Below are 144,179 nucleotides of genomic sequence, written 5' to 3'. Positions count from 1 at the left end.
ATGTCAATACCAAACTCTGTATGTTACAGCTACTAGGTGGGAAAGACATGGATGTCCAGGGTAGTTTCTACTTTACTTTTTATGAACATTATAAACTTGAGCAGAGATGGTACTGGACTGAATAGAGCAATGCAAAAGAGGATACTGCAAATTAGACCAAAGAAATGTTCTTAAAATTTTCAGTGAAGCCTTTTTTTCTGTGCATTGATGAGCAGATACCAAGTGTATAATTTGATTCGACAGCCTCAGTACCTTTTTGGTGGATTATTTTTATGATGTATATGGCAAGACTAGTTGAAGGATCTGTTTAGAATATTCCTTAAAACTATCACCTCATGTTTTTCTCGTTTTGTGGTTAGCCAGATACCTGTTTATTAGTGAGTTAGATATTAATGTCATGACCTAGTGTTTTCCTACATGGGTGGAATTAGAGAGCATACGAAAGTGAGCTCAAGAGGCAGAGACTGAGAGAACCCCAGCACTTGTTAAATTTAAAGTCAGGCAATCTCTGTTCATTACTTAAGTTAGCAGCCGGATGTTTGGGAAAACAGAATAATGAGTATGTTAGAGGCTGTTTTCTGTCGTTAAATTCATTAAATTGATGCATGTTCCATTATTGCACTCGCTGTAATGCTGGATGAGAAGAGACTGCATTTGGGGAACACATTGTGCACCGAGTTTCTGAGTGAGTATCATCGCCATGAATAAACTGTAATCATTTGGACATATATGGATACAAGTAACAATAGAAATGAAAGTGATCTTATTAGTGTTTGTGGCCTGGGATGCTACCACACACACAGCTGCATAGAGGTGCTAAGGATTTGCCTGCCAGGAAAACCCACCTTTCGCACAAGCATATGGACAGAGTCTCAGGAGAGTTTCTCCAGTGTACTGCTCACCTCTGGACAGATGGTTTGACCAACTGGGTGCTAACAGGTTTCTGAGATTCCAAGGAAGAAAGAGTGCAGACTGACTACTATTCAGGAGGATTCATCTTAGCTCCAACATACATGCTGATGTGGTGTGGTAATGATAGCGTATTTTAAATGAATAACAGCAACCCCAGGTATGTTTTCATTTTATCTGGATTCATGAAAGCGTAAATTCATATCAATTAACCAATAATTCACCTGTTTTTACACTTTAACCTCGAGGTTTGACATTTATTCTGCTTTATTCATCCTGTGCTATGCATTTAATGGAGTAGGACTCTGGTTGTAAAAATAAAATACATGAGACTTTTGAGGTCACATTTGCAGTAAAGCTATACTATGAGCTAACCTCCACAAATTCACCTCTCATGCAAAGCTGTTGATGCTCAGAGGTATTCCACAGCATGCTGTAAAAAACAGAGCGGGGGTGGGCTACAACTGCCTGTTTAAACCTTTTACCTAAACTGACCTGCAGTACAGAAGCTGTTTTCAAAAGCATATGCTTGTCATGTGGTGTATTTATCCATTCGAGGCCTGTGCTTGAACAATGTGAGCGTATGGCTCAGGAAACTTACCTTGACTTTTGATCTTAGCATGGGCAGACTGAATGTTGGTTTAATGTAAAATACAAGCGCAGCAATACAACTCATACATACATCCACATACTTCTATTTAGCATTTTTACAAAATCACTAAACATTAACTGTAAGGGTAAAGATCTATGTACTTCGACAATGTCTGAAGCACTTTACCAATAAGAAAGCCTTTCACACTGTTAGACAAACCAGTGTCCAGTCCATTAATGCAGACCATCCTCCTGTAAAATCTATGCCAAAACCTCCCTCAGCCCCTGTGCAATAGCCTCTCCAGTGTACTCTTGGGGAGGAGAATGTAGTTTTGAGAGCCCTCATTGTTAAGTCACGACTCATATAATGAACTGTAAGGCTCCTACATGCCTCTGTTGTGGCAAAATATTCTGCTTCCTTCAGATCCTTTGGAATTCTTCCTTCCGGATTTGGTACACAGAGCACGTAGCACGCAGCTTTTGAGAAACAATTGCATGAGGGGATTATATAACATTTGTTAGGGTATTAATCATTTTCTTTAAGCCCCTGTTGTGCGTGGCATTGATGGGAACCTTGTCTTTTCCCAAGTAATAAGCGATGGCCTCTGTGCTCCTTCTGTGCCCCTGGGAGATTCACAAGACACAGGGATACATTAAACAGTGTCTTGTGTGCTGGTTTTGTAAGCAATGAAGGGCTGGTGTACACAGACTTTTAATAATTTTCAAACTTTCTATGCACCTAAATGTCGAAGTGTCTTTGTACTTCAAATAAATGCACAGCATGCCCATTACTGAAGTGTGATACAGCATGATGATGAGGCAAATGAGGGTAACTAATTAAAGTGATTTCTTTTTTGGGGGGTATAGCAAAGATGTATTATGTGCTGTAATGTGAACATCTTTAACAAGGTGTATAAGAAGCTTTATTGGTGTGTTAATATCTCTATTTTTTTGCATATCAGAACAAATCCACTAATTTTCTACCAAGTACAGTCTGTATTCATTTCTGTTGTACTTCATCCATGAAAAGCATCCTCAGAGTATGCAGCTGCAGCAGGTTTGAGTTTAGAAGGGCTTTCTTGCTTTTATAGAAGTACGATTTTAATGCGTAACCTTCAATCAGCTTCACACTGTCCCTCTAATGGATCCTGCTGTGATCACCTGTTGTAACACTAGCATGGAAAGAAATGGCCATGAACCTGATGATGCAAGAGCTTGCCAGGCTTCAAGGTCCCCATCATAGCGGGGATGAAAAGGTAGACGTGGGTGCACTCAACACAGCCTGACACATCATTAGTGTTGGACAAGTTTCCTCGAAAACTATAATCAATTACTCATGGAGTTCTTTTAAGGGTTATTCCATCTCAAGTCATCAGAGGCCTTCTGCTCAACCATCTTTGATTTGGTTGAAACTTTTTCTTTTTTACCCTTAAACTATGGATATTTAAAAAGCTATTTCTAAAATACTAGCTTGATCTATTAAGTACTTTAAGAGTTGTTTTTTTTTTAAATTACCAGTCGACCCACTTTCAGCATGTTTTTTTGCACATTGACATTTGAAGCTATGTTTGAACGACAATATCTCAGGAACTATTAAAGATAAAAGCCTGAAATTTCCACTGTTGTGTCACACTGTGACATTTATTCAGAATCTGCAGCATAGTGCCAGCAGATCAAATTTTATTAAAAATTTAAGCAAATCAGAGATGTTAGAACGGGAATTGTTCTAAAAATTTTTGATGATGTGAGACGTAATGACCCGTAAGTTACTCCAAAAACATCCTCAGCAACACATTGCATCTTATGCAGAAATAGAAATCAAGACATTGCAGGTTAACAAGAAGGCAACCCTAATATTCTTTACTAACAATCTCACAGCTATTTTCAGAGATGGCACATCCAGAAGTTGTGAAACCCGAACAGTGTTTATAGACCATCCAACTCTAAAGTAGAGGTCATACCAGCAAAAAACGAAAAAAAAATTAAGTAAGTAACCTTTGGTATTACACCGAGTTGCTTTTTTTCCCGATTTTGGTAGAGGCTACTGTATACTCTATACCACATCCGTATCTTGAACCAGTGTTTCCCACTGAACACAAAGCAACCAAACTGACATCAGCCCTCCATTAAACTCTCACAATACAGATGAAGTTGACCTCCAGATGTCAAAGAGAGTGTTACGGGAACCAGTAATTGTGATGTATTTGCTGAATTTGTAATCCCTAAAACTACTCATTCCTAAAAAATAATGGCATTGCTGTAAAGCTTTAATAAATAGAATAATGTATTACAGTCCATCAGTGTTTGTTTTATATTGTCTGCAAATGACAGTGAGCCATACCTGATTGTCTCCATGGGAGAAAGGAAAAGGGTTGCACCAAACATACATGTCAGTCCATAAAAACAACTCTAGGATAAACAGGTCCTGAGCTTTTAATGCCAGTTATCTAAGTTAAACCAAAGGGGAGTTAAGCTACTTTTGGCGTGCCACTTAGATTTAGTCCTTCTCTCAGTCAAACTGTGGTCACACTGTGCATCCAATCTTATCCACCAGTATAGCTGCTGGTGCTACACTGTAGTGGAGCCCTAACAAAGACGTCACAACCATCCAAATAAGCAGGGTTTCAAAGCAATGGAAAGCTTAAAACCTTGAAAAGGACCCAAACAGGTAAGGGTTCAGTAGCATGTTTAGGCTGTGAAAAATCACCACAGTTCAACCTTTCCAGGAACCATGGCAATAAAACCCAATGGCCCAGCAGCCTAAAATTAAACACCGCACATTATGTGAGCTGAACATGGTTCCCTGAAGAATTCAGGGCTTTGACTGGACTTTCAAAAAATCAGCTGATGTTCTAAGCCCTGAAAAAGAGGTTCAGGCAGGTTAAAGGCATCTTTAAATGACTAAACAGCCTGTGTGGACAGGCAGAGTGCACAGATCACTCACTCACTTGGTTCTTTTGTCAAATTCAGAGCTACCATTAAGGTTCTCTTTAAGGAGAACAGCTTAAGGGAAAGCTTTTCATATGGCCCACAACAGTGCGACCTTCAAAGCGCCACGGGATGGAGGCCAGATGAGTGAACAGTCCTTTCACAGGCAGAAAACATTTATAAGAGAGGACGACTGAACATTGACCTCTGACCAAAACTACAGTGACAGAAGGAAACTGCTGATATATATGTCTCAACCTCTTATCATTTAATCTTTTGTGTATTTTACTGCTTTTTTACATCATGGCCAGGGGACTACAGATGAAAACTAGCCTTCCGGCTAATTCTGGCTTTTTTAACCATGTGGGATCATGTGTTTTATGAAATTGTACTGTCCCCTTTCAAATAAACTAAATTGAAATTGAAAATTGAAATTATCATTCAATCTTTTATTTATTTATTTTTTTTACTAAAAAAGAAGAAATGCTTGGAAACATTTTGTTTGTTGGACTCTTACAGTGAAAAGAGTGTGTAGCACATAATAATTTAACAAATATGTGCTTCTGTAGATGTCAGAAAAGGTCAAGAAAAACTACCATTTTGCTGGGTAGGCACTCCTATTAGAAGGTAAGGAACTGCTGCTGCTGCGATTGCTGCTGTGGTGTTGCTATTCTAAAGGCTCTCAAATGATGTATAATCAGGGCCAATGGCATTCAAAATATAGCAGCAGGACTTTCCTTTTGCGTGCGTGTGGACTGGCGAGGGTTAAGGGGTTAAAGATAGAAAGTGACAGGCCTCTATCAGTGGAAGCTGGATGCGAGACAAGACCGAAGAGTCCAAAATCCGCTCTTCTCTCACCCCAAGGCAGATGGCAGCCCACCCCGAGTGTGGTTCTGTCACTGGTTCCCTCTGTGAAAAGGGAATTTTCCTTCTCGCTGTTGCAAAATGCTTGGTCTCAAGGGAATTGTTGGTTTCTCGCTATAATAATGTAAGGTCTTGACCTGAACGTGTAACGTACCCTAAGATGATTTATGTTATGATTTGGTGCTATATAAGAAAAAATCTAACTGAAATAGTTAAGGACAGAGAGCTGTTGTCCTCAACTGACTGAAGAATCACATTTGGCTTGTATAATTAATTCTTATTCTGCCTACTTCAAATCATTATTCATAAAATAATACATAAATACATTAAATATTTACACGACATGTAACACAAGCAAAGTATAGATAACAGATTCACATATAGACTTTTTTTTTTTTTTTTTACCCCTACGTTCACAATATAGATATGCAATAAACCACCTTGCTCCAATTATATTGGGCATGAAACATTGACAGCTTAAGATATAGGTGGTATAGTGGAACTCTATCACCAATGCACCTTGAGCTAAAATGAATGAAATCCCTCAGTTGTGGCCTGAGGGCCTGAAAAACAATCTGGACCTCAGAGGTGACAGCCCATGGATAAATAATGTAAATACTAAGAGACAACCTTTTATTGAAGTTTTTTGTGTGAGGGGACTATGAACCACCACAGTGAGCATCCCTCTGCCAGGGGATAAAGTGCTGTCACCGCAGTGTGAAGGGCCCCGAGTGACATTTGTCAGTGAGACGGACTCGCATTCCAAATGAAGCATATAACCTTTATGAAATGATAATCAATCATGCTTCATCAACTTTTTTTTTCCCAACACAAACCCATCGGCCCACAACACAATACTGTGTAAATATTTGTTGAAGTGCAGGCATAGTTATCATCTTTGTTTGCCTCATGCAATGATTGATTATTCCCTTGTAAAGCTGCTGTGAACACATCTGCAAAGTCTAGAAACAGCAAGTCTACCTGCTATTTTTGTGGCATATTTCACACCATAATTGTAGCGTTAGTCCACATATAATCAAAAGATGCAGATAGAATAAAAGATGTTGAATTACAGTATGTACTTTCTGCCGCTATGGGTCTCTCAATGAAAACAATAACAAAAGATGGAGTTTGATAGATTGTGAAAAAAATGTGGAATTGTGGGAGTTATTTTCCTCACCACCATTGTAGATGAAATGTAACTGATGTGATTTTGTCAGAAATCATTTTCATGGATGAGATGAGTTGACCACCCAAACAGCTACTGCAGCTGACATTATCTGGTGAAGTCTATCATGGAACAGTCCAGTGCTGTTAATAGTGGTCAAAACATCCTTCCATTGTCTATACACCGCCTAATCTTCATTAGGGTCACGGGGGGCTGGAACCTTCCCCAGCTGACTTTGTTAGAAGGCAGGGGACACTGTGGACAGGTCACCAGTCTATCACAGAGCTACACATAGAGACAAACATGCACTCTAATTCACACATACGGACAATTTAACCCCTCATCAGTACACCTGGGGTTCATGCAGACTCCAGGGGTATATAACTTGCCATATTTTTTTTAATTTGTAAGTTGGATTTTTCAGTCCCTTTAGGTAGTTATGACCTACATAGTTGTCATCACATACACTAAAGCTTATTTGATTCCAACCAGGTTTGTGGTGTATATATATAAAAAATCATTTGGGGTATATGCGGACCCCAGCCAGACCCAGCCAGACAGTGCATCATTTATTTATGTATGTTTGTGCTATGTTGCTCTTGTGATGACTGCTTCAGTTGCATTGTGTTTCATTTCAATTCAGGAGTTCTTATACTAATATCGTAAGCAAGACATGTCAGTAATCATCAACAGTATTTTCATTGTTTCTTTCATATTTGTATCTATAGGCAACACACGTTTTAGGAAAATATACATTGAGAGGATATGGAAAGGAACAGAAATGCGAAACAGATGAAATACACCTGGGGTCCCCAGGTGTACGGATTACCGTATTCTCGCAACCATAAGGCTCACTTAAAAGTCTTAAATTTTCTCCAAAATAGACGGAGCGCCTTATAAAGCGGTGCGTCTTATGTGTGCACCGAGTTCCAAAATGTGTAAATGTTATTGTGTGACTTTGATCAGCTCCGCTTGACTGACTGAGAGCATTTCCTGCTGACACGCTGCTTATATAGAGAAAAGGAGGACGTGACAGAGGACAGTATGAGAACGTTAAAGGGGGAAGTGTGGGCGTGAAAGAAGACGCTAAAGACACGCCCCCAGTTGGTATATAGTGCCGGTATTTGCATTATACAAAACAACATGGGTTTGGCGTCACCGTCCCTGTTGATCTGTGACTCCATGCGCGTCCATCTCACAGCCGCTGTGAAAAACCAAGTGCAGCAAATGAACTCGGAGCTTGCTATCATTCCGGGAGGCTTGACGAAGGAACTCCAACCGCTGGACATCGGTGTAAACAGGGCGTTCAAAGTGAAGTTGCGAACGGCGTGGGAGCGATGGATGACAGATGGCGAACACAGTTTTACTAAGACTGGGAGGCAGCGCCGGGCGAGTTACGCCACAATTTGTGAATGGATTGCGGATGCTTGGGCTAACGTGTCTGCTTGCACTGTTGTTCGAGCTCTCGCAAAAGCCGGCATCATTTATGAGGAGCCGCACGGCAACGAGACTGACTCTGACAATGACGAGCGGGAACCTGGCGTGTTCCATGGAGAACTAGCCCAGCTGTTCATTTCGGATACAGAAGATGAGGACTTTGATGGATTTGTGAATGAGGATTGATCAAAAAACAACGTGAAAACATTGCTAAATACTTCAATAAAGTACAACTGAACTCAGTTTAGCTTCCGCTGCCTTTTTTAAAACACACGCTAGCATGCATGTTTTAAGCTAGTACAGGTATGTTTTACCATGCACGCGCTCTATAATCCGGTGCGCCTTATGTATGTGTTAAATACAGAAATAGCACCCGGAACTGAGACTGCGCCTTTTAATACGGTGCGCCTTATGGTCGCGAAAATACGGTAATAGGTTTTGCCACGTATACTGGTGAAGGTTAACCTCAGCATGTTTTGGGACTGTGTTAGGAAGCCAGTACCCAGAGAAAACCCACACATGCACAGGGAGAACATGCAAATTCCATGCAGACAGATCCCACAAAGGCTGGGATGCAAACCAAAGATCTTCTAGCTGCAAGGCAACAGTGCTAACTACCAATCCACTGTGCAGCCCCATGGTTTGGTGGTCAGAACAATTACGCTAAAGTAATAGTGATCCATCAGGAGTGAGCAATAAAAACAATTGTATGAAAAAAATAAAAGCTAGAACACATCTTAATGTCTGTGATGGACAATTTTCCTCAGTGTCAGTTTGGTTGGTTAAGACTAATAGAGCACAGCAGTAGTTTTCAAAGACTTCCAAATGTTGATGCACCAGTAAAAGCTAGAAAACACTTTAAACAACTGTGATAAATGCTTGACTTCACAGTGAGTAACATCAACTAGCAGATTCAGCTTTAGGTCAACAAGTGCCCACTGACTGCTTGTAGTTCACATTTTTAAAAGAGATTTATGAGAAAATAGCTTTATCTGTAACACAAATAGAGAAGCCACTGTGGACACCAGCCACACATTTCATAGTTCGGTTTTTCATGAAGTCAAAAGAAAGGTTTGAGAAACATATTTGCTGTAGCAATTAAATCTAAAAAATATATTTAAAAACATGCTGTGCAACAGTGTGCAGTGTGTACAAAACAATATTTTTTTATGTGTCATTTGTTATGTGGTTTGAAATTAGACTGTGTTTCATGATTGGCCCAAAAAGGCCTGTCTTACTAGAATACCTGTTAATGTGAAAGAAACAAAACACAGAATGGACAAGGCCAACAATTAGACCCTAAACAGGGTTGTATTCAGATGCAGTATGCAGTAATTGGATTATAATGTATATCCAATTTAGAATCTGAAATCAGGTTCATGTCTGAAACTTAATGAAGTAAAAGATGCTCGAGAGTTAAAATTACTACTGGGAGTAAACCTGTTATCCCGAAAGATAATAAATAAATTAATAATAATAGGCACATTCATTCCAAATCCACATATTCAATCATATTCAAACAGTTTCATATTCAATCATGCATTACCTTTTATGCAAACAGTGTTCTCTTAGTTGCAACTCTCTGCATTGCAGCTTAGCAAAATGACAATATTTTTACCATGTGTGCTGCAGAACGTCCTAAACCTTAATTGCTTTATTTAAATAAACTTTGCTATGCTGATGTATGCTAATAAACTATTAAATTTTGTGTATGAGCTCGCACAGATTTGCGATTTATCAAACAGTTGACATACAAATCTTTCCCCTTCTGTCTGAAAGGCTGATAAATACAGCATTTACATACAATAATTTTACATACGATGCATCTACAGACATATATTATCAAAACGTGAGCTTTGAATGAACTGTGATAAACGAGCTCTGTTCATTTATAAATCACCTCTGTGATTACGTAATTATGAGAGAAACTACCTAACCTAACTTATCATGAACACTCAGTGCTAGGCACACCGCTAATAAGGAGCCTGCTGCACTGGATGTACCGAGCCACTTAATATTTAGTCTCATCATTAGGAGATAGCCGAACAATATATTTTCACCGTGTTGAGTCTAATTAACATCTCTCCTCTCCTCCTTTTCCCTAGATGTTCCCCAACAAAAGCTTCAGAAGACACAGGTTCAAACTAGAAAGGACGTACCATTCTACAGCAGTTTATTACCGCCAAAGATCCCATTCACACATCAATTCTGGAAGTCACCTTCAATACATCAAAAAAGCCTCTAGTGAAAATTATTCTGTGCACAATTGGAAAAAAAAAATATCTCAGAGAATACTCAAGAATAACAAATGAAGCATCCATTTTGATAAATTGACTTTCTGGCCATTCCTCTCCAAGTAATTACACTGGAACACTTATTGTTATACTGACTTGTTGAATAGGGATCTGGCTCGGCCACTGGAGATATCACTGATTTAAATGAATCCTGTTGAATGGCTGTCTTACTTTTTTTGTATGAGGTTGTTCTGATGTCAAGCTACATGTGGTCATTTTGCTTTTTGATAATATAACACAATGAGAAGTAATGGCAATTCAAGCTTTTTCAGGTGTACATAGAGCCTTGGTGTGACTGATTTTACAGCTCAAGGCTAGCATGCAGGCTAAATAATTCATAAACTTAATTTGCAGGCTGGAAATGCTCACACACACTAATAACATCAGCCTTGTTTACAGAGCTATGAGACAGGAGGCTTTTTATTTTTTTAAAAACTCACTCAAGCCTTTTCAGTTATTTTTCTTCTGCTCGGATGCAGCAGCCTTTCATGCCAGCTCCAAATGATGCACTTTGCTGCTGAGACAAGTGAAATTTGTGGACTCACCAAATTAAACATCTCAGCCCCTGTTTTGTGGCGGTACAATGACCAGTACAAGCGAGGTTCTGACAAGCAGTCAGATAATTTCCTAACCTTGAAATTCACTTTGTTCATCTATGGGGTATTTTGGTGCAGCGAGCCCAGAGTGCATAGCGCACAGTTAGGAGCTTCCGTCAAATGTAGCAGCGGAAAGACAGTAGTTTGGATTTTAATGGGAAACATCTTTTAGACACACGAGAATAGACATCTCTAAACCATGTCTGCTCATAAATCTGTTGCTATTTTGATAGATTGTATCAATAAAGGCAAGCTAAATATGCAAGCAAATGTGTAGCAATTATCAACTAATGGTTTAAAAGTTAGAAAAAACATTTTCTTCACCTCAACCTATGCATTTAAAGCAGTGTAAAAATTTTTTACATCTATTGTCTTTGAAGCAAGAACAGCAGTAAGTCAGTCAGCATTGATATTAATTGATCTGATGTAGCTGAACTAAATTAGTACAAGTGATTCCAGCAATGTTGTCCACAGCTGCTGAAGTGGGTGAAAAGCTTCTTCTTCAGTTTATTAAATCCCTGCAACAGGACACATGTTGGTCAATCTGCAGACTAACTTTTAAGTGCCATGCCAGGGTTCAGTGCCATTATGCATGGGCATCCACTGTGTTTACCTTTTTTTGTAAATTACATGCTAATGACACCAGGCTGCAACAAGATAACTCCATTCAACACGACACGCATCAGCCTGTTCCGCTATGACTCAGTGTTCTCTTATGTAGGAAATGGCAGATTACAGTGACTCATCAATCCTTTGTGTCATTGCCGTTCTGTCACATTTTATGGTCTGATGTGGCCATTTGTGAAGAGAGCTACAGTAGAAATAAAACTGAAATAGCTTGAATGGATGTGGTCATAGAAGCAGCTTTATCAACAATTGTTTGTGACATTTCTATCATGATTGTACAACTTAAATGACAACACACACCATGTGACTGCAGAATTGAGGTTTTGTTGTGTGCTCAGGTCATGCCTCTCTGCACCACTCAGACAATAATGTAATTTCCTAGAGAAGCCTCATTCTGTTTGTTGAGGAATTGTCATCATGCTTCACTGATTGGCACAGCTGTTCAAGCAATGAGATCAGTGCTGCGACTGGCTAAGGGGGAATTTATTAATCACCATACCCTCCAATTTATATTCCACTTCAGCCAGCCCCTTTTTGCACTTTGTGCAGCTGCACCTATGAAAATTGAAATAGCTGGTGCACTTTAGAATGTCCACACAGTCTGTGGCAAACACCTTTTTCCTTGCCGTTGCATTTTCACGGTTAAAATAGTGCCTCTCTAGTTTAACCAGACCATGTCAGACTGCATTAGACTTTATTTTTTTCTTACTTTTCTACTTTTAGATAATAGCTAGCTTTTAGAAAAAAACTGGTGAAGCAAGAATTTCATGTTTATTTTTGAGAAGACATATTTTCTTGGATGGTAAGGAAATGATTAGTGCAGTTTGACATATGATAAGCTCCATGCTCCCCACTCTCCTTGGTGTCTGTTTTGCTCTTACATCTATACCAGCAACATTATTAAATTAAGTTGTCAAACACTGTGTTGCGTTGTAATGAGGCCCATGTAGCACTCGTTGCACTCTTGTTCTCGGCGCCCTGGTGACACTTACAGCTGCACTTAGCATTTGCTTATGAAAAAGAAGCATCGTGTCTGATCCAGCCCTTACTTGCTTGCAAAAGTGGTAAATTACTGCAATAATCTTTTTTTTTTTTTTTTTTTTTTTTTACTGATTAGATGAGCTAAGGAGCTCTTACATAAGAGTCATCATGAAGAACTGGTTCCTACTAAGGCGAGAGCCGAGGCGGCGGTATCTGATCAGTGCAGTTTGTCAGTCAGTAAGATCACGGAAAAATTTTGGTGAGTGGAAGCATGGCCAGAGGGACAACCTTTAACATTTTGGTGCTGTGAGAAACTCCGAGACCAGCCATGATGAAGGATGTTGTCTTCAAGTGTTCTTCTGGCTATGTGTGCAATTCCAGCCTACACAGAGACTGTTTAACAGCGTGGCAGTGTAGCATAACATTTTTGGCATCGTTGCTTATTTACAGAAGTTTCATTCATGAGATTCATAATTAGCTGTTGAGACAACTGTGGCACAAAAACCTTTGAGAGAAAGCCTATATAGATCATACATGAGTAAAATATAGTTCTGAACATAGATAAACTCCCGTAGCTATGAATTAAATAGTGCTCCATTTTGGCAGCAACTCCCAAGAGTGATTTCTGTTTTACGTCCACTTACAGACATGATCTTCTATTCCTCCAGTGAAACATCAGAAAGGCTTTGAATTGTAGTTCACTATAAATTATGGTTGGTTTGTGGACATGAGGGACCTTAGAGGGACAACTTACTTGGCAGCCAGTGTTTATGATTTGAATTGCATTATGCCAGTGATATAAACTAATATATGTTTCATGAGATACTTTTGTTTAGAGACTCATTTAAAAGTTCAGAGTCAGTAAATCTGGCAATGTCTTTATAATCCATTTTCACCTGCGCTAGAAAAATGTTGCTGTTGATTGCTTTGTGGAGCAAGGCTAATAGTGGCTAATATGTTGCTCGGACACGGGTATGAAAAGTTAAATAAGGTGGAGTGATAGCAAATAGATAGCTGGCATATTTTCCAACTGATAAGAAATATCTAACAGAGGTATAATACTGAGCCTTATTGACGCTAATTCGTCAGTTACCATGCAATGTCACATTTCAATTGCACACTACACAGGGGTGGAGAAGCAAAATCACTAGAATAATACAGTGTTTATATTGTAAATAATGCAGCATGTGTTTTAACGCCATGAAAGAAAACTAAATAAACTGTACATTCCGTAGGTTACATCCTCAAATCTGACGGCAGGTGTGCTCTTTTACACAAGAATTCCTGATAAACTTTAGGCAGCAAACAAGTATAATGACAGCGAGAGAACTTTAGAATGATGGGATAGGCAGCACAGACTTTTTCAGACACGAAATGCCTTCTTCAGTGCAATATAAATGATTTGTATTGCACCATAATGAGAAAGCTTCGGAGCACCAGAGGCCAAATAGTTGGGATTAAATACAATCTTACATAGGTCAGGTTTTGCCTCCTTGGTCAGAGTTAATCTGTCAAACTTCACCTTTTCATTTTGCAACCTCCAGTTATTTTAAGGCACTGCTCATCAGGCTCCGGCCAGCTACATGTATTTGCCTCTATCAATATCCGTTATCTAAGCTATACTGCGTCAGCTTATTTGAATTTCATAGCCAAACACTAATATTCTCCCTCATGAGCTCATAAGAATATTATGTAAAAGGCTCCAGGGTTCACATTGCAGTGTGAGTTGCTTTCCCTGAAATGGCAGAACGCTTGGAAGGTGCTAATTTTCTTCCCCCAGAGGTGAAGAGGCCAGCAATCCTTTACCTTCATTATAGAGCAGATGCAATGATGAACTCTTTGTCTTGGAGGCAAGTCATTTAACCTCCTCTTACCCCAGCCGTGCAGTTTGTCACTGCACCGTCATGCCATGGCAATGCCAGACGAGAGCTAGAGGGATGAATGTCATATAGAAGTCAATGGACAGAAGGGAATTAAGATGGCAGTTTCAAGATGAATTTTCAACAATGGAGCTTGTGATTAGAAGGCATTACAAAGCGCATGACCACTGGGGACTTAATCACATGGAAAATACAGTAGAAGATGATGAAGACAAAGTGGCGCAGGACAGGAAAGGAAAAAAAGAAAATTGCACAGGACATTCTTCTTAGCTCATAATGACATACCATAAATATATAAGGGAATTCAAGGTGAATACAGACAAAAAAGCCTCTCTTTTTTTTTGCATTCTTTTGTAGCAGTATCATTCTTTCTCATTCACACCCTAGTCTGATGGACAGGGTGTTGAATGCATTGTTGAATGGCAGACACAAATGACACCCACAGAACAGGTACAGCTGATCCAGGGACATCCACAATGCTTCAACCTCGACTCCCAAAGGTTACATTCCTATAAAAGTGAACTGCAATACAATTTGAAACAAAGCAATTTTCTCCCTTTGCAGTAATGGTATGACGTGAGGAAATGCTTCCACTTTCAAAGAACAACATGATCCACTCTATGAGGTTGGAGGGATGGTGGTAGTAAATGTACAACACAAGGCTCTCACCATGGAGACTATGGTTTGTGCAGCAGTTTTTATCCTTTACACTTCAGATTCAGTTGCATTTGTTTAAGTACTAAAACTGCTTGGTTAGTTTTGGGAAAATATCATGGTTAGAGTATTAATACATTCCTTTACAACATGTTTGACTTGTTTACCAGACTGATGAGTCCTGTCCCATCTATTGATATGGTTGGGGGACAAGAACTAACAATTTAAAAGCAATACAATAAATATCAAAGACATGTTGTTTAGAAATATATTTGTGATACGTCAAGAGGTTAAATCGGGCCAGAACGGAACGGAGCTGATCTTCACCTCCTGACATCCAGATTGTGCCCTGCTAGAGTGGAGCTCTGTCTTCTTTGATATAGTTTGACTCACCGAATGTAGGTTCCGTGTATAAGCTGCCATTGGCCACTAATTTGTCCTTCCCATTTTCAAAATCCAGTTCACTATAAGAAACAACACCAACAGCTTCCAGCCTAGCAACCTACCACACTCAAAATTTAAGTTTTGCAGAGGATTTGGATTGTGCGTTAAAGCAGTACTGCCAGTTTTATGTCCCCCCGGTGAATTATCATTAATGATGATAGTGCCACCAACACAATTCCACTCGTCACTATTTTGAGAGAATACCGAAGGTGCATCCTTCACTTGGCTCCATCTGACACAACTGTGATTGGTTAAAAGAAATACAAACAAATCTAGAGAGTCCCCCCCCCCCAAAAAAAGAGCTAACTGAGATGAACTTGAACATCACATCATATGCTAAAATAATTCTTGAACTGTGTTGTACGCTGAACAAACAAATACAGAACTGCGCCTTCTTTTCTTCGACTTTGTTAAACAGCTGTAACATCATACAGCAGCATGATCTATACTGTCTCCAAAGCCGGAAAAGGGCTTGCACAGTTTACACAGGTGGCACAGCAGCAGCGTTAATTATCTGCAGCTTCGGATGTGTCATTGCAATCTTATATAGCTTTATTAACCTAAACGCTTCTACTGCACAGCAAACAGAGCTGTTGTGCACAGAGTCACACCTTCTACTGTGAAATAATTGGGAACAGAGCATTCCTGTAACGAATGAATCAGCACCAACAGAGCTATGGATACATTTTTTTATTTTCAGCAAAAGCACAAATATTGTTTCTTAGTGAGAATTGTGTTTTTTTTAATTTCTTAAATGCAATAATATTTACAATAGTGTGATTATTGTAAGAATGGAATTCTTCTAGTCAACATGAAGCAACAGACAATCAGTATAATAATGAATATGATTTATTATAGTCATTCTACAAACTAATCAAGGTACTTTAATTGGGTCTGTCTGTGTTTGAAGCATCAATTAAATGCAAATATTAAGCAAAAATGATGAATAAAATAAAATAGAAATGAATAAAATGGTTGAATTGAACTGAATGATCTCCTACTGCCGTGTATTTCAGTCGGCCTGTATATTTGGGAAGATGTATAGTTGTCCTCTTGAAGTTCACAAATCTTCATTGTCTTGAACTTTGTCTATCTCCTTAAATAAATTTAACATGTTGCATCATCCAAATTTCTGAAACAGACATAAAGTACACCGATGAAATAAAACACAACAAGAATTTTAATGGTATCTGACCTATCTTATTAAGTTTCACATATTCTGACTAGTTTCTTATAGCATGCATATTAGCAGTATATTGGCTCTTTACTAATTAGGACAAAACTTTGTGATGCCTTTTTCTGCATCATATTTGATAACTACTAGGCCATTAATAAAGACTTTTACTGCAATAACCTTATGATTATTGCTTACTGATAGTAAGTAGGTAATGATCTTGTTGTGAATTAATTACTACACCCTGCTCTGTATGGGCCTTATGAGATGATAGTAGCACAACAATAGTGATTCTTCCTTAAAAACACATAGTAGATGAGGTTGATTCTTATGTAACAAAACACAAAACTCTTTGCACTTAGTGAAGCCATTATAGCACACAAACTACTTAACAGAGCGCATAGTTTAGTGATGGGATACACCCTGAAAAAACTGGAGTTCTGTTGAGATGGAAAGGCTCTGTTCCCATTCAGTGCTAGAAGAACTAAGTAAGCACAAGGAGAACTTTATTCCCTTTATTAGTGGACCACTTGAGAGATTTTCAAACGCACCAATTTAAAGATTTTGTCTTTCAAATTTCTTCAAAGCTTAAAACAAATGTACTGACTAAACTTAATGTGTAATTTTGCAGCTCAGAGAGCTTTTTATTATGCAAAGGTTCACACAGATTTACGACCAAATCTAAATGTATTTAATATCATACGGTATGGTGTGCCTATGTAAATACTGACAGTTGTCAATATTCTGTTTCTCCAAGACAAACTCCATTCAGCATTTGAAATCTCACATTTGATGACACGCCCGGCAGCAGCATCAGAGATGACAACATCAGCTTTCTGCTTATAGTATGCATCATCAGCCTTAGGATTTGGGATGGTATACATTGAGTTAAGGCTGTACATTGGTTCTTAGCCTAAGGGCCATACTGAGCAAAGGATATTAAAATCATATTTCAACTACAACAACTTCACTCCACACAATAATTAAAAGTTAAATTAGTTAATGGCAGAGTATTTGTCGAATGCAGTCATGCAGAATAAGATATAACTGAGTTCTTTATAATGACTAATATGGAGCCAGGAAGCGATTAAGCATCAGGTTAATGGTGAATATATGTACTTTAACATAACCTGTTCTTCTCATCATGAATCAGCCTTTTAAAGTTTAGCTACAGCAATAACATTAGTTTTACTTAACGGGGTTCAATGCTGCTCTGTAACATGTTCTCTTTCAGATGTAAAGTAAAATTCCTCAGATTTTTCAGAAAATCAACAACAGAAAGTGCAAATGAATGCACGTTTGCATCCACTCTGTCATGTGATTATTAGGAGATGGATGAAATAAAATAAACAATTGGTGGCAATAACGCTGTAGTTGGCTATTGCAGAAACTTTGGCAGAAGTAGCTGCAACAAAAAATGTCTTTCAGCTTCAGTGCATTGTTTGAATTTCTGGAATATCTACCACTGCCTTTTATGTGCAAATTGAAAATGGGTGTATAATGCTTTGGAGCGCAAATGCACTTTCTTCATAATTTCCATGATTTCACAAAGCTTTGTTATGGCTATTATTTAGAAAATAAAACCCGTAGTTTTTATGAGCATGGCAAGTGAATTGGCTTTTATTACAGTCCAGTGGTACTCATCTGCTGTTTTTCTCTACATAAAAAATAAAATAAAAAGACCTCCATAGTTATTGAATTGAACAAGATTTTGTGTCTGTTAAATGCAATTAATTCATAATTGGAGATGTATTTGTGGTATGTTATTGTGAGTTTTTATTTCAGGATTGTTTTCTAGGAAAAAGAGACACCATGTAGTCATAACACAGAGTAAAAGAAAGACCGGACAACAGAAATACGAGGACCTTTTTTGCTCTGAGCTTATAATGTACTTTAAAATCTTGGTCACATTTCACGTTTATTGAAAGACCCGACTTGTTTTGTCATTTGGATTGTACATTGAAACAGTTTGAGATTTTGAGGAGGCCGGTATCAGCAACAAGCAATTATCAGTCCACTCAGTGAGAGTAGATGTAAGAGAACGAACACATTAATCACTGTTATCATAGCTGCTGCTAGTATCAGTCCACTACAGTATGTGGGCTGCATTAATGTGAGTGGGACTGTGTGTGCATGTGTACAAAGAGGCACACAATGCATTAAATAACCAGGTTCACAAGAGAAGAGGTGCTTCTTTGTAGGTGTGTATTAACAGGTTATTCCGTTACCACTTAACTATGTGAGATAGAGTAGAAGAGAAAAAGATGGAGTTCATGGAGGTCATTACATGAGACAAACTGTTGAATTATTCACCATAATAATGATGATGCAAGAGGATGAATTAGAAAAACACAGAAGAGGAAAATACCCTTAGTGAAAACATTGGCCCACTCAACTCAGATCTTGAAACACAAGACAGCCGGAATGGGATCAGTAGTTACCCGAAAGAGTTAAGGAGAAGCCTGAGGCTGTACTTTTAAGAGAAACCAAAGTGTTGTCTGAAGTCATTCCAAATAGGCAGGGTCTTTGATACTTAATGTTTTGAGTTTCTTTATTTTGTCATCAGCCATCTTGCGTCAGTGTTTTAACACATACAATTTAAATTCTTGCTTAAAAAGAAATAATGTGTGTTTTATTTCTTCCTTGGATGTCTGGAATGTGGTCAGATGTTTGCAAGCAAATGCATAATTCAGTTCTGAAAATGTCAATAAGCCTTTGAAACAACAGTTTTTCTGATATATAACAAAAGACAACGAAAACAAACAATTTGGAGGCTGCTCTGTGCGTTGATGCTCTGCTTCTCATCAAGTGCTTGCAACCCAGCCATGATAACCTTTGTAGATCCCATTTTCAAGAGCATGCTCGAGCATTCCTGACTGATTCTTGGGCACTAACGCATCGTCTGGATACACTTCACAGTGGTTGAGTCTGTAGCATCTCTTGAGTTTTGGTTTGCATATTTTATAACCGCTAACATGAAATAGAAATGAGCAGGGACAGTCACTCATTTAAAAAAAAAAAAAAACACACTAACATAGACACCACGCACTACATTTTAATGAACTCATTAATGAGAAACAATAACAAAATAATCAAACAGTATAAGATAACTTTAGTTTCGATCATGCAAACCCATATCCCATATATATATATATATATATATATATATATATATATATATATATATATATATATATATATATATATATATATATATATATATATATATATATATATATATATATATATATATATATATATATATATATATATATATATATATATATACCGTATTTTCGCGACCATAAGACGCACTTCAAAATCTTAAATTTTCTCCAAAATGTACGGAGCGCCTTATAAAGCGGTGCGCCTTATGTGTGCACCGAGTTCCAAAATGTGTAAATGTTATTGCGTGACTTTGATCAGCTCCGCTTGACTGACTGAGAGCATTTCCTGCTGACACGCTGCTTATATAGAGAAAAGGAGGAAGTGACAGAGGACAGTATGAGAACGTTAAAGGGGGAAGTGTGGGCGTGAAAGAAGACGCTAAAGGCACGCCCCCAGTTGGTATATAGTGCCGGTATTTGCATTATGCAAAACAACATGGGTTTGGCGTCACCGTCCCTGATCTGTGACTCCATGCGCGTCCATCTCACAGCCGCTGTGAAAAACCAAGTGCAGCAAATGAACTCGGAGCTTGCTATCATTCCGGGAGGCTTGACGAAGGAACTCCAACCGCTGGACATCGGTGTAAACAGGGCGTTCAAAGTGAAGTTGCGAACGGCGTGGGAGCGATGGATGACAGATGGCGAACACAGTTTTACTAAGACTGGGAGGCAGCGCCGGGCGAGTTACGCCACAATTTGTGAATGGATTGCGGATGCTTGGGCTAACGTGTCTGCTTGCACTGTTGTTCGAGCTCTCGCAAAAGCCCGCATCATTTATGAGGAGCCGCACGGCAACGAGACTGACTCTGACAATGACGAGCGGGAACCTGGCGTGTTCCATGGAGAACTAGCCCAGCTGTTCATTTCGGATACAGAAGATGAGGACTTTGATGGATTTGTGAATGAGGATTGATCAAAAAACAACGTGAAAACATTGCTAAATACTTCAATAAAGTACAACTGAACTCAGTTTTGCTTCCGCTACCTTTTTTAAAACACACGCTAGCATGCATGTTTTAAGCTAGTACAGGTATGTTTTACCATGCACGCGCTCTATAATCCGGTGCGCCTTATGTATGTGTTAAATACAGAAATAGCACCCGGAACTGAGACTGCGCCTTTTAATACGGTGCGCCTTATGGTCGCGAAAATACGGTATATATAAAACCAACCACCTGTGCAATTCCTCAATATCTCCAGTGGCTCAAAACTAATTTTCCTTACATTAGTTGTATTACTCCTACTTTTAACAGTAGTATGTTTCCTACTATGCAAAGGTAACAAACAACATTTTGTATCTGTTATATCCGAAATACAGGCCCCGTATTAGTAATTCAATGCAGCAAAGGTCAATCAAAAGATTCAGATCTTTTATTTTTTCAATACTTAAAAAATGGACACCTTTATTTTTGATGACAGCTGCAATCTTCCTTGGGAGGACACCAGTATGCACACATTTCCTCAGAGATGTTCTGCATTTTCAGTTGCTCTTTGCTGGAAGGGTTGTGTTGTTCTAGCTTACTCTTTAAAATATCCCAAACGTCTTTTATTGGATTCAAGTCAGAATAGATACTTGGCCAGGTCATAGTTAAGACTTTTTTCTTCTTTAGAAGAAAGTACTCTTGTGTGATTTTTGGCAGCGTGCTTTGGATCGTTATCATGCTGGAATATTCTTCTTCTGCCAAGCTTCTGGAGACCGGGAGTCATCGTGTCAGCTGGTGTTTCAGTATATACACAGACATCCAGTGTGACATCTTTAAATGTCATCAAAACATCTTTTGCAACTGTGCATTCCCATACTATCACTCTCCCATCTCTGTGCTTCACTGTTGGGATGATGCTTTCATTGTGGGTGTTTTCACAACTAACACGCTGGACTGAATCAGGATTTAACTTGGTCACATCTGACCAAAGAATGTGCTTCCAGTATTTTTCAGCTGTTTTTTTTCAAGTTCTTCTGCAATGTATTTTCTTTTTTTTTCTTATTTAAGATTTTTATTTCCTTGGTCGCTGATCATAGAGGCGGACATTATATACTGTCCTTGGCACTTTTTCAGAAGCTGTAATTTTCATTTCCATTTCCAGGTCTGAAGTATTTGTCTATCTGTCTTTCAAAGCTAGATTGTGCAAGAAGACTGTGGCATGATTTTAGGAGGACAGCCACTATTGCTCTGATTAATGGTACTATAGTTCTTTTTACACTGCCCAATTACTGCTCCAACTGTGTTTTGATTGATTAGTTTAGTCACTGATCCTTCTATATCCTTTTCTGTCTTTGTAAAGTCTCGCAGTCAGATTTTTAAAGTTCCTTTGGTAAGTCCTTTTTCATGTGAAGCCATGATGTAGACATGCAAATGAACTGAGCTAGTGATAACAGGTGATATCTTTACCATGTTTATGCAGTTAGGTAACTGAAAAGCTCAGTTTTTTTCAGTGATCATGGTTTTAAAACTCTTGCATTGCTCTGTATTTACACACTAGTTGCCAGTAGGGTTTCAGTGCCAGTGGGTTAGTAAGTTAGTAAGTTCTTCATGTACTTCAGATAGTGATGAGGGAAACAGATTGGATCATGTTGGAGATGTAGCAAATAAATATTGAACACTTAGTTTTACTGAAAGTATTACAATGCAGGACAGAGATGAGACATCAGACCCTAGTGATATTGGTACTGAAAAACAAAGAACCACATATGGCTACTTTGGCAACATATTGGCTCTTGCATATGGATTATGAGCAAGTTAGATACAATTATTACATTTTGCTTCATGGAAGCATTATGTTTTCTGAAATCAATGTACCATGTTTACGCAGCATCTTAGTTGTTGCAGTTTGTGTCACCATGACATGCAGATAATCTCCAGTGAGGTGTACGTCAGGCTACGTTGTGCACTATGATGTGAACTGGGCCAGAGGTTACACAGCTACAGTGTACCTATGCAATATATTCAGTTCCAGAGTAGTAATCAAGCTTTACTGGGAACAAGTATCATCACTGTAACAGCTGTGTCTTATATGTTAAGTCTTATAAGTCAAAATGTTTATATGAAAACAACCTGCCTAGGTTTTATGCTAGACAGAAAAAGACCACAAAAAGTTCCAGTGTGGATTACTACATCAAAATTCAAAGTATCACCCACACAAAAACCGAGAAACATGAGAATACAAATAGATGTAGATAAAGATTATACATACCTTCAGGCTATAACTGTCATGCCAAATCCATCATCTGGTGGGTGTCATGAAGACAAACCAAATCCTGTAAAAACCATCCGTGGATCTCGAGAAATAAAAATTTAAGGTTCTTCTGCACTGTAGTGTCTGCTGCCATACTCCTCATCACTAATGCATGAATATATATATATAGATATCTCTTTGGTACTGTTGACCTGACTAAAATGGGGTGCTGCTCATTCACTTCTGCATTCACAGATATTGAGATTAAGAGGGCAACGTTCTCAAGATGTAAGGAAACCTTTTGACAAAGAAAGAAGCGTTGAGCAATTTCTAAATGACTAAATGAAATAAATTCAAGCAATTTTAGCAGCGCAGTAAACACAGACATTACAGAAGCTTGTGTAGCCGCTGCATAACAAATGTGTTTTTAACATATATTTTATATCACACATCCTAAGCTGCTTGATCTCACAGCCCTCGATGGCAAAAGCTCACCATGCCTAGGCTACGATTTTAGCATTTACTGTGTCATTAAAATTTATTTGCTGGGGGCAAGGTCCCTCCTTTTTAAAAATTCTTCAGGAGCGGTCGTGAAGAGCGTTAGGGTCATTTAAATTTAATCAGGTCTCAATTCCTACAGGTATCACAAAAATTTATTAACAACCCCACACCGTCATTAATATACAGTATATCACAAATAGCTTGAGGAAATGCGACGCTGTGATGGTTCTGATTGCAACCATAATTGAAGAGACTACTAGTGTATAATCACTCCCACTACCAAACACTGGGATGATATTGCTACTCTAAATGCTCAGGGAGAAGGTAAGGTTTCAGGATTGGGTGCACAAGATGTTTGACTTTGACTCCTGGGACTGTGGTTTGTGTCTTTTCTCCTAAAAATATGTATGTATTGTGTAAATAGTATGTATTCAGTGTTGAATGTCTAAAGCTATATTTCTGCAACCATAACCAAGTCGTTTTATTTATTAATAATTAATGGGTTCATCAGACATTTTTGATTCTATTGTGGCTGAAAACATGCACCACTGAGAATGTTGATGATGATCCAATAAAGTAAAATCAACCAAAATGAGCCAAACGACACTAAACCTGCAGCTGATGAGAACTGAACTGAACAAAGTAATAATTCTCTAGAGGTTCATTACTGTGAATGAACCTTTTAACCTCACATAAGGTCATTTGATTTCTTATTGTAAAATATTGATTAGGGTAGCTTTAACAAATTCCTTACATTAAGTTATCAGGGAGGAAAACACTCATGTCAGTTATTTTCGCTGTATACAGTGCTCTGAAAAAATATTTGCCCCCCGTCTTGAAATGTTATTTTTTTCATATTTTCCCTACTTTAATGTTTAAGATCATCGATCAAATGTAAACATCATACAAAGATAATCCAAGTAAACACAAAATACAGTTGTTAAATGATGACTTAATGTTTTAAGGGGAAACACCTATCCAGACCTACCTGGCTCTGTGTGAAAAAGTAATTGCCCCTGTTGTTAAATCATGAATTAACTGTGGCTAATCACATTTTTTGGAAAGCAAGATCAATTTCACTGACCACACCCAAGCCTGATTACCTCCAGACCTGTTCAATCAAGAAATCACTTAAATAGAACCTGTCTGACAAGATGAAATCGGCCAAAAGATCTCAAAAAGCTGCAACAAAATGCCACAGAATTTCAAGAACAGATGAGAAATAAAGTAATTGCCATCTATCAGTCTGGAAAGGGTTACAAAGTAATTTCCAAAGCGTTAGGACTCCTGCGAACCACGGTGAGAGTTATTATCCACAAATGGAGAAAACATGGAACAGTGGTGAGCCTTCCCAGGAGTGGCCAGCCGACCAAAACTACCCCAAGAGCACAGCGACGACTCATCCAGGAGGTCACAAAGGAACCTAGAACAACATCCAAAGAACTGCAGGTCTCCCCTGTCCAGTAAAGGTTAGTGTTCAAGACTCAACTATAAGGAAGAAACTGGGCAAAAATGGCATCCATGGCAGAGTTCCAGGGCCAAAACCATTGCTGACCAAAAAGAACATAAAGACTCATCTTACTTTTGCTAACAAACATCTGAATGATCCTCAAGACTTTTGGGAGAATATTCTATGGACTGACGAGACAAAATCAAAGTTGAACTTTTTGGAAGGTGTGCGTCTCGTTTCATCTGGTGTAAAAGTAACACAGTATTTCAGAAAAAGAACATCAGAACAACAGTCAAACACGGTGGTGGTAGTGTGATGGTCTGGGGCTGATCTGCTGCTTCAAGACCTGGACAACTTGCTGTGATTGATGGAACCATGAATTCTGCTCTCTACCAGAAAATTTTAAAGGAGAATGTTCCATCAGTTCGTGACCTCAAGCTGAAGCGCACTTGGGTTCTGCAACAGGACAACGCAAAACACAGCAGCAAGTCGACTTCTGAATGGCTTTAAAAAAGCAAAATGAAGGTTCTGGAGTGGCCTAGTTAAAGTCTGGACTTGAAACCAATTGAAATGCTGTGGCATGACCTTAAAAAGGCCGTTCATGCTGGAAAACCCTCCAGTGTTGCTAAAGTGAAACAATTCTGCAAAGAAGAATGGGCCAAAATATCTCCACAGAGATGTGAAAGACTCGTTGCCAGTTATAGAAAACGCTTGATTTCAGTTGTTGCTGCTGAGTCTGGTCCACCAGTTATTAGGTTTTAGGGAGCATTTACTTTTTCACATAGGGCCAGGTAGCTTTGATTATTTTTTTTCCTAAATGAATAAAATCGTCATTTCAAAAATGCATTTTGTGTTTGCTTGGGATATCTTTGTGTGATATTAACATTTGATTGATGATCTTAAACATTAAAGTGGGGAACATATGCTGTATATATTGAGAGACGCCTCCATCATTCTAATTTGTTGTGTCAGTTTGGGCGAATGTTAATTAAACAAAGTCAATTAAGAATTTAAATTTATATGCATGATAGAATAATCTATATCTAAAATTGTATATGACTATTAAATTTAACATCAAAATGTATTTCTATATATGAATACAATGTGCATGCTTCCAAACAGTTACAGGAAAGTAGTTTGTATTAAAATACTGACTCAGAGAAAAACTAGGAAATGCACAAAGCATAAATGCTATGTTCCCGATCTGTAAAAATGTTAGCTGCCTTTTTGATATGTACAAGTGAGGCTTAAGCTCATTTTTGTGTGCTTTTTTTTTTTTTTTTTTTTTTGCATCAAATTGGGTTAATCAATCTCACTGCAGATCCAGAGCATAATATGATTAAATCTTACCACTAGTAGTGGACTTCTCCAGCCCATCAGATTTACACTGCGGTCCCATGCGATCTGTTTATTTTCAATTAGGGTCTGAAAATGAAGAATGTTCTGGCAGAGTGTGGGGGTGGAACAACACCTCTCTGAAAGTCTGCCATGGCCTGCTGCTCATGTTCACACTCATCTTCTGTGGGAACTCCCACTTCCTAAGCTTTGCTCCCAAATACAAATATGCACACACACATATACACACACACACACACACACACACACACGCACGCCCAACATTTTAATGCATGTTAAAAAATGTCTTCTGCAAAATATTGACCATGTATTCTGAGTCTTTTCCTTTTTTGGAGAGAGACAGCACTTCGATACAAGCAACATACAGTTCAGTTGAGCTGGAGGTGATACAGCTGAGAGGTTAAAGTTTAGTGTCATGATGAATATTTAACACTCGAATAAAGATCTGCACACAGTCAGCACATAGTCTGCAAGCCACAAGCGTGCCTGCCACTCAGTTAAACGTTCTGACTTTAACTGCATAACATTCGTAACAAAGGGGGGGAAATTGGAGTAAAACCAATGATTGTAGCCCCATTGTTGACTTTCTATTGCTTGTCAACCCTCATGGAAGTTAAACTGAGGCAACATCTGGTTTGTTTTAGGTTGAGATCAAATTTGCCATCGCTTTGCACAAGAGAGATCTGCAAAAAGCACCATCATCCTTCTGAATCTTATCATTTATATTTGCCATTCCACAGTTTCATGTGTTGTGATTGTGGACAAATGCAGCACTCCACTTCATTCTTTACTGGATATAGATTAGCTACCAATGAGTAAATTCGTGAAATGTGGCTATGCAGTTGCTGAGATGCCCCTTGTATTGTCTATTACATAATCTCTATTGCATCAAGGTTGATGTAAGAATTCTGAAGAAAATATATTCTACTGATTGCTCTGATATGTATTTGACTCCTTTAATAGCTTCTACTTTTGAAATGTCATCTAGCTGTTAAAGGCCGCCACATCCCAGTAACTTAGCAACCTAACAAATTCATTATAGGATGATTTCGGAGACTTTGTGACCACTAAATGTGGCACAGTTTAATTTTGCGTATGCTGGATTTTTCTCATTGCAAAGTGACTCGCATCAGAAACATCCAATATGACTGCAAAAATTGTGTTCACACAGGAAGCTTTGTGTCAGCAGAGATAGGCAGGATTTCCTCCCCTTAGAGCTGATTAACCAACAGCATCTGGTAGTATTCATTACATAATCTGAAATGCCATGTCAGACCTTGTGTTAACATTGTGGCCCATTGGTCAGGAAGGTGCAAAACACATTTTTCAGCCTCAGCTTAAATCTTTTAAACTGACATAATTATTGAAACAAATTGTAAAACAGAGTTTAATAAAGCTGCGAGCCAGTGGAGGGTGTTTCAGATACCCTTTGGCAGTGGAGCTGCGAGGGAGTTTCAGTTCAGTTCAGTTTCAATTAAAAGTTGTTTTTTTGCTGAAGAAAAAAGATGAAAATGGTTCATGGGTAGATGGAAACAGACAGAAAAAGAAAAAGCCGATAATGTCAGAAACATCATGACAGAAAGAGCAATATTCTACCAAAGTGGTTTAAACTATTAATCCCATCAAAACAAACAAAAAAATTTAAATACAAATGCCTGAATTAGCTCACAGAACATTGCCAGGCTGATATCTGAATAGGCAGGAATCTGTGAATGATCATGCAACCAAATCCAAGGGAAAGAGGAAATTACTGAAAGAGTGATGCTTGGCCTCACTCAGCCTCTATTGATCTGCTCCCTAGATGAGGGCAAGGTGAAGGACACAGACATCAAATGGAAACGAGGAAGACGACCGAAAGAGGTACAGGATGATGAGAGATGGGAGTAAAGTGTTGCAGCAGGAGGTGAAGCAAGTGGAAAATGTGCAAAAGCAGTTGAATTGGAGGGGAGAGTGAAGGGGATCTTTGGGAGATTGACAAAAAAATGGATTTGAAAGAAAAAGGATTGAAATTTTAGAAGAAGAAACGTGCAGCAAGGTATTTAGGGTGAATGTTAGACAGCACACACTGTAGTTTAAAGCGCTTCTGCTGCATTCAGTTTGCAAATCTACATACTAATGCCTCCTAACGGCGCACTTTACTCAATTCTCAACGCGTCTTGTTTCACCCACTGATCTACCTGTATGTCTACACCAACAAAAGTGTGTTTTATTGATGGTAAGGGCTCATCTCTACACTCCAGAGTGTCAGCGCATCAATGAAAATACATCACAGAGAGGAAGCAGTCAACTTCAGCTTCCACATTGACAATAAATCTGAGGTTGAGAGGGCCTTGTAGGGTATGTGGAAAAAAACTCGTTCTCGCTGATGAGAAAGGTACGTGACGCAAAAGGACACTCCATCTAAAATGGGCTTCTGTCAGCACAGAAATGGAGGAGATGGAACAGCAGGAGAACGGAGAGCGGGAGATGAGCAGTGGATATGGAAGGACAACAGATGAGCAGTTGTCTCGGCAGCAGAATCACATTCTCTGAGCCTGTCAACAAGACACTTGGAAAATACAGTTGAGTCCAGTGAAGGGATTAAAAAGGTAGGGAGTTGTGCAACTGAGAAATAGAATAAGGTGTAAAGCTGAGAAAATTCGCAGAAAAGAGTTGTTGGAGGCGAAATAGCAGCTTTTATTGCAGACTGAGAGAGAGAGAGAGAGAACGAGTGGGAGCCCAGGAAATCAGCTTGGGAAGATGAATTCTGCTGCTCTTAAGTTCCACACTCATCTGACCTCTGCATGTCTGACCATTTCACCTCTCCGTTACATTTTGTGGTAACAATTTGAGCCTCTTGTATTCTGGCACAATTTTGTTACTCTGCATCAGAGCATCAGGCAATACACCGACAATATAAACTGGAAGCAGAAAATCCATTATTTTTGCACATTGTTTCAAATGCTAATAGGAATAGTGATACTAGCTCGGACAGATAGTTGTGATTTGGCTGTTCATAATTACTAACAAATCTTTTTCAATTTACAAATAGATAATACACTGCAAAAATATTGTGCTTAGTGTGCAAATATGAAGGAAAAAGCAAAGTTGTTGGTTATTTTTATGGTAAAATGTATATCTGCCTGTGTCACCATGTATTCAAGCAGTAGCCCTGACACACTTTAATGGTCCAAGCCCATCCTTACAAACAATTCCAGAATATTTTTTCAGTCCCTTTCTCTGTTAAAACATACAGAAGCTGCCTTCTTTTGTCCAGCACATTCATGACTGAAAGGAATAGGAACAAGTGATCAATAGTGTACAGAATCTGCTGCTTCTTTTCACTCTACAGAGTTTTGGATCAATGCACCTATCACTTGGGTTTTTGCAGTGGCAAAAAACTGCTGTATAGTAGAGTCTTTGCAGCCTGTAAACACATTTTTTATGCGTCTGCTTTTATTTGTACATCTGCATTTGCATGTTACGACAAAATGGACATTTCCAGTGCCACAGTTTGATTGTAATTCCACATTTCCATCATTGGTGTGTTCTGGACTTAATATCCAAGTACATGACTTTCTACAGTTTTTTATAAAGAAGTTAATATGTAGCTTTTCGTATCTTTGGAACTTTGGAATGAATATTGCATTACGTATATGCTGTAATAAAAAACTGGAAGTAATCATCAGGAGAAATTAGCATGTATAATATTCAGCATATTTCATCTGCAATTTAAAGTGTTTAAGCACTCTTACGCATTGTTAATTGTACAACAAAAACTATGTCACGGATCTTAATTATTTTTAGTTTGAACTGACTGTGACTTATTTCACATCAATTGTCTGTTTGAAGACATGTTTATTTAAGGAGGAAGTGATAAAAGTTTGATGATATGCAGCACAATTAAACCAAAACATGTTTGCTTTGTCAAAGACTTCTTCCTCTTTCAGGCATATTACAACAGAATATTACAACATACTAACATTCTCATTGGGGTCACGTCTAATTTAATTATTCAGAGCAAAGGACCTAAAAAAGTGAAGTCCATAAATTAAACTCACATGCGACGCTAAAGCATTTCTTTGCCACTGCAGCATCATGAAAAAAGAGGGTGAGGAGCTGATCCGCTGCCTTGAATCCATTTTACAGCAGTCATGTCACAAAGCTCCCTTGGCACACAGTGATTTGTAATTTGTAATTACAAGAATTGATTAAAATGACCTCACCGGGTTACAATTTATTCTTAAAAAAAAAAAAAAAAAAATCCAATTATTAGACTGTTGAGGCCTTCAGCTGACAGATTCTGCTTCTGCAATGCATATCTGGGAAAGAGGACACACAGACATCTCTTTCCAGAGGTCAGATGTGATGGAAAATACTGTGTCTGTTGAACAAAACCGACATAATTTCTATGCATCTCCAAAGCCAGCTTTGCTCTCACGCACACTAATTTGCTCATACGCACTCACGATGCGTGCCGCGTAAGATTTTACCTCCATCTCTGTAAGTCCTCATGAACCCTCTCTTTCATGTTCTGTCCTTTCTTTTAAATTTAAAGAGAGACTGGATCAAACATTTGCACAGGCTAAACACAAAAGCAGAGAGGAGGGAGTGGCATCCATCACTGGCAGCCATTATATCTGTCACCGCTACCCAATAACTTTTAAAATGTTGCTCTCCTTTACTTCTAATCACATCCTGCAGTTATGCCACTCAATTTATCTCTCAGTTTGTTTCGACAGACTCTCAGTTTGTCGAACAGGCTGGCATGCTGTGAGTTATGTAACGGACCCAATTTCGGAGCGGCGGTAACCAATATACATGCGTCAAAAATCAGATCTTATGTGAAAGCCTACTTTGTTTGTGTAGCTTCTACTGACCAAATTAAGTCTCACAAAGATGTGTGTTTTTGCTGCGCGTCTCTGTCTATCTTAGTCTGGAGCAGTAATTAGATTATCATTCGGCTGATGAGCTTCCATCACGTAGCCACACACTCACTGAACTACAGAATGTACACACACCGACGCACACTTGCACACACCCACTGCCTTTTCTTCAAACACAAAGTATAATCAGCACACACAATGCTGAAAATATATTGATTCAGCTGATGAATTACATTGTATATACCTGTGACAAAATGACCTTCAGCAGACACAAACCAGACATGGCTGCGCCCACATTTTATCCATAAAAAGAAATAACATTTTCAGCCATGTCTCTTCTGTTCTCTAATTAATTTGATCATTACCCAAAACCTAACTCAGGAAAGCCCTAAGCTGCACACAGTATGATAGCTACAGTATCATATGCATGTAGTGAAAATTGCTCAGAGGTGGAGGGAGAGACGAGAAAAACAAAGAGTGAGAGAACAAAGTGCATTACAGAACTGAACAGGAGGAAGCACAGTTAGCAAAGTTGTTGATGATTGGGACTGTTCTATCTTTGTATTTACACCCATCTGACACCCTTCAGGCCAGGTTTAGCCAAACTGAGGCTGATCGATAATCAAAGTAGCAGTGAGTTAGAAGAAAATATGTTAATACCTTGCTGCATGGTATTTTCAGGAAAGCAGAATTTCACAAAGGGAAACTATGAAGCAGACAACCAAAATCAATGTGGCAATTATTATAATTCCTCAGCACGATGAGAGTTTCTTAGAATACTTCTGTGTATTCAAAAGGCTATTTGGAGGGGAAATTATACTCAGAAATGTCACTTTCTCCTTTTATTTGATTGCATCAAAAGATTATCTAAAGCTCCCATAAGAAGAAGGAATATTCAGCAAAGATTTCACATCTATGTCACAATAATGTCTGAAAACACTCTGAAGACAAAGTCTAGGTCAGTGCTGCGGATTATGAATAACAGAAAGATCTGTGATTGAAAGGTCAATGCCTCAGTGCCTGAAGATAAAACTTTAAAGTAAGAAGGAAAGAGCACTCAATATCAAGAAACCCTAATCTAATCTTTTTTTGGAGACAAGTAGAGATCAGAGATTGAACCACATCTTTTTTTTGGCAAGGCTTTGGGGTCTGATCTAAGTATGTAACTTATTCAGGACATCATCCCTGTTTCACAGCTGGTTCTCCAAACAATCTGTCTTGAAATATTGGACAACACATCTTGCCTTGTCATGCTGTTCTGTACACACAAGTGAAGACAGAAAACGTGGGGGGAGCAACACATTAGGCGAAGAGATTAGAAAGATGTTATCTTCATCTGTGCATAGCCCTATCCAAACTATTAATCAAAGATTCATTTTCCCCTTCATCATGAAGACTGTTAAATCCTTTAGGAGATGAGAGAATTACTACATCCTTACCTCTGTAAGCTCTTCATTTCTGCAGATTTAAAACAGCATAGTGTCAAAGCTCACAACAGACCGGCAGCCTCACTTTGTTCTAAAAGCATTAGTCTCTTAATCTCTTCTTTTTTGTGTGTGGCAACAGGAGTGTTGAAACTAAGCCACAACTACTCGCAAAGTTAAGATGGTGAATAAATCAAATCCGCTCAAGCAGCTTATAGATGTGGCAAGATTGCAGCGGCATGCCATATCTGAATGAGTCCACTTTTACTTGTTTGTCAAATGTATGAAAGGATCCAGTATTATAGATATTGTGCTTAATTTGTTTTGAAAAGCTCAGACAACTGTCAGTGTTTACTGATTGCTAGGCTTTTAGTGTAATGATAAACCCTCTTACACACAAGACAAACAACAGGTGCAACTCCCATCCTTTTCCACAGTTAAACAAAATGAACCCTGAGAGGCTGTTTTTATTTTAAGTTTTAAACCAGTCTTTGCAGGAACAAATCTATAACCAGCACTGTGCTGTGCTTCTATCGTGCAGCAGGTTGTTAATCATGTTTGCACCATTGTGTGTACCGAAGCAGTAATTGCCAGTAGGAATACGTTGGTTGGGAGCACCTTGAAAGTGATTGTTTTAGTCACAAACTGTGATATGACTCTGTTAACATGTCAGCGCTACACACAAGGACAATTATTTCTATTGGCCATGCACATATGGGGTAGTTAGTCTGCCAATTACAAGCAGGCGCCTCTGTCCTAGATCTTGAAGGATAATAGAGGCAGTAATTATGATGTGTTCATTTTAATGTGGTTTTATTGACAAGCATGGTGGCAGCTCAGCCTTCGCCTCCTATTGCAAGTGCTTGTGAAAACAGCTTTGCAATTCAATTAGATTTGACATTGTATTTGACTCAAACACATACAGGTAAAAAAAAAAATGGAAACAGAGGTGCGCCGGAATGCTGCATAATTCAGCTGTGCAAAATCAACTGCAACAAATATGTTGAAATAATTTTAACAGAATAGAAAACAAGTCAAATTTCAACACAGGAGGATGTTAAATACAATCATCCTTGCTTATAATCTGAGCAGAGACAAGAAAAAACAGAGGAAGGTCTTGAGGATCAAAGATTCTTAGAGGCGAATTTCCGTATTTTTCTGTGCAAATATTCATATGATATTCATTATTATGATCTTGATTTATTCAGTAATGTTTTTTTTTTTTCAATAGATAGAAGCTCAAGGTCAAAGGATCATGTTCTTGTTGCATTCATTTAACAACCTTAATCCTGTGCAAGGGAAATACAACACAAGGGAACCAACAGAAAATCAAAGACACACAGTCAACCGTGTTTTCATTTGTCAGTTCCTGTCCTTGCTTACTCTTCCTATTAGCTTCTTTATAGACACTTTGACACTCTTTATCACTACACTTCACTCTAGACAGTAAGTCTTTAACATCCTTTTATATTGCTGTTCTTCATTTCTGTCCTTTTCTTGTCCTTTTATCTTTTTTTTTTAACATTCATTACTCCAGCTTTTCATTCCTTTCGCCTCGTTTCCCTCTTTCTTTGTTTTTTATCTTTCCTTCTCTTGAGACTTTAAGGTCATGGTCAGGCATTTATAACCATGTGCTTTAAATGCCGTTTAACCTTATCTCTGCATGCTTTATGGATGCTTCATGACTGATGGCGTGAAGCGTCTGTGCTCCACTCCAGGTGCTACAACAAGACAACAGCTCTCTGTGTCTCTCTATCTTTCTCTTCCTCTCTTTCTGTCTGTCTGTGTCCCTCACCCTCTCTCTGGACGGTACTTGTGGTACGCAGTGCATCATGCATCAGCCCGGCTCCTCGGCATACAGGTAGGCGCGCTACAGCCGAGGCTCTGACAAATAGAGACAGGGATGGCCGATCACATGATTCAGCTAGCCCACATCCCGTGTGCTGCCTCTCGAAGGACACTGACGTCATGGGCAGAACCAGATCTGGTGCAATGACTGTGTCAATGTCACCTTATGTTCTGCTTAGCTGTTAGCATAGTGTGCTGGATGCCGCTGCTCCTGTCGTTACTGGCCTGGCAGCCTTGAGTGTAGCAAGGTGGAGGCAGCAGAGTGAGTGACAAGTCATCCTAAACTGCCACTTTAAAACCTGCTGTGGCTAATGATGTGTATCTTAAAGTGGCATGTGTGCGAGTCCATGTGTGTGTCTGTGCACATGTGGAGTGCTTGTGCGCCATTACATCTGTGGGTGTCATTTTTAATGTGTTTTCATTTAGTTTAGCAATAAAGACATTGCCCATTAACCTCCTAATATAAATTTAATCTATTTTAACCCTTTGGTAAAGGTCAGAACACAAGAATAATCTAAATAATGGCCAAATAATGTTGTTTAGTATGCAATTCCTCTTCTATTTCGGGAGCATGCCATCCATCTATAATGTATTCCATGTGATGATACATGTTCATGCTGAACAAATAATGTTCTTTAGTCTGGAGAAGTAAGTGCTATGTATGTTTAGGGACAGTTATTCAGTAAACCTGAAGAGTTCTTCTTTTGTGAGGTGAATCAAGGAGTCAAACACTTGGTATGGCTGCTTTCAGTTCCACATGTCTTGAACTGCATGTTGTATTTTTTCATGTCAGTTGTCAAACGAGCTCCATAAAAGATGTAAATAAAATCTAAATTCTAAACTTCTCACTGCACAGCAAAATGCAAATGGTATTGTAAAGTGTGCAGCCTAATTGCACTTCATTGTCAGGGCCACACTCCACATCAAAAAGAAACCAATCTCTTCTCCTGGAAAGCACCGAGAGATGATATTTGCCTTGTCAGCGGGAGCCTATGCGTTTATGACTGTTTGTGCGTGCATATGTGCCCGTATGTCCGCTTGTGTGCGCACATAAACATGTGTGGCAGAGATAGAAATAAGCAGGGACAGCACATGCACATAGGCTTGTGTGTCTATGTGGTGGGAATACTAAATAACTGTTGCGAAAAGCCCTCGAGCCACTGTCAAAATTATCTTCTGTAGCAAGTCCCTGTAGCGCTGCTTGGCTGTATGAAGAGCCTGTGGGTTGGACTCGCAGTTGTGGCTCGGCTTGAAACTTGGACAAACCGTCTCACCAGAAACTTACTACATCCTTACCTCGCTAAAGACAACACTGAAGCGAAATAAATAAATAGATCAACAGTCATGAAGTTAAATTTAACAAATCAGTTATGGCAGCGTGTATGGGCCTTTTTCTCCCTGTCTCTTTCTATTTCTACAATGCCATACCCAGTTGCCAGGAAACCACTTCAGTAATGCACAGTCCTAATTGTTTTGACTGAGTAACAAGCTGTTTAATAAAGGCACCTTGTACAATGTTGTGATTCAAGTCATGCACAAGCTTAGCGCATTAATTTAGCAGGGGGTGGAGTGGCTAGTGGTGGTGTCTGTATATGTTCTTCTAAGTCAGAGAAATTACACATAAACAGGTACATCAGTAATGTTAGTCACCTCAAACACAGCGTGAGTGCACAGCTCTCCTAATCCTCTCCCTCTCACCTGCTTCATTTCTCCACACTCATCTTCCCACATCTATTTCCAAGAGGATGTTTGACACAATTAAAAGTCATTTAGAAACTTTCTTTAATTGTGTAGTGTCTTGTCAACAACAAATATACCAAAAAATTATTCACTTCTGCGTATCGCACTTCCATTTGTTTACTGCCACCAGATCATACAAGTGAGCTGTTGCCACAAGTACCTAAAAAAAGTGTCAGTTTCATTGCAGTAAATGCAACAATTTGCCTCTTTTTTCTGCTGTAATGGATTATGCCTCTCAAACAACAACCATGTCTCAGCAAGGAGCAACACATGCAGGAGGTGCTGAATGTAGGTGTGTATGTGAAAGTAATGGGGCTTCTCAGCTGCTGTCAACTGACAATGGCAATGAGCCAAAAGCAAAATTATGCCAGTGTTAAGCTTTAATAACTCTGCAGGCCTCCAACTCAACCTATTTTACAATTAACAACATCAGCTTTTCCTCAAAAACCACTGCATAAAGTTCACAAATACAGGGAATTTGTGAAATTTCTTGGAGGAAAAAGGGAAGTTAATTTTTCTGTCCAGTAGTTTATATAGGCTTTGAAAACCTACAAAATAAGATATACATAAAAGCAGCTATTTAAGAACTCAGTATGAATTTACTGATAAATTATCAAATAAAGACGAACCCAGTTCTCAAATACAGCAAAAAAGAGTCTATTTTAAAGTATTTTTTTAATAAAGCATTTATAGCAATTGTAATGAACTCAGTTATTGACATTTCGGTAGAATTATTATCTTTATTCAGTTAAGCCAGTTCAAATAATCCAATTCATATCTGACAGATTAGCAACACCAACACATTTACCAACACAACTACATTAACCAAACATCAAGTCACCAATTTGATCTGTTTGAGCTTCCATTTTAACCAGTTTATTCACATTTTTAAAAAAAAATTAAAAAATATCGTTCTGACTCGCATAGTCCTAAAAAGAAAATCTGCAGAATTTTATTTTGACAGATACACGTTATTGTTTTTGCAATGGTATAAATAAAATATCTTACATGAATGTCATTTTTTCATTTTTAGCCTGAACTAAATCCATATCACTTACATAATATTTGTTATGCCATTAATTGTACTGAAAAGGGAAGCCAAATGGACTTTCAGTGTGGACTTATTCTACTCTTAAATGTTACAAACTCAAAACAGCAATAAAATGCAAATACAAAGAGATACATATTTCCCCACACACTAAATGATCTAGAATATTGTGTACAGTTGTGATAAATGAAGAACTGAGGATGAGGTGATGCCTGCTACCATATTTTGTAGTGTTTGTGTTCCAAGATTTGAGGATGAAAGAGCCATTCACTCATTTACTCCTGTTTATGTTGGAAATCCTTCTGATGACAGAAGATATTATGGTCATATTTTTTCATCTGCGCTGTAATCAAGAGATCATTTGATTAATTTCAAGTGCCATTCTCTTGCGGTTGATTGAATCTCAATTGCAGTAAATTAATGCGATGTGCATAAGCCATAAGGCTAAAGGGTGTGATTATCAGTTGTTATTTTTATTCATGTATCATTCATGTATACTCCAATGCCTACAGGTCTGCAGAGCAAAGTGCATCCTTAGAAAATGCAAACATGTTTTAAATAAAATATTATACAGGGAGATCTGAATTTCCCAAGGCTTTACAGATACATTCTGCTGCTTCGATTGCTGCTAAACTTTAGCTAGATAAAAATAAATCACAGACATAAATTTTTACTACCGTATTTTCGCGACCATAAGGCGCACCGTATTAAAAGGCGCAGTCTCAGTTCCGGGTGCTATTTCTGTATTTAACACATACATAAGGCGCACCGGATTATAGAGCGCGTGCATGGTAAAACATACCTGTACTAGCTTAAAACATGCATGCTAGCGTGTGTTTTAAAAAAGGTAGCGGAAGCAAAACTGAGTTCAGTTGTACTTTATTGAAGTATTTAGCAATGTTTTCACGTTGTTTTTTGATCAATCCTCATTCACAAATCCATCAAAGTCCTCATCTTCTGTATCCGAAATGAACAGCTGGGCTAGTTCTCCATGGAACACGCCAGGTTCCCGCTCGTCATTGTCAGAGTCAGTCTCGTTGCCGTGCGGCTCCTCATAAATGATGCCGGCTTTTGCGAGAGCTCGAACAACAGTGCAAGCAGACACGTTAGCCCAAGCATCCGCAATCCATTCACAAATTGTGGCGTAACTCGCCCGGCGCTGCCTCCCAGTCTTAGTAAAACTGTGTTCGCCATCTGTCATCCATCGCTCCCACGCCGTTCGCAACTTCACTTTGAACGCCCTGTTTACACCGATGTCCAGCGGTTGGAGTTCCTTCGTCAAGCCTCCCGGAATGATAGCAAGCTCCGAGTTCATTTGCTGCACTTGGTTTTTCACAGCGGCTGTGAGATGGACGCGCATGGAGTCACAGATCAACAGGGACGGTGACGCCAAACCCATGTTGTTTTGCATAATGCAAATACCGGCACTATATACCAACTGGGGGCGTGTCTTTAGGGTCTTCTTTCACGCCCACACTTCCCCCTTTAACGTTCTCATACTGTCCTCTGTCACGTCCGCCTTTTCTCTATATAAGCAGCGTGTCAGCAGGAAATGCTCTCAGTCAGTCAAGCGGAGCTGATCAAAGTCACACAATAACGTTTACACATTTTGGAACTCGGTGCACACATAAGGCGCACCGCATTATAAGGCGCTCCGTCTATTTTGGAGAAAATTTAAGACTTTTAAGTGCGCCTTATGGTCGCGAAAATACGGTAAATGCATCTGAGAGACATTCAAACTATTAATGTACAAGACCAGTCAAAAGTTTGGATGCCGCTTCTCGTTTAATGGTTTTTCTTCATTTCCAGGACTATTTACATTGCAGATTCTCCCTGAAGGCATCAGGACTATAAATGAACCCATGTGGAATTATGTAGTAAACAAAAACATGTGAAATAAGTCAAAACTTGCTCTATGTTTTAGATTCTTCAAAATAGCCACCCTTTGATTACTGCTTTGCACACTCTTGGCATTCTCTGGATGAGCTTCATGTCACCTGAAATGTTTTTCCAACAGTCTTGAAGGAGTTCCCAGAGATGCTAAGCACTTGTTGGACCGTTTGCCTTCACTCTGTGATCCATCTCATCCCAAACCATCTGGATTGGGTTTAGGTCAGGTGACTGTGGAGGCCAGGTCATCTGACGCAGCACTCCATCACTCTCCTTGATCAAATAGCCCTTACGCAGCCTGGAGCTGTGTTTTGTGTCTTTGTCCTATTGAAAAAGAAATGATGGTCCAGTTAAATGCAAACTGGATGGGATGGTATGTTGCTGCAGGATGCTGTGGTAGCCATGCTGGTTCAGTGTACATTCAGTTTCTCCTCCATGCTTTACAGTGGGAACCATGTATGTAACAGATAAAAGATTTCAGATTTGGACTTGTGACGAAAGCACAGATTTCCACTGGTCTAATGTCCATTCCTTGTGTTTCCTGGCCCAAACAAATCTCTGCTGCTTTTCCTTAGTAGTGGTTTCTTAGCAGCTATTTGACCACAAAAGCCTAATTGGTCAGTCTCCTCTGAACAGTTGATGTAGAGATGTGTCTGCTACTAGAATCTGTGTGGCATTTATCTGGGCTCTAATCTGAGGTGCTGTTAACTTGCCATTTCTGAGGCTGATGACTCGGATGAATCTATCCTCAGCAGCAGAGGTGACTCTTGGTCTTCCTTTCCTGAGGCAGTCCTCATGAGCCAGTTTCATCGTAGCGTTTGATGGTTTTTGTGACTGCACTTAGGGATACATTCAAAGTTGTTGCAATTTTCTGGACTGACTGACCTTCAGTTCTTAAAGTAATGATGTACTGTCGTTTCTCTTTACTTAGCTGATTGGTTCTTGCCAAAATATGGATTCTAACAGTTGTCAGATAGGACCGTCAGCTGTGTACCAGCCTGACTTCTGCACAACACAACTGATCCCAACCCCATTAAGAAGGCACTTCACTCCCTGTGAAGTGAAAACCATTTCAGGTGACTATTTTATGAAGCTAACTGAGAGAAGGCCAAGAGTATGCTGTCATCGAAGCAAAAGGTGGCTACTCTGAGGAATCTAAAATATAAATCACATTTAGAGTTAGAGAGTTGTTTGTTTGCTCCATAATTCCATATGTCTTGCTTTATAGCTTTCATGTCTTCAGTACATTTCTACAATGTAGAAAGTATTAAAAATAAAAAAAACATTGAATGAGAAGGTGTGTCTAAATTTTTGACTGGTAGTGTACATATTACTGTTTATAATGTGCCTTTTCTTTAAATTCACCTATAGCTCTTCAGAAGCGTGTCTTTGAGAACTCAATGACATTTGCCTGGCACAGACAACAGATGAATCACAATGTGATACTTGACAGCATGTTCTTTTTAAAAATCAGATTTACATTCTAGATACATTTTCTCTTTACAGTTAGGTGGATAATTGACATTTAATGTATCTTATATTTATTTATTATTTTCTTTCCAGTTGTAAATGGAAATAATGTTGTTTGGCTGGCATTTTTTTCATATTATGTTTCAGAATTGCTCCATTAAATAAAAAACAACTTTTTCCAAAAATAATCATCAGCAGGGTAACATTTGGTGATGCAAATGATGCAATTTAATTCTGTACCTGGATGACAATATACAATTAATGGTCTAATTACAGAACAGACTCTTCTAATACATAATATGTATAATTTTGCCTACAGTATGATATAACCTTATAATCTATAACCATGCTGGCGGTTGCTACAGGAAGTGGCTTAGCACATTCAAACCTGTGGCTTGACCACCCAATCAAAGGTCTATAAGAAGGACGATTGCCAATGGAAAAATTACTCAGAAAATATCAATAACATTTCATTTTCTAATTGGATGTTCTGGTTATAGCCCACCTCCAAAGTTACCCGTTATAGAAATGAATTTGGACCACAGAAAGCAAGTAAGGCCGGGTGCACACTACTCAGAGTTTTAAAAAAATCCTTACAGATTTTGATATCAAGTTGCATAAGGAGAAACTTCTCGGATATTCTTCTGTCTAATCTCAGCCATGCACGCGCCACAAGATTTGAAAATAATGGTGCATTACACACTATGGGATATTGTTAAGTTTGTAGTTCCAGAGTAAGCAATCAGAGAGCAGTGCACCACCTCACGTGGGGACACAGACGTAAACAAAATGGAGACTGTGGTGCAATAACTTGCTGTAACACTAATAACAGCGAGAAAATAACAAAAGCAAAAGGCTGAATGTGTCTGGATGAGAAAATAGTTGGGAAATGCTGTCAACAGTGGATGTCGACTCTTCACCAAGAACAAGAGATGAAATTTTGACAGTCAAGGATGTTTAGTATTGCTTGACAACAGCATTAATTGCGGCATCATAACTTTACCATTTTAACTCTTAATTATCAAATTAAGAATTAAATATTGACACTAATAAGGGCTGCCCCAGTGAGTCTATGAGCAATCTGACCAAATTTTTAATTCAGTTGTTCGAAGGGGTGAAATATGAGTAAATCATGCTGAAACTCTTGTAGTGTAAACCTGTGGTATGCCTAATGGCACAATACTCATGAAACATCGCATACACAAACACATCCTGCTCTAACCTATGTGTGGATTACAGCTAATTAGTCTTCTAAATGTCACCTTAACTTTAGAAAAATGTTCATTTATCATATTTATTTATGTCAGGGATCACGCCCACTTGCCCATGGTTTTTCCCCCGTCTGCAGACTGAAACAGATCTTGCTAAATGATTAAATTAAACAGTAAGAAGTGACAAGAGAAGTCACACCACCTGTTGTCACTGCATTTATATTCCTCTTTTACAAAGAGGCAATGTTCATTTTAATATGTTAATAAGTTAATTTAATCACCGTTTATAGAAACTTTGTTTTTAACACCCCAGTTTGCCATCTGTACACATGCCACCTGGCAACTTAAGCACTTATCTGTGTGTCTGTCACTTCTTTTTCTTCTGGTCTCTGCAGATTCAAGAAGTTATTCTCGAGCTATAATAATACCTCATTTTTGGTATTGTTTTTTAGTAAAGTTTAAACATTTTCAGCTTCAACAGATGTGTGACTGAAAAATGTGTCATTTAATGTTCACTAGAGTCCTTCAGTTGAGTTCATGTATGTGATCTGAACAAACTGTTAATGTGTGTGTTGTTTATTTATTTGGTTTTGAAGAGTACTTCAGTCAAACAGGGTCAGGCCATCAGAGAAACTTCAGTAGCTACATGTCAGTATTTACTTTTAATTCTACACATCTCTGTCATCTAATTATCATAACTACCCATTTATTTCATCAGCTAGCCTTCTTTTTTTATTACTCCAGCAGTTATACTTTATAAATGTGTTCGTGTCAGCGACAGTGATGGTGCCGCATGACGCACTGCCTTGCCGGGCATTTACGCCAATAAAAGGATATCGTGTGAAATGTTTAATGCACGACACAAAGTAGTTTATTTAAACTGCTCCAGCTAATGGCTGTCAGTGCAGAAGGCTACCTGAAGATGGATTCGCTGAAGAGATTGACGTAAATCTGTATACAGTGTTGTGCCGATGGAAAATTACATCCTGTGTCAGTCGGTTTGAGCATGGGGAGGCAAGTGTGAGCGCTGCATGCAAATGACTAGGATGCCTCAGCCTGGGCTCTGTGGAGGATGCTAATGTGAGCATCAAGCTTTCCTTAGAATGCAACTCAGACTTGAGTGGGGTACACACCAACATGAACTCATACCTGATGAGGTGAGCGCTGTCATTCAAATGAGTCTGAACCAATCAACATGTGACAGGATTACTGACTTTGCCCTTGCAGAGTCAGGCCCTCTCTGTGTCTAAAGTAGCTTTGGAAAACCACACAATTTTCTCACTTGTCACCAGAAAGACAGCTCATATGTATTTATTATATGTTTACATAAAAGGCATGCTTCTTCATGAGGGCCAAAACAATATAGTCTTAAGCCCTTTTCACACTGGCATCGACAAGATGAGTGGCTGGTAGGTGGTAGTCATGAATGTCCTGAACCCTCGGATATTACTTTTATACATATTTATATGTATATTTCTTCGGAAAGAAATAAGATTCAAGGCAATGTTTGCTCTGAATCAATAAGTATGGTTCTGAGTTTTGCAATTAAGTAAATAGCTGTGAGTATATGGACATATACACATATACATATACATACACATATACATGTACATATACCTGTACATATACATATACATATACATACACATATACATGTACATATACATGGATTGTGGTTGATTTGTGTGTTGATTTCTGTCACTCCAGACAAAGTATTTTGCCTGTGGAGAGGTTGAACCAGAATATCAACTTCACTGGGATCAGCTTCTATTGATGTTACTGCTCGGGAAATAGCAAAAATAATCTGTGACGTCTAATTACACGATGACATAATCTGTGGATTATCCTGCATACAAGGAGATGTTGTTTACCATAAAGCGCAGCGCTTTTGAAGCAAAACACTCAGATGGAAGTAATCTTGACTCAAATTTTGTTTTTTGTTTTTTTTTTAAGAATCTGGATCATTTGTGGTGAAAATCTTTCAACTTATTTCCTTGGGTGAGATACGTTTCCTTAACAATGTCCAAACAGTGTTTTCCAACAAGAGCGCTGCCAGTGCTGTGACAGTGATGGATAACTTACAGTATGTTGAAATTCTCTGCAAGTCTTCTATTGATTTTATTCTATTCTCTGAAACTGTCTGGGGAGTATTTCGTGTGCTGACCAACACTTTGAAAACACAGAATTCCATGAAGTAAGCGGCCAATTTCAGTTCAGACTTCTTGGTAAGACAAAGGATAAAACAAAAGTTGTCACAAGTACAAGAAAATGAATCACAAACCAACATGGGCACAAAAGCTGGTAACACCTGTAATTCTTTTAAAAAGCAAAGGTAATCCGATAAGGGCCTAGGTGGGCTAAGAGGCCATCTTTGCAGCAGAGCACCTCTGCTATTGACAGAGAGACGAGGATTACCGCAATCCAAACACCTGGCCTCTCATTGTAGAAGGAGAAGCTATAAATCAGCTCAGGTCCCCATTTACCCTGCTCTCTTGTTTTCATCCCTGTCATATACACCCATTCAGTTTAGATTGGTGTATTGAGTTTGCACTTGTATTGAACCTGCTAAGTATGAACTGGAAGTGAAGGGTGCGTGCTTGTGTGTGTTCCATTTGCTTCTGGGTCTATAACCTTCCCAGAAACTGTGGTGGATAATAAAGATTTACACACCATAAACATAAAACAACAAAAATGGCAGCTGGATAGAGTGCAGCGAAAACCAAAAGACAGAAGACTGACGAGTTTCAGTTGTCTCTGGGTAAGACTTCAGATGCTACACCACTTTCCTACATACGACTACTGCCATAGAAAACCAAAGATTTTAAGCTGGATTGCCTTTACAGAAGGCTAAGTGTGGAGAGGTGACACAGTTGGGGCTGAAGGACATATTGCTTGGGGGTATATTGAGCTCTTTTTGATTTTATTGCCAAATAAAACAAAATCATAGTCAAGAAATGTCACTATTTCATTGTTTTTGTTTCATGTTTTGCATAAAACATTAGTTTCCAACCTTTCTGGCCCCTTAAAAGGATTCTTGGGCAGCTTGTGACCACTCATCAAAGGTTGTTTTTTAAAGGGCCTGGAGATGTGAGAATATCCAGAAATTCACAAGGAAACATCAAAGACTAGAGAAAACCTTAAAAAAAAACCCAACAACAATAAATATTTGGATAGTAGAACTATTGTGTGTTTTTCCTGAGTTTTGGCATCCAATAAAATGAATAAATCTTCTCTGATTTGACTCGTTGTTCTTTGGGGGATCCAGACTCCAGATTAAAAAACTGCTCCATAGCATTGGAAAGAAGCAAAACTGGCATAATTCAACATCATAATAATTATCAATCATTACATTCATAAATGGTTAATAAGTTCATCCAAATTGGGTTCTAGCACATATATGGGGTGGACAATGATTTACTTTCATGTTACGCAGCTGAAATATTTGGGTTCAGCTTAGTCACTCGTGAAACTTTTGTGCACATGGTTTACACTATGATTATAATATTGTCTTTGGCAGTTACCTGAAGGTTTCCTGTGATTGCTTTTGAGACCATCTGTGCAGAGTGCTCCTGAATTTATGCTCAAAAGCATCTGTGGTATGTGTGATTCAACCAACAGGAAACTTCCACACACAGAGAAAGACACCTTAGATTCCTGTTTTTAACCCACATCATTGAATAAATTAATGCATTGTGTTTAATAGACAAACTCATTGACACTGATTATCCACCTGGGAACCAACCCAACTTCTCCTCTCTGAGTTGGTGCTGTTTGCTGTTTTTTTTTTTTTTTGTTTGATTTTTTTAGAAAAATAAAAGCATTTTCTGATTTCTTTTGACTTGCCAGTCAGATACATTAATCTGAATAAGGGAACGTCTGAGAAGAGAGGACTTAATGAATACAGCGTGGGACTGCAATATCTTGATGTTATAGCAGCCAAAGACTGAAGAACTGACTCACTCTGATGGGAAGTGCCCTTTAATGAGAAGTGCTAGTGATTGTAGGTGGTAGTATTAAAAAAGGCAAAGGAGGATTGGAAAGTCAAGGGTCACACTTGCTCACCTCTTTGGGCTTTGTTCTCCATTACCACTGCGGTACACAGTGTTTGCATTATGCTCCAACATCAAAGAGGAGACTCATTTTCTGCCTCTTTAGCAGAAGACCTGGGGAAACAGATGCTGAAGAGGTGCATGTGTATCTTTTTCTAAGGACTGGGGTAAGAGCGCGAAGGGATGGTGCTGTTGAGGGATAATGTGTGTTTTCGGTTGCTAAGGAACTGTCTGGCAGACCGTCAGGATAAACAGATGCAGAGAGAAAGATCAACATAAAAAAGAAAAAAAACCTTTTCAGGATTTTTGTAAAGTCAAAGAGGGTTCTTAAAATTCTTTACAAAAGAATCTAGTGGAGCATGAAAGAAGGGACTGAGAACATATTCTCTTATTTTGAATTTTCAGACTTGACTCATCACTTTGCAATGAGCAGTTGTAAGAATTTAAAATATTATGTTCATTTTGAATAGGACAGGAGATTTATACATTATTAATTAGATCTTCTATCTGTTACTTATGTATTCTCATTAGTTTTGTCTCCAGTGATTTGTTTTTTTAATCTTCAATTTTTTTGAAGTTTTTTTTAAATTTTTATTATTCTCTTGATATTTTGGAAAACTGTTCATCTAACAAACTGAAAGCAGTGTATACATGCCAATACAGCACAATGAAGTATAAAGAGTGAGGAGGAGACTGAGAGAAAAAGCTATGTTATATAACAATGAGTTCTTCTAATTGCTGAGCTGTAATGTCAAGCAGCCTGAGATAAAATAATAAGACAAAGACAAAATAATAAAAAAATTAACATCTATGTCAATAAATTATTGCTTTCATACCTAATTATCAGTTAAACTAAAAAATAAATGATCTCAGTATAGACATGTTGACATTTTGAAATTAAATTGTGTTTTTGCCACAAAAAATACAAATGATTATTAATATTGTTGCACATAAATTCATTTCTTTTCACTTCCTCTAAAAATCTGCCGATGTAAAGGGAATGTTGATATTTTTACTCCCTTGACATTTCTTTGTCGTGCCTTTATTTTGACAAGCGGAGAATAACATGGTAATTGATATCTGATAATCCTTGATTAACTTACACTTGCTAAATGAATTGCAAACCAAAAATCAAAACAATGAGCCATTATTAACCTTTATTTGACAATTTGACGATGTAAGATTTTAGGTGCTAATTGCTGTGATATATGAAGTAACCTTTAGGAGTTTTATTATGAACAAAATGTTTGTTTACAGTCAGTGTTACTCCCCAAAATGCATGGTGCATGTGTTCGAGATTTCATAAACATTGATTGTGTTTCCTTCCACATAAAAATAACAGCTTTTTTTTTCAGCACACAGAAAAAAAGGCAGCTACTGGACCATGAAAAGTCACTGAATTCAACAAAGCATGTATTAGATTTGAATTTTGTATTCCACTTTTAAGTCAACTCATAGCAAAAAAAAGAAACAAACAAAAAACAAAACAAGACAACATCTACAACAAAAAATTTGTTTGGCAGTGACTTCAAAAATGACCTATCGGCGATTTTCCTGCTCTGGTGTTCATCAAGTCCTCAAAAGACAGTCTTTCAGTGCCGTTGAGAATGACTTGTAATGCCTTTTTATATCCATCACCTGCATAGTTAAAAACAAATACGAAGGCACCCTAATTTAAATGAACTGAAGTTGCGATTTGTGGTTGTGATTTCTTTTAAAGAAACAAAGTGGAGCTATCAACTATTTTGGATTTGTGGGGTTATAACAATAGGACACCACTAACGCCTTCTTTCTGATATGAAACAGTCACTATTGGCATGACTCCAAGAGGTCATTTGTCACAAAAAATGTAAACTTTGGACATTGTAAGTGTGGCAACTTGCAATATTTTCATTTTTATGCTGAGGACAGTGTGAGCATTCTTGCTGGGAAAGTTGTCCATTCTTCAGTTGATGCTTTGGCAAAAATGAGTAATGCAATAAGCCACATCTGACAAGCAAGAATGTTGCAAGGACTCAAGTGTAGATAAACACAGGAGACTGAAGAAATGCTGGCAAATCAAAGAAACACAACAACTAACAAGCGTGCAGTGAAAAGAACAGAGCAGGATGTATTTTCTGACAGAAGCCGGCATGGATGGTGAACACTAAAGGCCCAATCCCAGTGTCCACATTCATGGACTAACAGAGTTTGAGGTGCATTCCTGATAAGTCCGTGTTGGCTGAGGGTCGTCCCGCTGTCAAATTGTCAAGTGCATGAGGTCTCTCTCTACAGACATTGTAAGCCCCTTTTGCACACTTACTGCAAGTCTGCATTTCTGCAGATCTTGGCTGAAGGAATTTCATTATGTCATAAACAGCTCACAATGCTGTGATTTGGAAAGCAGCCATGACTCAGGTCGTAGAGCTGAGGGTTTTATACTAATTCAATTGAAATATCGAGTGAAATTGAATGAAATGAAAAACATATTGTAAAGCATTTTGTACAACCCAGCAAGGGTTAAAAGGCACAATGTAGTTATGGACCATTTACTGTTTAAACAAGAGCTTACCAATGGAAGCCCAGAATTACTTGAAAAAGACAAAAAAACAACAATGAAATGGGAGCAACCAACTTTAACATTACAAGAAAAATAAAATTTACATGTACATAAACATATAGGAACTGCACAGTAACTCGGGGGTTAACGCTTTTGGCTGGTTCACGTCCCGGCCTGGGCCTGGGATCTTTCTGTGTGGAGTTCGTACGTTCTCCCTGTTCTCGTATGCTTCCTCCCACAGTCCAAAAACATGCTGAGATTAATTGGTAACTCTAAATCGTCCGTAGGTGTGAATGCGAGTGTGCTTGTTTGTCTCTATATGTTGCCCTGTGATCGACTGGTGACCTGCCCAGGTGTCCCCTACCTTTCCCTGCATCAACTGGGATAGGCTCCAGCACCCCATGACCCTGATGAGGATTAAGTGGTGTATAGATAATGGATGGATAAACACGTAACTCAACTTTGATTTTTTTTTTTTTTTTTTTTACCAGAACTGAGTACAGTGCAGTGTTCTATAATGGCATGAGGATGACCCCTAATGTATAGCACAGATCCAAAAACAAACAAACAAACACAAAAGAAACCCACAATAGTATAACACATGTATCCATGTTGTCAAGGCAACATGACATGTCACTTGCAGTTCATCACATCTCATTCATGTACTGGATCACGTCTGTGAGGGTTAGGTGCTTAGGATTGAAATTTGGATTTGGTCCAAGCTTCAGAAACTTCTTAGTCCTTACTGGCTGCAACTTCCAATTGGCTTCCAACAGCCAGGATTGTCTTTTAAGAAATTCTACCTGCAAGATCAGCACCATGGAGAGCAGCACAGTGTCTGTCTTGACAAAATGTCACTGTCAACCTAAAATTAAACTATTAAGCAAATACAGACAATGGCATGATATGAATTAAACTGAACATCCTGATAAAGAAACAACCTGAATGAATCATACAGTTTGGTATTTACAATGGATGCTATTCCTAGCTGGTGTCAAGTATAAAATCATGTATTTTTTCAGTCAAGTGAATCCCCCCTTATCCAAGAAGTCTCGCCTGACTCATTTGTGATTGTTAAAAATGTAGCATTTAAAAAAAGAAGCTTGCCTCTGAACATAATCCTGCAAGCCATTACATTTACCTACACGCCGTAATTAGGAAAACAGTTTAGTAATAGAAGAAAATTATTTCTAGGAGATATATTTGTATTTTTAATGCCACGGAAAACATGTGAGGTTTGTTTTTGTTTCAAATCCACCAACACAGAATTCTGAGATTTCATGTTTTTGTGGTCTGAATGTTTTTCTTCCACTCTTTCTTTTTATACCCTGCTGTCTTCATGTGTGTCCATAATAAGACCCCAAAAATGTCAAGCTGTGATTTCATGCCTCCTTCTTCCTTGTGGGCTAGCAAAAGACTACAATTACATGCAGTGTCCATAAATTGCTATGTTTACTCGTGCCTCTACTACAGCCCTCATCGCAGGTCTTAGAGCATTTGGGATTAAAAGTAGTAGACTAAAAGAAATACAGTCCAGAGACATTTTTTTGAATTATGACTATTTATTTGTGATAGTACTAATACTGTGTGAAGTGATGCCATTTATTGCTTCCAATTCGAAAAAAAATAAATGTTCTAAGAATTATATATTCATTCATATTTATTCATAAGTATTCGGCATTAAGAATTACATTATTCCCCATTTCATTTGGTTGCCTAATTTAACTGTAGCTATTGTTCTGAATCCCTTTTAAATAGCAATGAAGTCAGGTGTATTTTATTTTTAATCACAACTCAACCTGTCTAGCAGTCCTCTTGTATGCATTCAAAATCATTTTTTCTAAATGTTGGGTTTGTGCTCGCTTATATCTCATAACACAACTAACCTCTCAGAGCATTAGTGGTTCTTCCACTATACTCTGGCAGGTCTTTCAGGCACTTTAATTTCTTATACTTTATTCAGCTCGAGGAACACAACCAAGAGCCCAAAGTGTTGACCCAGTCTCCAAACTCTCTACATCCCACCCTGACCAAGCATCTGTACGATGTGCTGTAACAAGTCCAATCTAAAGAGGCCGCAATCAATCAGCATTCTTGTTCCAGACACCACAGACAAGACAGTTCAGAGCTGTTTTGGCAGCAAAAGTGCAACATACACGATACTAAGCAGCCCTGTTGGTGCTGATCGGTGTTGACTAATATTCTAAATATTATGGCATATTCCTATATCCTTGCCAAGCTACAAAGAGGAACATGCAGCATTTTAAATATCACTCACTGGAAACAGCTGTATTCAATACAACAGACTACAAAATATGTCAATAATCTCTTATACAGGTAAATTAAAAATTATTCTTACAATATGGACTTCTAAGCATTTGGATTTGACATTAAGTCTCCAACATTGATTAAAGGTTAATTATTTTGGTGGGTCAATTCTTCAAAGATGCAATAAAAAATGACAAAACCAAAACACAGACAGAGACAGTGGTTTAGCATTATGCCAGACTGATCAATATTTACTTTACTGAACTTCTGTCTGCTTCCCCTTATTCCATTCTTGCAAATACACCACTAAATTAGAACTTGGATCGCTCAAATGGAATAAGAACCCCATTTTAGACATGAAAACAAACATCCCCATCATCACGAGTGACACAAATCAGAAAATCCCTACAAATCATAACAGGAGGAATACTGTGGTTTGTCTGCAGAAAGGCTAGTTATGTGCATTGATGTCTTTGATGGTCTGGAGATGGGTTCGTGACTTTCATGAGCAAGGCTTATTAGCAGTCTCTAAATGCCCTGGCAAATGGGTTGAGATATTATATAAACATGGAGTACTGGCTCTTTCAAACAGGTAAAGGGGGGATTTTAAAAAGGACACATTTGAAGATAATTGCAGGAACGCGCTGGAAGTGAATTCATAATTTACTTGACATTCAGAATTCTTTATTATCTGGCTAATTAGTTCTAGTTTGAGATTTCTCTTAATCAGAGCACTTGATTTGCAAGGCATGATGGCAATGTATCAGAATATACAATTAAATTTATTTTCTTGGCAGTAAACAGATAGATAGATAGATAGATAGATAGATAGATAGATAGATAGATAGATAGATAGATAGATAGATAGATAGATAGATAGATAGATAGATAGATAGATAGATAGATTGTATATGATGATATGCTGTATATTCTTTTGTCAACTAAAACATGATGACGTGCAACTAAAATCAATAAAGAGAGTATGATATACATGTGAGATCATGCAATGGACAGAAAGGCTCTTCTAAACTTGCCACTAGATGGTGCTAATGTTTTTGCCACCTCATTCTTCTCAGTAGGTGGATGTTCTGTGTAATACATGAGCCATTGGGGTTAAACACATAAATGAAACAATTGAACGTATTCACCAAAAGTGTCCTATATGAATTACCTGTTGTCGTTAAAAAATTGGAAGAAACAAATAATTGAAAGACCTGAAGGTCTGTATGAGCTGTGTGCATCTTCTGCAACCACAAAAAGAGAGAAAATATGAGTGTGTGGTTGCCATGGACAACCAGACATGAAAGTAAAGGTGAAACGTATAAAGAGTTTTTTTTTAATTATTGTTTTATTTTCATGTTATGTTCCAAAAGATTGTGTGTTGATAGAAAAATAATGATATATATATATATATATATATATATATATATATATATATATATATATATATATATATGGCATGCCGTTTAGGAAATTATATATATATATAAAATCTAGAATTCTGAATATATGGAATGAAAGTTGGAATATATTGAATGAAAGTCGGAATATATTGAATGAAAGTTTGAATATATTGAATGAAAGTCTGAATATATGGAATGAAAGTTGGAATATATTGAATGAAAGTGTTCAGACTTTCATTCCATATATTCAGATTCTCATTCCATATATTCAGAGTTTCATTCAATATATTCAGAGTTTCATTCAATATATTCAGAGTTTCATTCAATATATTCAGTTTCATTCAATATATTCAGAGTTTCATTCCATATATTCAGAGCTTCTTTCAATATATTCAGAGTTTCATTCCATATATTCAGAGTTTCATTCAATATATTCAGAGTTTCATTCCATATATTCAGAGTTTCATTCAATATATTCGGATTTTCATTCAATATATTCGGATTTTCATTCCATATATTCCGAGTTTCATTCAATATATTCAGAGTTTCATTCAATATATTCGGATTTTCATTCCATATATTCAGACTTTCATTCCATATATTCCGAGTTTCATTCAATATATTCAGAGTTTCATTCAATATATTCAGAGTTTCATTCAATATATTCCGAGTTTTTACCTACCGAGCCCCGGAAGGGACATGTCGGTATGGCGAAACGACAATGGAGGACACCCACCCGTACGAGAGTTTTATTGAGTTTTATTTTGTAATCAGCCTAAAATACAAAGACATTCAAGCAGTGCGATGCATGAGGAGTCTGCCATGCAGACCAGCGATCCTGATCCTGGTAAGTTTTATTTCTCCAACACCCTGCTGTTAGCCCGCTATGAATACACAGCTACAGTAGTCCCACATTAATATTATGAAGGCTACACCAGCTAACGTGGTAGGACACAGCATCAGTGATCAGAGGCTGGCGTTGAACTGTTGTTTGCTAACCAGTTAGCCGCCGCTAAGCTAACAAACTATGGAACAATTCCTTATAAAACCTGAGAAAAGGAGCAGCAGTATTTCCTAACAAGACCTGTATTCAAAACCTCCCACGTTGTTACACAACGGCCCATTAATCATATTACTGAACTATATGGTAATCATTGAAATTTCTCTTGAAGAATCAATGAACTGTTTGCTAACATTATCATTAATGTAAGTCTAAAACTAATTCAACTGATCAATTTAACACAATGAAGTAAAGAGTACTGGTAATGTGCAGCTATTTTTATCATTTCAAGGTAAAATGCTGACTGTTCTTGAGGTTTCAACTTTGCAGATGTGGAAATTCAAAGCATTGATTTCCTTTACTCAGATTTTTTTGGGTGGTTTTCAGTTGTGCCTCAAAGCAAGGCATTTAGCACTGTTAGAAATTATTACAGGTATTTTTGTAACACTTTCTAACATCGTATGGACAAAGCAATAATTAAACAGTTAATGGAGAAAATGGTTTTAAATTACAGATGCTATCATCAACATTTCTTATTCATTTATTTAGTTGTCGGCCTTGGATGATGAGGTCCAGTTACCAGGACTGTTACTCTGCAGCTCACTGATCCCATCCTGCAGCTCATCCATGCCGTCCTCCTCTCAACAGACCAAATCAACTAAGATCTGTTTAGACTGTGTGGACAACAACATGATCAATAAGATAAGATAAGATAAAGTTCTTTATTTCTCCCCACTCCAGGGGAAATTTACATTGTTACAGCAGCTTTATTTACAATATATACAAGGGTGGCAAAATTTTTTAACAGAAAAAATAAAAATAAAAATAAAGTTTAAAAGTGCAGAGATGATGAATATGTTAACTTTCAGCCCATCCTAAAATCCCAAAACAGAACATTTACTTTAACTGTGTTTATGAATATAGAAAGTAATTACTAACAACTAATACCTTTTTGGGTGCTTTTATGCAGGAAAAAGGAAGCGGGATGCTACTGTGGATCTGCTGCAGTATCTGGAGAGGTCAGAGGAACAGTTGAGGAGACACCAAGACCTGACCTCTGCCATGCTCCAGAACATCCAGAGACCAAGACCTGACCACTGCCATGCTCCAGAACATCCAGAGACCAAGACCTGACCACTGCTATGCTCCAGAACATCCAGAGGATGGATGAAAATTCAAACACCTTGGTTGGACTGATGGGACGTACGGTGTCAGTGCTGGAGAGACTGTCACAGAAATAAACTGCATTATCCACTACTTCTGATCTTTTAAAAAAAAAAAAAAAAAAAAAACCTTCTTTTTTGTAAATTCTTTTACATTTTAGTTATTTAACTTCACCTGTTTTGTATTTTAACTCTTGCACGTTGGGGGAATAAACAGAAATTTGTGATGAAAGATGCGTGTTTTGTCTATAATCTACAGACTTTATTCAGTGTTCAGTGCACACTTCTGTTACACACATTTTGACAGATAATTAGTGGTGCTTTTGAACATATCACACCAAGCAAGATAGATAAACTGCACTACTGCAGCAGATATATTATTGAAGTGTGCTTAGATGACGTGTATACATACACCGCTCACAAATAGTTATTCAACTTTTGGGTGAAATTTATGGAAAATGTAAAAAATTCATGCTATGGTGATACCAAATCATGAAAGTAGGGCATTTAAGTAGAAGCATGCAATAGCGATTTCCTCATCTCAAACAATTTATTGAAACAAAAACTAACAACAGTGGTGGGTATATCACAATAAAAATGTCAGTGTCTCATGACAGTTTGGACAGAACAGCAGCCTTCAGCTGAAATCCAGTACAATTGTGTCCCACCAGTGGCGTGATCCCGGATATCCAGGCAACAGCTGACCTCTGCCTCGCAATTAACCTTAAGACCATCTGTAAAGATGAACATAGATATTATCATCAACTTACTGCGTTTAACTGTTATGTAATGGATGAAAACATAGTCGAAGCTAAGTAACTAAGCTAACGCTAACATGTTCAGTGTGAAGAGTCAAAACATCTCTGACAATTACTTGCCTTCCCCGTTGGCTGTGACTGCGATGAAGGCAGATTGTTAATCACAGCAGAGCTAATCTGAAGAGCAGATCCACAGTAGCATCCTGCTTCCTTTTTCCTGCATAAAAGCACCCAAAAAGGTATTAGTTGTTAGTAATTACTTTCTATATTCATAAACACAGTTAAAGTAAATGTTCTGTTTTGTGATTTTAGGATGGGCTGAAAGTTAACATATTGATCATGTTGTTGTCCACACAGTCTAAACAGATCTTACTTGATTTGGTCTGTTGAGAGGAGGACGGCATGGATGAGCTGCAGGATGGGATCAGTGAGCTGCAGAGTAGTGATCCTGGTAACTGGACCTCATCATCCAAGGCCGACAACTAAATAAATGAATAAGAAATGTTGATGATAGCATCTGTAATTTAAAACCATTTTCTCCATTAACTGTTTAATTATTGCTTTGTCCATACGATGTTAGAAAGTGTTACAAAAATACCTGTAATAATTTCCAACAGTGCTAAATGCCTTGCTTTGAGGCACAACTGAAAACCACCCAAAAAAATCTGAGTAAAGGAAATCAATGCTTTGAATTTCCACATCTGCAAAGTTGAAACCTCAAGAACAGTCAGCATTTTACCTTGAAATGATAAAAATAGCTGCACATTACCAGTACTCTTTACTTCATTGTGTTAAATTGATCAGTTGAATTAGTTTTAGACTTACATTAATGATAATGTTAGCAAACAGTTCATTGATTCTTCAAGAGAAATTTCAATGATTACCATATAGTTCAGTAATATGATTAATGGGCCGTTGTGTAACAACGTGGGAGGTTTTGAATACAGGTCTTGTTAGGAAATACTGCTGCTCCTTTTCTCAGGTTTTATAAGGAATTGTTCCATAGTTTGTTAGCTTAGCGGCGGCTAACTGGTTAGCAAACAACAGTTCAACGCCAACCTCTGATCACTGATGCTGTGTCCTACCACGTTAGCTGGTGTAGCCTTCATAATATTAATGTGGGACTACTGTAGCTGGTGTATTCATAGCGGGCTAACAGCAGGGTGTTGGAGAAATAAAACTTACCAGGATCAGGATCGCTGGTCTGCATGGCAGACTCCTCATGCATCGCACTGCTTGAATGTCTTTGTATTTTAGGCTGATTACAAAATAAAACTCAATAAAACTCTCGTACGGGTGGGTGTCCTCCATTGTCGTTTCGCCATACCGACATGTCCCTTCCGGGGCTCGGTAGGTAAAAACTCGGAATATATTGAATGAAACTCTGAATATATTGAATGAAACTCTGAATATATTGAATGAAACTCGGAATATATGGAATGAAAGTCTGAATATATGGAATGAAAATCCGAATATATTGAATGAAACTCTGAATATATTGAATGAAACTCGGAATATATGGAATGAAAATCCGAATATATTGAATGAAACTCTGAATATATTGAATGAAACTCGGAATATATGGAATGAAAATCCGAATATATTGAATGAAACTCTGAATATATGGAATGAAACTCTGAATATATTGAATGAAACTCTGAATATATGGAATGAAAATCTGAATATATGGAATGAAAATCTGAATATATTGAATGAAACTCTGAATATATGGAATGAAACTGAATATATTGAATGAAACTCTGAATATATGGAATGAAACTCTGAATATATGGAATGAAACTCTGAATATATTGAATGAAACTCTGAATATATTGAAAGAAACTCTGAATATATGGAATGAAACTCTGAATATATGGAATGAAACTGAATATATTGAATGAAACTCTGAATATATTGAATGAAACTCTGAATATATTGAATGAAACTCTGAATATATGGAATGAGAATCTGAATATATGGAATGAAAGTCTGAACACTTTCATTCAATATATTCCAACTTTCATTCAATATATTCTGACTTTCATTCAATATATTCCGACTTTCATTCCATATATTCAGACTTTCATTCAATATATTCAAACTTTCATTCAATATATTCCGACTTTCATTCAATATATTCAAACTTTCATTCCATATATTCAGAATTCTAGATTTTATATATATATATAATTTCCTAAACGGCATGCCATATATATATATATATATATATATATATATATACATATATATATATATATATATATATATATATATATATACGGTGATTAAAGCACACTATGTGCGTGCCACAGCTCATGTCATTTTGCATGTAAAATATCACATGTGAGTAGCACCTGTGGGTGCTTTACTGAGTCTGAGGGTAGTCTCTGGCTGCTGTGCACCAATCTACTGATGATGAACACAACCCATATGCATACTTCAAGGCCTTCAGAGTCTACAAAGCCTTTGCAGTAGCACTGAGGGAATCAGGTGCTGCACTTTCACTTTAGCGTGATACACATCTAAGCACAGGCACCGCACCGCTCTATGGGGATGGGTTGCGAGTCTTTGTTTTGCTTTCAACTCCTTTGATATCTCCTGGTAGGAAGGTTGAGGAGGGGAGGAGGGGCAGGTGTTTGCAAGTAGAAGACAGAGAAAAATACATGGTGAGAGAGGAAAAAAGAGAGAGAGCAAGACAGACGAGGTGGTTGGAGGGTGGAAACATTTCTTGGTTGATGGGAAGCCAAAAACTTACCTCCTGAGTCACCTCTGCTGTCCAGGATCATAGCATGGAGCCGCTATGGATTACTCAGAACATGTGTTAGCTTGAGGTTATTTATACACTATGCTGTGAATCAGAGGCAGTGCAAGGGTGACATCATGAATGAAGGGAGGATACAATCTCGCTGTTACTGTGAATACAGAACATGTAACTCCACCAGTGAAACCACATCAGTAACCTAGAGACCTTGGAAGAGCATCTTGTGACATGTAATCCCTGCATCACAGTAGAGTATCCGGTGTCACGTTGTTTCTTTTTGGTTCAATCTACAACCTATTTTTCAAAGCAGTTCTGATCAATATTCCCATATGTTAGCAATGTTTCAAATGGTTGAGTGAAATGCATGATCCTCCCACCCCAAAAAATGAACGCCCACCTCCCAGTTCCCCTTGCAGGATTATGTCAGCTCATTGTTATCTCAGGCCTTCAAGTTTAGGTTCACTCTCACTGCACTCACTAGCTTTGTTTTCAGATACAGCTAGCAGGTGGCTGTTTTTATGGAATCAACTCCTATAAGCCCATTGTACACAACATCTCCAGCACCAAATGGCAGACTTTCTTGTAAACATAAAGAAACTTGAAGGAGCTAAAAGCCATATTTTTCCCCCTGGGAGTTGGTGGAGACCCAACTAGAACTATCAAGAAAGTGGATATTTGACTTATGTTCATCAGGTGGCCAGAAACAACAGCTCCAAATGATTGATATTGCTTCTCAGGATTTGCAGAAAATCTCATTAACCACGTTTACAAAAAAAGTTTTCAATTTCAAATGATACAATACATCAGTGTTGTACTGTCGCTCCAAGTAGGCACAAACTCAATTGCACTACTGATGTAATAATCAAAGAAAAAAAAATTATTCGTAGCTTCAAGCTGAAGTACTATGACTTTAAACCTGGTATATAACAGTAAATACTCTCTGAGAGCGAACTGAGAATTCATTCTTTTTGCTGCTGTATATGTAATGAACTTCTTTCTGATTCCTCCTGAGAGCACAGCAGCCTGATGTGTTGAAGGAACCAAGCTGAGTCACTCTGCATTAATCTCCATACCAGCTCACTGACAAAAAAAAAAAAAAACATGTCTATAAATGTTCCCAAGGTCTGGAAAGCTGGTCACCATGATACCACACTGCAGTGTCACTCTCATCACCTTAAGTGGGTGGGAGAAGGTTACTCTGTATGGGTGTTTGTCTGTCTGCGTGTCAACTCCTGACATACAAGCTGACCGAAGTGACTGCCAGCCAGATGGACCCTGATGCGGACGGCTTGATCAAGTGGAGCGTTATCAGACCACCAACTCTGGCTGACATAAGCTGTGAGGGCTAAGCGTATTAGGAGGCAGGGGGTCCACGGGGACTATGGAGACACTTCAGAGTAATAAACTCATCAGGAGACAGACAGATACACCTGTTCACTACAGGGTGACTGAGACAGAGGTCGCGGAGAGGGAAGGGGAAGGAGGAGTGGATGGTGTAGTGCACAGACAGAAAGAGGGAGATAGCAGTTGAGGAGGGGGGCAGAGAGAGATAAAGAGGAAGAGACAGACACGCTTAGCCACAGAGGGTGAGATTGTGACCATCCCTGGAGTCAAAATCGCCTTAGACAAGACAAATTGAGCTGGCCTATTTGAGTCCAAGTCAAGCCAAACACCAAAGAGGAAACCTCAAATCCTGTTTTCAGATCCACAGTATCTTGAAATCAAAGTGACAAAGCTATTCAGGGGTGTTGTGGAGTAAAATAGACACCATTAAGATTTTTGGGATAATTTCAAGATATGAGTCATTATGTGTGAAACTGCTTTTTAAAACAAAACCTTGAGCTATTACGTCAAAATATGAGACATGAGTGTTGTTTTTTTTTTTTTTGTTAATAGAATTTTTACAGTGGTTTTGTAGCAGCTCAGCTTTGATAGACACGGGCAGCTACACAGACTGGCAGCCATGTATGGTGAGAGGGAACAAAGATGAAGAAAAGGCCGGACAAAGTGAGACGAGATGTAAAAAAGAGGGAGAGACAAATCCGCTCCCTGCACATACAGTAAACCCAATGCAAGACAAATATAGACACTCTACTAGGTCACCTATATAAAATTGGTCTGTAATTTTCAACAATCCTACAACACTTGCTCTTTATGAATTTCCAGAAATAATGCAGTGACCCATATGATTCTATCTCCTCCGTAGAAAATCACTTTGACCTATTTTGAGGTAAAGTAGTCCATGTTCTTATTCCTGCTCTTTATCATAAAAATGAATTAAGTAGATGAAACAGAAGAGCAAGACAGGACATATGCTTTTACAGTATAGAGATTATTCAGTGGCATTCCAAAAAAAATACTGTATTCCTCCGACTGTAAGTAAGACTCTAGTGAGCAAACACTGCACTAAAACCTATTGTTTTTAATTATTATTAGGTTAGTTTAGAGGGTTAGGTGGTGATTTAGACACAAGATAACTTTGTATTGCATCCTAAAACGTGAAAACCTGCTTCCTTCTCTTTTTTTATCTGTCACTGTTCCCCAACATTGGCAGATATTAAAACATGACTTCTGGTTTATTGTTTCAGTTTGTGGTGAGATGTAGCAGATCAGGTGCTCATTCAATGATATTGAAAACCCACGTTGCCCATTGTATCTTAATGGGCACTCGCAAGTGACTGAAGTGACTAAACTGTTCTCCACCATTTACGCACATAGTGAAATGTCACCAATACACATCTTAAGAGTATCTTAAATAACCATGTGTTTACTAGTTAGCATTCTTGGAATGATTGCACCTCTTGAGCTCACCCACATTCTTAACTGAGCAGATGGTAGGTTTCAGCCTGAAAAGATATAATGCCAGTCACTTGTCATGTGGAGAGGGACAAGGTCTGGGAGGCCATGGGATTTATTAGTGGTTTTTATTGCAGCTTGAAGTTGTCTTTGTTTCTCATCATTTTTGCTGATAAAACTGTGTTTTTACACTGACTTCTGTCTGCTTGAGCTGCTCACTATCCAGTTCAAAGGTTTTTAGTGAAAATAACAACATATTTTTGCCTTTTCTATGCCCTGATGGTATGATATAAACATATAAATGCATACATCTTTAATTTTTAAGTGTAGTGAATTGTAGAAATGAGGGACAAAACACAATATAAAGTCAATATCAGACTCTGTTTGGTGACAGTTATATTGTTTTTAGTTTGATAATATGTCCATATGATTACATTTTTTGCTGAAAGATACATCATGAGCAAAATAAGCAGCCAGCACCAAGACTGAGCATTTCCACCTTGAAACTGCAGTTTACCGATGACAGTCTCAAAAACATCAATTCAGACTTTTGGGGTTTCATACAGAACAAACCCAAGGAACTAATGTATTTCATTGAGTTAACAGTTCCGTGGGAAAATTCAGTGGATGCAGCTTATGAGAGGAAGAAGGCTACATATGCAGACTTAAAGACAGAAGCTGAGCAGAGGGGATGGAAAACCAGAGTTCGCCCAGTTGAAACGGGGTGTAGGGGTTTTGTTGCAGGGTCAGCTGTTTCACTTTTGAGGGAGCTAGGAGTGCAGGGGCAGAGTTTGAGGAAGACGGTGAGGGACATGGCAGATGTGGCTGCTAGATCTAGTCAGTGGATATGGATTAGGAGAAATAATAATAGCTGGAGGTTAAATAGAGACGGTAAGGGAGTAGAGGGAGGCAGAGGACAAGCCCTCTCCCTCACTCTGCTTTCCCCGCCCTCTTTTCCCTCCCCCAATGGGCAGAGAGCCAGGAAGAGGAAGTGTAGATCAGGTGGGGGCATGGCCTGTTAGAGTCTCTCTGGGACCTTCTCAGGTAAGGCTGTGGTGTTAAGGTGGTGGCTGTGTCTTTTTCTTTTGTTTGTTGGTTTTCTTGTTAGGTAGCAGTAGCAATGAACAGTTAGCAATTGGTACTTGCATCCTAGATGAAGTCTACTTGTATAGTCTCTGTCTGTGGTGAGCTTGGCTGAAGTAATGATGTATCTTAGCAATTATCAACTGCCATTAGCATGTAGCACTAGCAAGTTTGGTGAGCTGGCTTGTATAGTTTCTTTGTCAGTGATAAGTTTGCTTTGGACATGGTTGTTGTCTTGCAGCTAGCATTAGCATTTAGAGGGGTTTGGAGGGGTCATAAGTATAGTTTCCTTGTGTTTATGTTTTTTTTTTTTTTTTAAGCAGTTGGCACTAGGTATTCAGCATCTTGCACTAGCTAACTGGTAGCATCGGCACTGGTCCCTACCTGGAGCATCTCCTAAACGGGCCTGGGTTAGTTGAACGTTGCAGTGCTGTTTGGATTGGTAGCATTAGCAATGAGCAGTTAGCTTGCACTAGCTAAATGGTAGCATCAGCACTAGTCACTACCTGGAGCATCTCCTAAACAGACCTGGGTTAGTTGAATGTGGCAGTGCTGTTTGGATTGTGTAGGAGCAGGGTGAATCTGGGACGCCACAGTTCACCGCCTAGCCTCCTGAAGGTGTTGTGGGACTAAATAGGCAAAACACCGTTGAGGGGAGGTTTCCACCTGATGACCCCCAGAGATGTGTTAGGAATCACTGCTCACTGGTGTGTATAGTGATGGGTCAGGGATCCTAGGTCTTTCATTGAGTGCACATCCTCTTTGTTTGAAGCACAAGTGTCTTGTGTTTAAATTAACCATTTCACAGCTTGCCATTGTGTTGTAGAGAGTAGCTTTTGCAATCGTAGGTGAGCTTGTGCGCTCAAGTTGCAGTGAGTGGGGGGTTTGGGTGGAGACACAGGGACTTCATGGCCCAAAGTGGCAGAGTAACATCTAAAAACATGATGGGATTATTTACATCAGGAAAAAAAAAATCTATATATGGAACTTTGATATACAAATGTGAGTATTTGGGGGGGTTAATCAATGACTGGAAAATGACTTTAAGACCATTTCATACATTATTTGTCCGAAACTTTTGTTATGTGGACCACCAGTGCAAACACATGAATGCTATGGCACATTCATATCACTATCAATATCTTTACTGTCATAGTCATGACAATATGAGAAACAACACCTGCGGGTGCATAGCTCAAATTTGCAAAAGGAACATGTGAAAATGAACCTTTCATTCGATTCCCTAGTTTTACATTGTGAACCTAATAGAAAAAAAGACTTAATATCCTGCTAATAAGTGCTGATGAAAAGCTATTGTCTATGTATTGTTTCTCAGGGGGCTCCTCTGTCACTTTGGTAAGCCCTTTATGTGGTCTAATAAACACTTGTTTGTTGGTTTAATTAATCTCTGTAATATTAATAAGCGAAACAACAGCTTTCCAGGGGAAGGAGTAAATGATTGTCACTATCATTGTCTGCCTAGTATTGTTTCTTCACCAGGTTTTAAAATTGCTCTATGAGAAAATGAAATGTTCTCAACTTTAAAAAAAAAATCTGATTATAAAGCCAAGAGATAATTGCAGGACTTTTCAAGTGTTTGACTTTTTCAGACAGAGGAAAGCCTGGAGAGAAAAGACAGTTGATGAGCAATTTTAATAAAGTAGATGGTGATTAAAAATAGTGTAATGCGTCTTGATGTGTCATTTGATGTTGGGCTAATATTTTAAAGCCCGTCCATGCCACAGGGCACGGCTGGCCTCATCTCCTTGTCTCAGCATGGTACCTGGCTCTGCAGGTGAAAGCAGAGATAATTGCACCTCAGGATGAATAAAAGTCATTCTGCAGGTACCAGTATCCAGGGGCATGCTTCTCATTACTGCACCGACTTTCTGTGTCCAGTCTCACCTGGCTAAAGGGGATTTTGGCTCTTTATGACCGATAGGTGATGCTAAGAAGTCACAGAAAATAATTACAATTAATCTCTCACATGTTCTACCGGAGAAGAAGGACATTATTCCACCAAGAGCATGCTGTGAGCACCAATAAAAGCATCCAACTCAACAACTTCAATTAGATGTAGATGTACAGGCGATCCATGTTATCCGCCCTTGAAAAACCACACCTGCAAATCAGTTCTTACTTTCACTGCTGTGTACAAGCAGATCATCAAAATGAGCAAAAGCCTGGCACTGATGTGGCACAGTCAGCCGCACAGAGAGCATTGACCAGGAAATATTTCTTGGATTGTGAAAACAGTGAACATTTGGTTGACACAAACACACGACCAGGCAAACAGATTGTGCTCGACCATTAAACATGTGTTCAATAAACTCACTAAAGGAAGCATTCATCACCTGCAGCACATGTAAAGGCAAACAGGGTACAGACACAGACACACAATGCACAGTTCATGTTGAGGAAGCCTTCTGTGTATCAACTTCTTTTAATAAATCATTGTTTACCTTGACATTTGATGCCAAACCAGGTTAGTGAGCTGCTTTGTTGCAAAGACAGCAACAGGGCAGGTCAGCATACTGGAAGGTAGATTCCTAAAGCTCAAACTGTAGTGAAGTGGGATAAACCTGCATTGGAAGGTTTTTTTTTTCTGAATGGATCGATGCATTGACATCTGACTTGGCATCCCAACTCTCCTCCTGATCCGGTTGTTTAAAGCCAGGTTGTTCACAGCTCATGCATTTGTGCATGGGAGGAACTTTTTGTTCACTTTGAGTAACGTTTAAATGACATCCATTAAGATTTAAGGTCTCCATTTGCTATTCATCAAACCAAAACTTCATGTGAATGCAAGTTTTCCAAAAGCATGCACTCTTACTGACATTGAAATGGTATTTTGATCGATAACACTGTATTTCAGCCTTTGAAATTGTCAACACAACACCTAATTATGACAGGTTCATTTTGAGCAGATCTTTACTTCCTTTTGGAGAAGTGCAAAAAGAAGGTCTTGACTGGGACACAATACAAGAAGAGACTATAAGAAATGGACAACAAAGAGCAGTGTGTGAAAGACAAACCTCAAATAAACTGAATGTAAGCCTTTTTGAGGTCTTACTCTATGGGACATAATTTAATTTTTATTTTACTTTTCTATTCACTTCGATTCCATTGTCTGAAATTAAATTGTAAGAAACTACAGCTTCAACAGTCTCTTAGACACTGAAGGATTAACCTGTAAAATATACAGTGTATGGGGTCAAATGCAGGTTGAACTAACCTACAGTAAAGCAGATCATACCTGTATGGTGGAAAAGGATTAATATTTATAGTTTCACGCAGTCAGACTGCATAATATGTGGGCCCTGCAACTAAAATACAGTGCAACGGGCTTGTGTCTTTAAAGAATGAAAGAGACAGATTTCCTTAAAAATGTAATTAATATGAAGGTCTCAGTTTTTGTGTTATCCTACGCAAAGAGCTACTCGTGCTGCGTTCACCTAGAAACTGCCATTTAATAGGCTGATAACATTCAAAGCAGGTGCTGCATTGGAAACCAGCTTTTCTCTAGTGCTGAACCACAGCAACGCGAAGTAAACAATAAGGTGCTCCACTCCCTCTCCCTCTAACACGGTGAGCAGTTGAACAGTGTAAAGACGAAGGGAGGCACAGATTCAGATGGCAACATAAAAATTTTTTTTGGTAGGAGACAAACAAGAGGAAAGTAAAAAACAGCGGTGAAAGAGGTGACAGTGCTGCTGGAAAAACTCCATGTGTAAAAGTCAGCTCTGATTTTTTTTTCTCTCTTTTTTTTCTGACAGAGGTAGTAGAGAAAAAGAACACACTCAGGCTCCACATGTTCCATCGTCAAAGCTTAAATTTCTTTCTGGTAGAAGACTCTAACACTTTTTATTGCTAGAGGGGAAAGAGAAGTGGAATCAGAGTGTTAGGAAGGGAGGAAAAAAAATTTAAAAATGGGTTAAATAGTGAAGGCATGAAGAGGCTGTCTCTCTCTTATTACCACCTGAAGAAAGGCCATCGCCATTAGATTGAAATTTAATTTACGAAATAGGGTTTTAATGCAGCTGTTCACCAGCAGCCCATTCCAAATACGCTTTCTGTCAGTGCATTTCCTGAGGGCCATTTAATTGGGCTAATGAAGAAAGCTGCTAATGGCTGGGTTTATCTCTGGCAGCACCGGTGACATTTCATCAAGGCAGGTGATTTTGCAGGCATTGTTTAAGCTCGGTGTGTAGCATTTCATAGTGTGAAAAGGAGACAAAGCAAAAAATATTTGATTTTGGGGGAACAATGTGGTCTTCAGGAAAACGTGACACGGGGCAGGACCCAGATCCATTCGAGGTGCTAAAGGTTTGCCTCAATTACCTGGTTGTTTACTGTCAGATCCCGTGTGTCGTGAAGTTACTGCTAAAATCGTGCATCACGGTCAAACACCCACCCTCTCTGCTGCCGTGTGATGCTGCAGGTGTTTATTAAAGTCACAGGAAAGAGTCTGACATGCAGGCACCTGTGGAGAGCAAATAGAAATTCAGTATTAATGTTTCTGTTACATCCAGAATTACATTAATTGACACCTGAATAACACTACTATAATATCTGGACATCTAATAGGTTTTAGATCTGCCTTAGTCACATTAAAAGCTGTATTTTTGCAGATTTATCACTATATTTTGGAAGAGAACACCCGACGTGCCCAGATGCTTACAGATGATGCACTCCATTGCTAAATAAAGTGCAATAGATTGCCTATTTTATGAGGAAGAAATAAAATAGCCTCCATGAAGGTTGACTTGTGATGTTGTACAGCTCTGTGTGTACACCTCAGCTGACTAAAAACACCCAAAGTGAGGATTTTGAACTCTGCAGTTTCATTCTGTGCAAGAATGTGGAAAAAAAACAAAAACAGAAAATCACTGCCGCTCACTGTGAGAACTAAACTGCTTGTAACAGTACGTTCATGGGCTGTAATTGTCTTGCAATGTGCAACAACATATTCTTCCCCTCCTTCCAAAGTAGATATTTTCTCAGTTTTGGATTGCCACAGTCGCCCAAACAATGCATAGTTGTGCCTTAGTATCCAAGAGCAGACGGAAATATTTTCCACATATGTTGCTAATCATACATGGAAAATGTGACCAGCATCTGTGTCTAAATGTGCACCAGCGACAAACTCACAGCGGCTCTTCTTAGGCTTTAAAACCCTGGGAATGCCCACATGACCAAGAGTTTAGAGGATGGTAGGAAGAGTGGACTTAAAATATGCATCACATTTGAATAGACACACACACACCCAGAAAGAGAGAGAGAGAGATAGAGACAGTGATGTGACATTTACCTTCATCGGTTATCAACATCTTGACATTAGTACATCAAACCTGCTGTTTAATAATGAGCCTTGGTCGCCATCTGACTGAGCGAATCTGACACTCTTATCATTCCCTCCTGTCAGAGAGAAAGGTCAGTGGGAAAGTCAAAGAGGTTGAGACCCATGTTTATACATGGACGGACTACAAGATTATTCTGAACAATGCTGACATGCTGAAATAACAGCATCAAATGAAAGGTTTGATTAAACTCGGATGAAACACAGTGGGCTCTGCTGATTTCTGGCATGCTTTCCTTGTTTTTGTGTTGACCCTGATGCACTTCTGGCATTGTCACTGGTCAGTTTTTTTACATTCCCAGTTAGGCCTGCAATTAAAGACTACTTTCGTTGTTGAATAATGTGCACATTGTCTTAGTTACTTGTCTGGTCTATAAAATGCCAGGAAATGGTATGAATAGAAATGCCCTTCACAGTATTCTGAAGTCCAAGGCGAAGTCTTAAATTTCTTCGGTTTGTCCAACACACATTTCAAAAGACAGATGTTTTTTTTCACACATAGGACAAATCAGAAAACCCTAAATCCATCCATCCATCCTTTCTCAAGCCTATATAAAGCTAAAGGTGAGCTCAGCTGACTTATGGTGAAAGGTGGGGCACACTCTGGACAGGTTGCCTCTCCATCACAGCGCTAACAGAGAAGCAAACAACCACACAAACCCGTTCTTACACTTCCGGTCATGTTAAATTCACTAATTCTGTCACTATGCATACCCGAAGAAGACCCACGCAGGCACAGCAAGAACAAGCAACTTCACACAGGAAGGCCCCAACCCACCCTAATTTGAAAATCCTGCATCCTAAATAACCAAAATAGTTGCTAAAACGGAAAGAACTGCTGATTAACTGAACATTTCAGCTCAGCTTCCACTAGGAAAAAACTCTTTAAAGGAGTATTTCATTTGGTTCTTCTATTTGAAGCAGGAACTCAAGGTGAAATCAAGTTTTTCAACAATATATTTTTATAGGTATGAGATTAGGTGAGATCTCATTGTTGCTTCCAGTACCTGCTGCAATCATCAATTCCAAATCTCTTATAATTTCCCATCACACAATTACCTGGGTAGGCTATTTAGAACTTTTAATTACATAGAGAAATGTTTAACACAATTACTGCTGCTTCTCAGGTGGCACAGTGCACCTGCATAGTAATGCAGGATTGTTACATGGATGCTCTATTCAGGCACTGGTGCAGAGATGGATTTTTATTTATTTATTTATTCATGCATTTTTGTGCCATAGAAATTCAAATTTAAGTCTCTGAAGCAGATTGCATACACTGTCCAGTGAGTCAGGTGAACACTTTTGCACTTATGTATCTAAGAATCTAATTTATGTTCCTTTTTTACATTTTTCTTTTTATGAATACACTTGAATGAATTTCAAAATAATAGGAGGGAATTCAGTCAGTTAATCAGTGAATTCCATCTCCACTGTGTTTGAACCTGTTGTGTGCCTTTTTTTTTTTTTTTTTTTTGGATGGTCCAACTGAAATTTTAAACCTGCTCCAACCAGCCAACCCCCCACCCACCCTCTCGCCAACCATCCAACCAAGCAAGCGACCCCTCCAACACATCTGTCAGTAAGCGTGCTCGACGCACCGTTTCCTTTATTGTAAACAACAATGAAGTGTGATATTTGAAAAAAGACAGCCTCCGCCACCGGTGAACTGCGAGCCACCAATCATTTGTAGTCTGTACCCAAAGCGGCTTTTGAATCCCTCCTTCTCTTCCCACCTCTTCAAATTCATTGGCTGCCGGAGGAGCAGCGACAATGTTTAATGCACCATGCGGTGTCCGGAGTTCAGTCAGTGAGAGAAAGCGCTTCTCTGTGCTTAGGGCTGTGTTACGTGCGGGAAATAGTAAATAACGACTCTGCGCGTATATGCGAAGTAAAAATCACCCGTTTTCCCACCCTGACAGCTACAAGGAAAAGGAGAAGACAGAATGCGGCATTGTTGCTGACCAACCTCCGCTGTCTCTCTCTTGTGTGGACTTTGACGAGGACGTCGGGACAAGGACAAAAATGCCACTACGGGAATCAGTAACTCTCGGACGAGGAGAGGGACAGAAAAAAATCATCTTTTAAAAAAAAAATCACTTTGGATCTACCTTTTTAAAATGACTATTATTTTACTGCAACACATCTGGATTTTTTTTTTCTTTTTTAAATCATAAAGCTGAACAGTTTCTCCTGACGAACGGTGACTCACTGCAGGCAGAAGGCGAGCCGCTGCATTCTAATCAGACAGCGGAGAGGACTTCAGCTCATTGACATTACAGTCATACTTTTCTGGAGCACTTTTTTTTTTATTTCCACTGCGCTGCACTGTAGCCTGCGTGTGCACATCGGAGGGCTTGTGGCATTTTTCTCCCGCACACGGAGACAGGAGAGAAGGGTTGGTTTTTACCTATGCTGAAGTAAGGGGATGAAACTCTCCCTGAACCCTGCTGGAACTGACTGTTTTCCTCTCTCTTTTTTTGTCCTGTTTATTTTTCGGACTATCATCCCAGCAGTTTCTGTCCTTTGGTAAGTTTAAATATTTGTCCTTCTTCCAAGCCGTTTGTTATTTCACATGCGTCCCTGTGCATGCGGATGCAACAGCTTCTTCCAAGGACCGTTGAATCTCTCGCAGAGAGAGACAGAGAAAGAAAGCATCAGTGGAGAGAGAATTACACGGCTGTGCTGAGATGTTGGCAGCTCATTTTCTGAATTTTTATAAGGCTCATTTTAAATATCCGGATTATGCGGATTTGTTAATGCGTGTAAGAGGCTCATTTTATACACACTTATTCAAATAGCCGCCACAATAGGCCATCTCCAGTTGTACGCCTACAGTGGTACCACATCATTAAAGTTGCCCTATTGCAGTTTCCCCATAATGTGTGAATGTACCATTGTCAAGCCCGAGTCAGGTACAGTGCAAGTGCACATTAGAGATGGATTAAAAAAAACTGCATTCAGTCGTGGCTGTAATAGTGCATGTGGTAAATAAGCTACATGGGGAATCATTATTTGCTCCGTGTATCTGGGCTGCGCCGAGCGCCTTCCCAAGGTTAACTAATTGACAAGCGTCCCCCATAATTGTGGAGATGAATTACACATGAGCCCTGTTTCATTTTTGGCTCGGAGGTGGATCTGATTTCTTCCTGGCAGAATGGACAGTGTAGCTCACTCTGTTTTCTTATTTGAATTAACACGTATACATTATAACACATGCATTTTTTTCTCCTTCCCCTTTTTTTTCCCCTTCTTAGGTGGCATGAGTGAACACTTACAATGACTATTCTGTTCGGAGACTGGATTGCGATTATTGCTCAGATGAGTCTGGGTGCTCAGCTGAATATAAATTAGGTGTTCAGCACCACAGATTGCTCGCAGAGGAAGAGAGCGACAAAGCAAAGACAATCCACAAAGACAAATGTCAAGGCCTCACATGATGAACAGGACTCTTTATTTAATCCCGAATAATAGAAATACCAAATTTGAACAAGATATCAACAGGTCAACGGAGGCGTAAACACAACACAGACTGTAGCAGCTTTTACTGAGTGGAGATGTATCTTTCGATTTTCTTTTTCCTGCTCTTGTGGGCTCAAGCCCTGACATTGAAAAACTTGAATTACTCTGTCCCGGAGGAACAGGGTCCGGGGACGGTGATTGGGAACATTGCCAAAGATGCCAGACTTGGGCTCGAACAAACTGGGCAGGGAGGACAGGGTAAGAAAGCCAACTTCAGGGTCCTGGAGAACTCAGCCCCGCATCTCATCGACGTGGACCCCCAAAGCGGACTGCTGTACACAAAGCAGCGCATCGACAGGGAAACATTGTGTAAGAGAAACCCCAAGTGCCAGCTCTCCATGGAGGTGTTTGCCAATGACAAGGAGATATGTATGATCAAAATAGATATTCAGGACATTAACGACAACTCACCTACGTTCCCTTCTGATCAGATTGATATTGACATTTCAGAAAATGCAGTGCCAGGAACACGCTTTCCCCTGACCAGCGCGCATGACCCAGATGCAGGAGAAAACGGCCTGAAAACCTATCAAATAACACGCGATGACTACAATCTCTTTTCCTTGGAGGTAAAATCCCGCGGGGACGGGACTAAATTCCCAGAATTAGTTATCCAACGACCACTGGACCGAGAAGAGCGAAGCCATCACACTCTTATTTTATCAGCTACTGATGGTGGGGAATATCCTCGGTCAGGTACCATGCAGATAAATGTCAAAGTTATTGATTCTAATGATAACAGCCCCGTATTTGATCAGTCCTCGTATGTTGTGGAAATTCCTGAAAATTCGCCTCCTGGTAAAGTATTGATTGATTTAAATGCCACTGATCCTGATGAGGGCAACAATGGACAAGTAGTCTATTCTTTTAGTGGCTATGCCCCAGAGAGAATCCGGGAGCTCTTCTCCATAGATTCCAGAACAGGGGTCATAAAGATTCAGGGTGAAATTGACTACGAAGAGAGCCCGGTTATTGAGATTGACGTCCAGGCAAAGGATCTGGGTCCCAATCCAATCCCAGGCCATTGTAAAGTCAGTGTTAAAGTGCTTGACAGGAATGATAACTGGCCATCTATAGGCTTTGTGTCTGTGAGACAGGGAGCCATCAGTGAGGCAGCACCTCCAGGCACTGTCATTGCTCTCGTCCGTGTCACAGACAAGGACTCAGGCAGGAATGGGCAGCTTCAGTGCAGAGTGCTGGGTAATGTCCCTTTCAAACTTGAGGAGAACTATGACAACTTCTACACAGTGGTGACAGACAGGCCTTTGGACAGGGAAGTGCAGGATGAGTACAATGTCACCATTGTCGCCAAAGACAATGGCATTCCTCCTCTAAACTCCACAAAATCCTTCACCGTAAAAATTCTGGATGAGAATGACAATGTTCCTCGCTTTACCAAGTCAGTCTACCTTCTTCAGATCCCAGAGAACAACATCCCTGGAGAGTACCTAGGCTCAGTTCTGGCACATGACCCAGACCTCGGCCAGAATGGCACAGTGTACTACAGCATAATCAACTCCAATGTGAGTGGGGGAGATGTCAACACCTATGTTAATGTGAATGCTGCTAATGGAGCCATCTATGCTGTGAGATCTTTTAACTATGAGCAAATAAAGTACTTTGACTTTAAGGTTCTTGCTAAAGATGCAGGGTCTCCACACCTAGAGAGCAATGCCACGGTGCGCATCAGTGTTCTGGACGTCAATGACAACATCCCTGTTATAGTTTTGCCACTTCTGCAGAATGATACAGCCGAAATCCACGTTCCACGCAATGTTGGTGTGGGCTACATTGTTACCACGGTGAAGGCCGTGGATAATGACTACGGCGAGAGTGGGAGACTCACCTATGAGATCTCAGATGGCAATGAGGAGCACCTCTTTGAGATTGATCCAGTGACTGGAGATGTGCGAACAGCCCACCCGTTCTGGGACGACGTGAGCCCCATTGTGGAGCTGATCATTCGCGTATCGGACCACGGCAAGCCGACTCTGACCGCTGCCGCCAGACTCATCATCAAGGCCTCCAACGGACGCCCTCCTGATGGACTGCCACACATGAAAGACAATCAGAACTGGGACATGTCTCTACCTCTTATTGTAACCCTGAGCATCATATCCATAATGCTCCTGGCCGCCATGGTGACCATAGCTATCAAGTGCAAGCGGGAAAACAAGGAGATTCGTACTTATAACTGTCGCATTGCAGAGTACTCGCACCCTCAGCTGGGGAAAGGCAAGAAGAAGAAGATTAACAAGAACGACATCATGCTGGTGCAGAGCGAGGTGGAGGAGCGGGATGCCATGAATGTGATGAATGTGGTAAGCAGCCCTTCCTTGGCCACCTCTCCCATGTACTTTGACTACCAGACACGCCTGCCACTCAGCTCACCAAGGTCAGAGGTCATGTACCTCAAGCCCACTGCCAATAACCTCAGCGTGCCCCAAGGCCACGTGGGATGCCACACCAGCTTCACAGGCCCAGTCACCAGCACTACAGACACACCTACTAACCGCATGTCCATCATACAGGTAAGAGAAATTGCACTTTTCTCCTTCACTGTTGTGCCACCGCTTGCACGTCACAACCCTCAGAAAGCTCCCATTTTCTCTATCAGCATTTGACCTTTTTTTTTGTAAAATGAAAGAAAAAAGAAGACAAGGACAGGCAGAGGCAGAGAGGCCCAGGAGCACTGAGAGAAAGAGAAGAAAGGGAGGGGTGAGCATTAGAAGGATTAAACAGTCATTCTGGTGCTCTCATAGAACAGAGCCAGTGACATCAACACAAATCAGTTGTGCTTGAAATATGTCACAGCAGGCTTTTGAAATCAGTTTATAGTAGAAAATTTTCACTAATCACTCAGTGACTGACATTTCATTCCTCTGGAAGAAAGAATTTAGCCTGTGGCAGAGTTTCAAGCAGGTATATGCTACTAATAGGACCGGTTGTTTTTATCGCCAGTGAATCTGTTACTTATCCACTTGATTAATCGATTAGTTGTGTTGTTAAAATGTCAGAAAATGGTGAAAAATGTGTATCAGTGTTTCCCAAAGCTTAAGATGACATCCTTGAATGTCTTGTTTCTAGGAACTTTACTTAAATCCATTCAATTGATAATCAAAGTAGTTGATTAATTTAATAATTGACGGATAATTCATTAATCAAATAATTATTGAAGCTCTAATTTTAAAACTGTCCAACCATTCCACAGATGTTTTCATTATTTATTAAAAATTATTTATACCTGTATATTACATTAATACACATCTACAGTAAAATTATTCCAAGCAGTGCCTGGTGCTTGCTTGGTATGCCATGTTATTCTATGACTGTTCATGGTTTATTCTTGCGACTTTAATTCCTAGAGATTAGTAGATTGTACTTATTTTCACGGCTACTTTATAGGTCTTTGTGTGGAGTACTTTGCTGTATAAGCCTCTAAACGTGATAACTTCTCTGTGTCTTTGGCCTTAAGCCCATTAAAAGTCTGTCGTGTCAGACAAGGATTAAAGTCTGCATAAGACAGTGGTATGTAGCACTGTGGATAATGGGCAGAGTTAGCCCTCATTGTTTTGTTTACTTTTTTTCCAGTCTGTTTCTGTCAGATGTTTCTTTATGTTAAATGGGAGTTTCTTCCCCCTCACTGGCGCCAAATGCTTTCTTATAGGGGGCGTAGTCTGGTTTCTCTTGATAGTGCTGTATGGTCTTGACGCTGTAATGTAAAATTGTCCAAGATGAAAAATGTTATGATTTTTATGATCTACTTTATAAATTAACTAGTACTGAATTGAAATAACAGACACAAATTTAATGTTCCGTGTATAATGTGGTGACCGTAACAAAGACTCTACAGCAACTTTTATTTTTGTTCTATCTTTGACCTCTTATTTTTGAGAGGGACATTCTTTCCACTTCCATCCCGATGGACTTTAACTATAGTGTCAAGTGCTCTGCTATCTGTTGTGTCCCACTATTTTCACTGGATGTGGATGTGACTGTTATCAGATGTGACGTGTTCCCACCAGGGAGGAAGGCCACTGTCTGTTGTTCTCAGTCTTAGCCCTGTTTCTATTATGAACCAGCTGCACAGGGCAAAGGTCAGCACAAAAGACCGTTAAGGCTTCCTCATCAGAGGGACAAAATAATTGCTGGTGCATTCTGCCGGCTCTTTCTCTGCTAATGCAGTGACGATGAATTGGACCGTGTGAAGCCGCCGTGCACCCATTTTGTGCACTTCCTTTTCTCCTCTCCCTTCAGACCGTCAAAGGGAACACAAGCAGGAGCAGGAACAACACATTCCTTAGTGTCTTGTTTACAGAGGGTCCCCTTGACGCATCAGGCGTGCAGGGTGCTATATTGTATTATTCAACAGAAACCTGTGTCGAGGGAGATGGCCTGAGGCATTAAGTTTCTTCAGAAGCTGTACAGAGGCATATCACTTTCCTCCCTCCTCTCCACTCCATCCTCCTCTCTCCGTTCGTGTGGACAGTAAGTAACCTGAGTCAGGAGAGTGGCTATGGGAAAAATATCAGGAAACAAAGACAGAATTCCCCACCCATCGATCCCAAGGCCTTTCAGCCCATCTGTCACTACAGTTGCCACAGAGGAGAGGCTAAATAGGAAAAATAAATAAAGAGATGGATAAAGTGGGAGAGCATGTCGCCTGCCCAGTCAGTTTTACAAGGGCACCTTAGAGTGCTGCTGTCTTCATCTGCACCTAGTAGAGTCACTGTAGTTGTCTGCAACTCCTAGTCTTTCTCCATGCTGCCGCTGGCCTCTAATGATGTTTTATAGTGGTGCACTGGCAGACAGACTGGGCTTGGTCTCTAGCTGGGAGAGAGGAATAATATGAACATATCAGCAGAGCTCTGCTGCCCTTATCATTGTCACCACCATGCCAGCAACTGGCCCAGTGGAGAGCTTCATTTCATTTGTAAAGAGAATTCCTGGGATAAGGAGATGGATGATACGTAATGATGCCTAATTCCGCTTAAGGCGTTGAAGGGAATTACTTAGTGTGGAATCAAGGTTAAAACCAATCTGCAGTCGAATTCCTCAGTGCTCAGGAAGGAGGGATTGCAGTAATTCGCTCCACAGAGTTAGCCTGCGCCCACTCTGTCTTGATTACGTTTTAGGATTTTGTTGCACATTATGTTTAGCTTCAGCAGTGGTGCCAAGTTGTGGCCCACTGACTGGTTGAGACGTGCCTCTGCTGCTTTCTTGCAGCTTTTCAAGAATCTGACCTCATTGCGAACAAACATTCTGAGATTCCTGTGCCATTACTTTCAAATGGCCCATAATTTATCATACTGATTTGTTTTGATAAGTTTTGAGTGTTGTAATTTGATTCACCATAAAACTCTAATTAAAAAGCAGCCTGTCTCACTGGGATACTGTCTATGTTAATAAGGTGCAAGTGGTGCAAAGGCAAAGAGGGTGTCTGCAAGGCTTTAATGGCTGCCTTTAGGTGGCGGCATTCTGCCTTGTGTACGGTCGCATTGAGATGAGGTTGGCAAGGAGAAAAGGGGCTCCAGTCTCTGCTGACTTGACATTGTCAGTTGGTTAGAAGCCTCCTGTGGCTCTCTAATGAAAAAATATCCACATCAATACAGGAAATGTAGTATCTTTCTTCTGGATTGATCAGTCTCACAGTATTTTGCTCTAATTGTTATGAATGCAAATCACTGAATTTATCAAGACACAGTTAGTGATATATAAAATTTGCTAAATTTCACTACGTATATATTTGAAAAAAACATTTTAACAGCTTAAAATCAGCACCAGTTTTGGAATGGTTTCTCAAAAATGACTGGTAGCCGTAATCCTATTCAGTGAATTTAAAGATTGCTGAAAAAAGCTTTTAAGAGGTGTGACTGTGATCATTTAAGCAGCGTGTAGACTGTACAGGAGAGACAATTTTCACTCCTTTGATCTGTTTAGGTTGAGCATATGCATGCCAACAATATAGCTGGAGCAGATGTTGAAAATGGATGCTTCGAGGAATGGTCTTACTCTGCATAATTTAGGGAGATTGTGTGTGTGGATGTGTGTGTGGATGTGGGTGTAACGTCATTGTGTATTCCAGGCATGTGATTTAAGCCTTTAGCTGGCAGACTCCGTGACAGAGCCCCTCTCTTTTATGAGCGTGACAATCTTGCATTTGTCCGAACCTTGAAACACCCTTCCTCCAAGAGACGCACACACTTGCACACACAAACACACAGATGCACATGTAACCGGGCTTGGGCTGTTTTTGAGGATTCCACCGAAAAGTCTTATCAAAGCCTCCTCTGTATATTGTATTGAAATTGCTCCCACACTTCAGTGGCCACTGAGGCAATGAATAGTAAAGCACTCTTTATTTCATTTCTCTTCCTTCATCTTTAGATAACTGCTTTCCTCTGGAGCTTTCTGTGGAACAAGTTTGGTAGACCTGTATATATTGAAACCTGCTTGCAGAGAGGATTGAGCAGCTCAGCAAGTAGGAGCACAAACAGGCATTTATAGGAAATGGGGGGACAGTTCAAAAAACCATTTGTAATTTGTGTACATTTGTACCCCAGCTGAGCTTCTGAGTCACTAGGCCAGATTTATTTTATTTGCGCTTGTGAGTGCATAAAAAAATCTGTTTGCCTTGGGGTATGTCTTCATATTTCCACAAATAAACCTGCTGCTACTGTACATAACACTACATGCCGAAATTCTGAATTATTAATAGGCAGTTTTATTTTTCTTCATCTCCCCCAAAGCTCATAGATAGATACAGCTGAGAGGAAGTGTAGTCAGACCACAAAGTGTTGCTCTAGGGAACGCCAGTAAATTATGTTATCTCTGTTTAAACAAAACTGATAAATTTGGCATTGAGTGTGTTGTTTATTAGCTCCTGTTACTGGTACTTTATTGGTGGTATTTGCAGAGATTCTTGTTTCAGTACACATGCATCACAGTGTCTTGAAGCTGTAGCAGCTGTGTAACACAGCAGAAAACAGCAGCTATATTTGCATCCTCTGTCATTAATAAATCATAACGTTTAACAAATCAGAGGAAAGCGGAAGATGTCACGATAAACATCAGAGGTCTCTGGCTACACATTTGTGAACATGGGCGGAAGAGGAGGGCAGAATACAGGTTAGGTGGGAAACAGAAGCTACTTACTTACTGATACAAGAAGAATCTGAGAATTCATCTACTTGCCCTGGGTCTGATTGCATTGTGAGGCAGCATGAGAGAAAGTAGAGATGAGTGGAGTAACCTCTCAAAGCCTGCTCTTTTTTTCCCACTCCCCCCATGGCAATGACATTATCAAGTTTTAGAAGAGATAAAAATTAAGGAAATTTGTTCTGGTGGTAATGCGCACCACCAATGTCTTTATCTTCCCACTCACTTTTTTTTTTTACTATTTGGCAAGTATTTTCATGCAAAACACTGAACAGACTGAGACTAAAAACTCAATCGTGCAATTGTTCAAAGATGTATGCGGCTAATAGTTCATTACATATATAGATATTCTGAGAAAAAAATTCTTGAAATTTCAGGAAGTGAATGTTTTATTTATTGCGAGTTTTCAAAAAATTGAACTAACCCACTTAATAATTGAAATGTAGGCCCCTGACTATGCTTACAACTACACACAATTTCCCCATGTAACTTGAAGCAAACTCCAGTAGAGTCAGACAGTAGACAGAAATGTGTATATATAAGGACAATAATGTATGTAAAGAGTGTATTAGTTTCATTTGTCAGCCACTAGGAGTCTGTTCAGCCAGCTGTTTTGTATTCATATGTACATAGCACTTAGCTGTGTTTGCGTAACTTCATTATTTTAACAGACCTCCCAAGCTGACATCGCAGGGTAACAAAGGAATTCTATTTGTCGTAAGTGTAGAGAAAGAGACAGGATATGAGAACACAAGTTGACCTCCGTGATAGCCAGATTGGCCGGACACATTAAACCAATTTACTTGGCTCAGTAGGAAGCAGCCTATTGGAGATGACATGGGCATGATAATAAGACTGTGGCTTGTCAGGAGACATTCGCTCTTGTGCTATTGCGTTTTTGTGTATGCCTCGATGTCTGTGTGATAAAGGGGAAGTGGATGATCAGGACTCCTCTTCCTAATTCACTGACGCCGGATCTTGAGAACATCATGTCATTCGGTTTAGTAGCCAGGGCTGTCAATTTGCTTGGTTTGCTTTCCATAGGCAGGCTGGCAAGTCCTATGAGCTTTATTAATCACTTGCCTGTTGTATTTTTACAAAGCTACCGTGCCCACAACTGCTCTTACTTTTGTCAACTGTCATTTTAGCTCCTTTGTGGCTATTTTCCTGTGCGACAATGTGACTTGTTTTTCCTGACCCTGTTGATATAACCAGTTGCCCGTATATCTGTTGCCCTGCAGGTGCACTCCTACGCTGGATGGATCTGTATGTTTTGTACCTGACCATCCTTCTACTGTAATGTATTTTCTTTTTAATAGCAACTCTTGCAATACAAAAAGAAAAAGAAGATTCTGACAAAAGCCCCAAAAAATCTGTGCATGCCCCCAGATGCCTTAGTGCTGCTGGCATTGTGCTCAAACAAGTCAGGCACAAGGGGCCAACCTAGCATTAACAGAGGTCGCAAAAACAAGAGAACAAAACATAACCTTCACAGTGGAGGAATCCAAGATTCAGCGACCATGTGTCTGCATGAGTGTGTGCGTACATGAACTCACACTCGCGCACCCGTGCTACCACCAGCTGTGCTCTGAAGCACCGGTCTTGCTGGTTCCCTCAGATTGGAATGGGCTTCCCTGTCGGGGCCGCCTGCCCCCTGAAGGCTCTTGGATCCCTCCTGGGGTCTTTAGACTTCAAGCAGCAGGGTGCCGGAGCTGCAGCAATAGATGGGCATAGATAGGAGTGACCACACACTGATGTGCAGCAAAATGCACAGCCCACAGAAGGCTGCATAGGTGTGCGTGGTATGGCGATGTGTTCTTTTAGCTGGCAGCAGTCGGGTCTCCTTGCTGTAAATCAAACACTTTCAAAGTCAAACAAAGTAGAACTCGCTCTGTTGTGTCTTGGCACCGGTCCAGCCTCAGAGAGCTTTTATTTCTGCCACATCTTCCTTCACTGTGCCCCCTAGGCATGTGCTGTAGAAACAACACGCAGCTCAAAGAATGAGTTATGTGAATCTGTTCTCACCTTCTATCTCATTAGTATAAGAGAAATGATTTATCCCTCTCTGCCTGAATCTCTCTCTCCTTGTCCTTGCCTTTTACAGTTCAGCACTTCTTCAGCTCCATCAGTAATATGATTAATTGATTGGAGGGATATACCATGAATACCATCTCATTTACTTTAATTTCACCTAACTACGTGTCAAAACAAGCCGTAATAAAATGACTTCTTCTCTCTAGTCACCGGAGTACGTTACAGTCGCCCAATCAGGAAATTGCAATTTTGCGTTTGCAATTTGAGCAGTATTTTTCTAAGCACTGTAACCCTGCCAGTGTGTGTTTGTGTTTGAGAAAGTCTGACACTCTAATAGAAGAGATCCCACTGTCTCCTCTGTTCCTGCTTATATCTATAGCACAGTTTGAAATCTGACTCCCATGTCTAAAGCCCTGTGTGTGTCTGAGGGGAATTGACAGCCGCTGTGTTTTGCAGTGGCTGTTATGTGTTTGCGGCAACAGAGGCGAATGAGTCGGCACTCTCAGATGTTATTGCCTAAACAAAAGGCCCGCTAAGTGGTGGGCACACAAGATTTGTCGTCAAACGTTGACTGTGTCTGCTCTTCGGGGTAGCAGTGGCAACGCCGAGTGCTAATGGCGTATTGAAAATGGTATATTTGGCCGGTCTCATCTTTTTCTATTGTACTACACAGATGTACTCAATTGGCCCCTCACTGGGTTTATGTCTTAGAGAGAAATCTTTTTGGGGCCTTTAGCATTCAGATCAATTGCTGGTTTGCTCTGTTTGTTATTGATTTTTGCTCTGTTTGGTACTGAAATACTGTTTTTCATTATCTATTGCTCTGAGCATTGTTTAGTAAAAAAAGAACTAGTGCCTGCTCTCTCTTTCCGGCTTTCCCCTGCACTTGCTGCGACTCTCGCTTTCGGATTCCCTTTTCTTTCTTTCTGCTCCTGTCATCTCAGATAAGCGTTGCAATTGCTCATGTTACTGACGACCCAAGCCAAATTCATAATGATGAGATTATCTTGTCAACAGTACAGGGTGTATATGTCTACTGTATTGATCTGTGCGCAGTCTTAATAAATAAAGTACCACGATGGAAGCGTTGGCTCAATGATAACTCTGAACAGATCTTGCTATTTATACACTCTCAACACTGCTCAGATGATGAATGGAACTTTTTCCTTTTTCCTCCTGTTTCTTTTTTACTCCTGTCTCTCCTCTCCTCTCCTCTCCTCTCCTCTCCTCTCCTCTCCTCTCCTCTCCTCTCCTCTCCTCTCCTCTCCTCTCCTCTCCTCTCCTCTCCTCTCCTCTCCTCTCCTCTCCTCTCCTCTCCTCTCCTCCTCTCCTCTCTTCTCTCCTCTCCTCTGAGGTCACGTCGACATGCTGAGTCGATGTACTCCCAGATGGAGAGACATGGGTGCTGCTGTGGGAGGAACGAGTCAAATAGACTGCAAGGGAGGTAGAGTGGGGAGGAAACAAATTATCAGCGCTGGAGCCAGGGCCTGTGTGTGTGTCTGTGTGTGTCTGTGTATGTGTATGTGTGTTCGTGTGTGTGTGTGTCTCTTTAAATGACTGAGGTTTGAAGGGGAGTTTATCTATGCATTTGAAGAGAAGGTCAGCAGGGTTTAGAGCCTGAGATTATGTGTGATTGTTTCTTCTGTGGGCTAGCTGATTAATGCTAAATCTGGTCTGACAGATTCTTAATGCACCATAGACACACTTAAAAGAGACGGAAAGGAACTGCCGTCCAACCAAGCGTTATCCCAAAGCCTTTTCTGTCAGCCTTTACCCAGGTGTACGGACAATATCCTTCCTGTCTTCCATTCCTTCTTTTTCTGGCTCACGCTCCGCTAAGACACCCCACCCCCAATGACCTGATACATATACAGTAGATAGGTCACCTTGAAGTGAAACATAGCCCATCTGCTGCGTGTGTGTCGGGTTTGTGTGTGTACAGCAACAGAGAGGGAGAACCCAGGTGTGTGTATGTGCACTTGTGCATGTATTGATATTAGACATATGAGCGCATTCTGCGTCTGTATTTGTGTGTTTATATATCCGTGTCTGGCCTCGGGCTTTGGGGAAATATCTAAAATCCTTTCATCCACAGAATGGCTCTTCCTCCATCAATTCAAACGGAATAATTTTGTTCTTTAATGTTTCTGTTCACAAGCTCACAGCTTTCTTGTTAACCTGCCAACTAGGCCACAATTTGTGTATAGTTTGTTTCAAGATGAAATTATTAAAAGCTTGTTTTTTTTTTCATTTTTTCTTAGTAATACTTAATACATGTACAAGAAAAGAGGACCTAATAACATCGGTTGGAAATGCTAAAGTGTAAGCGCGCTAAACTCGCATGCTGGCTCACCATAAATGACAAGCATGATTATAGAGATATTACCCCAGTCTTTGAAGGATACAGACTTTGGTTGTGTTTATTTTATGAACGCCTCTTTGCATTCTGATTTGTTTTAATCACGTTTTTGCATTCTGTGGTCAGCACTTGCACAAGCCTCATTATCGGAACAGCGAAAGCATTGTAGATATTACAAAACAATTCAATTTTCTTCTTTAATCTTGATTTTGCATTATAATTGCTGCTTTTATTGGAAGCAGAATTACATATTAAGTATTCAGTAATGCCTCAATTAGATTGTGTGCATAGTGAAACCTAGTTAAAAAAATAAAAATAAAACTATATGAGTAGTTTTACAGGGCATTTCAAGTAAACCCAAGTGTTGCCATCAGCTGGACAAAGACACACTAACAAGACATTCTCTGGTTATACAGAAAATGACTAGGAACATGTTATTTCAGTCTCCTTTGTGTGGAATTGAAGGAACTAGTTTAGCATTTTTGGAAATATAGTTATTTGCTTCCTTGCTAAGAGTTAGAGGATAGTATACCACTCTTAAATATTAAACTGTATATCTGAGAGTAATGTAAATATGACAAACTCCTTCTGTTGGCATGTCTTAAAGGTACCATGTGTCGCAATTTCCATGCATTAATTCCTTGGGTTGCAATTTCCATACATTAATTCAAGTTTTATTGCCAGTGCATGAATGTAACTTGGAAAATGAGACCTTACCTGACTTTTTCCTTTGCCTGTGACACCCTGTGGACCTTTTTCTATGTAAATAACTTGGGATGATGTGAATTTATGCTGTATCTCAAGTGCCACCTCAGCTCTTCTACAGCGCCAACAGTGTAAAACCTTCTCTAACAGGAGCTTAGAAGTGGATTCTACCAACGTCATCAAATGGCTAAAAAAAAAAAAAAAAAAAAACAGTATTATAAATGTGACCAATGTTCGGAGAGTGGGTCAATATCAGCAGGGCATTGGACTCATGGAGGCACATAAAACATAGTCATGCATAACCAGTCTTCACACTGTATTTTAGCATGTAGCTTTAACAGTCTCATCTATTGACAGGATGCTGGTTAGACCTATTAACTAGTAAGTGACACTTTGTTTTCACATTCAGCGTTGTTTGTCACATCACTGTTTTGCCCAATGCCCAGGATGCTCACTTACACCCACCTTCGAGCATGAGTAAGTAAATAACAGTAACTTAATAAAAACTCATGTCATTAATAAAAAGGATGTAATGTCATTTGCTATATCTAGACATCTATATCTGAACTATTTCTCGGCTGAAATAAAGTCACATTGGAGTCTGATTGTTACACTAAGGTTCATATTAGATGCACTCAGAAAGAACGTGAGTGTATCTACCAAGATGTTCAAATTATTGCTTTAATGTGTTGTTTGAAGTCGAGGCTGCTTGTTCAGTTGTTCTGCTACGTCTATGCTAGTACTAATTATATTGAGTAACATGCATAACCTCTGTAGGTACAGTGTGTCACCTCTGAACAGCTTTGGATTTTTGGGCTGAGTTGGCTTGGGATTAATGAGGGCAAAAGAAGGTCAGTGCTGACTCAAGACTCCAGTTAACCGCACAGCTATTGTAACTATTGATGAGTAGGTACTGAATGATTAGGAGCTCACACACCAAGATCATATCCTGCAACCTTTCTTCTCTTTAATGCTCTCCTCATAGTTTCAAAGGTGTATAAATGATTAAACATCAAGTAGATTTCTCTCCTTCCCATTCCTCATTCACTTTCCCCCCAAAGTTTACATGTTTTCCTTTATCAATAATCATAAGACGGCTCCCAGCTGTAAGCTACACAGGCCAGCTGGTTAAATGTGTCTACACAAAATGTCTCAAGTAGTGAGGGGAAAACAACACTGCTCTTTTAGAGAGCTGGCAAACTGCTGCGTTAGGAGTTTTGTGTGTTGGAATAAATATCTATGCCAAAAGCTACATTTATCATTTACTCCTGGGGCTAAACTGCCACAGATGTGGATTGTCTTGATAGGAGTACAAACACACTGTGTTGTCTCGCCCCTCCTCTTCAGTGCAGAAAAGTTTAATCTGAGTTGTGTTCAGAGATGGCAGCAGAGACTGAATTGGCTGCTGAATTGTAGTCAGTGGTGTTTATAAAAGATAATGCTGGTAGGAGCTGCAGACATACAAAATTAATAGTGCAGATGATAACTGCGAATATAACAAGGTCTGTAATTTTTGAGTAAGCAAAATCTTTCTTGCCCTTTTTAACTGTGGACCAGTTGTGAAAACAGAAGGACGTCACAACTTGTTCTAGTCAGATTCTTTTTGGTCCGGAGGACTGTGATTTACAACAATTTTATTTCATGTTCAGGTCCTGTGTAATTATTTTTGTTGACTGCCAGTGCCTGAACAGACTGCCTCATTAAATTGCACTGCACTAAGGTGAGACTGCACTTAATAACACTGGCTCAGTAATAACATATACATATATATACACACATACCCACAGTCAGCTGTTCACACATTTATGCAATTACATATACAGACCAGTGGAAATAAATAGTGCCCCGAAAGTAATTTCGCTTGTTTTGGGATGCCATCACACAAGACAATAAAGTCACTTGAGCTGATTCAAGTGGCTCACTTACCAGTTAATAAGTGTGTTCCTTCAGTACTGGGACCACACACACACACACACACACAGAGACACACATCCATATACAGATACCCTCACACATGAAGACACCAATTCCCTGGTCTGGTAGAAGAGGATTATGACAGACTTCTCACTCAGTTCCAAAACCCCAGGGTCAGTCATATGAATTCCCTCAATTTGAATTTACTTTGCAGCTTGTTAGGATATGAATTGTGCCAATGCAACCCTCGTGAAGCTGGAATTAATTTTACTGCTGGAATATCTCGCTCACATGGCATTTCAGTGATCACACGTTCAACTTGCCTAAAGACAAATGTACAGCAGCTGGTGAGCAGGCAGAGTAAATTTGCAGTACTATATTGTTGGAGCTTGTTGCTTCTTTTGATGTTAAATATACAATAAAATCAGAGAGTTATTTTTCATGTATGTTTTTAGTTAAAAAAATGTAACCAAGAGATGACTTTAAAAAATATTTCCAAAATCTGAGTAAAAAGATGATTATTAAGATATAATTTGCAGTTAAAAAAAACCCCAAAAAACAACAACAACTCATTCATATGGCTGGGAGGTGTGAACAAATTGTCACCAAACCAGTTTGCAGCAAAGATTGCATTTAGTAGTGGTGGAGACAATAAGGGTGACAGATATGGTTTTTCCAGGACTAGTATCAATACCGATTATTAGTAATCAAGGAGACCAATAACCAATATTTGGAACCGATACACATTTGCAGTAGGAATCAAAATCTTGGTGTCAAACTTACGAATAACACAAACTCTGACAATCCACTTCATTGAAATGCCTTTGGTTTACTAATGTTTTATAAATGTTTGATTAAAAGAAAGCTTATCAACATTTGTCCTTCAGTGCTGGTTGGCTTTTACTCATAATGTGTAACCAATCAGATGCTGTGATTCAAGACCACAAACCAGAGCCATATTAGCGAACGTTTAAACTCATTTATTTCACTGAGAACTGGTTCAGCAGACATATCAATAGCGATTATCAAAAAAATGCTGAATTTCAGATGTGATAATCAGCCATCCAGATAACAAAATGACCCCTAGGAGAGAATGTAGGAAAGCAAAGCTCATGATATCACAAATCATCTGTACTACTTACTGCAAATAAACTCATACATTATACATTCGTACACAGAAAAAAGAAACAGCCTTGAAGTATATGTCAAGCCTCTGGATGTCTAGTATCAGTCTAGTAGTATCAGTATTCATTAATAATCATTTATGTCAATCTAAATATATACAATATAATATATCAGTATGCTCTCCTTCACAGAATGTGGATATTTTTTGCTCGAATTCTTTTATTCTGTCAAAAAAAAGGTATGTTATTTTGTAACTGAAACACTCATCTAGACTCCCGTTTATTTGATTTCATAGTATAGGTGTGTTGTAAAATGGGTCACAGTCAAATTGGTTTTATTTACTCCCATTTAGCAAAAGAAGTTGACAGTTTGCCACACTTTAGAGCCTCAGTTGTGTGTTTCCAATGTGGCAGATTATTGTAATCTTTACCCGAGGGGATGTTGGTCAACATTATAATGGTTTATGGGTAACGTTCTTTTTGGCTAGATAAGGATGAATCATTCAATAATAACTTAATCAGCCCATTAATAAATCAATTACATGCAAAGGAGTTAAAAAACAGATTATTTTATTTATATATTTTGTAATTTGTGGTAAACAGATTATTCTGTATTGCTACATGCCTTTTATGGCAAGCCTTCTAAGCCATTTTGCTTATGCAGGATTTAGTTTACCCCATCATTTGATTTTTCATGAATTATAAAATAGGCTAGCCTGTAAGATCTTCAGCACCTGCAATGGTATGTGTGTGCCCTGTAAGTGTGGGAGAAAGCGAGAGAAATAAGTCCAAGGATATGCACTCCCTCTGGAGGTTTGCATTTTACTAGATTCTACGTGAGCTGGTTCTCAAGATGTTAATGACAGGCTTAAGAATAAAAAAGCTTAATAATGCGTTGCTGATCATCTCTCTGTGTCTGCTTATGCCTCGGAGTCTTTTTTTTTGTGCTCTTTAAATTACAAACATTACTAAAAATGGATTTTTTTTTCTTTAAAAACAGCAGCTCTTAATATTGATAGACTCTCAAATGCAACTATACCACTTGTGCATAGGGAATCTAAAGAAATGTGACCAACGTAGCCATTTGTAGACAGAAGATAAAATTATATCTATGCTTGCTCGGGCTCTTCTTCAAAAAGAATAATAAATTACCAGTAAAAGCACAGACTGTCCTTCCTTTTTTCCATTCACCTATCGTTGATTTTAGCCCTCTAACTCAGTCTGTGGTTGGAATAAAGAGTCAACTCTTTCCATTACATTTGGTTTTTGTTTTGTTTTTTTTCCATGTGGAGCGTTTCTTTTTTGGAAACTGGGTGAAAAATGTTCCACTAAGACGACTTAATGCTTTCCATTGGCCTCCTAATAGGCATTTCTAATGACACTGTATGGTCAACCAAAATAATAGACAATCAATGAGAGTGGTTGCATATTCATTATGAATATTGTGTCTTTGCTGTTGAACAATGAATATGCAAAGGACAGGTCATGCTTTATGCAACTCTATATAAAAGCCTCCAAAGTGCTACTTAGCCTTATTTAATGAAGGAAAAAGCCCCATTCTGTGCTAAATGAACATGAACTCAAAAAACTATAAAGAAAGAATAAAAAGAAATGCAGTTCTGTTATGAACTGTGAATTATGGCAAACCATGATTAGCAAGATGAGACTACTGAGTTGAATTAGAGCTGCCGGCGTCACCAGCATTCATAATAAACCAGCATTTTTTACAATAACCCTTTTAGTAGTTCTAAAACAAAATATAGTCACAATATTTCATGGCAGCAGCAACTAGCACATGCACATGTGGGCGGCTCCATTCAGCTTGAGTTGTATTAGATTTGTGGTGCTGAAGTCGAGTTCACTACAATTAGAGATGGGGAGGAGAGGAGAGACTGTCAGTAAGGGAGATACTTTGCATGACTAATCGCTAGGGGTGGGACAAATAATCAATATATTCCGATACAGTCTCTAGTGATATGTTATCATTACGCTGGCACTGATTGCACAGTGTGCTCTCTTGCTTTAGTGAGGTGTTTCTGTCTGTTCTTGCAGACATTTGTGAAATATTCAATAACGGCCCACATTAACTATCTATAAAGAAACGCCATCTAATGCTGTATCAGAAAGGATGAATACTGCATCATCACAAATTACATCAACTGTCAGCTCAGTCGTTTGTATGGTAGCCTTGGTAACCTGCCATCTTGTGACCAACGTTACGGTATAGAGGAAAATCAGTTCACTGTATGGCGGTAGCAAATCAGTCTGCACCTGATGCAGACTGATTTGCAACAAGTATATAAATTCATTCAAGACTGCAACAGAATGCTATACCTCACAGATACCGAGTAGCAGGAGATGATGCATCCTGCATCTCAACATATATGAATAATGAGGGCTGCAAATCAACACAAATTGCAAATTTCTGTGAATGTTTTCGGTTCAGCCAGGAAAGACAGACACAGAATCTCTAATAAATTGTCTTGGAAGTCTGTAACACCAAGCATCCTGCTGTGAAATTGTAAACAAAAATGTACAGAATCTAAGATCTTCATCCAAAACTAGCAGATGTAGGAGATTCCAGTACAAACAGTGCGGTTCAGATGAACAACCTAACAGAGTAGGTATGAATGTCTTCTTACTGGTGGGGATATTTTTTTCCACTTTATGCGGAGGTCTGTTGAACATGCATGCTTGATTTCAGCTGAGCCTCCAGTCATTCATACAACTTGAGTACCAGTTTAACTACTATTTTGAGCATTTGACAAAAACAGCTCACCTGGGTACCTCAGAATTATGTGTGGTTGTGTTTGAGTATCACTGACAACCAGCAGAGAATATTAAAGAGCTTATTTGTCTTCTTTGGTTGTTGTTGTTCTTAGATAGACATACTTCAAAAATCATTTGTTGTCAGACCTTTTTGAAACCTGTTTTCCAGTAGGCTTTCTTTGTGGGAAGACGGCAAATTATGTAGCTGTGTGCATTTATAGTCTAATAAATCACAGCCTTATTGAAAGTGATGGCATGTTCAGCGTTATTTAGAGTAGAAGACACAATAGATAAGTTCATGTGCAACATAGCATCAAAATGACACACAAAAAAAGAAAAATTCTACTGCTGTCCAATACCATGATCGCTTATCAGCGGTCGGCATAAGTTTCAAGGTGACAAACAATGTCGTGTCACCTTGAAATCCAAACTTGTCATTAAACATAAAAGACATCTTCTCGCTGACTATTTTATGATTGATTACTGTCCACAATCATTAGTCAGAGGCATTCATCTAGACTGATAAGACCTCAGTACGCTCGAAATCTGTCTGGTGTAGCTTTTAGCGTCATCAGGAGTCCTACCTCACTTGTCTGAAATTCATTTGGACGTGACCTCTTCTAAATTATTTGGAAGATAGTGGGAGATACTTAGTAGGCAGTAGACTGTGATGGCTTTAGGTTCACTTAAGCCCATTGATTGATTGGGGTGCTATCTCTAGGAAGATGTTTCAATGCTAATTAGATCTGATCCCTTACAATTGCTCCTCAGTCACTATGTAATCAATGCAGCCCTGTTATTTCCTTGTTTCTCCACCCCTTTTCCCTTACTTCCTCTGTCATCCTCTCATTTTGCTGTTTGGCTCTGCTTTTCTCTTGTCTTATATTTCCTGCTTTTGTTGCATCCTCCACTTCTTAACTTGTTTACTTCTGTTTTATCCTTTATTCCTATTTGGCTGTTGCCGATCTACTTCAAGAGTTTTCCAAGAGGAATAAACTCCCTTAGTGGTAATGTCACTCACATGCAAGCACTGAAATGGAGACGTAGTTTGTAAAATTAAAACCTGCAGTCGAGGTCTCTTTGGTATACTGACAAGGGGATGGTTGATTAGGAACCGCTCACACCATCTGACCTGACAAATCACATGTACTCACATGCACAGAATGAGAATTATGTGTGTGTTTTCTGGAAGACAGTGAAGGACAAATGCATGTATCATACCTAGCAGCGATACATGGAGGGGGGGGTGCACTCTTGTTCCTGTGAATAAGAGAGCTGTCCAATGATGTGTGAAAGAGAAGCTGCAATTTGTCCTCGTTCACCACCCCTACCTTAGATATCAAATACAAATATACACATGCGTGCGCACAAAGACGGATGTACACAAACATAGTCCCATAGAAATGAACAGTGCCCCCAAAAATGCACCAACATGCCCTGAGAGTAGAATAGCTCTCCAATATGCTCGTCCCATTTGTCTCAATCGGCCTGCTGCCTGAGCAGTCAGTCTTGGGGCCTCAATGGGAATACAGAATAGAGTGCAGCTTTTTACACTTACTCAGCCACACTGTACTCAGTATCATCTGACCTTTGTGGCCTTGCTACATGGACTAGATGCAATGCATCATTCACTGCTATTCAACAACATGCTTTTGCAATTCTCATCCACACTACCAAATAAACTAACCTCTGCTGATATCCACACAAAGTGGATTGACCCAAAACTGCTGAATCTCTCTTGTATTGAATAGGTTCAGTGCTCCTCGCAACCTTTGGGGTCAAAGGCACATGCTTTAGGTCAGTAAGTGAGCCAGATTTTTAAACCTTAAAGGCTGAATATACACACACTGCAATTTTGGTGAGTTCAATTTAGGTCACTGAAGTTCAGCTCATTTCAGCTCGCTTTAGTTTTGATCAGCTCGTTTCAAGAAGTCTTACGTTGGGGAAACATGTAGCATGCAGTTCTAAATGGTACTTGCAATGTTAAATGAATTTATGTGTTGTATAATACAGCGTCTTGATAATAATAATAAACCTACTCCACATCTATCCGCTATTTATCACACTCCCTCAAATTATCCTGTATTCATTGTGGGCTCTGACTGGCTCAGTACAAAGCAGCCCATACTGGCTGTTATCGACCCATTAATTGGAAAGTGGCCCATTGTAGTGAAAGGGCTGGGCAGTACAGACAGTCAGGAAGAGATGGAGGTTTAAGATCAGGCTGGACTAATTGGCAGGAAAGAGGTTTCTATGAAGTGGCGTAATGTGCTTTTTATTGGCTCGTGGGGGGTGGAGCGCATACTACTTTAAGTGTGACATGCATTCTTTTTTCCCATGATAAGAAAAATGCTACAATAGTGAAGAGCATGCAGTGGGGTTGTGTATTTCTATCTAATGCACTATGAAAGCAGTTTTTTTTGCTAAAACACAGTGGACCTTGCCCTCTTGACGGTATTTCATCAATAGTAGACACTACAGTGGTTTACAAATAAGAAAAAAAGAGCAGTTTTAGTTATTGAAATAAAGTGAATCTCTTTCTGTGAACAAGGATACCATTTGTTCTGTATGCACAGGTGCGGAGAGTAAATTGAACCATATAACAATAAGGAAAACCATTTTCTGTTAATGTCCTTTCCATCCTGATCAGACCTAGTGCTAACAGAGCTGAGTTGATTGAAAAGTGTGTCCAAGGTTGATTCCCTGGCCATAAAAGTACAGAAGGGGCACATCAATATAAAGACTTCCATCTGCCCGTTTTGAAAAACTCAGGCTGTTATCATTTCAATGCCAAATGATTTCAAACCTCCATTCTTCTCATACTTTGTGGTCAGATTCTGGGCTTTGATATATTCTGTGGGTGTTTTCTTTTAATATTGGTGAAGGCTGAGGTGGAATAACGTGTTGTAGGTAGAGATAAAGGTGCTGGCAAAAGCATGGAAGGTTAAAGTACGGAGGTGGCCTGTTTGACCTTCACACACCCTTTTTCATTCTGAGCCACCGCAGAGCACGGATGACATTGAAATACTCTATCGACTGTGAGTCAAGCTGTGCATGTGAAAAACCCTGGCACAAGGAGACATTATTCACTAAACATGACATTTTACCGCTATGGATTCAAGACAGAGAGTTGTGCACAACATAGGGTAATTATTTGTGTTAGTGTGATGGATACCGCTACAACAGTATGAAAGCTATTTCTCTTGAAGGCATTTGTTTCCATCATCCCTACCGTAACAGGGACTTTGAGATATTCTTGTAATAATTCCACCAAAATAATAACACAGCTTCTCTCGTCCTGCATTTGCGGCTTACACTGAAGTCTATATGTTTGATTGAAGTAGCTGTTTTCATTAATATAAAGGTTGATGGCTATTTCTGCAAATGCCACGAAGCACACTGCAATCTTTTTGACCTTTTATCTCCTTTGACATGATTAAAAACTCTAATATACTGTACATTGATATAATTGCCAAGAGAGTGAGACAAACTAGGACAGAGACAGAGTGCTTTCCTGTGCCAGTGTGATTGATCCAGTCTGTAAGGCAGTGTTGCCGAGGATTGAATGTTTGTGCAGTTTATGCAGCAAGGTTTGTACCAGTATTCCATTATACTCCTGTACTGTCATATGCGCTGTTTGTTTGTGCAAATGTATATGTACGATTTCACTGTGCATGTGTGTACAGGGATGTATAGGGTTTTCTTTTTCCAATCGATCCATATAGCGTGAAGCACCCCCCCATGTGTATGATCAGGTGGCACATATCAAGTAAACACCACATTGTTCAACACATACAAGCCCCGGTTTCCTCTAACAATTTATCTCTCTGTGTGAAAATGGCAAAAAAAAAAAAGGAAAGAAGTGTTGCGTTTCAGAGAGTCAGCAGTTTCTAACTGAAATGTTGTTAAATGGGACAAGGAGCAAATTGCATTTTAATTTCCATACAAACAGTGTTATAATTTGGATGCTAGATGTCCAGCTTCATCACAGTAACTGTAAAGTTTTCTATTTTCATCAGGACTATTCTCGTAGCAGTTATGGATTATATGATGCCTGCCAGATTTGATGTTCAGCTCTGTGGTTTAGTCTTGAATAGCTAATTAGCCTGCTTCATTCAGTTAATGAATTGCTCAGAACTTGGCGATAGAGCTCACATTTATAGTATTCCTTCCCCCCCCCCCTTTTTTTCCCCTACTCTGTCCTCTGCCTCATTTTTTCTGCCTAATTAATCATATGTCACCAGGAATTCTTGTTTCTCAGCAGGACTCATATCTGTAGAGCTTACTACATACTCTCTTCTCTCTCTCTTCTCCATAGACGGACAATTTCCCCACTGAGCCTAATTATATGGGCAGCAGACAACAGTTTGTTCAAAGGTAAGAGCTGGGATCTATAACCATCAGTACATCTCAGACCTTTGTTTTATTTCGTCCAATAGTGCCTGCCCAATACCATAACAACAGTAACTGTACTGGCAATTAACTGTACTGAGTGATACATCTATTTGGTTTAAAAGTGCAATACAAATAATATAATCCCGCAAGAAATCTTTTTTTGTGTGTGGTTAGCAGACAATGAGACAGTATTTTAGAAGCATTTTACTCCATCTTAAATTCTGTTATTACAATTTTGCACGTTTAGGATTTAGGGATGCTTATCAATGTTTCCATGTACCTAAACCTTCTGTTCGGGAAAAGCTAGAAAAGTTAATGAATTCTCAGCCATAGACTGCAAACTAATACTCTTTTCGGTTTTCGTTTGTCTTTGTTTTTCGTGTTACAGTAGCTCCACATTCAAAGACCCGGAGCGAGCGAGCCTCAGAGACAGCGGTCATGGTGACAGCGACCAGGCTGACAGCGACCAGGACACCAACAAAGGCTCCTGCTGCGATATGTCTGCGAAAGAAGCCCTCAAGTTGAAGGCTGCAAGTGTGAAACCGCCACCTTTGGAGCAAGGTGAGCTCTCGTCGGCCAATTTGATTGTACAAGAAATGAAAGATGCTGTGCAAGCCAACACTCGTGAGCCAAGCGACTGTAAATCCCATTTCTGTGCTGCTGTTATTTGGATTAATCATTGAGCTTTTGACTTGCCTGAACGCTCACAATCTGAACTTAAACTTGGCTACTTTATTCTCCCCTACTTTGTTCTCAGCACTTTTCTCATTTAATGTGTGTGTGTGTGTGTGTGTGTGTGTGTGTGTGTGTGTGTGTGTGTGTGTGTGTGTGTGTGTGTGTGTGTGTGTGTGTGTGTGTGTGTGTGTGTGTGTGTGTGTGTGTGTGTGTGTGTGTGTGTGTGTGTGTGTGTGTGTGTGTGTGTGTGTGTGTGTGTGTGTGTGTGTGTGTGAGAGTTGATGTGTGTTTTGGAGGGTGTGAGCGAGCGAGTGCGCATTCTATACACGTCCTCAGTTTATCAAAGCAGACAAGCCCATTATGTTTTTATAAGCCCAACTACTTCAGCCTCTCCATTTAGTCCCCCTTCCCAGAGCACCCGTCTCTGAAACTTTGATAATGGAACATGGAAAATGACTTAGTGAGCGGCAGGCGATGTAGCTTCGTAGTGTGGTGATTAAATATGAATAATTATTCTAACCGTCGTGGGTCGGGCAGATTACACATGACATGTGTAGAACAATAACTCCCCAGATATGCGTTGCTGCCGTTCCCCTCACCTCGCCCACCTTGCATGATGACTGCAGGGTCAGCGGAGGCAAGAAAGTCAAGATCATACATAGGCAGAGAGAAAAGTAATGAGGCAGGAGGTACAGTAAATGTCATGTACCTTGGTGTGTGCCATTACCTGCTTGGCAAAACAGATATTCCCACAGAAATACAAATTTGCAAAAAGTCTCTACAGCAAGAAGTAGGAAATATGTATCTAACAGTCTTGTATACTGAACATGGATTCTGTGTAATGGTGCTATTAATCCAGGGAACAGAAGGGCTGTTTTACTCCTTGCGGAAGGACAATGACAATTTGTGCGACACTCTGTGCCGCAATATGCATGTCTGACTAGATAGCATTTTTTTCTTTTCATTGGTTTTTAGAATGGAAAAAAAGCCACACACGTTGGCAAGAGAAATTGGCCAATTAAAAGGCTCCATATGTTTCTCATTTTGAAAATGTTCTCATTTAATTGTCCATGAGGGACCGAAAGGATCACATTTATACACACAAGACAAATGGCAAAGAGAGCTGAGAGAGAGTGTTGGGCTGTTGTCAGTCAGAAAAAAATCATCCCAATACAAAATTATCAGTGGATGTGTGCTGAAACTGTCGGCTAGAGCTGACCACAGCCTGTCCGTTCACCTTTCTGTGTGTCGTCCTCGATCGGTTTGTTATTTTGCCACGAACAGGAGACCATCGTACACTCACACACACACTTAGAAGTCCGGCGGTGCTGGTGAAAGGCTCTAACCTGCCTTTACTTGTTTCTCTCGCATTGCTACCCTCCCATTTATTCTCACCCTCTGCTGTGTTTTCACCCCCCACTCCATGACTTTCGTTCCACTTCTCTACCTCTCCTTGTTTGGGGAAATCAATTGATGTGAGATTAGACAGTTAACTGGCTGCAGCTGGCTGTGTTTAGACAATAACATAGGGGCTTAGCTAAGCTGTGGGGGAGGGCAGGGGCAGGAGGCCACGGCATGGTGCAAGAGCGGTGATGAGGAGTGAGAGGTGGCGAACATCAATCTGACAGTGTTCCAGTGCATCTTTATTAACTGGCAAAAATATCAGTTGAAAGCTCAAAAGGCCTCGCTCTGAGTTGGAGTTTTACATGAGAAAACCATACTGGAATGTAGATGGTAAAATATCTGCACTTACATAACGATTTTGACTACCTTGATGGCTTCGAAGAGCTTTACAATTTGTTTCTCATTCAGACAAACACATACTCACACAGCGATGGCCGCAGAGCTGCCATGAAAGGCTCCGACGTTTCAGCGTTGGGACAGAAATCGATGCACCAACCCAACTCTTACTGGGCGACTAACTAAACTACAACCCCTAATGTGATCTACTGTTGCTCAAACTCCAATGTCCTCTGCTCTGACAGGTCTACTTTTGTGTTTTATGGCCTCCTGCCCTTGCAGGAGCAGCATCTAAGCTCAGGAGTAGTCCCATCTGTCTGAATCAGACCCACTCACGTACAGGTAATATCGTCTTTTTATGGTTAGTTAATGAGGCTTAGTAGAAAGAATAAAGCAAATAGAGGAAAGTGAAGCATGAGCTATTCAACGCAGTCTGTCGTAATGCGCTTCTTTACATTCAGCCGTAGTCATCTGTGGTTTAATAAAGCCGCCCTTGTGCATAGACATATACGGTACACATGGAGCCACATAGGTGTTATCAGGTGAAAAGAAGAAAAGGGATCTTGTCATTGGTCACCGTCCCAGGGGTTGTTTTTCTGTAGGCTTATTCTTTTCACATCTTAGCACTTAGCATCTACTTCATAGGTCTCTTTCTATACCCCCCTCCCTTCTTCATCCCATCTTAAGTCCTCTGTTTCCCTCTAAGCATAGCCCTCCCAATTACTCTCTGTAGCTCTCTCTGCTTTCCTGCCAGAACACTGCGGCCTCATTCACTGGCTCAGTATAAACAAAACTACAAGTGCACAAAGCATGTAGTTCAAGTCCCAATCAATCCACAAACCTGTTTCCCTTCTTAACCTTGGGAGTCACTATGTGGTAGCCTACAGTGTATGCACAATTGTGTGTCTTTCTCCTGTTTTTGTTTCTGATTTACCATCCTTTGTTAGCTCTTTTCTCTCTTATTTTACTTTCTTTCCCCTCAATTTATCAGTTTCTACTTGTGCTCTCATCTAGTAACAGGCATCAGTAGGACAAACAAATGAACAAAAAAAAAACACTCTCCCTTATCCCGTACTTGCAATTCATCTTCTTGTCTCATGTTCAGTACGGTTTCCTTCCAGACAACATAATCTGGACATTGTCGCATCATGGACCAGTCTCAAATTGATTAATTAGTCCTGCAAAATTGGTAGCAATGTATTAATTAAGTTTAAGTATATCAAATGCATTTTTTTCCAGTTCTAAACGGCGATTAATTGATGCTCCAACGTGCCTGCAGCAGACATTAATACTGGCTTGTCTGGCTCTGGCGGAGTGGCTGGCAGCACATGGTTCGCCTCTGTGGAGATGACTGCCATAGTCGCTATCACGAATAGACAGGCGGCAGTGGTGTAGCGAGATGTTACCCACTGATAGGGCTGTCCGAGTAAATGGAGAGAGAGAGGGATGATGGAGGAGGGCGAGTGCGGAGAGGGACGGATACTGTTTGACTGTACCAGCTGACCCATCCTAATTAGCTGTGACTGGATTATGGTAATCAAACCACCTCCTGCCTTGTTTTAAAAAAGGGAGGCATGAGTGGGACAGAGGCGGAGGGCGGTGGTGGTGGTGGTGGGTGGGAGGAGGATGTGATACTACAACTACAAGGACAGCGAGAATACAGTGAGGAGAGGCTGCATGGGATGTGTTCGTATGACAGCGGTGAAATAGACTTTTCTGTTATTTGTGGCAGGGTGGAAGAAATCCCCACCTCCGCATCATCCCTACAGCGTGTGAATAGCTGAAATAAGCCATACTTTGTCAAATTTTCTCATATGCAAAATTCCGAAGTGGATAAATGATAACATTGACATTAAATTCAGTTCTTATTCAGCAAACCCCTTATATTTATTGCCTTCTCTGTGGGTGTTAAGTAATTTGTGGTGCTGAGGTGTCAGTGATATGTGGTACTAAAGAGATGTTCCAAAAACATCTGTTGCCCTCTTCTTTGCTCTCTGTTTTAAGATTAGAGGAGCATTGGTTAGGGAATTGAGGATGTGGCTATGGCTTTATGGCGCACTTTGGGCCTTTTATTCTGTTATGCAGGATTTCATTTTTTTTCTCATTTTCATCAATTTCAAAAGCTTAATGGACGAAAAACTGAAGTACTTGGTTTTGCATGGATCATATATTTCATCCTATATGGATTTTATGTGGATTGTTCTTTATTTTCTGCAGCTTAAGTTAAGAGAAAATGTCTAGAAGTCCTATTGGAACATCTAAGGATATCTTACTATAAGTATTTCATACAATTATGCCTCTTAGGATAACTATTTATCTCTTTAGTTATCATGTTTATCATTGCCATTTTAATTAAATGCAGTAGGTAAAAACAACAAGGGCATTGCAATGTATGTTTTAAAAATCTAAATCATGCAGTTGATTTTTGAGTAACCAGTATGACGCTGTAAGGGCGCATGATTTTTCATTCATCTGTAAAATCATGAGAAAATTACGGTCCTAATAAGTTATTTGGTTAGTATAATAGGGTTTCTCTTCCAGGCCACACTGAGACCAAACAAACTAAATATTCAGACTTTAATCCATCTTACATATTCACCCATCATCCCTTGTGGCAGTTCTAATCTTAAGACTCTGGTATTACTGTTCTTCTCCAAAGCATCTTGAGTCCTCACAATCGCAATCTTTCCTTTTTTCTTTTCATTCAGAGCAATTAATTTTAAATCATGAGTGAACTTTTGATAAAAAAAATTGCAATTCCAAGATTAATTGACTGGTCAGAAGTGAGATCAGATGCCCTTTTCACACTTGTAGCCATGGCAACCTCTATCTTGCTCGCCTGGCCTTCAATAAACCTTTATCTGACTCTTGGAAAAGGGCATTCCGTTCAACATCATTCATATTTCATGGACAGATAAATGCAGACATGTTTTTCATAGGGAGTGTAGATGTGTATTACATCTATAATTTGAATGCTTCTGAATTTGTATTCAGAATGCAGTACTATCAGCCTGACAGGACTTCATCTCTGGCATGTATACTTTTGATGCAAACAATGTGCTATTTGTATATAGAACTACATGGGTCACAATCAATATGTATGTAAATGTATTCTGCCGATATTGTTATTTAGAATTTCCTTTAAAGTTTTCTGTAGAAAATATAAAGTGCTTTTATTATGACTGACTAATTGTGCTATTAAAGGCAAACTGAAGGAAATTACTTATTATTATTAGGGTTCAACTTTAGGGGTGAATTACTGTTCATAATCGAAGTAAGGGTTTTAGCTGAAGCAAGACAAAGACAGACAGTCTGAGAAAGACAAAAGCAGTTCAGATACTGCACAAGTGAAACCCAAGAAAACAAATGAACAAAGCAACACAAAATCTGGCTGCTGAACGACAGGCTGCTTGAAGACGCACTTTTTCTGAAACATTTCCAGTGGGCATTGAATCCAAAGTGGAATTGTGATGGAACAATGGCGTAGCCAGAATGTGACTCAGTCATATCATGTGGACAAAGAAGCTGACTTTTGGATATTTATTCATCAGATGTAAACTGAAACGGCAAACAGCAGTTACTGATGTTATGTGGGACTGAAGAGTGATGACTCAATGACATTACAAAAGACAGTACCTTGTTGCCGTCAACAGATTTCTCATACCTGTAATGTTTGTATACAGTGTGTAATAATGTACGTTTTCGCCCCGTAATCAAGGCACTTCATGGCAACCGTACATATATTCTTAGTCTATATATATATATATATATATATATATATATATATATATATATATATATATATATATATATATATATATATATATATATATATATATATATATATATATATATATATATATATATATATATATATATCGGCGTGATAACAGCTATAGCGCAATAATTTTTCATTAATTTACACAAATATAAATGCAAAATGCACAGACCTTTATCAGCATTAGAAAACAGATCCTGTTTCTCATCACCATTAATATGTTTTTCGCACCTATAACATTAGTATACAGGATGTGTGATATTATACTATATAATATACATGGCTTTCATTGAGTTCCATGTAATCAGCGTACTTAATTGCAGCCTTCCATATATTCTTTGTAGACATACATATTGTGACAAAAAGAAATATAGCACAATAATTTCATTTGTTTGCACGTAAAAAGAATGCAAAAAAAAAAACATTCTTTCTTCTTACTGGCTTTTTCCAAGCTGAAAGCAAAAGCTTTTATTGTTTTCCCATTAGCAAGCTGGGACAATAAACTTGTTTAAAACCTTAGTTGGGTTGTACTCTCCACTGCAGAGAGGGCATTGTTAATGTGTGATTCTTCACAGGATGTTAAAATAATTGTTCTGCAGGTTAATGGACAAACATCTGCTGAGAGAAACTTAATCTGAGAGCATCGTAATTAGTCAGTTTACAAATATTGCTCGAAACAGGTAGCATATGGAGGAGTCATGGTTTCATGTGATGCTATCACATCTGTCTGTTTAAACATGATTAATTAAGGCCGTCAGGGCGTGTTTACACCCGTTGTTCCAATGGAGACATGCACATGCGTCATTCCAGTGAACTCTCTCACAGCAGCTAGTATGACTCGATGTGTTACAGACTTTCTCTTTGCCTGTTAGCTCTTTCCATCTGTAATCATTAATTTAAAAATTAGGATCAGTTTTAGCTCCTGTGTGTGAAGTATCTGCCGAGTTCTAATATCAAACCACCAAAGAATCTATCTAAGTCTGTAGCATGGCCTTGGGGAGTAGATTAGAAAAACAAGCATCATCTGAAAACAGCAGCCAGATGCTCATGTTTCTTCTTATTGTTTGTGCGAGCCATTGGGCAGAGAGGATTTGTCTCTGAGACTTTCATCTTTTCCTGCTCCTCATCTCCTCGGCGTTCCATGGCCTGTCCCTGGCTGGGCTGATAGCCTGATTCATGGCAACATCACCAGCTACTTTCCTGGTGGGCAAAATAAGAACCATCAGCAATCTGGACTTCTCCAGGATGCATCACTCAAAGTCACATAAGATTTGTGAGTGTTTGTGTGCACATACACATGTGCTGGATTGTGCGTTCACCCCATTCTTAGAGGATGTGGTGGTATCGCACAGCAGTGAGGCGATTTGCGGCTAAGCTAGTAGAATCCTGTGGAAAGCCTAAAATCTTGTGGGGTGAAGGGAGGGGAAATATCACAGTCTTAGGATTTCTTCTCTCTCATTATGGAAGATTTAAAGGGATTAGTCTATTTCCTTTAATACACAAAGTTTTATTAAATTCTATTGTTATGATTGTGGTTCATGAAGGGTAATGTCCATTCTTGTGTCCTTCGTCTTGTGTGGAATGTGTCTGGTTTTGGGCCGGGCAGGCTGTGGGGTGTGATTTCCTCCCCTAAACCTCAGCCCGCCTGCATGGCGGATCACCGCCTGATCCTCATTCAGCTAGTGAAGCCTATCTCAAGCACTGTGGCACCACAGTGTTGGAGAGGATTGATGAATATCTCAAACTCTTACCACTTGGGCTGTAAATCTCTGACATTATTCCTTCACCCTGGTAGCCACAATGAATAATTACGGCATGTTTATGGAAGCAGCAAGCGAAAATGTGTCTTATTTCATTTTAAGCACCATTATAACCTCTCAACATGGCATGATTGGACTTCTCATCTTATAAAAGACTGTTTACAATCCCATTGCCATTGAGAATGTTTTTCTCCTGCACCTGCATTAAGGGTTGCTGACCCTAAATGCTTGTAGATGCCCAACACTCTTTCCCAACACTGCCATATAATGAGAACATGACAGGGTATTAATCCAAGTGTGCGCTCACTCATATTAAACCAGAAAAAACACACAAAGCCATTTAAAACTGTGCAAAGTGTTATTCAAAGCCCATTAAAAAATGTAGGTGCACTGAGGATGAGGATTAGTCCAGAGTCATAGAGATTTAAAGGTAATCACTTCTTCTCAACCATACTGTTAAAGCTTTATCCACTGTCGGGTCCAGTTAAACATCAGTGATATCATTATTATTATTATTTTGGTCAGTCATACTCACTGTTTTTAGTAAACTGAATTTATAACCACACTATCAAACACACTTTTTTATGTTCAACTGTCTGGCTTTTGTTATTGCTCTTATCTGAGGCCTCATCTGGCGGGTGAATTTGACTGTGTTTGTTTTAATGCCTCATTTGTGCATAATAGAATTCAGAAAGTGAGGCTTGGTGGTTTGATTAGTTTGCATATTTTCAAGTTTACAGTTTATACATCACACAGGCGTGCTTGCTGTAAACACACTAGTAACCTACATTATTACCCATTATATATGCTTACACACTGCTGAGAGTTAACTGAGAAAAAACCCTCAGTAAAACTTGTTTGTACTGAACACACTTAAGATATATTCCCTCAAAGCAGCAGCCAGAGAGACAATCCAGGGTATTTATCAGCTCCATCATCATGACAGACATGTTTCCGCTCCCAGTTGTTCTCTTTGTAATCACATAAACAGCAACCTTGTAAATGTGGTGTCTGTGCTATAAATGAAATTAATTAACTTCATGTGCCTGAGCCCCATGACAGTGCAGCCTACGTTTGTTTTTTCTTTCTTTTTCTCCCCAGGCATTAACCTCTCTCTGTAAAGCTTTGCTAAATTCGTGATTACAGCGTACACAATTAGGATGTTATCACAACTTTTGATGCTGATATATGTTAAGATAGACACACTGCTGCCGAATTCAGAGAATGGAGATGTTGCAGCAGTTTTTCAGATTACGGGTGGTACTGCGTGAGGCTTTTGCTGAAAACAAGGCTTTGCAGTCCTGTGCTGGTATCTGTGAGTCTGTTTGACACACAGACTGAATGACAGCTCGACTGTGAGTTTCCAGAACATCTATTGCATTTGGACTCTGCTTGTATGTTTCTGTTCTGCACTAAGGGAATGATTGATCATGAAATTTTGAATCGTGGGCTGTTAAAGAACCATTTACCCCCAACTTTCCACAGGTTAAACAAGCGAGCAGTCATAGTCCAATTTTTTTTGTACAGTATTGTTTTTGTCACAGCACCTCTCGGGGAGAATGTGTTGCAGAGCAGCAGCAGAATTGTTCTAGTATCTGCTCTCAGTGGGTGAAACATGTTGTCCAGCACAGCAGTAGGGAGGATACTACGGAGCAGATTATAATGATACAGAACATCGTCACTCCCTGGACCAGAGCCACTCTGCGGCCATCTGTCCTCTGTCCATGTACAGCTGGGCATTTGTGTATTTGTATATGTGGGTTCGTGTGTGTGTGTGTGTGTGTGTGTGTGTTGGATGTAATTCTAGACATTAACCACTCTCTTTTGCATATGCTTTGATAGCCTCTTTTATTTCCTCCTTATCAGTTTTCAGTCATATACATGATCATTCTCATCTCTTTCAGCACTCATTTACATGGTTTCAAACTTAATGTACGTTGGAAAAAACTAAATACTGTAGTTACTGGCTGTGAGGAAAGAGCTGCTTGTTCTGCTCCACTTCAAATCACCATACATTGGATTTAAATGAGAATAAATTAACTGGTCAGTTAGCATTTGTCATTATTTGCAACAGCTTATTGGCAAATAGTTGATTAATGGTAGAAGAGCATATTGATAAACAATACTTGCAGCTCTATTATTTATTGTAGATTTCTGTCGGTGTTGTAGCACTTAAAGCAGTTCTGAGATCAGTGGTTCTATCTTTTTAATTTAAGGATGGGTTTTGACAGCTGGTTCCATTTTGTACATGGTTTCATGTTGGTAAAAAAATCCATATTTGTGAAGTTTTCCAGCCAACAAATCCCTTAAATATCTCTCTCAGTTTGGCTGTAGCTTATTTTAGCTTTCTCTGAGACTACAGGCATCTGCAAAGAAGAAAAAGAAACTAGTGATGTACCGTATGTTCGTGACCATAAGGCGCACCGTATTAAAAGGCGCAGTCTCAGTTCCGGGTGCTATTTCTGTATTTAACACATACATAAGGCGCACCGGATTATAGAGCGCGTGCATGATAAAACATACCTGTACTAGCTTAAAACATGCATGCTAGCGTGTGTTTTAAAAAAGGCAGCGGAAGCAAAACTGAGTTCAGTTGTACTTTATTGAAGTATTTAGCAATGTTTTCACGTTGTTTTTTGATCAATCCTCATTCACAAATCCATCAAAGTCCTCATCTTCTGTATCCGAAATGAACAGCTGGGCTAGTTCTCCATGGAACACGCCAGGTTCCCGCTCGTCATTGTCAGAGTCAGTCTCGTTGCCGTGCGGCTCCTCATAAATGATGCCGGCTTTTGCGAGAGCTCGAACAACAGTGCAAGCAGACACGTTAGCCCAAGCATCCGCAATCCATTCACAAATTGTGGCGTAACTCGCCCGGCGCTGCCTCCCAGTCTTAGTAAAACTGTGTTCGCCATCTGTCATCCATCGCTCCCACGCCGTTCGCAACTTCACTTTGAACGCCCTGTTTACACCGATGTCCAGCGGTTGGAGTTCCTTCGTCAAGCCTCCCGGAATGATAGCAAGCTCCGAGTTCATTTGCTGCACTTGGTTTTTCACAGCGGCTGTGAGATGGACGCGCATGGAGTCACAGATCAACAGGGACGGTGACGCCAAACCCATGTTGTTTTGCATAATGCAAATACCGGCACTATATACCAACTGGGGGCGTGTCTTTAGCGTCTTCTTTCACGCCCACACTTCCCCCTTTAACGTTCTCATGCTGTCGTCTGTCACGTCCGCCTTTTCTCTATATAAGCAGCGTGTCAGCAGGAAATGCTCTCAGTCAATCAAGAGGAGCTGATCAAAGTCACACAATAACATTTACACGTTTTGGAACTCGGTGCACACATAAGGCGCACCTCATTATAAGGCGCTCCGTCTATTTTGGAGAAAATGTAAGACTTTTAAGTGCGCCTTATGGTCGCGAAAATACGGTATATGAAAATGTGAGACTGGTTGATTGAAGATGGCAGATTGTCCTAAATGTTCCACACTATGGATACTCTTCACCCAAGTGCAAAATGCAATATGTGCAACAAATAAGTGAATGATGATTCCTTTCCCATCAAAAAAAAAAAAAAACATATTTTTGCTAAGTTCAGAAGGATGTAGGGCTGCAGCTCAGCTTAGTACTGTTGCAGCACACATTGTCACCCATTTGACTCTGTCACCTGTAGCCGCCTCTTCAGATAATGTTAAGTGCATTGTGCATGCACTGAATTATAAAGTAGAATTATATTCTTGGTCATGTGCTGTTTTTATTTTAGCTAAACTAAAGCCTCTGCAGCTGCAGCACAGGACCATAGTGGGGAGCAAACACCATTGTTCTGTGCAACAAAAAAAGAAATTATCAGGACAGGGTTAATGATAATGTCACAGAGCAGTGATACAATGTGTGCTAAAGCGCTGCACCTCTTCAGCTCCATAGAATCTCTGAATTAAGGATGGTACTGAGTGAATTGAAAACGGTACACGTTTTTATCTTAATTTCACATTAGTCATGCTGCCTACAAACGCTTCAGATTTGATCAACTGCAATCGAACCTCATCCCGTTCCTGTGTTGGATCTCTTTCAAACCACAAGAAGCTCATCTTCCAAGAGCACAGGCCATAAAATTAATGAAACGTGACAAATGTTACAGATAATGACATGAAACAGTTTGGGATTCAGTTGTAATGTTCTGGGGTTAAAATAAAGAATGCCCCATGACTCATACTTATGTGCTATGTTTTATGTGTGTACATAGAAATACTGGAAACTGGAACTTGGGTTTTCTCCAGGTATGGGTATAGTTTGCATTTTTAATAGACTGAGAGTTATTTAATGCTTTACTGTAACATTTTATACCTCAAAAAATATATCATATGAACCACCTTCAAAATTTGACTTCATTATGCAGAGACTGATGGAGCGACAAAGGCTTTTTTTGTTGCAGCAGGGAAATATTACGTATGACAAATTCACACCTGCAGCCAGTAAACACAAGTTCTTTCTCTCATCAGCTGGAAACAATATAGTGAGACGTGTAGGCATGGGTTGCAGAGATGGGTTTTTTTTTCTTTTCCACATGACATTGTTTCTGATCTCACCAGAAGCATCTCACTCTCAATTCCACTGCTTGTTAATGAATTCTTCTCTCATTTAAGGTAGAAGCCAGAGTGAAATACTGCTGTAGTTTTTCATCTGATGGGTGGTATCAAGGAAGCTTTTGCTGAAAATAACGCACTGAACAGTGAATTGCTCATTTTGGATAACTGAGAAGCTCATCCGAGTTAGCAAACTGGCTGGAACGCTTTTTATCAACTGTCATCAGTCAACTGTTAGGCACTGTCTATCCACATCTTTAACACTGACAATGTACACCTTGAGGACCTTCTTCTAGCCTAGAGGTAGCATTTTTGAATATACAGTGTCATGAATATGTTTTTGCATGATTTTGATGGGACACCCTTAATAAACTCACTAGTTAATATATTTTATGAGAGATCTGCACTGAAATTTGACTTAGATTGTGCTAAGTTAGGCTGCATTGAGTGGAGTAACATTATTAATTATGAAAACGCCAATGACAGATTGTTTGATCAGTTCTGCTCAGTCAGTTACAAAGAGGGGGAGGGAGGATTGTACAGCTTTGATTGTGTGAGAACGAGATGCCTGATAAACATTTCCCTTGACAGTGAATTCAGCACGACTTCCTCTGAATCGCTAAGATACAAATGCAGGGGCCCCTCTGTCTGGGCTGTTTCTTGGCTGATGTGAATGAATATTTGTGGTGCCCTGGGGCATTGTTTCCCCATGTTACACTGCATCAGGAACCAGAGAGATAAATGGGCCTGGCCTGTCCAAGGCATCAGGACTTCTCCTCTGTTCAGCCATAACTAGTAATGTCCTTTCATCCACTGCCTGCAGTGCTATAGATAATGGAGTATTTGAAGAAGAGGAAACGTTAAAACAAAGAGAGGGGATGTGGTTTGTGCGATGACAGCGGATGGGATGATCAGAAATGTCAGCAGAGGGGGAAAAAATGGAATATTTGAAAGAGAATATGCAACAACAGTCGTGTGGTTTAAACGTATGAAGCGCATACAAAGGTGTCTTGAACACGTAGAAATATAAGATGCGGGGCTGTAATAAAGTGAAGAAAAAGGCAGCGGCCATTTGATCTGTGATGAGAAGAAAGAGCTCAAGGATGGATGGATGGATGGATGGATGGATAAAGAGGGGCGGGACAGCAGGCAGGCTCCGTGGGAGATTGGCTTAAGTAGCGTGGTGCCGTGGCTCCCTGCAGTCACCAAGCCATCGGTTCAAATGCAAAGGAAAAACCTGTCAGAGTAAACATATACCCTGCTAAGACGCGCTTGAACCCGTTCACATGTACACACACCTAGAGACATACTCGCTTGCGCTGTGAAGGCTGTGATTAAGCCGACCCCTGCCGATTTTATAAATATGTGCTAAAGCATAAATACCATAAAGAGTGCTTTGTGGTATCTATGTGGATGGCAGTAGAGGTAGCTGTATGAATTTCATCAAATATATCTGTTAAACGTGCGACACTGTGGTATAGCTTTCCCATACTGACAGAGATATACAGCACATGTATATGTGCGCCTCTTTGAGTGTGTGAGGATGGCGACTGGGAGTGTTTTTGTACGATAACCTCAGTTTGTTACTTTTTGATCCTGCTAAATTAAGATAAGGGGCTTGGTTAATTAAACTGTCACATGGCAGTACCTTGAGGAATTGCGAGGCCAACACAGCTTTAATTGGGTGGCTGCTATTGTCCCGACGTTGCCTCCCTTCTTCGGGGAAGCAGCCCCACAAAGGGGAAGAAACATTCCCGTGGCTACTAGCAAAGGATGTGGGATGACACACACGAACATTTAAATGAAGAAGCAAGGGGGCAAAGATGATGTGATCTGATCTTAGATGTGTAAAGAACTGTACCCTGCTCAGATTTAACATAATTTACGCTCTGAATATATTATATACCTACTGTGCCATGCCTACAGTTGCTTCTCAACAGGGTAAACACCAGATTAGGCCTAAGATGAGGAATTTTAATTGCTTCAGTACAAGAAGGAGAGTTGTGTGATTTTCTGTACATTGCAATTGTCTCTGCGGTGCATCAGTTGCAAGGGTCCCCAAAGCCCAATGGACAATGTCAGCAAGCTTAAGATGCATCTGTAATTACCAGCAGCCAATTAACAGCTGACCTCACCATCCCACCTCAAACCACAACAAAGATCTATTATGGAGATTTAGGTTTGCAGTGTAAACAACTAAGTGTAATGCATTTTCCTACAGAGCTTATGGGTGTTTGCACCTCCTCTTTCGGTTTACACGCACACGCTTCATTGGAATTCAGACCGTGGTGAGGTAGATGGATGGATGTGTTGCGGATGTGTAAGTTTTTCTGTAAGAGGTTTTTAAAGACAACTCGGATCAACTTATCTGTGTTACTTCCACTTGTTTGCGCTGCATTCTCTCAAGTTTTCAGTTTCTATTATTGGGATTAATTGTAGCAAGTGCAAAATATTCACTGAAAGAGAGCGTGCCGGGATATTATGCATTTTAACTAAATGCTCTTCCACTCTAGGTGAAATGCAACATTTTTCGGAGGCACCGCACAATGCATCATATTAATTGAAATGTCTGAAACTGTATCTGATGTAGTTTTAGGAAATAAGCACTACGGAGATTATTAAGGGATCTTAGCAGAATTGTGGGGTTGTTGTTGCTGGAGGAGACTTCCTGGGTAGCATAATGCTCATTCTGTGGGGATGTTTCGAAAACAGTTGTCCATCTGTCTCTGAAGGTGATCAAAATCTGCCTTGATTAACAAGTGGGAAATCTTGGTAATGGTCCCCCATGCTGTCTCTCATCCCCTCCCAAGTGGGATTCAAAGAGGATGAAGTTTTGAGCCGAGGGATAATCTAGTTCCCTAGATTGTGATAATGCTGCTCAGGATGATCATGTGGATGAGAGCGGGTTTGGGCGCGCTCATGACTGCGGGTTCGTGCTTGCATGTACTTGTGTGCCTGTGTGTTGGTGCTCAAAAGAGAAGAGGCAGACAATAGCAGAGTGAGCCAGTGAATTAGTACACATAGGCCGATGGAAAATACGCACCCTTGCTGTTGCTGTATCCAGGCAACCACATCAGAATTCAAGACATATCGAACAACAGGTGATTGCCACCACCTTTCTTTTTCAATTTTAGGCTGATAAATTATCACCACTTCTACTCAGTTTTTTAAATTCATGTAAAACAAGACATCCTACTGTATATAGAAATGTACACTCATTAAAAAGTTGTGAAAAAGTCTAAATTATATGGAAATTGTAGGCTTTTTTGATTTATTTAAAAAGCAAACATCTGATCTTTGATACAAAGCTGATGGATAAAGGGAGTTTACTTGAAAAGGCTGCAAGAAAAATTAGCCTTTTAATCATTTTTTGAACAAAGACATTGATAGATGTAATATTCTTTTGTGGAAAGAATGAGTACATCCTTGGAATAAGAGGCTAATATTGCCTCTTTTAGCAGAAATAACTTCTTGTAGATGTTTTGCATAATTGTCCACCAGTCTCTGACATTGACTTGAAATTTTTTGACCACTTGTCCATGCAAAATTCGTCGATTTGCAAATTGATTGAGGTTGTTCTTCTACATGCTGCCTGTTTCAAATTCCCCCCACAATATTTCAATGAGATTCAAATCTGGCCTGTTTTCTCTCAAAGGCCATTCCATCACCTCTCTTCTTTTTGAGTTATTGCTTGATAGTTTTGCTTGTGTGCTTAGCATCATTATCCTGTTGAAAGGTCCACTTACAAATCAGATCCATCTTTCGGACAGATGACCTTACACTATCGTAAAGAAACCCCCTTTGATATGATGCAGAATTCATAGTAGAATCAGTGACTGCATGCTGCCCAGTCCCCGAGGCAGCACGGCAGCCCTGAACCATAACATTTCCACCATCATACTTCACGGTTGCTGCAAAGTTCTTCACCTGAAAAGCTGCTTTTGATCTGTGCCAAACATTTCTACTGGTACTAAAAGCCAAACAACTCTTTCATTTGTCTGTGGAGAAAACATGATTCAAGAAGGCCGCATTTTTGCCTATATGTTCACTGGCAAACTGTAGTTCTCTTATGTTAATGTTTTTCTGATTTTAGATACATGCACTTCGACATCAACCGCTACAGAGTTACCAGCAGATCCTGTCATGAAATTTTGGGTTCTTCTTGTTGCATCAAACAGTATGCTCTTGGGCTATATTTGCTTGGGTTGAGGAAACTGGTAGTAGTATGAAATCTTTGCCTCTTTCAGTTGATTTTTCGTGAAATACTTTTTTTTTCCTCAAATAATTTAGACATCCCTTTTAAATTTGTTGCAAAACTTAGATATTCACAACCCTTTTTCTGAACGCCTTAGCGAGATCTTGGCACCAAGCAGTTCAATAGCAAAGAGAACACCAGACATTAAATGTCAGAGGTTTAAATAAGACGGGTTCCATCTGTCACTCCCTCGGAAGATTTTAATCATTAACACCAAATCTGGAACCCTGGGTTCTAATTTTATGGATTTAAAGGTGTGATAAATACCAGAGTGTCTGTTCCCTGTCACTTATCTGTTTTTAACTAGTTAAACAATAAAAATAATAAATCTGAAATGCCAGTTTTGTTTGAGTGTAGTGCATTTATCTGTAGGCACTGTTTCAAAGATGATCAAATGTTTGCCTGTTCAAACCTTTTGAAAAAGTACACAAATTCCATTATTTCTTCACTGACTGCATTTAATTTAGTAGCACTACACTGTTGTTTGCTTGAAAAACAATTGCTGTGTGAAAGGTGATCAAAACAGGATTTCTTGCAAATAACTGGGACTTAGCTTTGTTTGTTACTTGTGATTTTTTCTGTTCTTTGCGATTCACAGTTTTTGAAATGACAGTGAGCTTAAGCTTTTCTGAATCTCATTTTAGTCTTACGTCCCTGTTGTTCCGCATGGTCTCATCCCACCCTGATCTGTGTCTGGTGTTGGTGTCCAGCTGTTCCATCAGCACGACAAGTGGTTCAGGAAACTCCCTGATTGTTCACTGACCAATCACAAACACACCAGAATGCTGTCAACGAGCATTTTCCACCCAGTGGTTTGCATTTGCCTGCACCTGTGATTTTAGCCCAGAGGGCACGGGATGCAGGAGGGGGGTGGCAGAATGGGGAGAGGCTGGGCACTGAGGTGGAAAGGCAGTCAGAGTTGGGATTAGGCTGTCTTTCTGTCTGTCGAGATTAAACGAAATAGATTCATAGCGAGTTTCCCTCCCATTTTGTTGTGTTTTCCTCAAAATGCATCAGAGGACAGCTGAGCCTTACCACCCGTATTTGCATTTTTGTAATTTGCATGAACTCATTGGAGCTTGGAGGCAACTTACAGTTGTTGTGTTCATGTACGCGGGCATGCGTGTGTGTCTGGGCATGTGCTTTGTAATTTGACAAGCAAAATAAAGAACTTGTCCAAACACTCTAATAAACATGGCTGAAAGAACCTGCGCTGCATTCATGGAAATCTTGCACACTCTGTTCACCTGGAAAGCTGAAGACTTTATTGTGGAAAATTTACTGAAATGTTAAGGAATTACACTAACTGCCTTCGCTGACTTATAGTATGTTGTAACACAGTATCACACTGCAGTAGAGAGCCTACTGTGGAGAGTTACTAGGATAGATAGTCACTCTGCACTGCAGTGCTTTGCTATCCTGGGTTGTGAATCTTATCAGGCAGAGTTGTGGTAGTGGATTTGTGTGTGTTTGTGAGTGTGTGTGCTTATGTGCGTGTGTGTGTCCAGGCCCCTCTGGAGTCCATTAATCCCAAATCTAACAGACTTACTGCAGAGGCAGCCTTTGATGTGTGCTGAATGCCTCTCTGGAATATTGGATGCTGCTTCCATAATATTCACTTCCCTTTCTCTCGTCAGGAATACATTGTTTTGTTTCACCCCCCTATGATGCCAGTGTTGTCCAGCAGGACAGGTGGCTGCCATGTCATGAATTTGTTTACGATTCAGGTGTGTTTTGACCAGTTCTCTGATCTGTAATTTTACATCTCTGAGCTCTTTTAATCCCATTCTTATCTTGTGTAAGCCTTCTAATCTTTGACCCTAATCTTAAACCGCCACATAGGAAGGGGCAGTGTGCATCGAGGAGAGTTGTTTTTCTCACCTTCAAATTCAATGCATACATTTGTCAGAAAGAGACGGGGTCCTCTAGCTTCTGAGTTTTCTCTCTCGTGAGCTGGGTCTGAAAGGTATTTATTGCTATATATTTCTATTTATTTGTGCTTTATTGCAGTGGCCTGGACTTGAACCCAGCGTATATTCAAGCCTTGTGCTCATAACCCACCAGTCTCAGGAGTGAAAGAGATGGAGAAGCAAAGAAAGTATAAATTAGATAGTGAGATGGAAAACACATTTCTATTTGAAATGATTATCCCCCTTGACGGGTATACTAATAGACTGTTATTGCATTTCCGTCAGTTTCTTTTAATCTAATCATACTTATAAACAGATGAGTGAGAGCGTTAGTGTGTGCGTGTATTTATCCATACAGAGACATAAGCAACCAGTGTCTAGACGGCAAACACCAATTTGGCTGGGGCATGGAGGAACATCAATGCTAAAGCAATGTTGCTGAAACACTAGGCATGTTCCTCAGTCTTGCATAGAGAGGAGATTGCAGTGACAGACAGACGGCGATAGGAGGAGGAGGTGGTGCAGCAGAAATAGAGGAGAGGCTGGCAGAGCTCACTGTGGCTAATACATCCAAAGTGTGTCAGTTAGCTCTCTAAATGTGTTAGGCCCCGGGGCTGAGAAAGCCAACACCATCGACTCAACCTACCTCTCTCCACCTTTCCACTTAGCCTCTGTTCAACACCCGCCAATATCCGTAGGGGAGTTACACTGCTGTTCATTGGCTCAATTGATCAAATGCCTACATGCTAAATTGTACAATTTTCTTATTGCACATATTAGTCTCATGAGTACATGTGCTGGAAGATGAATTTAGAGTAGCGTAGTGGTATGCAGCACGGCAGGTAGCTTTTCAGGTGGTGTGCGATTACACTCGGTGGCTTCTTGGTTTTTTTTGGCAGCTGCATCTCACTGTTTAGCAGGCTGTCAGGCTGAGGATGATTCCATTTTATTACGGTAGGTCATGATACTATTTCATTTGATACATGAGACTGTATCACTGTCATGTGTGGTAATAAACAAAAACTAGTCAATTAAAGTTTACTATATAATCTGTATTGATTACAGTGTCTTCTTAATTTAGCCAAACATTAATTGGCACATTGGCCGTCATTTTTGTTTCATTTAAATAGTGCCTTTTTGTAATTCAAAATGTAGTAACAAATAATATACACAGTGAAAATTCCTGTTTTGATGTGTTCTCGTGTTGTCAAAGTGTAAGAAAAATGAAAATATTATACACACACTAGTAAGCAGGCTTGGTCTGTCAGATTAGGCTGTTTGAAAACGTCTGACTAGTGTCATAACAGGTACGTGCTTAAATTCTTAAAATCTTTTTACGTAGCTATTGATGCTGTTCGTTTAGCTGAATTAATGTAAGAGAAGTACACAAGACATCTTTCCCCTGGTTCACAAAAAATACCTTTCAGTACAACTAAACTGCATCCTCCTATCATTTTGAAGGACATGTATTTTCCACAGATAACGTGTATTTGTGACATATCACAAATACATCTCTAATCAACATATGTTTGGCATTTTTGGTATTGCTTTACTGTCATATTTTAGAGGGGGTGGGACTCGTCGTCCTACAGAAGGTCCAGGAGGAGCTTCAGACATGTTGCCAAAGGGTGTATTTTCTCCCAAACCATCATTTTTCTCTAAACCTTACCAAGTAGTTCTTGTGTCTAATCCTGATCAAACTCCTAACAGACAGGTAATGTTGTAGAACGTAATCTTAAATCCAAACCACAAGTTTTGGTGCATAAATGTAAACAAACAAGAAGTAAAACCAAGTGAAAGTACTTTTCATTCAAAACACAATTTTCACTGCAATTTAGTTGGGTAGGAATGCAGTTTTTGACAGGGTTGGTCACTAATATAACAAAGGTTCTGCTGATAGTTTTCCTTTCTGAAGTATTAAATCTGAATGCAAATAAATAGCCTAGCAAATAACCGCTTACCCTTATCATCCAGCAATTTGTGAGCTGGATGCTTGCATTAACAAGGATTGAGAACTGTAAATGTCCTTGTTTTTGTTTTCTGCAGTATTCATTGGGTTACAAATCACTGAAGATGTGCAGATATATGCATGCGTAGAGATTTTGTTTGTTGTACAAAAACATGCATTTCAGATATTTCAGTGTTTAATTTTTATGTGTGGGATATCTTTCAGTACCCTCAACTCCATAAGCCAGCCATGACCAATTGATTCTTCTAATTCCTCGAGGTTTTTCCCCCTTGTTGGATTGCATTACGCCCGGTTGTTAAGCTTCTCTTCTACCCACTTTGCCTTTGTTTAGTTTGATCTGTTTTTGATGAATTTTGCTATTGCAACTTTTTATGTCAGAGCTTAGCTAGCTTCACGTCAATAGTGAAAATGGGTGATTTCATAGCACAGAAGCCCAATGCAATAGTAAAGACAATATTCTTGTAATGTATACTGTATGTGTATGTGTTGTATTACAGTGATGGTTCTGTTGAGACAGAAAATCAGAAGCACTTTCACTAATCCTGCTAAAGCAGGACACGTGGGAATGATTATTCGCACAAAGCGATGACACCCTGAGTTGTTCAAATCCCTTTGTTCAAAAAAGAGCGACAAACAGAGCGGCAGACAGAGAGAGGGAGAATATAAAAGAAAGTGATTTAATTCTCCAAATGTGACAGTATTGTATGTCTGTTGGATCTTGTTATTGTATGGATTGTCTCAATGAAGCCTCCACAGTTCTCCTTGTTTTCCACTTTCCTTGTTGTCTTGGGCTAGTTATCAGGACAGAGCACAACACCTTCCTTTGAGGCACTAAATCCAGTCAGTATAAGAAAAGATCCTTCAATTCTAGAGTGTTGGAAATAGCATCATTAAAGTAGCATGGTTAAAATGTAAAAATTTGGTCGAGTGAAGCACTTCAAAAGACGACCCTCTGTGAATTAGCAACAAAAGGTTTCCCTTCATTCTTTCTTTAATGGGGTGTTTTAAACCTGTTTTCTCCTTGGATAGAAACAGGATTTCTGTAATGAGCTGGTGAGTCATAGATTCTTTCGGCTTAATTTTTTTTAATTCCCTGCCCCCTCCCTTTTTTTTCGCTCTTTCTCTCGCTCTCTTTCTCACTTTATTTCTCGTGCTCGCTGTCTCTCTAAATGGGCCAAGGCAACTTTCTTTGCCGTCTACTGGGGGAAGGAAGTAGATTACGGCTATTAACAGGCAGAAGGATGCTGATCAGCCTTTCTGGTCTCTGGTCTAATGCCTGGTCCATTCAGTGCTCTCTTTCTCCTAAGGGCCTGCAGCTATAGGCATCCTTCAAACATGGTGTGTTTGTTTGTTTGGTGTGGGTGTGTGGTGGAGGAAGTGCTGTTTGACTGAAACAGCCCATTTGATTCCCACAAATATGCCCAAATACAATCTAAGAGTGTCATGCGGCGACCAAAGCAGCAACAAAAAAAAAGAAAAAGGAGTGCACTCTCCTCACGCCTGCAAGTACTAGTGAGTAGAAATAAAACACGGTGCAGACATGCTGTGTCTATTTGTGTTGCTTATGAGTGAACATGCTGCGATGCACACACAATAAAGACAAGGCACACACAAGCATGCTATATTTAGATGACAAACTGCCATAAACCCAGGCTAAAGGGGGAAGAAACAAACAAAAGAGAGGGAGGAAAAAAAGCAAGGCGGTCCAGAAGCATCCCCTGTCACGGTGCAATCCCCCATGTCCTAATTACACAGGCTTAGAGGAAACGGAGGATTAGCCACTGATTCACCACGCTTCTCGCCTCATCTTCTAATAAGTCCCCTTCTTGTCTCCTTGCCACCCTTTGTGCCACCTCCCATGTCTCTCTCCAGGTAAAGGTAGCGAGATACTACTGACCTGTGACTTTCTGTCTCCCATTGTTCCTTTTTACTGACATGTCTTCCTCAGACAACACCACCTAATCCCATGTTAACAGAAAGCTGTGGTGCAGACTTGTTATTTCAAGCTGCTCTCATCATTTAAGGTTTAGTATTTGGACTTACGGAACAGTGTGTACATAAGTATATGTATTTTAATTTTTTTTAGTATTAATGAGTACAGCCTGCTTATTTATTACATTTTTTCCCTTATTTTTTTTGCTGGTCAGCTGTAGTTCTTGAAGCCTATTTATTTAGTGGTATACAGTATATCCAAGGCATGTTTTATTTATAAAGAAACAACAAACTTTCCCGTACTGTGCAGAAGTTTTAGTCACTTCAGATGTTTTGATATTATGCAACGGCATTAGAGAAGCATCAAATTGGTACCCAGCTTCAATCTGCAACGTGACAACGACCCCAAACATACAGCCAGAGTTCTACAACCTATCTTCAGCTATGAGAAGAACAAGAAGTCCTGAAACAGATGGTATGGGCCCACGGAGCCCTGATCTGGACATCATTACGTCAATCTGGGATCAAATGAAAAGAGAGAAGCAATTGGCACAGAGACTAAATCTACAGAGCTGTGGCAACTTCTCCACCAGGCTTGAGGCAAATAACTGTTTCTGTAGACCTTTTTCACAAAGAAATTTCTAAGACTTTGATTTACAGCCTACATGCTCTCAGTGTTAAGTAGATATGAATATATCTCTGTGTAATATCATTTAAATGTCAAATGATTCAAAATTGTATCACATTACAGTAACTGCATTACATTTAAGTTGAACAGTGGACTATTTGCTCTTATGTAAAATTAAAAAGTTTTATCCTCTTTAGCATAGAGGATGTCAGTGTAGCACAATTATCTGAAGAGATTTTCTGCCAGTCTTTAGAAGTAGTTTTTTTACAGCTGCTCTTTGATGGAGGGGGTATGTTGCTTTGCCTTTCTCCTTAAAATCCCCCCAAGGTGTTCTATTGGATTCCCATCAGACAACATGCTTGGCCAGGTCATAGTTGATGCTTTTTTTCTTCTTTTGAAGAAAACACTCGTGTGATTTTGGCAGTGTGCTTTGGACTGTTATCATGCAGGAATATTCATCTTCTGCCAAGATTCTGGAGACTGATAGTCATCCTGTCAGCCGTTATTTTTGTGTATCCACAGGCATTCATGGTGCCATCTATCAAAGTCACCTCCCCAACGACGTTTGCACTAATGCAGCTCCATATTATCACACTCCAACCTTCGTGATTCACTGTTGGGACTATGCATTCACTGTTGTCCAGGTTCCCAATATTCATCAGACCTCTTTTCATGTCTTCTAGCAAAGTTTACTCTTGCAGTCTTGTACCTAGCAGCAAGAAAGGATGTTTTTATTGGATGGCATCCATAGAGGCTGGCATTGTGCTTCTGCTGTGCTGATCTGTCACAGAAGCTCTGATTTTCATTTAACCCTGTGCCAGGTTTAAGGTACTTGTCCGCCTGTTCTTCAGTGTTGTGCAACTAGTGTACTGTCCGTGGCAACATTTTAGGATAACAACTGGCTTTTGATTAGTGGAACTAAGGCTAAGATTCTATACCTCCTGTGTGTTTTTGACAGATTTTTATTTGGTCATTGATCTCCCTGTATCCATCTCCATCACTGTCAAGTTTCACAGTCAGATTTTTCAGTTCTTCTTCCATGTGGAGCCACGATGCAAACGTGCAGATAGATGCTGCATGCAGGTCAAACGTTGACCACGTTCTGGTGTTCCTAGATCATTTTAAAAACCATATTCATGCAATTTGACTCACTGAAAATCAAGTGTGTTGTCAATTTGATTCCAGTGATCACTGTTTCCTAACTCGTATGCCAGTGGTCAGAGGTGAACTGAATTTCGATATTTTCTGTATTTTCAATAAGAGTTTCCTTTTGATTTTTGATAACAGCGCAAGGACTCTGCATGTCAACTTAGATATAACGCAGTTATTGAGATGTAATACAATTTTCAATCATGACATTTAGATGATATTGCACAAAGGTGTAATCACCTTCGTTGTATAGTCTTAAATGAAACCTAAATTGATGATAAAATCACAGTTAATTTATATATTTTATAACCTGGAAAAGCTCTCTAATCGTGTTGTGTACATATTTGTTATTCAGTCAGACAATACAAACAATTAACACATATGTAATCAACATAAGTAATGCAGCATAGGCCTCTTTTACAGCTCTTATTTATTATGCTGACTACAGTTGGCATTAATGATTCCATATGTATATTTTTACTAGCCAGAGGCATCCTGCACAATTGTCCTGAACACTTTCATTGTATTTTATATATATATATTTAATATATGTGTTCTGTGTTAGTAGCCACAGACCTGTCTTACATTTTGAATCAAACTTATGATGTTTTCATCAACTTCTACAATCAGTGCAGATTAGTTTTATGTACCACAGACTACTCTACCAGACTGAGATGCTAATATATACTCTTTCTAAAATTTTCTTTTATTAAATTTTTGTAATTATCTGGAAAGAAACCTACATTCGCTTCCTTATATATGATTTGTAGACATTCTACAATGTCTACTAAATTAACATAATTTACTGAAATTAATGTGAACTCAGAAGTGCAGTATGGGATTCTGATATATTGCACTTTTTTGTTAAATTCAGTGAATATCTACCTATAATTCCACTAGCTGTTCACACTGTGTGCACTTTGAAAAACAGTCTGGTGTTTTTACACAGCCTTGGCTCTGTTAATGGGAAATAAAGACATTGGCTCAACCAATGCACTCAACATTATTCCAGCCTGTTTATGTCATAGATATGATGCATAACCAGTGTTGTAGCTGCAAAGAGTATAGGTGTCATGTATACACAGATTACCGGATATGTTGCTAAACTAAGAATATTTACTTGCTTTTAGTGTTATGGCTTTTTCATGTTAATTGTTTGTCAGGTATAAATAGCTTGATGACAGCAGGGATGATATAAGGATCATTCCTCTCAGACATCTACATCTAATAGCTTGCCTGTGGCTGCTCTCCTGCAGTTGCTCCACCATTAAACCACTTAAAGGGTGGAAAAAAAAAGAAAGGCGATCCATAGCCAGAGGAAATGTGAATTATACAAGGTCTTAAGTCACAGGTTGGAAAAGAGGCTCAGGTTTGTTGATTGGCTGAAGCTCGGACATTCCTTCACCGCCCTTGCAATATTTATTGACTTCCTCTCACCGATATGAACAGTGAAGGTTTAGAGCTGCTGTATGCACAGTGAAAAAAGAAAGAATGTTTTTCCTTTGTTTATTCTGCACTTAGTTTTCTTCCTCTCTGTTAAGTCTGTCTCTAGCAATGAAAAAAACCTCTGTGAAGAATGCTTGGGAGGGTTGGTTATTCAAACAGCAGTGGGAACTTTCTGAGAAATGTTGTCACACGTTACAGATTTGGTTACAGATAAACAAAACTTTGCCTGTTCTCAGCACTTTTCAGCCTTGGATTGGTTCCCATGGTTGTTCATTACTGTTGAACCTGTTTGTTGAGTTAGTTTTTTCTTTTTTTTTTCTCGTGTGAGGTCTGATTGTCAGCGGATAACAGGGAAACGTTGAGATATTTTTCTTTTTTTCACCGTTGTCTCAAGGCTGACCTTTATTAGCAATTAAAACTGGTAGAAAACTTTGATAATTGAGATTATAGCAGGCAGCTCATGGCCCCGTGTGAATGACAAGTATACAGCCTGTAGTAAAAACACAGTGAATGTAAGGAAAAGCTGTTCATATATGAATGAGGTAAGTTTTAAATGAGGTTCCTTAAAAAAAAAAAAGAAAAAAAATCAATATGCCTTTAAGTTGCAGACACAATGACACTGGAAGTTCCACTTTGGCATGGGCACATATACACTCACATATGGCTGTTGTTATACAGCCAGGTAGGTCATTTGTACACAAATTTGTGTTTCTAAAGATTTTTAGGGCCCTCATTGCTGATTTGTGTTAAAGGCAAAGTGCTGTTTGAGAACATCAATTTGACTACCCAGATGCCCCTCGTCTCTGCAAGCCTCAGACCCTTCTTACCTCCTACAGCACACAGCTCTGCTTGCTCATCATTGATTAGGCTTTGTGTGTTTGTTTTTGTTTGAATATGAGCTTAGGCTCCTCTTCCTCCCCCTCTCGGGTTTCTATCCCTCTCTCTCCTATGCATAAATACTCTCTCCTCGGGGTGCTCTTTGAACAACTTACCCAGGCATTAGCTGACGGAGGGGCCTGCAGTTCGCGAGGGAGCGCCTGAAGAGAGGACGTGTTTGATCCGAAGATATGTGTCCTTGATTCCAACTCCGTATTGCCAGCCACCGGTGCTCCCCACCGCCACTGCCAAGCATTTCCCGCTATGCATCGGTATTCTCTGCCTCCCACTGAGATAAAATCTATTACAGTGAAGAGAAGTATCCGTCTCATTGTGCTAAGCCACCCACTGCACTGAACAATCCGCACCCACTCCCACAGCTACACTTCCAGCAAAACTTTGAAGTAAAAATTATATGCTAACCAACAATTCAACTATGCTTTGCATTATATTGGTTGCAGGCTCTGATGCAAAATTAACAAGAATATTACGAATGAGCGCTTCAGCCAAACAAGAAAAAAGTGCATTTTTAACTTCCGGTTACCCTGAATTACCATTTTAAATTACATCACAGGCATAATTTACTGTTTATGGGTTTCAAGCAGAGCACTAGACCAGCAAAATCTGTAGGTCCCTCAGCAAACGGTGATGACTACACCAAAACAGCAGTTTCGTGGAAATAGTGTTCTGGTGCAACCACTTGAAATAATGTTGGCAAAACAGACTGGCCAACTGTAGAAAACAATCAGCTTTACCAGCACAACTCCGTTAGAGAATCCAAACAGCATCAGGTGCAGTAATTCACTTGAGGGCTGTTCTTATTTTCACTATTACAAGGAGAAACTTTTTATTTGAAATAATGCAAAATATTCAGATTATTCTGTGTCGACAAAAAAACAATTCACATCAGGTTAAATAAATAAGGGAGTTCATAATAAAATGGTTATTTTCAAAAAACAGAACTTCACATAGGTTCCACAAATCCTTAAACATGTCAGCTCTAACATCTACCTCAACAATAATTCATCTTTTTTATGAAACCCCAGGACAAATCTGCAGTTCAGGCAACCATGTCGACCGATTTCTTAAAAAGCAAAAATAAAAGTTTTAAAATCTCTCTTCAACTGCTGCTGTTCAGTACATTGGCAACCTGAGCAGCCGTAAGATATTTACTAAACATTAGGCTCAGTCAGAGTGGAGACTCTCTCATCTGTGCAGTTCAAATATTTAGTCACCCTGATTGGCTGAGAATGCGGGGAGGGGGTTCCATGGATCAGCTGGGCTTGATAGCAGTAGGCGAGGAGATTAAAAACAAAATAACATGCACACATGCACACATAAACACACACTGTGAGCTCCCTCAGGTGAACAGGTGCAGTCATGGTCTGTCACAGATGCTCTGCGCAATTCGTCAGCTGCCAGTCCTCCTGTCCACCTTGGGTGGGTTGGGGGGGATTCACCACAACACAACCTCAACTCACAAATGCATACACGCATTATCTCAGATCATTCTCCAGCCTCGAAGGCTATTTTAGTAGCTCATCGAGCTGTCTAATGAACACTCAGGTGCGCATGACGGTAAAATGATCAAGCACGAGTGTTATGTGCCTGCTGCTCTCAACTTGTTTTTGAACTTGGGAAACAGTCAACTACATGATGGGTTTGTCCAGTGTTCAGTTTGCTGCTGCCGCTCCTTTGCTAGCAATAGTCCGTGAGTACAACTCTCTCTTGGTTCATCCCTCTCTCCCTACCTCCCCGGGAACCACAGTGTGTGACAGGGGGACATTAATCACAGGGCCGAGTAATAAAGCGAGAAGGGATGGGCATGCAGGGCCAGGGGGGCAGGCGTCTGGAGGGAGAAAAGGCTGCTTAGGGAAATCACACCATGCGTTATGACACACACTGATACACAAGCACACTTTTACACTCACAGGTTTAGGTGCACATCCTTCACGCGCCACAGTGAAAGCTTCCTCCCTGAAAGTTGGAAAAATTCAGTCAGGGAGAAGGCAAACAAACTGAAAAACAACTTATAATTCCAAGAATGTGACCAGTTGTGTTTAGTCGGTGCTCTGCCTTCATGCTCACTTACGTGCGATGTCACGAGGTCTGGTCTTCGTTAATGAAGTGTTAATTTAGTAAAAGAGTTTTAGTGGGATAACAAAAGCGGCATTTTTTTAAATATAATTTGAAAAGAGATGAGACGCATTTGGCTCAGTAGATGAAGCACCGTCACCGTTGCTGTAATGTGGAGATTTGTAGGAGATTGTAGTGGCTGATTGTATTACATCGTATACAATTTAGCTGTATACTGGGTTTGACTTTTCAAACTTTTCTTCTTTTCCAGCGTTTATTTCTGACCTCATGGGGTTATTGGAGTTTTTTTTTTTTTTCTCGTGTGTGTGTGTGTGTGTGTTCAATATCAGCTTCATTCTATCTTGACATTTTACATTGCACCCTTGCTTGTGAATCGCATCCAGTGGAGTTGTGATGGTGGTTATTGTGTGCGTGGGTGTGTATGTATGCACCTCCACCCTCAATTCTTTTTGTCCACTTTCGGTTGCATCTGCACTTGTGCGGTGCTCGTCAAGGAGTATTACAAAATGGTAGGTTGAAAAATGAGATACCAATAATAGTTTCCTGTTCTTGTAAATCCACCATGGCTGCACAACAAAAGCTCACTGCTCCAGATCCTTGAGACTGAGCCATTCAACTAACTGAAAGCAGAAAGGACGACATTGCACATCATTATCCTAACAAGAAGAAAAAACTAAAAATAGTATAAAGACCCTTATTGTGTCCAGTGTTCAGAGACAAATTTTAAATCGTTGTCTCATTTTGGTAAGAAATGCATTAACATATAACATGTAATTGTACAGATGTGTGCATATTAATGATTCTTTCTCCTTTGCTATGTTCTGTTGTTAAGACTTTGGGTAGTCATTATGTTTCAGATGCTGTGCAATGCTTTTAAGTGGAATTCATCTCTGAAATTATTTATTCTGATTTTATTCATATATTTTTAATTTATTCTGCAAGATCAGTGTCTGGAAAATCTGTTTAGAGAGATACATGTAGGGACTTAAATTTACTTTTTTTTTGCTTTTTCACTTCATTGGTTCAGAAAGTAATTAATAAATCCTTCATTCATATATCTTTTCACTTTCACCAGTCTCTCTCATCCCTGGTGTTGTTAGCAAATATCTGATGCTGACAAATACTGTAGTGAACCACAATCATTGACTTATTTTCCTTCTATTTGCTGGTATTGCAGCATTCAGGAGCTCTCTGAATTGGTAAAAGTTTCTTTGACATCATGTGTCCTATTCGTGTTTCTCAAAGATTTCTTTGAGCAGCTTTGCTACTTTTATATCTGTTTCAGTTCTGTACTTCTAGCATTAAAGATAAGTGGCAGCTACAGAGCTATCCTATCCAAGTCATTGTCACCCAAGTCTTGAAATGTTGCCCTAAAGCAAGGCAATTAACCCTGCCAGAAGTAGTAAGATAGCGCCGTCTGCTTGCTGCTAAGAAAGCATCCAGAAGTACAAAAGAGTCTATAGAGTTAATTAAACCTTTATGTTGGCAATAGAGGTATAATAAATATCCGATTTCAATCAGGGATCCAGGTCAAGTGTCTACAATAGGGCCGCAAAGATACAAACATCAGCTGTGCTTGACTCCTGATTGGGCAGTTTGATCACAGTTTCATTAACACTTTTCTTTGAAAGTGATGCTCAAGGTTGCCTTTTCTCTTCCTTCTGGTGTCATTTTGGTCATGACATATACTATGCAGTCTAAAATCTTTACTACATATCATTCAATCATGCCCTGTCCTTTTCATTTGATCCCATTTGATTCACGGGCACCATGGTTATAAAACTGTCCTTTTCAAGACTTGAATGTAAGACGAACTTTAAGGACACATTTTCTTTAGCTATATAATATCAGTGCTGCAGATTTCACACTTGATAAATAAATTAAAGTTCTCTTTTGATTTCACAACAAATGCTTAGAATTTCAGCTGAAAACATTAAAGCATGCATTAGCATTAGTTAGAAAATGTCCTTTAAAGCAAAAGTGATAGGACAGGATGCGCAGGTTTCAAAATGATGGAGAAATAATGAAGCTAATTTAGTTATGCTGTGTGCTAATATGATTCTATATATTAAAAAATGTAAATTATGCAAATTACCAGGGTGTTTCATCATTTTACTGTATCAGATCATTGGCTGACAGGTGAATGAAATTGTGACAAACGATTGCATGTTTCAGTGTATCTATCGGTGTAATTTATCTCAGACCACACGTGGCGGCGAGAGAGAGAGAGGACTGAGCACGCCCCTGGTAGCCAAATCATCACAGGCAAATGTGTCCTTGGTGGAAGCATCTATTGCACATCCAAGAGAGCTGGTGGAGCCATGGTGAAGAACAGAGGGGGAGGAGGGAAAGGAAGAGAGAGAGCGAGAGAGAGATGAATGTCACCCCTGCTCTCATATGTCATATTGTTAGCCATAGATATGAAGAGAACGCCTCAAGGTTGAATGTGCAGCTGAGACATGAATAATCTATCTGAGGTTTTCTCCGACTAAATAGAGGGAAATATGTCTGCATGGATTATTTATGCTTTAATATGCACAAGGCGAATGGACAATCACAGCCGAGAGTATAAAGACATTGTAGAGGCCAAGTTAATTGTTTGTGTCTGGAATTCATGCATGCTGGGTTTCTGAAAGACAGAGGTTGTCAGCCGGTAAGTATGGTTACATGTAGGTTCTATATTCTGCACCTCGGTGATGGATTACAGTAATAGTGCGTTTTAGTGAATTCAGGTTTGTAGTTTCTTTCTTTTTTTTTAATGTACAAGCTTTCGACTGAATCATCGATCTTAGCGCTTTGACATGTTTATATTTCCTTACTCAAATTCACAAACCCTGACACACACGCTCATATGCCTCTCAGTGTGTGCAGATGCATTTACTCAGCCCCACACCATTTAAATGTAGTCCGTCTCAGACTGGCCAGGCCTCGGCTTTTGTAGCTCACCTTATTTCCTCTTCAGATGACTGCCCTGACACGGGAAATGTCAGGCTCTCCTTGTCAGCGTTGTTTGGCTTCTTCAAACATTTGTGAAGTGTTAAGCTCATCTCTACAGCTTAGGAGGGCAGTCTCCCAGGAATCTAGGCTGCTGACCCGCAACACAGCAAAGACAGTCTAGCCAAGTGCACTCAAGCACATCCACTCTGCCCGCTCATTCGCATCAACGGAAGATTGTATTAGTCCCAAGTTTGTGGTCTTTAAAGCAGCACTCTCACCAGGCTGTAGAGCTTCATGCGTTGCATAATGGAATTGATGGGGTTAGCTTTCCAACTCCGAGCTGTAATGTTGCTGTCTTCTTACATTTAGTTAAGAATTATAGCGGAGATGCTGTACGGCTCCGAGTAGCTTTGAACTCCTATAAGTGTTACCTTTTAAAAACAAAACCCACAAAAACTGTTCCTATCTCCATGTTAAAGGGGAAAAAAATCCTCAAAATCCCACCAACTGATTTTGGTTTCAGAGTTCAACCCACAACAGGCTTCTCGGGGGAAGATAAATTACACAGACACACAAACTCCTGTGACTAGAACTGCCTTATTTCTCTGTACAAAGAAAGCTGCATCGCTATAAGAAATTCGAAGAGTGGTGTTTGCCGCATTTGCTTTCACAGGCAGATGCATCACATATCTCAAAACTGATATACGAATGAGACCGAGCTCCTGTTTAGAAGAAACAAGCAACCTGTGGATTTTACTGGAGTGCTTTGTTAAATCCTCCTGTGGGTTAGAGTGTTCTTGTCCTTACCTAACCAGTATCATGCCAGTTTTACACACTTTTAACTAATGGAATAGTGAAATGTAGTAGCACTGCCAGCTGTGATAAACAATATGGGTTCAATATCATTTCAATTAGTTTCTTGTAGCTGATTATTTATAGTTAATTTTGCTATAAGATGTGTAGAAGAGGATGACAAACAAGGGACAAGTTGAACGATTTTCACTCGATATCGTCACCACTGTTAGTATTCTGTCTCTCTGTGTGACTTCTCTTGATTTCATCCCACCCTGCCAATGGAAAAATTCCATTTGTGGGACAACAGATGCTCAGTTTTTTTTCTCCTACTATTTTTCACTTTACGCCCAAAAGGAGAAAAAAAAGTGCTTCTCTTTTTATTTTATTATTATTTTTTAACCAAGTTCTGGATCCATTTGACACAGGCATGAACACTCCCATAATCAGCCAGAGTGTGCATCCTTCTGAATAGAGATGAAAGAGGCGAACGTACACTCACACTTATACACACGTGCACACACACAGCAACAACAAGGAGCACGCAAATAAACAGGCACAAACACACAGGGAAGAAGCACAAGCCATTTGGCACAGCCTCTCTGTCTAGGGAGGGCTTCAAAGCCCACTGACATGAATTTATGATAACGGCACTATGCCTTTGCCAAACCTCAACTGTTGTTGTTTTTCTCTCGCTCCCTCCCCATCCTTTCTGTATGCTCTGCCATCCCCTTGATCAGAGCTTTGGAAAATGCTAGCAGGTGTCCCCCAGTCCCCTTGGAAAGCTGTGGGCATGTGCGTGTGTGTTTGTGTGCACATGTGCATGCATTTATCTGTGTGCTTGGAATAGGACATTTCTAACAGGCTCTTCCTTTTTTTTTTTTTTTTACATCCTTTTATAAGGCTTGGCTCTCCTTCCCTAACTTAAGGCTCCAACTCCTTGTACTGTTCAGTTCAGTGTCATAATAGCGCTATGATTCTATTACCCTCTCACTGTGTGGCTTTACTCTGTTCTTTGCACACTACTGATGTGAATATCACTTTCTTCTCCATCCATTCCCTCCCTTTATTTCTGTCTCTGCAGATGAGGATTGTGTGAACTGTACAGAGGAGTGCAGAGTACTGGGTCATTCTGACCGCTGCTGGATGCCCCAGTTCCCTGCCGGAGGAAACCAGGCAGAGGGCATCGACTACCGCAACAATATGTTTGTGCCAGCAGGAATGGAGACTGTGCCTGAGACAGAGACCTACGAGACTGTCAACCCAAATGGAAAGAAAACGTTCTGTACTTTTGGCAAAGAGAGGCGTGACCACACCATTCTGGTTGCCAACGTCAAGCCCTACTTGAAGGCAAAACGCGCCCTCAGCCCACTGCTCCAAGAGGTGCCCTCGGCCTCGAGCAGTCCTACGAAGGGCTGCTCCACCATGTCGCCCTGCTCGTCAGTCAAAAGCCCAGCTGATGGAGCTGAAGGCAAACCTCCTCCAGCCACCTGCTCCGGCCACTACGGGCCACCTGATGGTCAGTACCTGTCACCAACCAAACAAACCAGAGACCAGGGGGTCTACCCATCCTTGCCTCCCTCAGACCCCGTGGCCAAAGTGCTCGCAGAGGCCCGCTCCAGGATCAGCCAAGAGGCAGCAGGTGAAATGGAGTGTGTCCTGGAGCAGGTGGAGCCGGACGGGAATCGCGACGGAATGGACGCTGACCAGGTGGTGAGAGACATCGACAAACTATTGCAGGACTGCAGAGGAAGTGAGGCCACCGGCACACTCAGGAAGTGACACAAAGGACTGCGACAAAAAGAAGTGGGAAGGTAGAGAGAGGAGTAGGATGCTATTCCAAAAGACTCTCACGCCAAAACTGTCACCAAAACAAAATGAAAAGTTTGAATGGCTCTTACGACAGGAGCTCTTTTCACTGCATTTGTTGTAGAAAAGTACCAACTCTGGACAGACAAACTTTATTATGTCAGTCGTTTGGCACCAGTTTTGATGCTAAGATCCCGACCAACAAAATGAACTCGGTACCAAGCTTCTGAACTCTTCTGAATTTATAAACTCTTTCTTTTGTTTTGGCTTCTTAAACAAATTGCAGAGGTTCAAGCCTCTGGCACCTCGCAAGCTATTATCTAAGTGCCCACCAGCTCATATGTGTGTTGTTCATGGTCTATTGTGAAATCCTACATATCCAAGTATGTGTAGGGGAATTTCTGTTATGTGTGATGGACATAGAAACTGAACGAAAATGGACTATTTATGGTCAGACGTGACAATCGGCGCGGAAACAGAAATAAATTCAAATCTGTTCGGGACAGTGGAGGACCGGAATACACAAAACAACCTTATCTTTTTTGAATTTAATATAGGTGTTTAACATGTGATGGATCCAGTGTCTGAAGAGACTGGTTAATCAGAGGTGTGTTCACATGGGCTTTGTTCTGGACTTGGGGTTGGAGCGACTGAAAAGCTCTGCTGAAGGAGAATTATTAACAGTGTAACCATGTTTCACCTGTCATTTGTAGCTACATGTGTAAGCTGTGTCTGTCTCACACCTCTATTTAAATGTTCATGTTGCTGACGAGTGTAGTTGCACGCATCAGTTTTACACATGTGCACTACACTTTGCACATACATATTGCTGACACACTCACATGCACTGACGCACACACAAACACACACAAACACACATATACACAAGAATGCTTAAACACAACTGCCCATCTGTGGATTTGTCTTATACATGTACATCATCAGCTTTCAGTCCCTTGTGTACAGTGAATTATCATGTGTGTGACTATGCCTTAAGGCAATCACGAGTTGTATAAAAAGGGACATTTTTCCTCAACTGTGAAAAGATGATATCTATATGATTATATAGATGACTGTATGTATGAATCCATGTATAGTGTCCAAATATTATCAAAATATTTATACATTTTGTAAGAAAAAAAGAAATGAGGAATCTCAACAAAAGGTGTCCTGGAGTTAAGGTCAAGAGCGTATTAACTCAAAGAACTGCAAAGGACACTGCCATTGTTTCGAAGACAAATATCCGAAAAATATAAAGAAACAAGAAAATGTCCCTTCACATTATCACTATACATAATATCATTATATGTGTAAATGTATCCAATTTAGATGTGTTTTACATCAAAAAATTGACATATTTTTTATTGATTTTACTGCAATTTCTGTGCATTTGAGCCAAATTGTTATGTGTACAAAAGCTATATTGTGTATTTTATTAAATTAATATATAGTTGTGTTGCAATATACATGGGCTTATATTGTATTTGGCAAAAGTTGCCTTAGTAGCTGTCGAACTCTGTGAGTTTGCTTTAGTTTGGGTTTTTTTGTTGGTGTTTTTTTTTTTCATCTCTATTCTGCATCTTTGCAGGCTGGCTTCAGTGCTTTTGAGATGTCGCCTCTTTTTACCCTGAGATCCAGCTGGATCAAATACAATAACTGTTGAAAGCTTAATGAGCCAGCTGATCTAGAATACAATTCAAACCAACTACAAAAAGCAACAACCACAAGATAACAGTTTGAATATTTTTACTGAGCAGATTTTTACAGGGCAGCTATTTTCTTTAACAATAACTAGTATGCGTAGTTTGTGTTCATTATGTTTTTACTTTCTTTCCAAAAAAGAAACCTGCCATATGGAAAGTGGAGTGGTTTCCTTGGTGATCATAAAACTGCCTTACTGTCTCTGCAGAGAGCTTGTTGTATCTGTGGAGCTTGTGACTGCTTATAAAGCCCTGGTCCACCAGAATGTGCATTTTCTATAAAGGACCAAAAGAGGTTCTTTTTCAGCAGTCTGTGTTGTTTATGTATGTACTCCTCAATACATGTTAGAATTCTCATACTTTGCAGAGAAACTTGACATCTGAAATTCTATCTGAAGTTCCTTTAGATTTGATGTCTTTAGCTGTTTAGATACATGGTTTATACAACCAGGTGTCTTCTCATTCAGGCTTTCTTAAAAAAAAAATATACAGACATTTATTTTTGAAAATTTTGGCACATTTCGGCCACTCTCTGAAATAATAGTGGGAGGTGCTTTTTCTAATATTCTCTGACAGTAAAATACGCAGAACAGTAGGCTACTAGACTAGATATGTTTTGGAAAATGTGACCACAATCACCAAATGTATGTCAGATATAGCCATGAGAGGGAACAGTGACTTACATCCATATGGCTCCTGGTGTGTGTTCGCTGGAGAACGAGTGTCTGAGCTGAATTGGGATCTCAACAGCAGATGTAACACATTCTGTCCTGTAGACTTATCTCATCTGAGTGTTTTGGTGTTTCTCTTCTTGCTTCCTTTTTCTTAATTGAGTTGCATGTTTGGACATTCTCTTGTCAATCTGCCATTCTGCTGTATCCTTTGCCTTCTTGCCATCTTTCTTTTTTTTTGTATTTTTATCATTCATGAGCTTACATCCCTCCTCTTCAGCTGTTCGCTTTCTCACCTCAGAGGAGCAAACTAACTGTTGCCTTTTCTCCTCTCTTTCGTCTGTAAAGTATTTGGTTTCGGTTTACCCTTGCTCTTTTCCGAGGAGATGGCAGAGGCTTTTTTTAGAGAAGGCTTGGAGGATATGACAGAGGAGGAGGAAAGAAAATATTTATGGTTCTTTTTTAGATTAGATTTTTTTTCGTTGTTATTTCTCTCAAATATCTGGATAAATCAAGCAAACCTGGCATCCACATCATACAAACTGTCAAAATGTGCTGTTCAAAGTGCTCACTACAACTGTGATCTCAACAAATAATGTCGTCGCACACACATACACAAAAACACAGAGGCACTTGAGCAACACCCTGCCTTTCATTTAGATGCACAGCCTGTCAAAAGGTAAAGGCTGAAAGAGAGGGCAAAACACTGCCCAGACAAATGTGACACTTCCACACTTGTCTTCATGGTTTATTTTCTTTTTATCTCATTATGCTCAGTCTTCATGCTAGAATAAGCATTCTCTACACTGTGTGTGTGTGTGTGTGTGTGTGTGTGTGTGTGTGTGTGTGTGTGCGTGTGTGTGTGTGTGCATGTGCCTCTTCGCTTTCATGCCCTTATTGTTTGACAAAAACAGTTCCTTTCTTCTTTAATTTCTGTTGCCTCTTTTCTATAGATTTAATTCCAGCCTTTTGCATTTAACCTCTATTGCTGTGGTTTCATTTTGGCATTAATTAAAACAGAGTGCAGAGGTCATTCCAGAAATTTTTTTTTGTTTCTTTTTTAACTCAGAGCCGGGCTGCCGCAGTCACTGTTGCAATTGAGGCACGTTTAAAGTGCTGTCCTCTCTAATGGTGTTCCCTAGACCCAGTTACTGTCTGCACACTCACAAAGTGAGGGTAAGGAAATGAGCTGGGTCTGGTGGAAAGGAGGTATTCTTTAAAGCCATCACCCCTCTCCCGAGCTATTTGCTGTTTAATAGAGCAGAGGCTGCTGTTGGGGTCAACACATAGTTGGAGACTGAGGATAATTTAAGGCCTCTCATCATTGTCTAATTACACACTGTTGGCATCATACACTGTTGGCAGTGCATTACTCAAATCTAGAGTGGGTTATTTTTGTCCACTTGAGACTGTTGGTTTTACCAAGTGATTAGGACAGGGCCTTGTTGAATGTGGCTAAACACCTCTGGTCTCTGACTCACACTGATGCAGGTGCACACGGACTCAAGACAGCAACTGCTTCACACACACATAGAGACAACATGCCTTTTTCGGTTAGTTAAAACAAGCACCCGGTGTTTGTCAGTGTTGTCCCCTCACCCCCAGGCCCACACTGATAGCATAGGGCTCCACACTACAATGGGCAGCTGGTGAAAAAGACCAGAGACATTCATTTGTATGGATTATTTCAACTGCTATTGTCTAAAGGCTGTGTTCATTGTGATCTATCTGAAAAAAAAAATATGAAAAGATAAAATAAAAAAGCAATTACTAATAACGCTTGCTCTTGTCTTTGTATGAGTTGGTTGAGGAACGGTTAGTCATGGCTTTGATTTTTATTTCTCTTCTCCTGAGAGATAACCTTGTGCACCCAATATTTTTTGTTCGCTCCGGCAACTACACGGCCAATTTCTTGTTGTTAAATAGGTTTGTATTGTTTACTTCTTGAGCCGGCTTACTTTGGAAAAGATGAAAAATTAATTCAAGATTCTTTTCACTTGTGTTCTTTAGTATTAAGTGAACATATGCAAGCGCCTCCTACCAAAGCATACATACACATGCACACAAATGCTGTCCTGCTTTGGGCAAATGATTCTCCATTCATCACATTAGTTCACATTTTCAGTGCACAAAAGATTACTGCTTATGCTGATTTTTTTTTCTAATTTCTCACAGGCAAATAAATTGGTGCTTGAAATTATGTGTACAAATGCTTCTCAGATAAGATTTTTGCATTCCACCCTTCAGCTAGATTTGCATTCAGAGGCCAATTTGAAGTCTCTTCAACATTGGCCTGTGGTTAGAGAGTTATACTATATTCCTCCCAATTGCTCAGTCAAGTCTGGTTTGCTTAATTCCTAATTTATGGCTATTATGTGGTAGATGTTCCGAACAGAGCATACTGGCAGGTGTGACCTTCTGCGTAGCATTCTGTTTCCTAAGAATAATAGACAAACTTTTTAGTGTTGACTGGTGCTTAAAGTATTAGTGCTTTGAAATGGGTTTTTAATGTCTTTTTTCAGTGTTTCCCAATACAAAATAACAGAGCATGGAAGCTAATGATACATCATTACATTTATCTAAGGAAACCATATCATCATCACTGTTTAATTGCAAGGGTACATATGGTTATTTACTTTTGTGACTCCACGCATCAATCAGCATGCAGCTGTCTGAAGATTAGTAGTTCCCAGACTGCTGTCCTTCTAAACACTTACACAGGACTCTCATATCCTGACTCAAATGTTTCCCACAAGCTGAAAGTGTAGCTATTATCTTGGGGCTAAGGCAATTAAAAATTAAGAATCATTTGTTGATGTGAACTTTTCCTGACTGATCACTCATGTTTGTGTCAGTTGGATAAATGGATAACTGATGTTTGTAGTTGTCTTAAAAACAACTCTAATACACTGAAGGTAGCAGCAACAGTAACGTAAATGCTTTATGTGTCCTAAAATCTGGAGCCAAAAGTGCTTATTCAAAGACATCAAGATAAATTATTCCTAGAATTATTTATGATTTGAAAAGGACTCGATCAAATTAATTTTCATTTTCTCCACAGAGAATGTTTTACCCCATACTGGAGTTACAGACCATTGATATGCACCAAGGCTATTTTCTGTTTGTATCTCACTAGTCGCCTCAAGGCAGATATTAATTAAAAAGATAGTCGAGGCACTCTTACTTAAAAAACACCATTTCTAGGCTGCAGTGTCTAAATGCAGGGCTGTCTCATTTGGCCCAGTGGTTAGAGTTTTCTTTAAACCCGCAGCATAATTTCAAGCAAACAGCAGGCTGCCTTCTTCTGTCAGTCTCCTTCAATCACAATTTCTCAGAACTTTATGGATCACACATTTTCTTTATATGTCTGACAACACCTTACACACATTGCATTTCACTGCATGCATCAGTCAAAAGCACATGTAATGCAATAGAAACAGATATACTAATTAGGAATATGACTTTACATATTAATGTTAGTTTATTTGTACAAAGCCAAAAAAAAATTTGGTGGATAAACAGCTAAATGAGGCTACTATACATTTAGTTATTTAGTCTCAGGCAAATTGAGTTAGAGAGATTTAGATGTAACACTAGATAGGAAAATTACATTTCTGCATTTTAATCAAGTCCTTGATCCAAATAGCTGTGCTGACGGGATTTAATCAAGTACTGTTCTGTATTGAGCTGGCTAAAAGGGCAAATAGAGAGGAGATCTTTTCAGCATGAAGAAGAGAAGGGGTATTCATCATATTCTATTGTTAAAGGACAAGGGTCCTCCTTTCATTTGTGGTAGTGTTCAGGAAGGCACTGCAAATTGAAATACGTGCATGTGTTTGACTCCAACAGGGACAGGGAAAGTGTGCATGTGTGTGTGTAAAGGAGATGTGAGAGATACTGGAAATATGAATGTACATCCCATAACACAGCCCTGTCTCCTAGAAATTATATTCCTATACAGCTAAACTGCTTTCCCAATTACGCTTTCTCAGGCTCATTTATGAACTCTGTACGAATCAGACAGAGGTGGATGAGGTGGATGTCTGGCTTATAAAGTGCAGCAATTTTCCGGGACAGATTGAAGTTCACATCCATATTCCTGTGTGTTTACATTTTGGCAACAAAAGCACTTTGGTCGAGATTAGGAGAAGATTGTGGTTTCAGTTAAATGTGATTAAAATCCTTGTCTCAAGTCGTGGTGGACTTTTTCTGTATTAAACCAGACTGCAAAACAAAACCATGACAAGTTTATTAATGTTGTACTCAGTCTGGAAGGATATTGTACTGCAGGATCAGATATTTTACCTGGAAAAAAAAGTGTTGTTGCTGATGTGCTCAGTATCAACACAATTACATTTCTTTCAAAATGCAAATTAGCTGCTGGAATTTACAACACAGGGTTGCACAGTCATTCCTAGAGATTTTGATTTGATAACATGGACAAAAAAAAGCCCTAAACAGAATACTATAGGTTTCTATGGTGACAGGGCCTTAATGGGTGTTTAAGAGAGGGTGTTACAAAAATGTTTTTGTAATGTTCTGTTAAAATGCAAATTCGGACTGAATTTCTTCCTTTTCTGGAAGAATGGCACCCTTCAGCCTGAATTGGATGCTTTCGAGAACACAATAAATAAACTGATGGAATACATAAACCATGTGATATAGCAACATGCCGTGATGGTTACATGCTACTTGGCAATTGCAGTGCTGAGAACGTCACCCCTGCCAGGCATATTCCCCCATTATCTGTGTATTGTCTAATTCATATCTCACATTTTTCTTTCATAGATCAAGCATGAATGCAGCGAGAATGCTCAAAATCAGCAATTAACGCATGTTCATTACATGCATCCCTTCAAGAGAGTTGTGACTGCATCCAGCACCTCAGACTGCCAGTTCTCTCTCACATTCCAGCTCTCCTTCCCAGTGTGGTAAGTGTTCAAGTGTTTCTCACCCGAAGCGGAATCGAAAGCAGCAAAATAATGGCACCAGACAGCTTCTATGAAGGGGCCAGCTCACATCAGTGAGGGAAAATGCTAGATGAAAAGGTCAATAAGAAACACGGGAAAATTAATATGAAGTAGACATATGAATTCCATCACATGGATTAGCGCCGCTGGCAAAGTGCAGGACTGACTGACACTGCTGAATCAATTCATAAATACCCAATGTCTGGTGTGTAAGACACTCAAGTGCTAAGAGGACCTTTCACTAAATGCCACCTGGACTCTTAAAGCAATTTTATTCACCTATTTTGTTTCCTGTTATTGGTGATATTCTTCCCACTTTTGATGTTTCTAGTGAAGTTGGAGACTCGAGTTCTGAGTCCTTTTGCCATTGTACTTTGTTCGTCAAGGTTATTTCCCTATTCATCATGTTTTGTCATACATTTGCACAGGCATTAGCTGGTTCATTACCAAATGCAATGGTTCCTAAATTATACATGTTTAAAAATGTCACTTTTTAATGTTAATTTCACAAATGGTGAGAGGATTGTGCTGAACACCTATGTTAATGCTGATCATTTGTAAATCTAAGCGCATAATGACTTTTATTTTTCTTTTGTTTCTGAAGTACAATATGTCTGAATCAGTTATTTTACCAATCAATACTCTAGTGATTTTGTTGTTAGACTTTGTTGATAGCCTGCCACTAAGGCCATCACAGAAAGGATGTACTGGATGAAAGGGAAGACAGATACCTAAATGGCTGGACGATAACAACAGGATGTGATTTGGACAGAATGTCAGGAGGGAACAGGAAGGTCAATAATACAGTAACAGAATATGACCTTGGGGACGAACTTCTTACGACTGAAGCTGTTCTCGTTTGGCAGGGCTGCACCATTGATCCTTTGCTCTAATATCAATTAACCATGCCATCATTAACTGAGCTTTACCACAATGTCATTTTGACAATGTTCTTTGGAATATATCCTGAGCTACCAATTTTGTCTGCTCTATATTTAGACATTTCTGTGGAAGGGGAGCTCGTGGAAGTGTTATAAAGTCATGTTCGAGGTAGGGCTAAAAGCAGAGTTAGAAACCTTTGAAGAGATGAGTCATTTTTCCAATCTGAGGTCAATACAACCCAGTAAACAGAATGTGTGCCCAAAATTACACTCGTAAAAGTATGCATACAGAATTGTAAGCACACAGACATGCAAACATGTACCTCACACTCACCAATTACTTTTGCTGCATTGATAATCTCTTGATAGGAAAAATAAATTAGCAGGGCAGATAATTAAATTTACCTTAATAGCTTGTGCTCTTTATCTGTCATATTGACTCTCTTTGTTAAAATAAGAACATAAATGGCATTTCAAACAATTATGTGATTCAGTGACAGGAGTTCTGTCGGTTTCTTATCAGTATAGTGCTGCTGTCCTCAAACAGCCTCTGCCCAAGGTGGTATACAGAAATACTGTAGATACAAGAGCATTAAACATTTGTGGATTTTCATTTCTATTCCTCTCTGATACAAGTATATCTAAATAATGGTGCTTTCTGTTTTGAAAGAACAGCAAGAATATGCTGAATAAACTCAATAAACTATTTTTTTAAGGTGAAATCTATCCGTTATATGCGACTGAAGTTCTGGCAGCTCGGTGAGAGTCTACTTGCATGATGAATGCTTTCACAAGGAAAATACTTCACTTTAAATGGCTGAAGACTTGGCCTTGAGATTCAATTGACCAGTGAAAACCTGTGAGACATTTGTCTGTTGGCACCTTTTCAAAGGGCTCTGTTTTGGTGAAGCTGCTGGCTTTAATATTGTGCAGTATATACAACAGCGACAACTGGCAACTTTTTGTCGGATCAAAGCCCTGTCCCTCTGCCCTCCTCTCTTTGTTTTCAAAGTTTATGTATCTCCAACATGAACACAGCAGTGGGTATCATAGAGGGACGTCGGCCCCTCTCTGAACTCAGAGACACGGCTGACAAAGGCGATTAAAGTCCCTGACAGCATGCCTGCATATGATTAGACCATCCTTTGGAGCTTTGAACCCCTAGCCCCACCCGTGACTATTCCCCAAACTTAGACGCTGTAACACGAGCGAAAAATGAATGCGCAGTTCGCATCAATGAGGGGTGAGAAACGGAACGATCAAATACAAATCAGCAGGGGAAAAACAAACAAAGAGTTGCTAAATAAGCGGGGCGACAGACAGAGGCCTTTTACTCGGCTAATGGCTAGTGCAAATAGAATGGGCCTTGAGGGATTTAAAGGGCTGCGGCTGACAGTTAAAGCAGTCTAAAGCTGATCTACAACAAAGTGAGAATGTGATGCAGCCACACAGCACCAACCTAGACAGGATGAGAGGGTGTAAATAACAGGAACTCCCCAGAGATGTGTGCCACATAACACAAAGACTCCCTGATTTGGTTGTTTGATTTGTTGAATACTAGCTGACATTTACTTAACCAACTGCAGGGAAATTATCTTTAAGATTTCTCAATTTTTGCTCAGCAATTGTACTAGCTTCCATCTGCCTTTCTATATTTGAGGTTCCACTGCACAAATCTGTAGAGCGTATAGTAATACTGCACATTATGCATCACACACCGCTCATATTTTGCTGGTGTTGGGAACAGTGATCCAACTTTATATTGAAAGCAAACCTAATGCTGAAACACTGCTACAAGACAAGCATTTGGAGTCATAGTTAAATTATGCTGGCCTTAGGTTATCCAGGAAAAGACAAAAAAAACAGAGGTCCACTTCCATTTATGTCTCTTTCTGTTCTTATCTGGTCAAACATCCCTACCATCACGTCTCCGTTACCTTAATGGAAAACATTAGAGATGCCCTTCTAATGTTTCACCTTTCAGATATACTGCTCTTTTCCTGCCTCTCTTTGTCTCTCTCTCTTCCTCCGGATCACCCCGACTATCACAGCAAGTGACGTGAGTGTGTAACTGTGCATGTGCCGTGCACACATAGTGCTACCGCTCAGATCACAGCCCAGTGCACATCTGAACACCTTTTTTTCCCAAGTGTCAGTTGAGTGGCAGAAGGACAGTGACAGTGCTGTCTCAGATCCACTGTCTGTGTGGCACAATGTGCCTGACACCAGTTTACAATGACGTGTCACATTGTACATCAAAGCGTATGAGCTCGGGCAAATATATCAGATCAAATTGTGACAGAAAATCATGAAGAGATTTTAATTTATTGATGTATTAACTTATCAAGGAATTCATTCTGCTAATGGTAGTATTGATTACTGTCATACTAGCTTCATGTAGTCAGGTTGCAAATCTCACAGTGGCTAATGAGACACATCAGCATTTCATGTGAATATTTGTACATAAACATATTGCCAAAGAACAGGCTAGTACATTCTGTCAAGAGAGGAGAAAAAGAGCAACTTTGGTAAGAAGCAGCATGAGATTGTGTGTGGTTTTCATAACTATAACTATAAAAGTGATCTGTCCCTTACCTGCCATAATCAGGCAGTTTTATATCTTAATCATAAACAAGAAGATTATATAACTATAGTGTGAGACATTTTGGAACATTCTGACAAGACATTTTAACTGACGTATGGTTATGAGGATTTGAAACTCAAATATTATGTTTCCTATTCTTAGTAAGGCAGATGAAAGAAACAATGCATGCAAAAAATATTAAGGTGTTGGACCAACAGCTGGCCAAAAAAGGAGACAGATTGCTTCTCTCTATTGCAAATAAAACCAGTGACAATATATGTTACTGTCCCTCTACTGTAAGAGGAACTCAGAACTTAGAATATCTTTGCATATGGAAAATGATGGACAGATATATAATAAAATGTCAATGTAACAGACTGCGAAAGGATCATAAACTCATTTTATGGTGCAAAAAAACAAAAAATGTAATCAAATAGCATGAAATATAAATAGAAAAAATGCATATTTTGCACTTATCAGGCTGTCCATTGATCACCTCCAAAGTCATTTTGACATGCAAAAACTCTTTAGAGGGCCAGATGGTTGAGCCCTGACGTACATGAACCGTTAAATTTCAGAAGGTTGAGATGGTGCCACGGGTGGCAAAGCTGCATCTGGCATGGTACTGAGAGGCCTGTGTGATATCTAGACCACATCCATTCCTGATGGCATCATTCAGGACCACAGGGGCACAGAAGGATACCCAGTAACAACTGACTGGGTAAAGTGAAGAACCCCCAAAAGCCTATAACATCTCAGAGAAAACTGTTGTTTTTACAAATGCAAAACAGTGCAAGAAATTTTAATAAAGTCAATTTAGCAATTTTTTAAAACATTGTAAATGTGTAAGAGTTTAAATATACCCTAATCAACCACTGATTGATAGGCAAAGTGAATAACATTGATTATCTCATTACAGGCCACTTGTCAAGGGGTGGCATACATGAGGCAAGAAGTAAACAGTCCTTTCTTGAAGTTGATGGAAAAATGGGGGAGCGTAGGGATCTAAATGACTTTGGCCAAGGTCAAACTGTGATGACTACATGGCTGAGTCAATGCATCTCCAAAACAGAAGGTCTTGTGGGCTGTTCCTCGCATGCGGTGATTGGTAACAAAAGCGGTCCAAAGAAGGACAACCATCCCATTCATACGCGTGGGGACTGATGGTTGGCTCATGTGGTTCAGTCCAACAGAAGAGCTACTGTAACACGAACAACTGAAAACCGTAATGCAGGCTATTATAAAAAATCGTGAGAAAAGACAGTGCTGCATAGCCAATGACCAGTCAGAGCACTCATAGTGACCCCCGTCCACAACCATGGAGCAACGAAACAAGGTGGCCTGGCCTGATGAATCACACTTTTAATTAACATCATGTGGACAGCTGGGCGCATGTGCGTCATTTGCTGGTGAGGAAGATGGCAGCAGGTTGCTCTATGGCACGCCAGTGGAAACAGTGTGATGCTCTGAGCAATGTTCTGCTGATAAACCTTGGGTCCTGGCATTCATGTGGATGCCACTTTGACATGTACCACCTACTTAAACAGGAGGTACATGTCCATTCGTGGCAACAGTATTCCCCAATGGTAGTGGCCTCTCTCAGCCGGATTACACCCTCCCAAAATGCAAAAAAACAAAAAAAACAAACAAAAAAACTAACAAAGAAAGAATGTTCAGGCATGATTTAAGGAACATAATAAAGAGTTAGTGGTGTTACCTTTACCAACAGATTCCCCCAGACCTGAAATTTGACAGCAAAGGAGACGCGATGAAGGCTGCCATGCTGTTTGTTGAATTTTCCAATCAGTGTTTGAAAATTGTAGAAAATGAGGAAAAATCATCAACATACAATGAGGATGGTTATTTGTAAAACTGTACCTGCAGCAGTTTTTGGGGTTTCCATAGAGGGGTGAAATACCTTTTTGTATATCTATAAAATGTCTTGGGTTAAGCCACACATCATGAATGTTGTATAGTTTATTGTTGTATAGCTTTATTCCACCATCTGTGGAATAAACTGGAAAAACAATTCAGATGGAGGTTTCATATTACAGATAGATAGATAGATAGATAGATAGATAGATAGATAGATAGATAGATAGATAGATAGATAGATAGATAGATAGATAGATAGACAGACAGACAGACAGACAGACAGACAGACAGACAGACAGACAGACAGAACAAATATATCAGATTCAGGCACAAAGACACACCCTGCTGCTTAGTCTATACTGAAAAGCCATGTTGTTTCCTTTTCTTATGTAAATTCTCAGTGCTTTGAGCACAACAAAATTCCACTAACCTCCATTGTATTGGGGTTGCAGCACAACCCTCACTGGCAGAGATCTCAGAACCTTGGCAAATACAACCAAAACTGCCTGCATGACTAGATAGTATTGGAAAAGGTGGGGAAATGTGTTTATTTGTTATGTGGGTGAACTGACATTAGGTACAGCTTTCACTGTGCACCTGTATTTCGATGAATCAGTTGTTTGGCACATTAAACAGCGTACACAAGGTGCTGCCAGTGTGTGAGGAACGCAAGACTTCCCCTTGGAGAGCAGACAGCACTCAACAGACGACTGCTTGTTGTCACACATAGGTTATGTAGGCCAGGATATGTCGACTGGCGAGTACAAAGCAGAGCACTCAGCACCTCCCCCTAAAAACTGTTCATAAATACTGCAGGGTGACGCTTTGTCTTTCTGCTGCACTGAACCTACCCTCAGTTACAAGACAGCTGTGCTTTGGCAATGTGCTTCACAGCCATACACAGCATCCAGCCTGACAGCCCCCATATATACTGAGGTATTGTTGTAAATGTTTAAATGCTTTTACTGCCATGCCAATAAAAACACACACACACACACACACACACAGACACACACACACACACACACACACACACACACACACACACACACACACACACACACACACACACACAGTAATGTACTTCCCAACAAGCATGGGATGTAGAAATTGAAAGAAATGGTGTGTATGAAGCATTGGGAGATAAGTTGGAGTATGACTGATCAGACTGCACACACCTACAAATCTGACGTCTTTACTTGTGGAATTGCACAATTTACCGACTTTATTTATCTAGTTTCCACAGCTGACAGCGTAAAGCTTTGCATATACAGTAAGGCTCTGTGGTGGAAGTGGTGATGTTGTGCATAAGCTCTTTAAGGTCAGAGCGGTTTCAAATAGCAGGGAGGGTGAATCACACAGCAGACACACCTGATTAAAAACTTAAACCTCTCTGCAGGAGATGTTTCTTCGTTAGAAAAGGTGTAATTTTGAAAGAAAAAAAGTCAGCGTTTGACAGGCAAATGTTGAGGAGTTTAGCATTTCAGCATGAAGCCTGACACTTGTTTACATAGTAAATTCAAACCTGTCCAGCTTACAACCTGATACAGCTGCTTATTTGGATGAAAAGCTCCCCATAAAAAAACCTTTATTTGCATAAAACCTTTGATTTAACACAGATGAATGCGCACGAGAAAGAAACAGCCGCTTTGTTGAGATTAGAAGAGTTTATTTGTCACATTAGTCAGAATTACCTGTGTTGGTGTCAGCTGTGTGGAGTAGGAACAGTGCAGGAGGCACTGGGAGGGGAGAGGTGAAACAGAAGCACAGCAAGGGAGAACCACTGTAAGGTACATACAAGGGGAAAAAAAGAAGAAAGAAAAGGAAGAAAGAGACGCACTCATTCGACACCTCATTGCCTCATAAGGTGCTCCCTCACCTCCTCCTACTGATAATAACTATCTTTGCACACTGTGAGCCACAGGAGAGAGGAAAAGCTCCCTTTGCTCCTGCTTCATGCTTCCTAGGAGATCTTGATGGGTGTGAGAGGAACCCGAGCAGCTCTGTTGGACTGAGCCTCTTCTCCCTTTGGTGTGGTGGCTGGAAGGATGTCTGGTGTGACAGCTGGAAGTCTGTTGTGATGGAGGAGGGCTGTGGAGTTAGATAAACTACCAACTGATGTCTGCTTTAGAAGGCACCGGGATCTGTGATACAGGCACTCGTGCAAACAGACTGAACTGGAATGGGGGAGATGGGCGGTGAGATTAAAGGGGAGGGATGTATGGCAGGATTACGGTGGCCATATGTCCTCTCGCCTTTCGGTGTAACCTCTGCCTCTCCCTTTTGACTAAATGGCTTATCACTCACTGTGCCAAAATCAAAGAAGTCATCACAAACCCACCATGTAAACAAAATAGAGGGGGAGGGAGAGAGATTATCCACCAGTCCTCCTCACAAGTCCTAATTCTTGTTTCTCTTTTTGCTGTTTTGTTCAGGAACAGATGCTAGAACAGATGAACACCGTGGCTTTGGAAAGGTCAAACAATGTTGGCCCCTCTGTAAAATTGGCAATAACTGTTGACCAACATGGCTTACTACCAATGTAGCGATTATGCTGTAATTTATTGATATTATTTTTCGTAGACTGAGTCCTTTCTTTCATTTCTGGAAGAAGAAGGCAAAGCCGGGGGGGGGGGACCCCACTGGATTTGTACCTGGACCAAATAAAACTCCCCCTTGTGCCACTAAAGTCCAATTTTCCCCACCTGGTACTGCTGTGCCAGTCATCACTTCTCAGTTCTTACAGACAAAACCCTTTCCTACATGTGGTTTTGTTCACCTCCTCCTTTCATCAGGGTCAATTGGGGAGCCAAGTTCTGCTGTAGTACCAAGGCTGTATGAGCAGTTTCTGTCCCAGCATTTGCTAGATCTGTTTTTGTCTGCTTGTCTAGACCTCTGTGTGCTGTTGTGCAAAAGTCGGGAGACCATCCACTTTTAAGCTGATAAAGTTATGAACCACACTGCTGACGCTACCAGCTCATTCTAGTCTCCCTTCCTCCCTCTTTTAGCTCCCTATTTCATCATTTTTTTGTCTGTACTCCTCTTGAATTTAAACTCCTTTGCTAACTTTTCAGTCCTCTGTCAGTTCTCTCTCCTCCCCTGCCTCCCTCTTCCTTTACATGTGTCCTCTTCATACGACTTTATATCCATGTCTTACCATGCTTCACCAATTGTAGTCTTTTCCTGAAATTTGAGCCACATGCTGCTTCTTATCCAAATGTAAGTATGTGGCAGGCATCCGCTTTTAGTTGTCAGTCAAAACTACAAGCCTCCACTCATCACAGTGTCATAGGTGTTGATGAGAAAAAGACTGTAACCTCTATTCTCATACGAGCGTTCGGCAACAGTTCAGTGGCCCCATCAATCCCACCTCCATCAGCTTGACAGAGCCGTAATAACGCAAATCGCTGTGACTTTCAAATGCAAAATGATGGCAAATCAGTAGTCTGCTCACATCTTCTGCCTTTCTCACAATGATAGAAAAAAGTCAGGGAAGGTGCTGTTATGAATAATAAAATGTTGTTTCATGGTTACAGTATATTATCCTAAGAAAGTCAGTGTTTTTCTTCCTTTTCTTTGTTTAAACTGATTTTCTAATGGTGGCTTAAGAAGACGAGTCGATGCAGCAGCTGCGGAGCTACAGTAAGAAGCTAAAAGCTGGAGTCTGACACCCACTCAGGGTTTTACACCCACACTTGCCCAGCACCATTATGGCTTCTTCTGTGTTGGCAACAGCACAGTACCCCTGGAACAATTGATGGTTCAGTGCCTTGCTCAAGCGCACTTTGATGGTAGCTGTCGAGGGTAAGAGTGGTATTCACTGAGGTTTTTGTAGTCAGTCCAGATCTGGCAGATTTTCAGTCAGAACGCTGTTTCTCTAACCTCCAGGCTACTACTGAAGTCAAGTGTGCACAATCCTAGAAAACCATCAAAGCCTGTTTTGAAAATGTTTCACTTTGTTTAGAGGCATGGTGCCGAGTAATGTTAGATTAGGTCACCCACTGTTGCTGTAGAGTATCCCTAAAATACAGTTCTGTTCGCTGGCACTATATGATTGTTTCATTTCAACTAATTAGATTTTATTCTTTTTTTATTACCATCCTTCCCTCATTTTTCCGCTGCAACATCCTGTCAGACAGTTTTGTTTGTTTAAATCATTGAATTTGAACAGACTTCCCCCATTGACAGTTTCCTTATCAATCTTGAGACAGTCTATGTTGCATATGCTACACAGATCCTGCCCAGGGGCTGTCCGTGGGTTATTTTATCAGAGACCACACAAGATCAGTTTTTTTTTTCCAGTGAATG

The 144,179-nt window shown here is 39.7% G+C and overlaps 1 protein-coding gene and 1 long non-coding RNA gene across 5 annotated transcripts; one reads left to right on the top strand and one right to left on the bottom strand.

Annotated features, from left to right (window-relative positions):
• Window positions 1-54,991: 54,991 nt before the first annotated feature.
• LOC111578851 (uncharacterized) lies at window positions 54,992-56,360 on the bottom strand. Its single transcript, XR_008604235.1, has 3 exons — window positions 56,057-56,360; window positions 55,245-55,353; window positions 54,992-55,088 (listed from the first exon to the last, which is right to left on the bottom strand). It is a non-coding gene; the product is annotated as an uncharacterized LOC111578851 (long non-coding RNA).
• Window positions 56,361-68,663: 12,303 nt separating this feature from the next.
• On the top strand, window positions 68,664-131,339 carry pcdh17 (protocadherin 17). 4 transcript variants are annotated; one of them, XM_055009567.1, is made up of 5 exons: window positions 68,664-69,399; window positions 70,128-72,713; window positions 92,774-92,832; window positions 93,242-93,411; window positions 126,466-131,339. In XM_055009567.1, the coding sequence occupies exons 2-5, from the start codon at window positions 70,428-70,430 to the stop codon at window positions 127,161-127,163; spliced, it is 3,213 nt and encodes a 1,070-aa protein (XP_054865542.1). In that variant the 5' UTR covers window positions 68,664-69,399; window positions 70,128-70,427; the 3' UTR covers window positions 127,164-131,339. The 4 variants fall into 4 exon arrangements, with proteins under 4 accessions (XP_054865542.1, XP_023146078.1, XP_054865537.1 ...); XM_023290310.3 differs by having other exon boundaries at window positions 68,665-69,399; window positions 93,239-93,411; XM_055009562.1 differs by having other exon boundaries at window positions 68,665-69,399; window positions 70,128-72,923.
• Window positions 131,340-144,179: the final 12,840 nt, after the last annotated feature.

The sequence above is a fragment of the Amphiprion ocellaris genome, chromosome 1, assembly GCF_022539595.1.
Source record: "Amphiprion ocellaris isolate individual 3 ecotype Okinawa chromosome 1, ASM2253959v1, whole genome shotgun sequence".
Lineage (NCBI taxonomy): Eukaryota > Metazoa > Chordata > Actinopteri > Pomacentridae > Amphiprion > Amphiprion ocellaris.
The sequence above is the reverse complement of the archived record's forward strand: the minus strand, read 5'-3'. Positions and strand labels throughout refer to the sequence as shown.

Excerpts from the sequence above, each read along its gene's own strand:
- pcdh17 (XM_023289520.3), top strand. The coding sequence starts at position 70,428 with ATGTATCTTTCGATTTTCTTTTTCCTGCTCTTGTGGGCTCAAGCCCTG. Across the intron at positions 72,924-92,773 it reads ACCGCATGTCCATCATACAG|ACGGACAATTTCCCCACTGA; the intron begins GTAAGAGAAATT and ends TCTTCTCCATAG. Across the intron at positions 93,412-126,465 it reads ACCGCCACCTTTGGAGCAAG|ATGAGGATTGTGTGAACTGT; the intron begins GTGAGCTCTCGT and ends CTGTCTCTGCAG.